A 144179-nucleotide genomic window follows, 5' to 3' on the forward strand; every position below is an offset into this window, starting at 1 on the left:
CCATCATTCCAGCTGAAAAGATCCAACAAGACATTTTGCCAGGGTGGGGCAAAGAGCTGCAGATGGGCAGGGAGAATAAAAAAGGAGTGGGAGTGAGTGTCACAGAGCATCAAGACATTATACTTAGAGGGATAAATGATGATGCAGGAGAGGTGAAACTGAAATACTGCCAAACTTCAGAGTTAGTAACTGACACACACTGGTCACAGTGCTGGGGCTTCATCTGTATTGCCATCAGTTTCCCCAAGCCAAACTGGAAAGTATGTCACATCCTGCTTAATACTGGGAGGTAACTGGAGTCCTTCAGACTTGCAGGTCACTGTGCATCTCTACACTCCCCTCCAGCACACTAAAAGATCATGTGAAATAATGCAGCCCCCTCTTAGCACACTGCCCAATAATACTCACAGAGCAGCCTGCACTGAGTTGCAGAAGAAATGGAGACTTTAGGAGATTGCATGGACACACAGTCCAGATGACTGCCATGGAAACAACTTGGCTAGCCTGGCTCCATCAGGAGGAATACCTGCCCAAGGCCAGTAACCCAGCAGGAATACTGCTCCATTGAAGAGAATAGGAGCCCATTTCCAGATAATTTCTTCGATTCCTCCTGCCAACATCAGCTGTTCCCCTATTGTCAGGCTTTGGCCAGGTGCTTTCCATCAAAGTATTCTCACAATCTGCTTTCCATTTTCCCTAGGCCAAAGAAGCTGAAGTTACATAGGAAGATCCTAGAGTAGACAAAATATTGTTAAAGAGCTTCAGAAAGCAATGGAGGTATTTGATTCTGGAGTACTTGATTAAAAAGAGAGTAGGAAAATGTTGAGAAGTATTTAACCTGGCCTTGTAGCAAACAGAGATGAAGAACTCTTAATCAGAGTGTGTTAGGGGAAGCAATACAAGCCACTTCCATTCTCAGCACCTGTTTTTATCTCTTCTCAACTTTCCCCTCCAGCCACACTTATCTCAGTGCTTTTAGACATACCTGCTCTGTCTCTACAGCACCTTGCACACAGCTGCTGGCCTTACAGGGGTAACAGTGACAAATTCCATTGGCAGTCTACTGGGGAAGTTGGGAAAGATCTGGGACACGAGTGAAGTTGTATCAGTACAGGAAAGCAGAGTGGGAAGTCCAGCAGTATTGTTGTAGCCTTGAAAAACGGGCCTGGCATAACCCTAGTAGGAAAGCAGCAGCAGATGGGCTTGCACAGAACACCATCCTGTGGACTGGAACCTGGCTGATGGCCCCTAAAACAAAGGTAAGATAACATAGTAATGATTAGCCTGGGGAAGGGAATAGCTGAGTATCATGTCAGGCCAATTCTCAGGTTTATTAATGACATAGAGCAAAGGATATCAAACATTTCAGTAGATGATACCAAATTTTCTCCTTTGTCAGCTCAGCAATGAAGACAGGGCCAAGTGAATACTCTCTTTTTATGCCTAACACAAGTTCTTGTGCCACAGTTATGGTCACAGCACCCACTCCGTGATGATCACTTCCCTTTTAAGAATGAAATACACTTCCCTTGTAAGAATGAAATAAACCCCATGCTGCTCAGCATCCAAAAGGAAAAGAGATCAGTCTTCCTAGCAAAGCTGGAGGCGAGCTGGTGTGCGGGGGGTTACCAGAATGCTTGATGGTTGAATCACACTATACTTCATCATGATAAAAACCCAATATGAAAACAGAAAAGACATGAAGACCAGCTATATAAAACAACTACCCATGGGTGCTTTTCAAGACCTAGGAAATTCATAGTAGCTTAGTCTTTTTTTTTTTTTTGTCTTTTTTTTTTCTGCAGGAGGCATTAAGAAATGAGGAATGTTTTCCCTGGATGACTTTGCCCTCATATGGAGTGCTGCAAGACAAGGACATGCACAGAACCTGCCTGAAATAACTAATGTCCAAGGCATTCCCAAGGTCATTTCACCCCATGGTAACCAGCTTGGCTGAATCTCAACCAGCCACAGATGAAAATTTCCTGTTACAATCTGAGGACATTTGAACACCATGGCGGTAGCTCCCAGAAAGTAACCGTCAGGCTGGTGGCCAGGATCTGTTCAATCAGCACTTTAATTAGTTTGGCTATAGGTCTGTGGTAAACACACATCAGTCACAGAGCAGGCAGATACCCTCCCATACCACTTTGGTGGCATTAGAGAAACCAGTTAGAAAGGAAAAAAGAAGAAAAGGGGATTTTCAGCAAAGTAGATGGGAAAGTCCTGTTAGAAAAGACAGTGAGCTGGCCCTCAGCTGCAATACACTAAGCTCATGAGCAAAAGAGGAGTTTTGTTGATTAATGAGGGAAGGAAGAAGCAGTATTTCTATAGAACACCACAAAAGAGGAAGATCTCACTAAATGTAATGGAAATGAAGCAAGCAAAAGTCAACTTGCAGGTTACATGGAAGTACCCCAAGAGAGAGGATGAAAGCCTTGGGATTATTTAGGCCACTTGAAACTTTCCTGGATAAGGCATCTAATCACACACAGTGAAGAAAAACTTCTGCTCACCACTTGAGGAGGGATACCTAAAGGACCAATCCATGCTCTCTATGCAGGAGTGGTTTCTACCAGAACATGACTGGTGAAGCATTCAGCTATCCCAGAGCATTACCCAGTGGTTAGCAATGTAGCCAAGGGCAGGCAGAGCAATACTGAGGGCTCCTTGCAGGCTCCCGAAACAGTATTGGGAAGTTTGGCTCATCATCAGCCCCTGATGCGAGTTCCTTCCTTTGCCCAAGCAGACTGCTGATTAACTAGGAATTAAGCTGGCATGAGACAAGAGCTTGTTGATGTCTCATGCCAGCTTAATAGACAAAAATAACTGATAGACAAAAATAACTTTCATGTTGTCTATTCTGCCTCATCTTCTGCAAACATGCCTGGTTCTGCCAGACTGTCAGCCAAGGTCCTCCCCATACTGTAGTTTTCTGCCTGTACTCAGAAGGAGGAGATGTGCAGCTTGCTTGTGCTCCCTTGCCCACACATCCTGTTCACCCATGTGCAGGCTCACATTCACATGTGCCCCACACGTTCCCACTCACGACTCAGACACCTGCACATGTGCTCACATGTAAGAATCCCCAGGCTGCCTGCATATGGGCATCCACCAAGTGTTTGAGGATACACAGAGGAACTTACACTGTCACATAGGCATACACACCTTCTCACCTCATCCTCAGGCATAATTGTATCCATATCAATGTGTGTGCATGTGTGACACTGCCTTCACCTGCAGAGATACATTCCATCTCCTATTCATTCGCCACCCAAGCATTCACAGGCACCACAGCACAGAGTCCATATGCAAAGCCCATACCCTTTAGACATAAGGCAAATTAATACTCACACAGACGACATGCATACAACATGCTTACAGAGTCTGCAAATACACTGCAAACCTACAGAAAGAAATAGTTTAAGTCATGTTTATTTATGTGTGTGCAAAGCAACGTCACTGAGAAATGAATTGCTGACATTTCTGTAAGGGGAAGAGTTGCTCTTTACTACCGATTAAGCTCTTTTTCTCTTTGCAGTTCATCACCAGGGTAGAAACATGGAGCAGTCCTAAATTGCAGATATTTGTTACCATAATTAACATTAAAGATTCCTCACAAACCAGTTTAAGAGAAAAAAATTCTGCCTTATTCCCTGTGCCCACTACTGCTGCTTGTACTACATCAGTACCAGGAGCCAGGTGAGGGTCAGGAGCCCACAGCGAGCTGTATAATGTGACCTTACAGTGAGTATCTGAATTCCTTCCCATGCAGCACAACAGGTGATGACAGTGGTGGGGCCTGCTGTGCCTGGGTGAGCAGTGAGAGAGTGCTTGCAGTCTCTCCCACTGCACAGCTCTGTGCCTCCAGCTTCCCAGCAGACACCCAGAGCTTTCCTCTCTGGACTCCCCCAGCTCTCGCCAGCCTCCGCAGGGGACGGCGCAGATCTGCGCGAGTGCTGACACAGGCAGCTGGGACAGGGTGAAGACATAATGGTCTCTGACACACGCATTTACATAGTCAACACAATCACTGAGGCGAATTTGGATCCTCACTTGCACAGAAAAATATTTTCCTCTCTCCAAAGGTGCTAGTTCATCACTGATCTTTCCAATGGGAATTTTTCATACTTTTTTGAAAGTATATATTCTTCACCAGTCAGTGATCTGCTAGTAACAGAACAGCTATATGTATGAACTTACTTGTTTCAGATTTATGTCTTCTCTTTTCCCTAACTCTGCCCCCAAGAAGTATGAGGTGCTAAGTCCAAAACTGCTAGCACTTACACAGAAAACACTTCAATAGATCTGTCTCCAAATCACTTCAGCAGTCAAAAGCTAGCTTCAAACTGCATATAATTTTTTTTTCAGAAGAGAAACAGTGTGTTTAAGGAAAAAGAGAATAATTATGAGAAAAAACTCTGCTATATTTTTGTTGTTAAAGTGAAGAAATTCAAGTTAACTTTGTTTCACATGCCAAAACAAACATATGGGTGCTACTGTTCCAGACTAAGAGAACAACAAATTTAAGTCAAAGATTGCAAATTTTCACATGGTTTTTGGCCATAAGGGCTCATACAAGAGAAAACATGGTCATGTTAGAAAAGCATCTAGCAATGCATTCTTGGAGTATTCTCAGAAGCTTCAGGAGAAAAGGTACTAGCACTAAAATGTCCTAACACGGATGTTAAGTAGGAAAAGAAATAGTAAAAAGAAGTTTAAAGTCCCTATAAGGAATAATCAGAGACTACAAAAGTTTTGATCTGAAAAGGTATCCAAACTGTAAAGGGAAGGAGAAGGGGAAAGGGAATGGTCTTAATATCTCCATCAAATTTTGTCTGACCAAGAATCCTTCACTGATCCTAGGAAAGGGTTTTGAATGTTGATTTCACAGACAACAGAAAAGGGACATGTCTTAAGTGCCAACACTTCACAAAATATTACTCTCTTACCTTGCAAGTATTTATTGAGCTCTCATGGTGAAAAGCACTCAGGAGTATAGGCTTTTAGGTAATCTTTCTAATTCTTGACTGCTGCCAAGATAAAAACAAACAGTATCAAGAACCTCAAGGAATCCCTTGATGGAGCCTTCAGGCCTCTGTTTGCAACATCAAATCTCAAAAAAAAAAACCTCAAGAGGAAGCATAGAGGACTACAGTAGCTCTGTGGGATAAGCAAAGACATCTGTGAGGGAAGAACAAGGGCCAGCTGTGCACTCAGGGAGAGCAAGCCAGGGGCCAAGGGCAGCCCCAGCACAGGCACACAGTGGTGGGGCAGGATTGCACAGTGCCTGAGCACAGCAGGCACAGCCAGGAGCTGCCAGCAGGCTCCATCAAAAGGCTCAGACAGGACTGGAAAAAACGCTGCAACACGGGCCTAAAGACCATGCAAAAGTCACAGCTAACAGACATAACTGGAGGTAAGCTGTAAGATGTGTGTAAGGGGGGCAGCCAGGAAACAAGTTACTTACAATGCAAGGCCAAAGTCTATCCAAAAGGTCAGGAAAACAGATCCACCTACTACAGTAGGAGAGCAAGGCCCAGGTCTGAGCTTAAATAGACCTCCTGGACCCCAGCCCATGGGCCAGAGGGTGTGGGGCACGTGGAGGTTACAGGTGAGGCTGGTCAGAGCATTAAAGTCCAATTTGACACCATTTCTCAGGAGAAGGTTTTTTATCCCAGTAGGATGCAAGCAGCCTAACGTGGCAGCCCTGCTCAGAACAGAGTGCTCCATAGCCCGAGCCACTTCATGGACGTCCCAAGAAAGAGCACCCACGAACTGCCAGGATGCCTCTGCTAAGAGGATCTGCTTCCCTGTGGGATTCAGGAAAGCTGGTGTGACCTGCTGGTCTCTAGACAAAAGATCAAACCTGCTCTTGATTTTTCCAAGCCTGAGTAGGCAACTTTAAAATTTTGTTTAGTAGTTTTTTACCATATTAGCAACAACCTGGTTCCCAGATCTGCTACTCTTCTTCTCTGTACCTTCCATCTACTTTTGCCTTTGCTTCTCACCAATAACACAGAAACATCTGTTTTTCCTACTTATCTGCTCTGTGCTAACTTCAAAAACCATTTCTGAAAGGCATCCCATAAGGTTCTCAGATAGATGCTTTGAAGAAAAATTCTTTCCTAAATGAAGGAAATTCTTTCCTTTAGAGCAAAAACTAGTCTGTATCTTTGCCTTCCAAGGTGACACCAGAGTATTTCCTAGCTAAATAATGACATTTCCGTTAAAATAATCTAGTTTACCTGCCCCATTTTATTTTTTAAGACAAACTTGCATCTATTAGACTTGTTCAGCTTTAAACAAATACATTTTAAAAGGAATAGTATAACTAAAAAATAGTTTTTAAAAATTAGGTGGTTTTTTATTTGTGTGTTTTAGTTTCAGGTTATTCTTCAACACTAACATACGAATTTATGTGATTAGCCAGCTGTAGACTTCTAAGAGAAAAATTACACTCAGAAATTACTAGTAATCTTGTTGTGTGTTTTAAAAGGAGAAAAATGTTTTGATTCATAAAATGCAAAATATTCCCATTGTCATCCCCAAACCCTGTATCAGTCATGAGTCAGTTATAGCTTGAGATACGAACAAATTTACAAACTTTACATCCTTCTCATTTTATCACTAAGGCTTGAGCTAGGCTTTCCCTCACAACTGTACTAGCTGAAAATACATTAAAGCTGAGAGTTGCATTTAATCACTTGACTCCAGGAGATGGGACTGAGACAAGCTGCTGTCAGGGTAATCTTGGGGACAGTATTCCAAGAGCTCTCAGGGCAGCTAATGAAGGTAGCTGGTAGGTAAGGCTGAGAGGCAGCCCTCACATATGGCCTGCAATGAATACAGAAACCCCTCCAGTATTTAATTGACACAAGACTCAGGCTGAGCCTGAGACAAAGTTCCTAAAATCTAGTGACCAAGGGAAATAACAGCATCCAATCCTTGTTCAAAATGCAGCCCCTCAGCTAACAGGAATTCAGTTCATTGCTACTGCATGATTCCTTTTTCTGCTGGTTGATGATCATTTCTGCTTGCAAGTCTGATTAATTTTTAAGGGCATCTAGAAGTTGGGGAGCTTGTGGGGTGGGGGAGAGGGAGGGTGATTTCCAGCTTTATTTACATCCAGAGGGATTTATTTCATTAGGAGTCTGAGTGCATTTTCTGAACATGTACCTCTTATAGATGCATCTCAGACTACTCAGCAAAACAAACAGCTAGGACTTGGGCACCTCCAGCCCAGCCGAGGTCAACAGAAACCAGAGAGCCAGTCGAGCTCGACTGACTGACACCAGCAGGACTTGCTCTAAAGCTGCTGCTGCTCTGTGGAGCATCTCAATCAGCCCACAGACAGAAATAAGGAAGAAGAGGGAAAAGAAGTGCCTAACTTTGCCTTCTTGTGGGCAGCCCTGAGAAGGCCTCCTGCTCACACCTGCAGCACAGGCAGCTTCCAGGCTGTCAGCAGCACACAGCAGCAAAGGAGGGGGTGGGGGGCAGAGGGACGAGAGCTGGACAGGCCATAGCCCCCATCCCCAATGAAGTGACAGGGCTGGGGATCACCACCCCTGGTTCACCTCCAGCCCTGCCAGAGGCACACCCAAGGAGCACAGCACGGGGCAGGGGCTGGAGACTCCCAAGGCATCACCCCTCCCCGAAAAGGGAAACTGAAATAAAAGGCAGAGGGAGCCTTGTGTGTGTTTTTATTATTATTATTTCTGATTAAAGAGGAATTCATTTCATCTTTGCCTCCTGCCAGGGGCTGAGGTGCCGCCATTGAGGTTAACGGTGCGGAAGAATACAAAAAAATTTCATTGAGGAGGATTATAAAAGTTACTAGCTGGAACATTAACAGAAGAGTAACTTGTAAAAAATGCAATATTACAATATTCACAAGGACGGTAGAGCGTGGTAAAGCTATAAAATTCAACATTAAAATCTTCTACAGCCTAGATAACCTAGTTAACAAACATTGTATTGGAACTACTTTTTTTTCCGCGGTGCCGAGGTGCGCGGGGCCGGGGGCGGCGGGGCCGGGGCCCGGGGCCGGGGCAGAGCCGCTCCGCGCTGCCGCTCCCTCGGCGAGCAGCGCATCTGCGCAGGGCATGCACCAAGGCGTGGAGCCGGCGCGGCTCCAGCCCCTGATTCAGCACTGATGAACTTTATGTCATTAGCAAAGCGTGGGAAGTGATTTGTCTCATCCAAACCCGCAAACAGGAAGCACGGATTCGTGTCATTTGTCACCAGCACCTAGTGCCCATACGAATAACAGCCAATATTTTTCTCTGCGCTGATGGAATTCAAGGGAAAAAAAAAACCAAAACCAAACAACAACAACAGCAACAACAACAAAAAACCAAACAAAAAAAACCCCACCAACCATACCAAAAAAACCCAAAAAAACCCACAAAAACCCCTACAAAACCCCAAACAATCAAAGCCCATTTGAAAAAAAAACCAACAAACAAAACCCCACCGAAATGGCGAGGATCAGATATTATTATTGCTATTACTATTGCTATTATTATTACTATTATTATTATTACTAATATTCTGCTCCTAATAACGGTCTCATACAAAGACATCAACCTTAAAGATAAACCGATGCCATTCTCCCAAAATCGGCAGAGAGAGTTTTAATCTTTAGAGTCTCCTACATCAGGCGAAACTTATTTCTCTTGCAAGAAGTAGGTGCGCATTTCCCCCTGTTGTGTGTTATTTTAATGTTGTTTGTCGCCGCATCCTTCTCCCCCCACCCCGTTCCCTCTGCGTCCTCGCTCCTCTGTTCTGGCGGCTGCGGAGTCGCGAGAAGCAGATAGTGTGAAAGGGCCGGGAGAGAGGGAGAGGGAGCGAGAATTGCTCTGAGCGACTGCGGAGTGGAATTCAGTTCCCTGGGGAGTTAGCAGACAGTTTGTGGAGATGTTACTCCAGAGTTTCAGACTATGATAAATATGATAATTTGTATAAAATTTGAATGGGTTCTTGTTTTCAGGGAGAATGCCTCCGATGATGAATGTTCATGATTTTCAGATAGATGGCTGATAAAAAGTGTATTGAATTGTTGAAAGCGATTTTAATTTTAATTCTCTACCTGCAGATGTCTGATAATAATAATGTCTCCTAATAAAATAGGAAGGTGTCAGTTTAAGCAGCAGTATTTCGCTTCACTTCATCCTTCCCATCCCCAGACTGTGGCAACATTAACCTCTTCTTATAAAAAGGCACATAAAATTATTATAATTACAGAGTTATTAATTTTAAAAAGAGGGTTAGCAGGATTTTTTATTATTATTAATAGAGCTCGCAGAGAACCCCTGCAAGTAAATCCCCGTGTGAAATGATGGATCCGATTGCTAATTCTATTATTAGGTATTGCCTAGGAATTGCCTTTCGGGTTTTTAATTAGAGTAATTGAAACTGGAAGAGGCGGGGCTGATTATTTTTTATTTTTTCCCCCTTTGTTATTATTTAAAAGTCATTGATAATGTTCCCTGCATTCAGATATCGCCTTCAGAAGGAGACTTACAACAAAGCAACAAAGGGAAAACAGACAGATCCGCGGGTCTGGAGCTTGAAACTCCCAAGCCAGCAGTGTGCGTGTATTAGGTTAATTGGGTTTTGTGGGTCTGGGGGATCTCTGAGACTGTCCCCAGCCCAGCTCTTACTGCCTCTGAGCTGGGCTGATATTTCATGTGTGAGGAAAAAAAAAAAAAAAGAAGAAGAAAAAAACCAAACAACAACAACAACAACTCTGGTAACATGAAATCAGTGACCTGGCAGTTACACTCTAATTAGCGCCTCCTGCGAAGCAGCCCAAAGCCAGCCCAGGAAAACCGCACACAGGCACCGCACGCCGGGGAGCGGAGGCGGGCGGGCTGTGACTCTCCGTGCCGGGGGCAGCCTGGCTCCCGTCCGAGCCTCCCCCGGTGCGTCTCCCACCCGCGGCCGCAGCCGCACCTCCGGCTCGCCCACGCGCGGCGCGGAGCGGCTCGGCCGAGGAGCGGGGACCGGCCCCACCCGGCTCCCTGTGGGGCAGCAGCCGAGAAGCCCCCGGCTTCCCTCTCGTTTGCCTGAGCTATTTTTCTCTCGCCCTGAAAAGAGCAGACAATATTGTCCATTCATCAGAAAGGCAGGAATTTGGTGCTTCTGGTTGACTCCGAGACGGGTAATTCAGAGAGAAATGAAAGCTGGATAAATGACTCGGTAGTGTGAATTAGTACGGAGGGTGCAAGCCGCCTGGCAGAGAAGTGCGATTTTATAAACAACGGCATCATCTGGCAAAAGGGTAAAGAACTGCGCAGAGCTCCCAGCTTTTCTAAAGCATCACATTGATATTTTATAAATGGAGAAGAGGCGGGGGGGAGAGAGATACGTGTGATATATGTTCATGAGCACAGGCTATGCAAGCACAAGGGAACACTCCCGTTCAGATCCCCACACAGGTGCATCTCGCCACGTACTAAATGCTCCCTAGCTGTCTCCAAAAGAAATAGCTATATGCAATAAAATATATATAAATTAAAGTCTCTTCATTTTGATATAAAGATGCGGGTTTGTATTATACATTTCTTATATATTGTCACGTATTCCTCTCCACAGACGAATCTATTTTGGGTATATGTGCGTAGTTGTGAACATAACATATATACTTATAGTTACACAGGGAATCTGAGAGCTGGCAATACGTCTGGCAACGAGAGCACTCGTTATATATATGGTTGCATAAAGGATCGTGTACAGTTACATTAAGTCCCATTAAGACAGTGAATGTCGGTCCGCACCGTTTCGCACACGAAATTACAATTACAAGTTCCTGACTAAAGAGCAGGAGGAAATTGTCACAAGCTGGGGTGGTCCGGTCCCCCGGCCTGGTGCCTGCGACCTCCTTCCCACTGGGGTGCCATCGGACTTAGGAAACCGGAGATGGGGAAAGGTATTTATTCAGGGCAATTAGAAAGCAGGTACCGCTTCAAAAAATGGATTTATTAAGGGGAAAAGGAGTCGAAATTATTGTTTAAAAATGCGCATAAACGAGTCTAACAAAGTAGGGAAGCAGAAGCATATTGGCGTGTAAGGTATCACACTGGAACTGCTTCCACTTCAGACCTCGGGATTAATCAAAGAAATCGGTGCGGCTGATGAGGAGTTATTCAGCAGCTGAGCTCTGGAAAACTGCATCCCTGCTTTCTTTATACATTTTATTATTTTCAATTGGTTTGAAAAATTAGAAGTGTTTAGAAAAAAGAAATACACATTTCTTCTTCCAGCGGGCTGGAAAGCTTTGATTTTATCCCCCCACCCCCTCTCTCTAGTCTTTTCTTCCCTTTCTATTTTTTCTTCCTCTCAAGTTTGTGATGGGGACCGCAGGGAAGGATGCTTTTGAGAAAGAAATTGAAGCACCTTTTTGGAGGGCACTGCTCTCCTTCGCCTCACCCTCAGCATTCCTAACTCCCGTTTTTACCGACAATGCCAGCCTGGAAGCCAGCAGCCCGGGCATTCTGTAACCTCCGACGCCAGGCAGGGAAGAGACAGATCAGGGCTCTCCCTGACAGTTTCCCTTCATTGTGCTTTTCAACCTCCCCCTGGCAGGGCTCGGCAAGCGCTTCTTTGTCCGCTTAGGAGTGGCCGCGGCAGGGGGAGGCGAGTTCTTCCTCTTTACATGGACATCCGTCCATGCCAAAACTTTCTTAGGAAACTTGGAGAAAGACTCAGCTTCTGACAATCGGGAGATGACAACTGCCAGAGATGCCCGTGGCCATTAGCTTTAACTTTCTCTCCTTTCAAAACCGATGGGAAAACGCCTTTTTTCAGAATGGCCATCTCTTCCATCGAGTACTCTTAAGTGCAAATCTTTAATGCTGAATCAGAACTTCTGTCTCTTGGCCGGTTCGCAGACAAAGTTGACAAGCTCAGGGGATGGTGGGGAGCGAAAGTTACTGACACGAGTGAGTGGGACAAGGCAGGAGTGGCCGCGCCCTTCCCTCCGCACTCACTGGGGTGTCACGCCTGGCCCTGTCCAGGCACATGGACCGCTCGGGAAATAATCCCCCGAGAGCGATTCCTATTGATCGCCGGGCGAAGAGCAGCGGATTGCATCTCTCCCCTGACGGTCGGCGACGTGTGACGGTGGAGGGTATAGGGCGGGGAGGGGACTGGGGGGGTGGAGGGGGCGGAAGGAGAGAGGGGAAGAGGGAGTTCTTGGGCCAATTTATCAGTTATTAAAGGACCCTTCCTGGACCTACAGAGCTCAGGGGCATTTCTCATCTCAACTCCAAATAGAAAAAAAAAATGTAGTCAGCTATCTTTAATCATTGACTCGAGGGCACATTTCACATCATCTCTCAAATCTGCATTTTTTATGAAGTGGCCAAAACGTGTGCTGTGTGCCTAATTTTCTCTCCCTTACAGGCGTTAAGAAGAGTAATGAGAAATCGGCTGGAAATTAACTTGCTTCTGCCCCTGCAGCCTTCTCCCCTCATGAGAGACTGGAACTTTTATCCCCCTCACACACACTTTTATATCAACTGGTTCAGAGCCCGGGGGTTGCTGGGGTTGCGGGGCAAGGGGGGCAGGCGGAGGGAGCTGCCTGCAGCAGAGTTAGGAGACAGACCTGCAAAGTTCCCTTTTCTCTACAGCTCCTAGACCATAACAGAGATTCTTGTCACAAGGACAATGGTTGTGTTCCCGGGAAAAGGTGAAAGGCACACGAGTTACATCTCCCCCGGATTTTATTCTTCCACTCAATGTTCCTCTCTCAAACCTACTCCAGCCTCCAAAATACTGAAAACTCAGCGTGTTCAAGAGCTCCGGGGAGCAGGGAGGCAGCGGATATAGGAGGATATTTATTTTCTATGCTTTAATATACGGAAACACGTTATCATTGTTGTCATTATTGTTCGTCTTATCATTACTAGTGCCTGGAGTGTTGGAGTTTTCCACCGAGGTTTGGAGTTTTCCACCGACGTGGAGACGGCGTGTAAGGACAGGCTATCTGGGAAGGGAGAACCACTTCTTCCTCACTTCTTGCACCTTGAGGTCTATTTTTTGTTGTTCCCGTGGCCGCTCCCCAGCACTCGCCCCCGCGCCCGACAAGAGCAGGGCAGCCCAGCCGTGCCGCCGCTTGCCCCTTCCCCATCCCGGAGAAAGCCGTGCCCGGGGAAAAGCAGGCTCTTCTTTCTTCCCTTCCCTCGACGTGCCGCGGAACTGTTGCTTCTGCGCGCCGGCCCACACCGGCGCCTCCGAGGCAGCTGCGAGCCGCTCCCTGCTGGTAGCCCCGGGCTACCGAGGGTGGCCGGGGCTGAGAGCCGGAGCTGCCGCGTCCCGCACGGCGCGGAGGGGCAGCGCCCGCTGCCCGTCGGCCCGACGGGAGGCGCTTGTTTGGGGGGCAGCTGCTCCGCCTGCTCCGGGGCACTCGCCGTGGACACTGGAAGTGAACCTAAAAAAGAAAAGTGCGGCGGAAAATAATTCTTACAGCTCAAAACAGCGTAAAGCTGAGATTTAGGAGCTTCATAAAATGCCAATGGGGAAATCACCTCGGCACAGGCTGCCATAAATGTTTCAGCTTTTCTGTTCTAATTCTCATGTCTACCAAGTGTTTGACGGCTCTTAAAAACCTCTTTACTCTTTACTTATTTTCCTTTTATCCTTTCCTCTCTTATCCTTTCTCTTCCTCTGCCCCCTCATATATTTCTTTCCGTCCACAAATGCTAGAAAGGTGGGGGGTTGTTTCCCTCTTCTCATTTTTTTTTCGCCCATTCTATTCATTTATCCATCCATCCAAATTAAACGTTCCCTTCTTTATTCAGACCTTTTCCCCTAATATTGTTAAAGATCAATGTATGTCTCTCTGTCTACCCATTCATCCTGATTTCCATCTTCTCACTTAGTTCCATGCTTCTTTTATTTTCACCTTCTTTTGCACATTGGCACGGGGTGTGCTCTGCTGCTGCAGTCTCTCGTGGTTTTTATGTGATCTTCCATTTTTCCTTTCCTTTTCTCCAATTCTGGCAACGGCGAGCGGAAGCCCCTCACCTACATGTCCACATCCCTCATTCCTATCCTAATCCACGCTGGGACTCTCCAGATTCCCTGCCCGCCCAGATTCCCCGGGCCCTGCGGACTCAGGCTGTCCCTAAGCACCGGGCGCCCGCAGGCCGTGTGGCTGCCGGGTGCCCTTCCTTGAGATAGAAACTTGTGTTGAACTACTTGGAGAAGGAACAAGAGATTCATAGCGACGTCTCCCCAGCTCTCGGGAGAGCATTGCCACCCGAGCGCCCACAGCCCCGCGCAGGGGGAGCGGTAGCCCCGACCCCGGGACACTTCGCCGGGTTTTACCAGCCGCCCCCTCCAACGGGGACCACCAGCCAGGGCCGTAGAAACATTCTGGGAAGCGCTTTTGAATCTAAACCTCACCAGAGGGCAGCGAGGGATTAACACTGCCCGGCTCCGGGGCTGGGGCAGCACCCCCGGGCTGGGCCGAGGCCGGGGCCCCGCGCCCGGCGCCGCCGATCTGCACCGCCCCCTCTGGCGGGACGCGCGGCCCGGCCGCCCCTCAGGGGACCGGCCCAAGGCCGCCCTGCTGCTGGGGCCTCGGGAGCGCCGAGCCAAAGTAACGGCACCCTCCTCCCGGCTGCCCCCCAGCCGCTGCAGGAGCTCCCGGCCGGGTCTTGGCGGGGCACCTGGCTTCCCGCAGCCGGCCTGGTTCCGCGCCCCGGGGCGCCACCGGCACGCCCGCCCAGCCCGCTCGTCCCTGCGCCACGTCCCGGTCGGCAACTTCACGCCTGGCGCAGCTGCCCTGGCTCCATCCCTCCCGCCCACCTCCCACCCCCGCCAGCACCCAGGCACCCCGCCGGAGAGACCCGAAAGGCAGCGAGAGCCCCTGCGGCCGCGTCCGCGGGCGGCCGGGAGGGTTCCATCCTACGGCAACCCTAACCCACCGCCCCCAGGTATTCACCCCACCCACCCCAAAGCTGTCGCAAACCCTTTCCCACTCCGCTGCTCTGACACCAGCTCAGCCATGGGAAAGGCAGCCTTTTCCCGTGCCAGCAGCATCCCTGCAACTTTGGCAACTCAAAGTACTCCTGCTCATCTCACGGCCTCTAAGGACAGCCCTGGAACAGGGGAGAGGCTCACTCCTTCTCCTGCTCCTCTCACCTCTCCCTTTGTCCTCCCCCGTTCCGCCATCACCATGAAAAAGCACCAGGTGGTCAGCCCAAAACTAAGGCAATAGTGCAGGGCAGAGCGGCAGCGGCACGGACATCCCGCACCTCCGAAGTCACCCCGAAACTTTCGGGAAAGGGCTGGATCTGCTCCTGCACGGCTGCCGGCCGGACGAACCGCAGGGAGCGGCCTCTGAATGCCGAAGACCCCGACCGGGGTCCAGCCTCGCCTCTGTCCTTGCATCTCCCTTGCCCGTTCCTCCGCAGGTCATCTTTTGAATATCCTCTCCACCCTTCAAAGCACACCCTGCCTTAAAAAAAGGGAGAGGAGACGTTGGACGAAGGGAAATGCGCCCATTTCCTTACAATGCTCTCTAGCCAAACTGGCAAGCAATGTAAATTTCCCCCCGCCACTGGGAATCGTCCCTGCTCCCCGTGTCGCTAGTGTCTGTCCTATTACCTGTTGCACCACTTTCTGTCTCGGACTATGGGGAAAGAGCCTGTCAGCCTCCCTTTTGCACACCACAGCCCCGTCAGGAGTTTATTCCTCAAAACAATCGGTCCTGGTTTCCTTGCTGAAAAGCGCAGGCAGCCAGAGCCCAGCCCGCAGCGGAGGAGCGGGGGGACTTTCCCGAGTGCTGCGAGCGGCCGCGGCCAGGGGGAAGCGGCGGCCGGTGCTGGCCGGGAGCAGGGAGAGCCGCGCTCCCTCTGCCTCCGCATTTCCCTGGGAACTTTCTATTACGGAGTTAACTATTAACTGCAGCAAAGCAGGCAATTTTCTTCGGAATGCGAACTATTTCCTTTATCCAGCAGATAGATGTTTGAGGTGATTGATTAATATGGAAACTGATATTAAAATATGTGTCGTAGAACACTTTCCCCGTAGTCACAGTCTCACAGCTACTGCCGCACGGAGGAACAGGCGTCCAGGGCAAGCAACACTCCGAGCTGCTGCCGAGGGTTTTCCTGGTTAGCCAAGAAATGTTTTAATTGCGAAATACATGCAGATATAGTTATAACAGCTCACATTAATACATCTGAACAGTGCTGAGCGAAAGGGCACACTGAAGGCGCACAGCAGGACTCACGCGGGGGAAGAAACGCCGGGGGTCCCGCCACAGAAGGGGAAAGTGTTGGGAAAATGCTTGACGCTCCCCTCGGGAGCAAAGGCGAGGGTGGGCGTCCAAGTTGTCGGCAGGGTAAAGAGCAGATATTCACATATATAGAGATGGTGTAGAGCCAAACAGGTACGCTATAACCATTCGTGGGGCATCAGTTTGCTGCAAGGGGAGAAACAAGAAATTTTAACAGGGAAGTCTATATTTCTAGACTCTCGTTAGATTATACTTCAGCACAGCTTTAAGGTAGGAAGAGTCGTGTGTCCGTTAAGGTCCCCATAATCATTCACTCCGTTTATCTGTAGCATCACCTGCGCTCCTTGGTTAAGGGTCGCGGTCTGACACCGAAGAGGACTGTTACACACCGGGAAACCGGGAAAAGTCCGGTTCCCGTTTATCCCGGCCCCACCATGTGTTGCTGTTCTCCCTGGGCTAGCCTTGTGCTAATTAACCTGTGCCCCTTTTAATTAAGAGAGGACTCTCTTGGCGGTGCCCCCCGCTCTGCCCGACGGCGCGCAGCCGCACGTCGCCCCTGCCGCCCCCCAGGGGCTGAAGCCCCGGGCAGTCCCAGCCCTGTCGCCCAGCCCGCCCCAAGCCCCCGGGCCGCCCGCCGACCAGCCCCATGGCCCCATGGCAGAGGTGGCTGGCACGGGCACCTGCCCTTCTCGGCCCGCTCGGCTCAGCCTCATGACGATATTTTTCATGCTTTGCCCCCCCTCCCCCCTTTCCCTTCTCTGCCGATTCACACAAACATTTTATACAGGGAAGTGGGAATTTTCCAGTCTCTTTTGCTGCTTTTCCCCCTCTTTCCCAGGTTTACCCCTCTCTCCCTTGCTCCCTTGCCTTCTGCTTCCTTGCCCCTCGCCCCCCCGCCGCCGTTTGTTTGTCCCAATGCCCGGCCGATCATCGCGGTGTATGAAGTTCTAACTGGTTTGTGTCAGGCAGCTCTCTCTAAGCAGTCTGGCGTGACGGATTAAACATCAACTAGTTAAATAAAAATTAATATCAACTGCCTCCTAACTTCTAATGTCATGTTGTTTATAACTAATGAACTGATTAGGGGATAAACACATCAGGAAGACATTTCTGCTTCCCTGCTCTTTCGAGAGAGATTTGCAGAATTCAGAGTAAATCTCCCAGAGTCCCTTCTGGGTTTCTCCCACACCAGTCTGGGGAGGGAGGACGGGGATTCCGTGGGGTTTGTTGGGGTAAGGTCGGAGGAATCTGGTGCATGTGTCAGGGTTAGCTGGACTTATTTAAACATCTCACCGAGGAAGCATTTCAGCGCGGCTGCGAGCTGGGCTCGGGCTGCAGGGAGGTGAGGAGCAACTCCAGACAGATCCGGCGGCTGCTGCAGACCGGGCTGGAGACGGCGTCTGAGGCAAATACTCGTTGCTGCAATTATTGACTGTTGGTGCCCCATTTTAATATTTAAGATGAAACTTTTTTTTTCTTTGCTTGAAGAGGCAATCGATGATTTTTAAGTGATATGAAGGAAAGCGTTCCCTCCGCCTTCCTTATTTTTACAATTCTCCACTTGTCTGGGGCGTGCTTTTCACCAGTCTGCGTTGTTAACATTTTCCTAAACACTTTAGAAAAAGAAACACATGCACACACATAACCCCCAACAGCCTCATCTTGGAGAGGTCCCAAGCTTTTAAATACTGTTTGCCCAGCACCGCCGGCTCTGACAAGACAATAATAACAGGGGAAGCTTTTTAAAACCAATTTAGCAAATGCAGAAATGTAATTTTAATGAAGAATCGATAGCAGAATGGTTCATTTTTCCTGGGACTCCTTGTTGGAGCTGAGAGAGACTTTCAATCAATGGGGAGATAGAAGGGGGGGGACTAGAAAGAGAGAAAGAAAAATATTCGTTCAGTGATGTCTTTAGCACTGGGAATTTTTCTTTTCTTTAGAGCTTTGTTCTATTTATTATTTATTTATTTTCAGTCGCAAAGCCTTTACCAAAACGTGGTCATAAGAGCAGGACGAGAGACGAGTGGACGGATAAATGGAGGGATGGATGGATGGATGGATGGATGGATGGATGGATGGATGGATGGATGGATGGATGGATGGACGGACGGATAAATAATCTCTCAGAGGCAAAAAGCTAGGCGCTCACAGAGGTAGACTTCACAGGATTGCTTTCTGTCGCCTCCAAACTAAACGGCGGAATCCCCATCCCCCGCCACCCCAACTGGAGTCTGCCCGGACCCCGAGCTGAGAGCTACCGGCTCCCGGGTGGGCTGCGCCACCATCCAGACCAATTCTCCGCCCGTCCCCGACGCGCTCCCCCCCTCAGCCTGAGCCCACCGCCTCCCTTTTCAACTTGGAGGAAGTTCCTCCTCTGTCCCGCGTCCCCCTCTCCCTTGCCAGCCCCTCTCCGAGCACATTTTTATGGTAATAAGACAACAAATTAATCTGCTGTTGCAACAAGACTTCCCTACAGGTAGCCAGCTTGAAGGAGGGGGGCAAGGGGAAGCAGATTCAAAGTCCAGGCATTGTCCCCCCTCCCGCAGGATCCCCGCGGGACCCCCCCAGCCCCTTTCCTCCCTGGCTGCACAGCCCTAGCAGACTGGAGCAGGTGAGCCCCTCTCCAATTTTATAAGCAGCAGCGCTGCATTTGCTTTGATTGTTATTTATTTTCCCCTCCTTTTAGCCTGTCCCGGCTCAGTAGAGCGGCGTTTCTTTCTCTGTGGCTGGCTATTTTTTTTTTTTTTTGGTGGTGGTGGTGGTGGTGCTCTGGTGTGTGTGTGTTGTTATCTAAACCGTTTAGTTTTGGGTGGTTGCGCCTAGATCTCGAAAGTCAGCGGGGGAAAGCAAGACACCCAAGCGGGGAGGAGAGAAGCGAAGAAAAGGCCGCGGCGGATCTACTGGCTTGCAGCCGTCCCGGGGAGACGGGCCATTAGGCAGAGGAGCCATGGCTCAGAGCTCAGGGAGAGCAGGTAAGGCGGGGGGGGCGCTGAATATTCAGCAGGGAGGGATGAGACCGTCACCCCCAACTCCCTCCTTTGGCAGGAGGCAGCCTGCTTCTGCTCTCCTCCGCGCACACCCTCCTCACCTCGCCAGATCTCCCTCTAACACTTGCTATCTCACCTGAAAAATACCCCTTTTCCTTACGGGTGTCCGCTCCAGCGCCCCTTGAAAGGCTGGGTTCCCACCGTGTTTACCGTGGCAGCTTGGCAAGGACCCGCAGCGGAGCCCCCAGACGCGAGCGAGAGCCGGGCCGAGCCCCGGTCCCTTCCCTCCCGCCCCGGTCCGACCGCCAGCCGCCCCGGGCGCTTTGCCTCGCCGCCCTCCAGGCGCCCCGGGCGGCCGAGCCAGCCCCTCCGCCGGCCTTTGTCTATTTGCCCCGATCCCGGAGGTGTCTCCCGTCCGCAGAAAGTTCAGGGCATTGCTTAAACTCTTCCTCCACCGACTCCCTCCCCACCTCGGGAAACTTTGCTCGCCGTGCCGGCTCTGGATCTGCGCTGTCCCCGCCTCGGGCCCCTCGGGCAGCCCAGCGCCTTGCCCGGGCTCTGCGGGGGCGCAGCGCGGGGCTGAGGCGGGCGGAGGCCGGCACTGCCTCGGCCCCGAGCGGGGGCTGCCTCTGAGCCCCCCAAATCTGCTCCGCCGACGGACGCGTCTCCGGATCGCCCCCGTCTCCCAGTCAGCAATTTTATGATTTGCAAACAAAGCTTCAAACAAACCCCGCCGGAGAGGCTTTCCTCGGCGCTGCCGCTCGCGGTAAAAGCACAATTACGCGGTTTGGTTCCCTCAAATTAAGTATATAAACAGAGTTTTTAATTAAGGGATTTTTTTGGGGGGGGGGGTAAAGAGCATAGAGGTTTAAAATACAAACCTCACCGACTGTCAGCACAGAGCCGAGCTGTTGCCCCGGCTGCCAGTCGTTTGCTGCAGGGGAGGCTTGGAAAAGAAAGGCTGCGGCGAGCGCTGGGAACCGAGGCTAGGAAGCGGAGCTAAAAGCGCTGGTTTTCTTTTGTCATTTCTGATGGAGTCGCAGGGTGAAATATCCCCCACCTAGAGAGGGATTCAAGTGCACAAACAGAGAGACACGTACGGCAGGCAAATAAAAATATTCGCCCTTCAGAAAACCACATCTCTTCAATCGATAGTTTCCCCATATATAAATGTGTCTGCACCACCTCTGTAAATCTCAATTTTAAACACGTTATGTGTGAATATATATATATGCATATACACGTGCAAGCTTATGTTTTCATAATCGAACCAATTAAATCTATTATATATGCTGTATACTACATATAAATATGACAAAGATCCACCAAACATGAAAGAAAATTACAAAGGCAACGAAAAGGGCCTCCTAAAAGAAAAGGCAACAGAGGCAGTTTTTTGCTATTCTGCACCGAATATCTTCTAAGTCAAAACTGGAAAAAACCTTCAGAAAGTTTGCAAACCCGTCTGTTCCTTTTCCCTTCTGTGTTTTTAAAGAATCTGCCGAAGTCCCTTTGCATCTGAGGTTTAAATAGGGAGATCAATAGAAAACAGTTGTAATGATCTAATTAATTATGGCAAAATTAAAAGCGAGTAGAAAATCAATCTCTGATGGTGTTGAAGATGGAATTAAATTGATAGTCCATCTGTTCACCTCCTAGACCGTATAAATATGCAACCCAAGGACGGAGCTAATGGGATCGAGCTGCCTGGGAGACTCTCTCATTCTCTCTCTCTCTTCTTTTTACTTCATTCCTTCCCGAAGTTCACCCCCGTAGCCCCCGTGCTCCCACTCGCAGCCCTCTCTTCACCTAGAGTTCCCCCTCTCGCTGGAGACAAGCAAAACGCTGCTTGTGTCGAGCAACTCAAACCGGCAGCAGTAGCCCGCAAATCTGAGGGTACAAAGCCGTGTGATTGGGAGGAAAAAAAAGAAAGCTGAGGAGACAGCATTCAGTGAGAGCGTGCTCCCTATCGTGCTGTTTTTAAATCAAACGGACATGATGATGATGACGATGACAACGGAGTAGTTTGAGGATGTTCTCCTCCTTCTGAGCATCTTATTTACATTGGTCGTGGGTTCAGGAAAGTCAGCCCTTTCTGTAGCCGTATTTCTATAAAATACTGTGTGTGTTCTGTCAGGGAGAGGTGACACATTGAATTAGTTTTGTTTGTCCGGTTTTCCTGACTGCGAAGCTCTAGGAGCAGAGACCCAACGGGAGGCCCTCGGTGCCGCCCTGTCCTGGCGCTGTCCCCCTTCCCCACACCTGCCCTGTCCCTGCCAGGCCAACTGTCCCCAAGTGGGCGCTGGGCATTCCCACGCCGGGCTGTCCTCGGGCTTCTACCCGCCTGCCCACCACGGTGACATTCTGCTGAACGACCAGCGCCACTTGAAAATAAAGGAGAATCGGTGTAATTGCTAAATTAGAGGCATTACTGCATTTGCCCGTTAAAAAAAAAAAAAAAAAATCTAATAAATACCCTCTTTCCCCCATTTCCGCGGTTATTTGTAGGTGTGGAGCATACGCTAACAGCAGGGAGAGCTAGGGCGAGCTGTCAGGCTGGAGGAGTTCCCCGCCATTCCGGCCGCTTTTTAATTGTGAAAAATTAAAGCTAGGGGCTGCGGTTCCATTGAAAAATAACCAATGAAACCGATGATACTATTGCCCGGGTTAGAGCTGCGTGGGATGGGACGGTGGGGGAGGGTCGCTTAAATAAGTGTAGCCTAAATATAAATTAACTAAGACGGGGGGTCCCGGGCCCAGATCTTACCGCGTGTGCACACCCCCACTATCGGGGCAAAAAAAAAAAATTGACCGTATCTCACCAAGTTGTGTCAATTTAGTTCTGCCAAACCCCGAGAGCCGACGGAGGGAGTCCCGCCGGCTTCGCCCGCCGCCCCCAGCGCCGCGCCGAGGCTGGAGCCGGTCCCGGAGCCCCGCGCAGGGCCGGAGCGGGGGAGAAGGGGAGGGGGGAGGGCGGGCCGGGTCGGGCTCTGCCTGCGGGGACTTCCCTGCCAAAGTTTGCCTTCCCCTCACACTTCCCCATCCGGCCAAAAAAGAGCGCCTCGGGGGCGGGGGGCTGGGGGAAGGGGGGGAGCAGCCCACAGCACCAATCGGATTTATTAATTGATGTATTGAAAAGAAAGATTGATTGACATGTCCTAATGGAAATCACAGCCTCACTTTCCTGCTGCACGCTGCCCTCCCGGCTATCCCTTCATAAAGAAACCCTTGAGGCGAAAGGTAGATTTTCATTTAAAGTGCCCCAGTCCTCAATTTCACAGATTAGATACATTTTAAACACAGACGCACATATTGCAAATTAGAAGCTAATTTAATTATAAATCAAAACTGGGCATAAATCTGCACTCACCACAAAGGATCCATTTAGCAGAATGCAACCACCTCCCCTAACCCTGGAAAACTGCCTCGCAGAAATAACACTACATATACATTGCCAAAGTTATGGATTGTGCACAGTTTAAAGACATCCACGGGAGATATTTTTCCCCACGCTGGGGGAGGGGTAAAGCCCCATGTGTCAGAAATCAGCCGTTCACATGGTGACAATTTCTCTTTTTCCTAGAGAAAGGAATTCTCCGACAAATAAAAGTTTGCATAGATGTAGAAGGTTGTAATTCTGAACTTACAGGCTAGGAGGGAGTCAGAAGAGGCAGATTTTTGAAGTCCAGCAGGTCAGGATCAACAACCACGCTCACACACGCACACGCACGCACACACGCACCCACAGAGCCGGGTTTGTATTGATTGGTGACGTTTGGTTTGCAAACCTCAGAGAGGGGAGGAAGGAGGAAAGTACCGGGGTCCGAGTGAGGAGAAGGAAAGGCAGGCACCCGGGAACAACGCTCCGCGCTCTGAAAACCTCCCTCCCTCTGTCCGTCCCTCCATCCCGGATCCGCTCGTCCTCTCTCCTCTCTGCGTGCCACTCTCCCGCGCCCGCAGAGTTGCTCTCTGACTCCTCATCCCGCAGGAGCTGCCCACATGAGGCAGCCAGGGAAACTGGAGGGATTTGGTGTCGGCTCACAGTTCAGTCCTTCCCCGCCCCCTCCACCTTCCAGCTCCTTTTTATAAGTTAGAATTCTCTATTTCCCCCACCCTTCCTTTAATATCTCTTTCTCTTCCTCCACTACGCTGAGAGACCCCCCCACACTTCTTTCGGCCCCTCCGTTTCCCCGCATACTTCATCCCTCTGTGTCTTCCTCCTCAGAGGCAGTAAACTCCGAGGCCATTAACAGCTGATGTTAAAGAGGCATGAGTCTTCCTGCCACTTTTTTAATTAGGCACCTAACTTGAGCTTTGGCGGCTCGAGGGGAAGGGAAGGAGCGAGCCCGTCTTTGCCAATGGCACAGGAGGAGAGAGAGCTAAATTCGCCCGTTTTCCCAGCTTTCCCACAAAGAGGGGAAGGGGGAAGAAAGTTTCCCCACCGACTTACGACCAGTTTCTCCTGAAGCCCTGCAGACTCGCATCTTCCCCCCCGCCGCCGATTCAAGCACTGCTCCGCAAGCAGGACCCCCCGCGCCCGGCCGGGCAAGCCCCAGCCCTCACCTGCGGCTCTCGCACGGGGCGGAGGGGCCGCGCCAGGTCCTTTGTTGGTGCGTTTCCAGCCTTTGTTTAGCGGTGGAAACGAGCCTGCCTTCCCCGACCCAGCTCCCGGTGCATCCCATCCGACCGGAGAGCCGTCCGTGGCGGAGGGAAGCGGGGGCAGGAGCAGGGCTCATAACAGGGCTTGGGAAGCATTGCCAGAAACGCAACCGCGGCAACTTTCTCTGGGGAGGTGGATTTGTGTGTGTACTGAAATTGTTCGGGCTCAGCTTGGTAGGAAAGGAAAGGAAAGGAAAGGAAAGGAAAGGAAAGGAAAGGAAAGGAAAGGAAAGGAAAGGAAAGGAAAGGAAAGGAAAGGAAAGGAAAGGAAAGGAAAGGAAAGGAAAGGAAAGGAAAGGAAAGGAAAGGAAAGGAAAGGAAAGGAAAGGAAAGGAAAGGAAAGGAAAGGAAAGGAAAGGAAAGGAAAGGAAAGGAAAGGAAAGGAAAGGAAAGGAAAGGAAAGGAAAGGAAAGGAAAGGAAAGGAAAGGAAGGAAGGAAGGAAGGAAGGAAGGAAGGAAGGAAGGAAGGAAGGAAGGAAGGAAGGAAGGAAGGAAGGAAGGAAGGAAGGAAGGAAGGAAGGAAGGAAGGAAGGGAAGTCTCGAGTCATATCCATCACTTTCTAGTGCATGTGTGAAGAAGTCTGCTTCCAACTTCCCCCACCGGCCCTGCGGAGGGAGTGGAGCGAAGCAGTCGCCCCTCTCCCCGGCGGGTCTTTCTGTGCGATCATTTTTGGAGATGTGAATCCCAGGCAGTCATTACCACACTTTGGCCCCTCTCACTGCTGGAATTACCCTTTCCGGGGACTTTAATGGGCAAGCCATAGGGTTTTTCGCTGATCCGCAGCAGTTTTCGCTGCCTCCCCGTTTTTATGGGTGTATTATAGTTAGGGGTTATATAAATGTTTTTGCGTGTGATAACTGTAAATCCTAACATTTGCAAATCGCCCTGAGGCAAACTAACCTTGGACGGGCAGATAGAGGGAGGGAGGATCTCCCACTACTGCTGATTAAAAGGAGACTTTAATAAGCGTCTAATTCACTCATCGGGAGTTTTATGGAGAAATTACAGGACAAAAAAAAAAAAGACATCTCCAGTGTGGGGGGGAGGAGGCAGTAGAGGGGGCTCCCACGCCTCTACCCCACAGGCAGCCTAGGGCAAAGCCAAGAGACAGCTGGGCCTTGCCAGTGGCTCAGTCTCCTATCACGAAAGAGGCAGGGTTCACATCTGGGCCAGTTCGTTTTTGGGTCAGAGGAGCAACACGAAACCCCGTGCCCTCACCCCGCTCCGCTGCTCCGGGGCAAAGAAATGAGCAGGCAAAGACCAGAGGGGCTCTGGGACTGCGGGACAGACAAACGGAGAGATGGGTGGCAGGAGTTTTGTAGTGAGCGGGCGAAGCCGGCCCGGGGAGGCCGCCTCGACGGGAAACAGCTCTGGGGACCCCACTTGCAGCGAGGGCTCCTCCAGCCCGCACTGGGTGCGATGTTCGGGGGCAGGGATGGACCGAGAGCCCAGCTTGGTGCTGGGAGCCGTGTGTCCGCTCCCTGCCTGCCTGCTTAGGGTGGGAAGGGGCAGGCTGGGGCGGGCTGTGCTGAGGCCGCCCCTGTCTCCATATGTCTATGGCCCGGGAAGCTTGGAGACTCGCCCCAGCTCCGGCCGTCCCGGTGCGCTGAGAGGCCGCTTTGTTGCAGAAGTGTCTCTTCACATTGTTGGCTCTCCTCCCCCCCTCCACTCTTTCTTCTTTTTTTTTTTTTTTTAATTCTTTTTTTTTCCCTTTCCTTTTTTTTTCTTTTTTTTTTTTTCCCCTCAATGAGGCTGCAAAAGGTCTTCGGCTTGTCTCGTTTTTGTGGCAAACGCTCTCTTGTAAAGAGGAGAGGTTAAAGTGTCGGTGACTGAATAAAGAGCAGCACACGTGGGCTATTACCATTCAGGGCAAACAAATGCAGAGAAGGGAAAAGCCAGCAGCAGGCAGGGCGAGGGGGGAGCGCAGCCCCCCCGGTACACACACGCACCCGCCCCGCTGGCAGGGCCCGGCCGCCGGCCTCCTTGCGGCCCCGGCGTCCCCCAGACATGCAACCCACCCATGGCTCACAAAAGAGCTAGAGAAAGAGAGAGGGGGAGACATGAGGGGGTCTTAGATGGGAAAAAAAAAGAAAGTAGCTTTAGGGGAAATGTGCTGTGGAGTGTGAAATTGCAGCCCGTGGTGCTCCATATTGTACCAGAAGCTCTCCAAAAACTCATCCTCCAACGTGACCAGAGGTGCTTAGAGGGGGAGAAAGAGGGAGAGAGGAAGAGGGGCTCGGAGACACAGGGGGAGGGGAAGGATGGGGGTCTTTTATTCTTTTCGCGCCCTCTTTCTTATTAACTGTTCGTTTAAAACCTAAACTTTATGTTTATTTGCTAAACTCGGCCACCAAGAGCAATATCGGCTCTTCTGGGCAGAGCGGCGGGGGGACACGAGGAGGAAGAGCTGGACGCTGGCTGCCTCCCCCCGCCCTGCTCGGCCTTGCCTGGCCCTTCGGAAATCTCCCGCAGCTTCGGTCCTGTTTCCATGTCTCCACGCTGCCGCTCGGCACCTCCGCCCTGCCCCATCAGCCGCTCCCCTCCGGAATGATCAGACCACAGCACCCATACAGTGAAGATGTGGATACCCCTTTCATCTGTGTGCTTGTTGGCGAGAGGCAGTGAGAAATCATCTTCTCCTCAGACAATGCACCCAAAAAGTCGTCCAGGAATGTTTTAGCAAAGCGTTCCCTTCCTTGAAGATCTTTCTGACAAACACATGCCGACTCCTTCCCTTAAATGTTCACATCTTCGGGCGGGGGGGGTGTGTTAGCATTTTTTTCCGCTATCTTTTCGCAGATAGAGATTTCACCACTGACTTTCTCAGGGCGAAAGTTAACTTAGTTGACGCAGAAACTATGTGTCAGAAAAATACACCTAGACAGTCAGCATAGATTTATTCTGCGAATTCTTAAATATGGTGCTGAGGATATTAAGGGTTGAGCTAAATCACCTCCAAACTACCAACATTTAGGCTGTAAGCATTTGCGCACTTGACAAGAGGAAGAGGGCAGAAGAACTTCAAGTGCACTTAGCGGCATCTCCATGCTGTAAATCCAAAACTTCTACCTCTGCAGCACACAGTCCTGCATCCTGTGGCCATAGGTCGCATTTAGCTGTTTTCCAGCATAAGTGGCTACAGACAACCCGTAGAAAACAGGGAGCCAACGTGGGCGCAAGCCCTGCTCTGGAGCCAGCTGCGATGGCAGGCACAAGTGCTTGCTCCAGGCCTGAGCCCTCCGAGGGGCTCCCCCCTCCGCCCGACCCCTATTGTTCTGGGCACAGCGCCCTTCCCGAGCCGAGAGAGGAGCAGGGGGAGCAGTTTCCGAGAGCAGCGTCTGTAGAACCGGGCTCCCAGGGACGAGGCGAGGCGGCAAGCTAGGGAAGCCAAGGCGGCTCGGGAGAACTCAAATGACTTCGAAGGGAAGCTGACAGGACCCTCGAGGTTATGTGTATTGGAACCAAGGGTGGGAAACAGGATCAATGGAGAAGATTTCGACTTGATCAGATGGAGAAAGCCGGCTAATGAAGCAGATCGAAAGATGGCTATCATTGTAACTCCCCCAAAAGTTTATTTTTCTTGAAATTTCCGCAGAGAGGCGGCCGTCTCTTTTGAAGTGTAAATGTTTCTAGCTTGGGGGAAGGCGGGGGGGGCGGTGGGAGGAAGGCTGGGTTAGAGAAGAAGGGGGAGATCCTCAGATTCTCTTTGAGAAAAAGAAATAAAAGCAGGAGATAAAAAAAGGAAAAGCAAGGCAAAGCAAAGAAAAGAGATTAGAAAAAAAAAAAAGAAAAGATTAATCTAAAGTGGGAGAGGGAAATAAGCACACAGGGCTCGTGAAGTGGAATAGATGGGAAGCCCTGGAAGTGGAAAGAGGCCCATGGTCTTGGCCTCGCCCAGTCCCTCAGGGCACACGGCAGTGCCCGGGGGCACGCAGACAGCCCGGTATTTTTAATTCTGGTTGGCAGAAATTGTTCAGTGGATTTAAATGTTGACAAAGCAATACTTCTAGGAAGTCAAGTGTGGGAAGGGGCACCAGGTGATATTGTGGTATGTGTGGTGGGGGAAGGGGACAGCAAGTGGAGGGCCTTCCCTTCCCTTCCCTTCCCTTCCCTTCCCTTCCCTTCCCTTCCCTTCCCTTCCCTTCCCTTCCCTTCCCTTCCCTTCCCTTCCCTTCCCTTCCCTTCCCTTCCCTTCCCTTCCCTTCCCTTCCCTTCCCTTCCCTTCCCTTCCCTTCCCTTCCCTTCCCTTCCCTTCCCTTCCCTTCCCTTCCCTTCCCTTCCCTTCCCTCTCCTCAGAAAGCTGTCTTGTTCTACCAGTCTCAGGGCTCCCCGGTTTACTCGGGTTACCTCCCTGAGTGGGATTCAGGCTTCGTGTCGCAGAGTGCTCATTTTTTGTATTTCTCGAGCTTGCTATTCCTGTCTTTCTTCTCAGTGATATGGGAAAATAGTGAAGAAACTAAGGCAAAATACATTATCGGGAAGAGGTTCGGGATTCGCCGGCTGCCCCAGACTACCACCAAGCCGTTATCTCCTCACCGTGCAATGGTCAGCTCCAGAGGACCGGAGCATCTCTGAGCTGAACTCACCAAGTGTTAATGCAGGCTCAGGGAGTTCCCTTCCACCCGGCATTGTCGGGGGCTCCTGCCCGCACCTCTCGCTCTGCCTTCGGCTCGGCTGAGCGCCTGAGCACGGCCCCAGGCGCGTAGGGGCAATCGGGGCTGCCTGGGGCGGAAGGGAGCAAGGGCGGGGGTGACTGCTGGAGGACCAGAAGCGAACTAGACCGGTCGGTGACAGAGAGTTGTGACAGGGCCGTTTCCAGCCACGGGCAGCGCGGGAGGCGTCGAGTGGCGGGAGGGGCTCCGGGCAGCGGCGGTAAGCGGGCTCCCGGCCCCGCCGTGACCAGGAGACTCTGCTGCCGGGGGGACTCGACAGCCACCGTCGTCCCACCGACAGACGCGCACGGGCCGTGCCATGCCGTGCCGTGCCGTGCCGTGCCGTGCCGTGCCGTGCCGTGCCGTGCCGTGCCGCGCCGTGCCGGGGATCCCGGCGGGATCGCGGTGGCCCGGGCCCGCCGCCGGCTCCTCTCCGCTCTGCCAAGCGACCGGAGGGCTCCATCTAGAGGCCGCCGTGGGCAGCGCCGCCGCCCGCACCTGAGCCCGGCCGCCCCTCAGCCGCTGCGCGGGGCGGTCCCGCCGCGGCCGGGCCCGGGCCCGGGCCGGGAACGCTGCTGAGGGACCGGGCGGCTGGGCGAGCTGCAGCCGGCGGGTTAGAGCCACGGGGAGCAGGGCACCCCGGCCCCGCAGCGGGGCAGCCCGCGGGAAGCGGCGGCCACCCTCAGTTTGGCGTGCGGCGGGAGTTCCCCGGGAGAGACGGAGCGGGGCCTCTGCCTTCGCCGGGCGGGCGGCAGCGCAGATCCTGAGCGGGCAGCGCAGAGCCCCCCAGTCCCGTGGAAAGTCCACCCTGTGCAGGAGCTGCTGGCAGGGGCGGGCAGGGCCGCCTCAGCCGCGCCTGTCCGCAGCTCAGCCCCGCAGTCACCGAGGACTCACTTCTATGTAATCCTCGTGGTATAACAAAAAATTTCTTTTCCAAATCATCCCTTTTTTTGCACACAAGGGAAAGAGAGAGAGGAGAGAGAAAGATAAAACATCAGCTGAAGTGCCAAAATGATTTATGAGACAGTGAAAAATATTTCATAAAGATCTCTCAGACATTCTTTACTTAAAGCGGTTAGGGAAAAAAAGGGGCGGGGGGGCTGTTTTGTGACAGATAAGCAGAGGGATGAGGAAGAATGAAGGAAGAAAAGAGAAGGAAGTATATTTCAGGTGATGGTAAACTCTCAAGTCTGAAAATCAAAACTGAGCTCACAGCAATTTCTGTCTTGCCTTTTTGCCCCTGGTTATTACCCTAAGAAGGTATTTCTTACTTGCTCTGTATTTCTCTGCTAGGTCAAAGCCATGTATATTTTTGCAGTAATAAGCTGCTACAATAAGCAGACTTATTTGTAAAATAATTTAAATAATTTAAAAATCCCACTCTAACATAAAAAAAAAAAAAGAAAAAGAAAAAAAAAAGAATTGAGAGAGAGAGAAGAGAGAGAGAGAAGCAGAAGAGATGTGGAAAGTGTGAGGCTGGATTTGCTGTTATTTCCCCAAATGCATGTGAGGGAAAACTTTGCAATGACTGAAACGGGCCTAATCTCTTGGTTTAAAGAGGTGCGAGAAGCTTGCTTGCTTTTTCGTGTATGTCTCGTTCTTTCTTTCTCTCTGTCTGGCTTTTATTTATATTTCTTTATTTTTCTTCTTTATACATACCTCTCTTTCTGTCTCTCTCCTTTTTCTTTTCCTTCTTCTCTCCCCCTCACCTCCTTTCTTTCTTTCTCTCAGACTAAGCCGCACACCACGGAAGCCTTGATGTGTATCGAATCCCCCTCCTGTCCCGCTTTACACCGAGTAAAGTCTCCGGTAAAAAAAGCGGAGCGTGAGAAGGGAGGTGAAACTAGCAAGGCGTGTGTGCTTGTGTTAAATAAGGGAGTTAAGGATCCTGGGCCGCAAGTGACAACAAAGCGGGGCTCCCGTCCGTTCCCGCGGGCCGGGCAGGGGCGCCGCCGCCCCGCACACGCACGGCCCGGGGCGCTCCGGAGCGAGCGGCCGGGGCTCCCCCGCCGCCGGTCCCGCAGGCGAGGGCCCCCCCCGCGCCGAGCGCCGCCGGCCCGGCCCTCCTCTCTCTCCTCTCCCCTCTCCTCTCCTCTCCTGGCCGCGCTCGGCTCGGCGCGCTGGCGAATCAGAGAGTGTCGGAATCTATTGCCTTTGTCTGACAAGTCATCCATCTCCGGGGAGGCGGGCGGGGGGCTGAGGGCGCTGCGGCTTTTAGAGAGACACACACCGGGAGCGGAGGCTCCAGTCTCCGGCCCCGGCTTCTCGCAAGCACTTCCCACCTCGGGCGAAAGTCCGCCGGGCGCCGGATCCGCCGCCCGGCCGAGAGGAGGGGTCGCGCCCGCCCGCCGCTCGCCGCTTTCCCGGGGATTGCTACTCTGCTTTGAACTTAAATGAACTAGCCCCGGACCGCGGGAGGAGGAGGAGGGAGAGCCGCGTCCTCCTGCGCCTTCTGCCGCCTGGCCGCCGGCCGCACCTTGCTCCGGCACCCCCTCCCCGCCGCCGGGGATGCTCTGAGCCCTCCCAGCCATGACACCCACCTGCCCCCCGGCGCCGCCAGTCCCTCGCTCCCACGGACTCTGCTGACTCCCCCAAGGCCGGCGCAGCCCGCCCGCCCCCCGGAAAGTACTTCGCTGCCCGCTCCGCCGGGCCGGGGGCCCAGCGCATCCCGCCGCTCCCCTCCTCTCCTCTCCTCTCCTCGTGTGCTTTTTTTTGTTTTGTTTTGTTTTCCCTTTTTTTTTTTTTTTCATTTTTTTTCTCCCCTAAGTCTTGAAGTCGAGTTTTAGAGGCGACACGGCGGCTTCAGCCGATTTCTTCCCCTTCCTTTGCCTCCCCATGGATATGCACTGCAAAGCAGACCCCTTCTCAGCAATGCACCGTGAGTACTGGAGCCCGGCTCCTTCCGCTGCTGTCTCTTTCTCATCCTTTCATTCTTCCTTCCCCAGCCATCCTTCCTCACCTGATCCTCCTCCAGGTCCACCTTTTCACCCTGGCCGATAGCGGGCTTAGAGAGGCGTTCAGGAGGCAGGACGGAGAGTGCCGGCCCGAGCAGCAGAGCAAGGATGCCGGGCAGCCCCGAGCTGAGGGGAGCAGAGCTCCGTGCCGGCAGCGGGGCGGGGGCCAGGACCCCCAGTCCGAGGGCAGGGGTCTGAGTGCTGCTGTGCCTGCGCTGCGTGCCCCGAGCGAGCTAGGGAAAGCCCCCTCCGAACCAGAGCTATGCTCCGCAAATACACTTTCTCCATCGCCTCTCAGACAACAAGAGTTTATTCTGACTCGTGTCAGCCCCCGGGACGGGCCTTTTCCCTGTCCGTGCCCAGCCGGGCCGGGACTCCCCGCAATGCTCCGCGACTTTAACCCCCTAGATTTCCCCGCGATGCGATGCTGTTTGCTTTGATTTTGGATTTCGGTGGCAGACAGGGAAGACGCCAGTTTCGAATTAATGGCGGGTTAGTCGGTGGCTGTTCTGATAGTCGTTTTCGTTTGGCGAAAGGTTGGACTGCGGGAAAAATAGGGCAATTGTATGGCAGGGAGATGAAGTGGCTTTGGAGGCTCCCAAGAAGTCACGATCCCTCCTGGTGTGAATTTTAGATTTTCTGGTACAGAGGAAAGGGCATTCGTTCTACATTTTCAATTTTAAAAGCCTTTCTTAAGAGGGAGACGAAGGAACGTGAAAAGCCTCTTTTACCAGAGACTGTAACAAGGAATTTCCAGTGATTTTAATTAAACCGCAGGAGAGGCAATAATTCCGAGATTTAAATTGAAGAAGAAAAAATACAAATAGAAAACCGAGATTGAGAGTATGTTGAGTCAGGAAATGAATAATTAAGAGCTATTTGTAACTTTTGACACCGAAACTTTTGAGGACACGCCCTGCCCGCTGCATAAAACACTAATCGAAAAGATAGAAAATGGAAATGCTTGAACTTTAAAAAAAAATCCCGATTTTGCCTTGAGAAGGAAGGTGCAGAAATACAAACCCAAGATTAAATCCCCAAACGCGGATGTAAGTAACTGCCTTTCTGTTTCCTAATAACAGATTTCCAGAATACATTGCTTAAAATGTGAGGTTTGATTTCCAAAGAGCTTTAACAGCACACACTCCGTGCTTTGGACATTATTTTTAGTTTTCAGCGGTGCGATCTGTTTCCAGACGCGATGTCAGTAATTCCAGCTCCAGTACGATCCGAAACATGTCAGCAGACCAAAGAGGCATTTCACTGTCGCTGATTTTTCAAAAACTCCAGGGAGATTCCCGACCGATTTTGGGCTTCCGATTAGGGGGAAAAAAACCCCAAAAGAACACCAAATCTAAACAAAACAATAAGACCCCATCAACATTTGATTCGTTTCCTAAAGTGTATTTCTAGAGCTATAGACCTGGATATTATTAAGCAATTTAAAGAGATGCGGGCACAGGCTCCTGACATACAGACAACACACACGATCGGTACGACAGCGGCACGACTGAGCCTGTGCACATACAGATGCCGGCACGCACATGCAGATAAACACACGTAAATATCTGACTGCTCTGATAGAAAGAATCTTAGAAAACCACGGGGCAGAACAAAACAAACTCGTGTGAAAAATATCCGGACTGCAATAATTTGAATTATTAATTTTTAATCTTTTTGCATCTGTTGCCCTTTAATACTTTGTAATGCGAGTTATAATAGGTGCTTTGAATTATTTATCGTGGAGTTGCCGAAGAAATTGCTATCTTGTAACTTTAGAGGCAACATGTGCAGAAGGGGTTCCGAACAAATGGAGGAATAACACAACAATATGTACCCGCGGGTTTTAGCGGAAGAAGATAAATATCCCCCGTCCCCTCTGAAACCCTAAATATGTTTTTTAAAAGACTAACAAAAGAATGCAAAACATAACTCCGGTTCAGCGGGAAACGACGGGAAAGCCAGCCGGCGCCCCGGCCGATGGGGCTGGGAAGGGATGTGTGAAGGTGTTACTGAAAGGGTGGGGGAGATGGAAAAAACTCTATTTGTACGAAAGGACTTGGATCGATCGCAGGGCAATGAGAGTTTCCACTAAGTTCAGAGCCAATAAGTCAGTGTCAGAAGCAGGAGAGAAAAAAACCACAACGAAAATACAAACAGATCATTTTTCAGCAAACTGCAAAACGAACTAAGATCTCTTGGCGAGGAAAATACAGGAGGTTAGGGCTGTGTGAAAGGAAAGCTTTAATACAGAGTGCACTCCACAGCTATATCAGCTGGATATTCCGCTGCTCAGGTAGCAGCGCCAGCGAAGCTGTGCCGCCTGCGAGCGGGCATCTCCCCATGCCCTGGCAACGGCGAACTGCTCTCGGCTCCAACGTACACGTTTGATTCACGACCATCTGTCTTATTGCGTCCCAAAAGGAGATATTTCCCTTTATCCCCATCACTCCGTTTCTCGTGTCCACTCTTAGCAGGTGCATACTTATTTTTTTCCTCCAAGTTATTTCTAGAAATGAAGAAAGACAGATCGGGGGGGAAAAAGCCATCCTAGCAGTCCTATCTGAGCGAGAGCAGGTTTTTGCCTGAAAAGGGGGGAACAGAAGAAAACGGAGAATTTAAATTCTCCCTGAATTAGATTTGTATGGTGGGGGAAAAAAAACAAACCCAAACCCGAAACAGTACGAATCTGTTCTGTTTGGTTTTTTTTTTTTTCTTGAAATTTTTTTCTGTAAAGATCGAAAGCTAATGAGAGAGAAGGTCTGTCTGTAAAGGAACACCAGCTGTGGGACTCAAAATATTTTTTTCTCTCTCCCTCCCTCCATTTTTTTTCCTTTTCTCTTTTTCTCTGTGAGTCCTTTCAACTCGCATCCCAAAATAACGGGATAGAACTGCTTGCATGGGGGACATGCCGCGGGGTGAGGGAGGGCGGAGTTCGCGAGGAACTGTAATTGACAACATGATAGAAAATCCTGGAAAGAAAATGAGAGAAAAAGCCCAGGAGTAAAGAGAAAGGGAATTGCGGCAGAGTCTGCCCGGAGCCTCTAAGAGGTCGAGCTCTGGAGTTTGGGAGTGCATCTCTGCCCTGCTCTGTTTCCATGTTCGGCCCATCACAATGGCCGTGAGAATCCACGGCATCCCGATCGGGACCGCAGGAGGAGAGCGGCTCGGGGAGGGAGGGCGGCGTGCGGGAAGGTGGAGAACAATCTTCCTCCGTCTCGGAAAAATTCATTCTGCTTTCCCTTTCCATCTTTCCATCATTCCTCCTCTCCTCCCTCTTTCTTTCTTTCTTTCTTTCTTTCTTTCTTTCTTTCTTTCTTTCTTTCTTTCTTTCTTTCTTTCTTTCTTTCTTTCTTTCTTTCTTTCTTTCTTTCTTTCTTTCTTTCTTTCTTTCTTTCTTTCTTTCTTTCTTTCTTTCTTTCTTTCTTTCTTTCTTTCTTTCTTTCTTTCTTTCTTTCTTTCTTTCTTTCTTTCTTTCTTTCTTTCTTTCTTTCTTCTCTCTCTTTCTCTCTCTTTCTCTCTCTCTCTCTCTTTCTTTCTCTCTTTCTTTCTCTCTTTCTCTCATTTTCTCATTCTCCCTGTTTTTAGCTCCTTTCTCTCCTTCTCCCTGTTTATCTTCTCTCACTTCCCCACGTCCTGTTCCCTACACTCGACCCCCCCCCGCCATCACCTCCATCCATCTGTAATGATTGGAGAATTTGCAGTGCGAGTGGTAAAGAATCCACGACTAACGGTGTGTTTCTGGTGTGCGTGGGTTGTTGTGTTTTTTTTTATTTCTCTTTCCCCAGCAGGGCACGGGGGTGTGAACCAGCTCGGGGGGGTGTTTGTGAACGGCAGGCCCCTACCTGACGTGGTGAGACAAAGGATAGTGGAGCTGGCTCACCAGGGGGTGCGACCCTGTGACATTTCCAGGCAGCTGCGGGTCAGCCACGGTTGTGTCAGCAAGATCTTGGGCAGGTAAGGAAAGAGGCAGCTCCTTCCCCTCCCCTGAGACTGTAACGTTGCATCCCTTCCCCGCTCCAGTATGACCTTCCGCCCTTCCCGCGGCACCGGGCTCTCCCCGCCACGACCCCGAGCGGCCCCGGCACCTTCGCACAGTGGGAGCCCGCGGCCGAGCAGGGCCCCCTCCTCCAGCTGGCAAGGACGTGTTTCTCCCCCGCCTCCCCCCTTCCCTCACCGGCGGTGTTTGAAAACTCCTGGGAAGACAAAATAATTCGAGAAGAGTGGGTGAGAGGGCGGGAAAGAGAAGGGACGGGAGAAAGAAAACGAAAGAACGACCAAAAATCCCCAATCCATCAGGAACAAAAAAAGAAAATCCTAACTCACAACAAGCCGTAAGCAGCCTTACCAAATACACGGGTAAATAAACAAACAACGGGGCAAACAAATAAATAAATAAAAGCCCGCGGTAACCGATCATCGCCAAATGAGGTGCGCAATATCCCTAGGGGCTACTCGGGGAGACCCCGGGCCCCGGCCGGCCGCTCGGCTGCGGAGCGGTGTGAGCAGGCGGCAGTGCCCCAGCCGCCCGTGCGAGCGCTACGCGCGCTGCCGTGCCCGGCGAAACCGGCACAGAAACGCTGCGGGCAGCGGAGCTAATGGACAGCGGGGAGCGGGCTGGCGCTGCCCTGTACGAGCATCCGCTTTAGAGGCACCCCGGGGCCGGGATAAACCCTTCTCCTGCATCCGCAGGCCGGCCAGCGCCCCGATTCGGAGCGGCCGGTCGGGAGATCCAGGCGGGGGAGTGCGAGCCCGCCACTGCCCGCTCCCCACGCCCCCTTCCCGGCCGCCCGGCCCGATCCCGCGTTCGGCAGGCTTCACCTCCGGACGGCTGCAGCGGCGAGACGGTTTCTGTTTAATTTCCCGACCCCAGGGCCTAAAAGAAGTGTGTGCGCGTAAAGCGGAGGAAGGGGGAAGCAGCGCCCCTCGCTTCTAGCATACACACACATATACAAAAAAAAAAAAAAAAAAAAAAGGGGAAAAACCAAACCAAAAAAAAAGCCCCCCCAAAAAAACTGAGAGCGAGCTCTAGAGAGACGAAGGGCATTGCCTTAGCCCCAGGTCATGCCGCCTGGCGCCTCGCGGAGCGGCGATATGCAGCGCCCGAGCGGCCACGGCCCGAGGCCGCGCACCCGCGGGCCGAAACCGAGGTGGGGCACGGGGCAGGGGTCCGCGGGGTGCTCTGGGGGCCAGTGGGGCTCTGGGTGCTCGAGGACGGCAGGCCACTGACCATCTTTTGTACAGGTATTACGAGACGGGAAGCATCAAGCCCGGGGTGATCGGAGGCTCCAAACCCAAAGTGGCCACCCCCAAAGTAGTGGATAAAATCGCCGAGTACAAAAGACAAAACCCGACAATGTTCGCCTGGGAGATCCGGGACAGGTTATTGGCCGAGGGCATCTGCGACAACGACACGGTCCCCAGCGTCTCCTCCATAAACAGGTAAGAGCAACCCCGCAGCTCGCGGCCCACTCGCATCTTTACGGCCCCATAAAACCCCTTCCAACAGCGAGGACGGCCTAATCCTTCCTCGGTGAGGGTAGATCCAGCCTTCTCCGGTCCCCTGTCCGCAGCGGGACCCGTGGGCATAGCCCGCCAGTCCCCGGCCCGGTCCAGCGGGCGTTCCCTGGCTTCGCCATGACCTCCGAGCGCAGCTCCGGGCAGCGGGACGGAAAGCAGCTGCTCGTTCCCGCAGCAGCCGCCCCGAGCAGCGGGTGCGCGGATCCGTGCCGGGGCTGGCGGCGGCAGGGCCGCAGCTTGTGCCCGCCGCCCGGCCCGAGGCAGCCGGGGGCTGGGGCAGCGCTGCTGCCAGAGCAGCTGAGCTCCCGCCGAGCAGCCCGGCACTGCCGCAAGGTTTGGGTGCTCTTCAGGCTGGAGGGACGGGCTGCGGAGCCGGGGTTTCCCGTGTCCCTCGAACACCCCTACCGGGATGTAGATGACCTCCAGCCTTGCCAGGGTATTAGAACTCTGAGCCGAAAGGCGGCCGTCATCTTCTGCCAAGCTGGGGTCGCAGCCGCGAGCCGCTGAGCGCGGGAAGGATTCCCTTGCACCCACTCCCCCGGCTCACTCCCCATCGATAGCCTGAGGGAACGGCTAAATTTGCCTGGCGGTTCTTTACCCGGCTGGGGAGCGCTGCTGTCCGCGGTCCCTGTGGCCCCGACTCGGTCTGATCCCTGATCTCGCAGAAGGCTGGGCAGCAGCAGAATCGATTTCGCACTAGCAAACCATTTGCCCCCCTCCGCCTGCCTTATTTTCTCCCCCGGCTACCAGGGTGCAGATTTTGTTGATTTTGTGCTTGGAGGGACTCAGATTTGGTCTCAGGTTTGAGGTGACAAAAATAACTATATGACAGGCAAAAAACCAGGATCGATGCAGGAGAAAAAGGAATAGATGTAATCAAGTACTGACAGATGTCAAAGCACTCAGACTGCTCACATGCCTGCGCGTTCAAACACAACGTACATCAGATCTTCACACTTTGGCAACACAACACTCTTGTGCACACAGTAAAAGTAATTACACCGTTTTAGTGTTATGTATGTACAGATACCCTGACTGTGCCCAGAGAAATACAAACTCTAGAAACAGAGAAATGCAAAGATATTTGCAAAAGGTACATACATAGGCATGAAATACCTCACCAACAGAGTAAAAATACATGGAATTTTGGATGCAATTCCAAATGTATGGGTTTTCCCAGCCAAATAAATATATACAGGGTATGTGTAAATAAACATGCAGGCTTTTGTAGTGTCTACATAGATAAAATGCACAAATCGGTATACTGGCCTTTTTGATATATAACAAATTTAGCCAGATTACAAAAACCAAAACCAAAACCTGGTGTATTTATAGCAAGGGAAGCAAAAAATAAATAGCAAGGAAAACACAGTGGTATTTTTTTGTCTTGCACTTTTCATGGCAGATTTATCAAAATATGTCTAATAACTCAGACTGTGTATTTCCAAATCTGGCATCCTATATAAATGGGTTTTAATATTTTGCAAATGATATGGAATTATCCCAAATCATCTTGAAAACAGCAGGTAGAATTAGCTAGTGGAATGTACCTTGGCTAAGAAAGATTCCCTCAGACACACTGTCTCTGTAATATACTGCTAGGCTACCCTAGGAAATTATCCCTGTGTGTGCCATCTGTATTAAAATGGTTATTAAGTTATGAACAGGGTAACATAATACTGATCGGCTAATTATACACCCTCCTAAAAAACCTCCAGGTCTCTGTTACTCTCTCAGTCAGGTATTGAAATAATAACAGTTTGACATTCAGACACCTTACAAAGGCAGCTGTGGAAGGACAGACAGCTATCCCTGTAAGGAATTGAGCTGGTGGTAGGGAAGTCCAGAGGAATGGCCATAGGCTCTTTGGAGAAACAGCATGTACAGACCCAACATATATTTATATTTCAGCTAGCTTAAGGGATCCCAGCATCCAAAAGTCACTGAAGTCTCTGTCTTATACTTGCTGGACCCAGGGCCTCACGTCTGGGTTGTGTTGTCCCAGGCAGAAAGCTGAGCACCAGATTTGGCTCCTACCATGCTACCAGTCTGCAGCGGGGTTTGGGGAGTTTTGTACCTCAGTTTTGCCACACTGGAAATGAAAACTAATTTTTCTCAGAAGGAGGTGGAAACAGATGCCAGTTAGATTGTGCTTATAAAATACTTTAAGGACAAGTGTTTTGTAGCTGCTAAGTATTATACTAGAGAAGCTCAGCTGTGACCCACCGTGACAATGGTATTTGAGTGTGTAGTCCCCAAGGCTCAAGAGCATTTTAGCTTCATAAAATTCAGTCTTTCCCCATTCCTTTTAAAAATTCAGACCAAACTTCCCACTGCTCACCTTTGTATGAAGCTCCTCAAAACTCACATCTGTGAGGAAGTGAGTCCATAACACAAGTCATAAAATTTGCCAGTCTGTCCTAGACAAGAACATGACAAGAACAGGGGAAAAATTGCAGTGAAATAGGAAATATTGAGTATATTAGCACCCAATCCTAGTGCTGTGGAGAGAAGTGTGAGCTTCATCACTCCAGTGACTTTCATGACTCCAGCTCACAGAACTCACAAAACACAAAGAAGCTCACAATTTAAATATACATTTTTCTCTCCCTCACTGTAAAAATTCACATACAGAATCTGGGCAGTTTCTTTGTAACAGCAAATCCCTTACCTGCAGTAAATTGTCATCTCTCTGATCACCAATCACAAATTGGAGTTAATCTAACACTTAGTCTCTGAGCAGCTTCAGAAAGATGACAATTTTAAAACCTAGCCATCAATAAATATCTGTCTTCTTACTTCTGCGAAATGTGGAATTTCCAATGCAAAATCTGGTTTTACACAGTGTCTAGAACAGTTAGAACTACATCCAGGAGCATTTGACCATCTTAAGGCAAATTAGCAAGGCATTTATGGAAAAAGAAATTACCTATATCCCTAGATAGACTGTGAATACTGTGCTTCAAAATGGAGATGTCCTTGTAGACAGAAAAAAATTACTTTTGGTTATTATAAGACTTTTTGAAAATTTATTAATTACCTTTTATTTTCTTCCTGAGAATTAGTCTAACATTAGTAAAGGTCTTTGGGTGAGAGACACAGAACAACAGTTTCAATTCAGTTTTAAAATTCTCCCTTAAACACTTAAATTTTTTTTACTTTTTTTTTTTTTTTTTTTTAATTCTGTGTGCCTACATTGCAGTGATCTGTCACTACTGCATTGAGAACAGAAGGACTCTTTTGGGACAACATGTTATTTAGTTCTGAGTTGTATCAAAAACTTTTTCATTCCAAACTCACGCAGACAAAGGGTAGATACAAGTTCTAGTGAAAAAAACATGATTTAACTACCCTGTCAAGATTCAGGAAAAAATACTAAAATCTTCTGCTATACAGTAGATTTCTTTTAATTACAGGAAAAAATCTAGGGAGTATATGAGTTTGTAATCAAAGTGCACCAGAAATTACAGGACCGAGATCAGTTATCTCTGCGCCACAGCTTTCTTGTTCCCACTTCATACACTAAGCATTATGCAGTATATACCAATTGTGTATGTGTAGGTATACACATAAACACACATACAAACGTGTATATGTACATGTATATATGTAAACTCACACACATATACACAGTGCATGTAATTGAGAAGTAGGCAAATGACAGAAGTGTTAATTCTTAAGTGTACGCAATTAATGTTTTAAATTGCTTGAGCACCTTGCTTCTTGAGCACTCTGCCAGCCCAAACTTTCCCATCTATCATATGACTATAAACCAGTTCTCTTTGGTCCTTTCAGGTTAGGCTGTTTCAAGTGAATTTAGACACTGCTAAATTTAGATGCTCCTTGTGGCAGTCTCCTAAAAATGAACTTGGAGGCAGATGCTGGTGAGAACTTTTCCTTTGTTTAGCAAATCATATAGTTCACCTAAGAACATAGGTTTCATGAGATGATAATCATCCCAGAGAAATCTGAATTAGACAGTGTACGTTAGTAGGAACAGGAGGGAGCACGTCACGGAATACTTACACAGTACTGTAAGTTATGCAATTGTCGTTTAAGCACTATTTCCTGCTTCTCTTAAATTAATGAAATATCTTGGATTAATGAATGAGGTCCAGAAAGGTAAAGCAAAACAACCTCCCCCTGATTTTCACCTCTATCCCAGTTCTTGGATGGCCAGGTTCAGTACTGGGAACTCCCAGTTAGTTCTTAGTCAACGCACGTCAAAGGTAAAGCATCTCAGAGTTCAGTCAGTCTTCTGGACACACTTTGGACCCTGAGTTCCTGAGATCAGACCTAACTGATACCCCATGGCAGAGAATAGAGTTTAGTGCATGTATTATCTCAGTCAAACTGCTGGATGCTTTTTCAATCTTCTCTTAGGTATTGGATATCCATTAATTTCTAGTGTTAAGCATATGGTTTAGGGAGATGTTTCCATTTTCACGATATAGCAATTGGCTAATGATGCCTAGTTAAAGTCTCCAGTAATGATGTGCTTTTAAAAATACATATGGAAAGACACATACATTGACTTGCGTTATAAGGACCAGTGAAATATACTTGTACATTGAAATATTATTGAGCATATGGCCAATTTCAGTGGCTGCAGACTGGCCTGTAGTTTAGAGCAAAGAATGGCATATTCGAAGATCAGATTGCTCTTACCAGTTCTGACATTATTTTTCTGACTGATCTTGGGCAGGTCACACAGACTCCTTAGAAGGCTGTTTTGCCATCTGTAAAACAAAAATAACAGCTTTTAGTTACTTTTGTAAGACTCAGTATGATCTTTCACTAAAACTCTCCATTGAATACAACACATAACGATAAAAAAGTTAAAAACTGGTGCTAGGTTGTTTTACATCAGCTGAGGCTTTAGCTCATGCAATTGAGGTAAATGTAACATTTCAAGACAATTATCTGCCAAGAAGCAGGCACATTAGGGCAGGAGCTGTGTTGTATGCAGAAGAAATCAGTATTACGCAAACTTTCTGAGCTTTCTGAGTCACCCTCTCTAGCCAGCAGCACTTGAGAAATCCCCAAAGGACATCCCACCAAAGTCACTGTGAATCTCCTTGTTTTTCCTTCTCCCTGAACAAATCTGGAATTCTTTGAAGACAGGTATTGAGTCTAGGGAGAAGCTGTAAGAGTACAGAGTATGTCCAATGGTAGCTTGTTCATAGTGATCAAAAGTAGTGACAACTGCATTGTCTGCAATGAACTTGGGGTGAACTGCCTGAGTTTTAACCTGCAAGCATGTGGGTGGGTGTGTGTGTCACACAAACCTATCACCACTGCTGGTATTTAGTAGGCACAAGTCAGTTTTCTCAATATAGCCACCAAATATTCGACTTGTCAGATACCCTGGGTTTGCCTCTGTCTGACATTGTTTTGGTGCAAGGCAGGGGTGAAGAAAACTTGTCCGACGGTACTCAATGGAGAATACCAGGACTTGTCAACTGGCATTCCTAGCACGCACGGAGGAAACTCGGGATTCTAGCAGGAATCCTCTCTCCCAGCTGATGCTGAGTTTAAGGTTCCTATGCGGTTTCCTGCATCAGGGCACACTCTCAAGGTAGACTTCTCCTGCCAGTTGCTTTCAGCTGAGGAAAGAATGTAATCGGGTCACACAGGGCTTCATTACAGGGAATATACTCCTTTAAATTCAGACTCTTTTCCATCAGACACAAACCTGGTATTATCTTCTTTTTATCATTGCAAATAAAGGACAGGCTCATAAAGCAGAGGTTACAAACAATGTTACTGCAGCTGAAGGAGTAAATGAATGCTCACAGCATTTCTCTTTGTCTTATTCATTGTATCTGGCCATTGGAAGGTTGTATGGGGGGAGTACAATAAGCTAGCTGCATTTTTTCTAATTTTCATATTGCAGAGATATTAGCTCAACAGAGCCAGTCAGCAAGTAGAATTGGTTGTGCCTGGGAAGTTTTGAACTCCCTGTTCTCTGAACCTTGAAGTTCAGAACCGTATCGGCCCCTTTATCACCTAAAAATTCCAGCCCTTCCTTTTTCTATAGATGTACAAAAAGCTTGATTTTTGTTGGAAGTCAAATATTTCCAAGCTTTTGCATCTACTGAATTATTGCTGCATTCTGCCATAGAGGTAGCTGCAGTTCTGTGCTGGGTGAGTGAGTCTCATGGAGCTAAACCTCCCTTACCAGAATCAGTATTATGTGGAAAAAACTCATTTGACTTTGGGAGAAAAGAGGAGAAAATATAAGTGGCTTGGCCAAGAAATGATGAAGGGGTGAGAACAATATAGTGAAGGGCACAGTCCTTCCAACAGGAAAGGAATTATTCACATTTAAACAAAGCACTATAGGCAGGAATGAAGGGAGGCAAATAAGAAAGGAAACATTTAAATGGTAGCAGAAGGTATCCTCTGATAGGGAGGTCCATTAAAATGTGGAATTGCATCCCACAGGAATTCCTGATTTCTTGGAATATATAAAAGTAGGTGGCATTAATAACAAGCAAATATACAATAAGAAATAATCTTGTGTTGGCTAAAGAGACAGATAATGGTCTAGCAGGCCAGCTGGACCTTTTATGATATGACATGATGCATACAAAACAAAGTCGTGTTTTCAGACATATATCAAATATCAGAAAACTCCCATCTCTAACCCCAAAGCCTATTCAAACAAAAGATTTTCATTTTACTTGAATAACAGTATATGACTTCAAAACAGTTGAACAAGACTGATCTTCACTTAGATTCTATTGTCCTTAATTAAGGCATAGTGAAATTCAAATGGAATTCAAGCTCTCCACTGAAAATCAGCAAAATATTTAGACATCACACTTTTGCTGTTGGTCTCTATAAATGGAAAGCTAGAAACTTCTAAAAGCATTTGCCATTGGTCTGACATCCACATAGCTCACTGGGGGTTTAGGAAATCCTATCTGTGTGTAGATGGCTCTAACAGTGATTACTACTCATGAAAGCATCAGAAAGGTTTGAGTTCTTCTCCCAAATGATTATTTTTTAAACTGAGACTAACAGGAATGAGGATTTTTTTCCACTCTAATTCAAATTAACCTATTGGAGCCTACAGCTGCATTGCCATATTTATCAGTCCCAACTGTTTAAAAATGCCAAGGTAGAGCCTAAACTGTGTAATTGGCATAAGAATCACGAGCACTTGTAATACAATGTAGGTTTGTTTTCACTTGTTTTCTCTTTTCTACTCTAAATTTTAAAGAGGATTTGGATATCTGACTCCTATTAAACATCTTTAAAAACATCTTAACAATGCAGTCCTTTGAGTCTTCTGAGAGCTGACAGGTCCCTTTTCAAGCCCCCACAAGCACTGGCAACATACTTTATTAAATGAGAACTGAAATTCTCATGCTACCACTTGACTAGAGGAGCTGGAAAACCCAAAAAACACAGTTAGGCTTGTGATGAAATACTAAACACTATGATACTCAGCACTAGCCTCCAATTTTCTCTATTGCCAGTAACTGAGGGCTGATTTTGCAGCACTTACATGGCTACCTACCCAGCTGATAATCACAAATCTAATCACTTGGTTTCCAAATTCCTCAAGGTGCACTTACAAATATTCATTTCCAATCAATTTACGCCTGCTAATATTTCTCAATGCTTACTTGTGATCATAGAGTCAGAAGAAATGCCAGTGCTTACTATTTCTTTTGCAATAGCATAAAGAGGCTCTGTGCATAGATCACAAACCATCGTCCAAAACAGGCACAGCGTAAATAGGAATTTCTTTCAAGAGGCACTTTTAGAAAATCAGCATATACACATGTCTTGGTTTACACCAGCCCCTTAGCTTCTACTAGGCTCATAACTCAGACAGTCCTCAAGGTTTCAGGGGTCCTGAAACAAACATCTTTGTCTGTCATAGGAAATGAGATATGTGGGAAGGGCTCACTCATCAAGTGCAAGTCTAGGTAAAAAGCAGAGCAAAACTGAAGAGTCCTTTTCTATGGGCTCATATTTGACAAGACGGAGGCTGCACACCAGCCAGGCTGAAAGAGCCTCCCCCCTCTTCCATGATAAGTAGGCATATAAATAAATAAATAAATGGCATCCTAACTGCACTGAGAACTCAATAAAACAATCACATCAAATATGAGGAGGTATAAATCTCATGTCTGCACAGGTAACCCACTCAATTGCTTTTATTATGGCTCAGCCTGACTCCATTTATTACCATCCGTGGCCTGGGTGAAGGATGTTTGCATGGAGGGTGGTCTCCTGGTGAAATCCTATCCCTGGAGCAGTGACAATAAGCCCATACAGAGGTGGATTTTGGTGGGGAGACCAAAGGCAGATCCATCTGTCTGCATGAAAACTAATCAATAACCCTGTAACTAGACCCCTTGTCACTGGGAAATGGACAACACAATAGTTCAATCCTGGAGCCATTGGAGAGGAATAGCTGTGGTTGAGGTATGAAGAATGACAGGATATATGCATGAAATGTTTGAGACATATGGAGAGAATATGTCTGTCCATACAGACATTGAGGAGGAGCGAAGATATAGAAGGAGTGTTGAGGGTACATTAGTATATAGCAGGCAGATTTGAAAGGTTAATTTGTTCAGAGGTGGGCATAAGGAACAAAAAAGCCAAATTATACTGTATTTTTTGTACAGGACATTTATACAGGGAGTGTAAGTGCAAGGCAGATAGGCACCTTTGGGAAAACGTGCCTGTTGGTTGCATACTACATATTGGTATATGGTAGAGGGCACGTGTCTCTGAGCAGGCACGTTGATGGTGACACAAAATGCTGCTCCACAAAAGAAAGCATATTCAGGAGTTCAGTGCAGTCAGGGAAGGATATTCCTTTGTCCTTTGTCTGGCTTGGGATTTATGTGTGTACTAGTTTTGACAGAGAGGAGGAAGAGTGATGTGCCAAAAGCCTGAGCTAACAGACTCTGAGTACCCAGATACACTTCCCAGAAAATGCTATATATGAAACATTTACCCAAACCTCACTGTTAATTCAGGAAGGGAGATTCTGGTGGCTTGTCTCTGCCTCTATGAAAAATAGAAATAGGACATTTCTTGCTTTTGTCATCCCTTAGCTCTGCAGTTCCTGTAGCGTTTCTAAAACCTGCACAGCATACTCTTCCCCAGACTTCTAGCAATTCACTAACACATGCACACATACACAGGTGGGATGGAGTTTGTCTCTAATAATTGTTCATGCCGGGAAGAAAATTTACTATTCTTATGTTTAGCTCCATTTTCAACAGATTCTCCTCCTTTCAAGGTAAGAATTCTTCCCTCTCATATGGGTCCAAGGCATAAGGGTTAAATAGCCATCTCTGCTTGGAAGACAAATTGCTTCAAGATTAGTGGTCAGCTCTGCTCAAAATGCCCATCACTGTATTCATTTGAGAAGGGTGGTACCCATGTTTTGCTACCAGACTGATGTCTGCTTGCTAATTTACACAAGGAAAAGCAGAGACTGCAACCAGACAACTAAGTCACAAAAGAAACCCTCATGTATCTGTCAGACAGGATGCCCTGTACCACCTCTAGTTCCAGGGTAGTTTGCACAGTTCTGGCAACAAAAAGAGCACTCATTTCATTGGTCAGGAAGGAATAATATCACAGCCCTTTGATTCCCAAAATCAATCCTCATTTGTTTCAAGCTGGGCGAAAATACAACAGCAGCATCATTATCCCACTGCTCACTTTCAAGCTCTCACTTTAAAATTTCACTAGATTCCTTGAGCACTAAGATTTGGGCTCTTAAAGGGATTACTGCCTTTCAATATATCCATGTTTCTCTAAAAATACTTTTAAGAACAAGTTTTGGTCATCTGCCTCTACAAAGAATGACTACAGCATGATGTAGCTAGGTAATAGTGCCTGCTGTTAATATTTGCCTAAATTTAGGCCACTTCTTGGTTGTTTAACTGCAGACTTTTGAACTTGAAAAATTAAAAATTTATACATAAATTACACATACAAAAAAATTATATAAATTTATAAAATCGATAAGAATGGAGGGGATGTATAAAAGAAGAGAAAAGGGAGGAATAACATTTCTGAAGAAAAGGATATCATGTTTGCAAACCGTGTGCATGGGGAAGTGTATTTCAGGGATACACTATGTACAAACATGCCAAGGCAGTGCCAGCAGAGGCAGAGTGGAAAATGTGCAATGTCCCAAATTCCTTTTCTCTATGGAACAAAAAGCAAATTTAGAGTTTAAAAGAGACAATATTTGTAGTGCTGATTTTGACGGATGAGCCACAACATGAAGTTTCCAGAACTTAGGAAGAGAACAGAGTTGGGTGGGGTTGGATAAGGAAAGAGCAAGAGATAAGGATGGAGAGAAAGGCTAAAGCAGATTTGAATTGTATACTGTCAAAATCAGACCTGCTGCGGCTTTCCAGAAGGCAGTTTGGGCCACTGTGCCAAAGAAGATGTCGAGTCATTCAGTATTAACATCCAACTCCCTTATGTGGCTTTAACAATTTCAGGCTACACATGTACCTGAGTTTAGGGTCTGTGAGTATGAAGGCAGACAGGATGGGGACAGAGTAAGCGGGTCTGGCTGCCTAGAGATTCTTGTGAGGGGTGGATGCTGGAGAGCAGGGTGGAACTGCATGGATGAGTTTGTACACTTGTACATGAGAAAGCACAAACAAATTTGTAAAAAGATGAGTGCCATGATTCTAAACCCCCTTTGCAGTTTACATGAGTTTTTGTGACCTGCAAATATTTGAAGAAAAATACACCTTTATGGTATACCTATTGCTCTTCATGCCCCACAGAAAAAAATGAGAGAGCTGGTGGCAGAGGGTGACATGAAATGGAAGGGAGTGTGGTCCATTTCAGGTGGATGTGTATACAAGGAATGCCCCTAGCACAGTGAAAGACAAGGGATAAAGTGATCCTGGGGAGCACAGTCTTTTGAAGCATGCATGCATGAGGAGGATGCCAGCCCTGTAAATGAAGCCTTAGCACTGCTCAGAGCACAGTCTTCCAAAATGAAAGCACTTTCTGCACCTCTTGAATATGCTCCAGGATCACTCTGTGCACAGTGAAGTAATTTGAGCATGGAAACCTGGGTGCCTTTGTGCAGATAAACCTTTGAGTCTCTATTGTTCCACTAGACAATCTTCTCTGTAATGGATATTTGGGCGAGACATGCCCTATACCCCACGACATGTGTACAAGGAGGAGCATTGGGCATATCACTAGGGCAACATGTCCAGCTGGGAGTATAGACTTTTAGCAAGCAGGTATTATTGGTCTGTGTAAGAACTAAGAATAGTCTTATCCATGGAAACAACATCACAACTCTGCAGTTACATGCAGAGAGTCACAGCGGTGAGCAAAGGCACAGCAATATGTGGGACTCTGCACGGGATTCTGTGCCACTCTCTGTGCTTCCCAAGGGCCAGAGAGTCTTGTAAATGCACTGATGAGCTATGGCTCTAAGCAGATGCAGGGGAAGTCCTAACAGGGCTCATATCTTTGCCAGCAGTTCTTTTGGACAGATGTGGGGATAAGCTGCTTTGGGAGCTGTACCACCAATGTGCTGAGGAAACAGCAGGTGAGATGGGCAGCGTCAGTAACACAAACACATGTGCAAGTGTGTATGACAAAGTGGCATCTGCTGAGATGTGTGAACACAAAATGTGTACGACAGGGCAAATACATATATAAAAGAAAATGTCATGCACAAATGTAGGGATGTGTGCCTGTTGTGGGTACCAAGTGCAACCAGGGAATGAAGGGTGTATATGGCGTGATACATTTGTCAGAGAGTGGATGTGTGGTAGTTCACCTGATACTTGATGCAAGAAGAGGATACCTAGGGATAGTGGGGGCAAAGGAGATTACACAAAAGGAGATATTTCTAATTATAGCTATAGTTTAATGCACTGGACTCTGCCCTTCTCTCCTCTCCCCTCCCCTTGCACTCTTTTCCTCATTACCCAGGTTATCTTGTTTGGGTTAAGAGGCCAATTTCAACAGACTATAATTGAAGAGTGAAGAGAATCTGATAAGATAAGGAAGGGACATCATTCCTCAAGGGATCAATAGAGGTTTCATGTTCCTCCTTCCCCTGCTGTGTCCCTAACACGCTAACACTCTGTGTCCATGGGCCTGGTTTATTTACTCTGCTTGTCTGCAAGACTGGAAAGGAAGTGTGGGAGTAGAATGGGGCTGTAGACTGTCTGCCACATAGCCAGAGCAGGCAAGGGGGCATGAGGAAGGGACCACAGTCTCCTCTGGGACTCATGAGGAGGCAGGGAGGTGAGAAGTCTGATACCCTTCTGGCTCTGGCAAGGGCACAGATTAACAAGGGGGTGTTCACCTTTGGCCTTTTATCTCATCGTTGCTCTGCAATGAAAGGATATGGATAATTTTTCTTTATTTAGACTTGCTTTCCCTAGCATCCATGTGCAGACAAGCTCAAGCTTTTTATAAGCACTCACAGGGCAACCTCTAGGGCCCCTCAGGGTGACTGAGGCATAATTACCCCTTCCGCAAGGAGGGCTGGTAGCTGCCCCTGAGTAGGTTTATGTTAGAATCTGAAGTTCAGGCTTGACAGACCCAGTATCTCACAAGACGTTCTTAGTAGTTTTCTGGACCAAACAGGCATGTTTGGGATCCCCTTAAGAAACATGAAGCTGTCTCAGCAGTGAATACAAGTCCTTGTGGCAAGGCTGCTAGGGCTCCCACACCGCAAAGGCAGAGTTTGTTCCACTCCTGACTCATGCTCTTTGGCAAGAAGATGCGTATTTCACAGAAGCAATGTGAGATTGCCTATGTGAGATCCACAGTAACTCATGCCCATGTGAGATGCATATGAATGTGCAGGCAGCTGGGGCACTGTAAAGAAGTCCCTCCAGGAGGCCCAGCCTCCCACATCAGGCAAGCCCTGTGGATGTTCCCCCATCCCTGCAGCTGGCATAGGAATGCTCAGGCACAGGGAGATGAGCTGAGGGGTCAGCACAGTACAGGATACAATCCAGATCCCATACAACAGGGCTGGGCAAGTTGCTGGAGAGACTGAGACACGGAGGGGTCTGGGGCTGAGATATCTTCTTCCAGCTGATTTCTCTTTTATTTTTAACACCCAGAGAAACAGACGCTGAGAGCAAGTCAGTCATGCAGGGAGCATGTGGCAGAGTTGGGAATACAACCCAGATCCCCTGACTCCCAACCTCAGGCTTTAACCACTAGACCATGCTTCCCTCTAAGCCACCTTGAACTTTCCTCAGTGAGGATGGGGGCTACTAAGCCTCTGTGGGCTGCAGTTTACCAAGCTGTCAGGAGTGTGCTCACTGGACCGCCTCACCAGAGACAGCCTTCCTCACGCATGCTAAAAAAGTTGAAAAGAAATTCATTTCATGGCCGGTGGTTGCTTAAAAAAGGCGATTCCAGCATATGTATGTGATAAATGTTAACTGTGCATTAATCGCATTAAAGAGGACCCTATAAACTTTTCATTTCTAATTAAATTCTGGCCGGTGATTCTGGCGAAGCCAGCTCACTCCGGGCCTTTGTTTATGTGGAAAATTAAAATGCAAATACAATGGAATTTATTTCCATTACTAGAGTGATATGCTGGGCTCCTCTGTTTAACAGCCTCCAATTATTTTTCAAACAGGTCTCTCTCCCTCTTTCCCTCCCTCTCTCCCTTCCTCACTCCCTCATTTTTTTCCCTTCTCCCTGTTACCCTGATGCTGCTACCCCAGTGTGAGGGGTGGAATCTGGTAAAGCAGTGGTTGAGCTAAGGACCATGTCATCTGTTCAAGGTTAAACTCAGGCCAGAATACAGAGGAGAAAGTGGGGAAAAGAGTGTGAGAGCACAAACAAGAGAGTAAGGGAAGTAACAAGGCTTGAGCTCATGCAAGGATGAGTAAGGAGTTCCCTGTTAGCAGCCTCACTGAAAAATATAAGCTAAATTCACTGGCTTGCTAAATCCCAGCCATATAGATGGCCTGACTGAGAGAGGTCATAGATCTTTCCCTGATGAGATATTTTGATGAGAGGGTACAAGTGAAAACTCTCTCTGGAAGTTTTCTGGATCTTTCACAGCCTTTTTCATAGACTTTATCTGGATGTGACTGCTGCTGGGCTAAATCCTGATGGCTGAGGAAGGACAGAACAGGCCCAATGCCAGACACATTGCCTGTGCAGAGCAAATAAATTCATGCAGCAATGACACATAATCATCAGCTGAAAAATAACTGAACTCTCTTGTTCATTTCCAAGGGACCAAATGTGGCCACACTGTCTTAAAGCATTACTGCACAATACCCGCACAAGTCAGAAGCCATTGCACAAACCCAGAGATTCATTGTACGTTTAAAATTTCTTAACACATATATTTGCTGCCAAATGCTGCTGACACAGAATCCCATTCTTTCTTACATATATGAAAGACCCAGGTCAGTTCAGACTTGGGAACATCGCCAGTCAGTCACACACAGATCAGAAGCATCTGTTAACTGACACAGATGCCCTTCTATGCATTAATGTAGAAAGTCATACAAGAAGACCCTTGCAAAGGCAAGCGTGCACTTCACCGAAGACATGTAGTAATTTATAGATCCTTTCACAGACTCAGTCAAATCTATTTGAAACTGCACAGAATTGTCTTGCATGTAATTGTGAAGAACCTTCTCCAAAAACGTAACTGAAAGGTCTTAGCAAAATCCCTGAGAACACCAGAAGACACACACACCTTGAAGCATGCAGCTGAGAACCAGCCAGACACACCACCCCACGTGTCACACACACAAGAGACGTACCTTTGGCATGCCCCGTGGGCAGGGAGAGCTCGTGAGCCAAAGGGATATTCTTTTAGTGCATGTGAGCATCTTAAGGAATCACCTAGTGTAAATGATCCTGCCCCAGCTGAGACAGGGAAACAGGAGAAGGACACATTCACTTAGAACACTGAAAAGAGGCCATTACCCAGTCAAACAACCCAATCCCTGACATCATTATTCAATACACAGGAGCCCTGAAATGCACACTAACTCAATCACACGATTACAAAATAATACTGATGGAATCAATGAGACAGACATGCAGACATACAAAGCACACCCAGCCTGGTGTTAATACACAATAACAGCCTCCCAACAAGCGAATACAAAACAGCCATTCACGACCACAGGGCAAAACACCAAAACATGGGGCCACATTCTCAAGGGAGACTTGAAAACTCTGGTAACAAAACCCACCCTTGCCAGAGGGGTCTTAGGGTATGGGCAAAATCTGGCAGTTGTCAGTCTAGTGAGAAGCAAATAGTAAAAGCCTTGTTGAGCAGCACAACTGAGCACATTCATGTCCTAGTGAGGCTGGTGGACTCCCAGAGCACTCAGAACCATTCAGAATTGCACCCACAGCCTTGAAATAGACTGATCTAGTGAAGTGACACCTGCTCAATGACCAAAAGCATCATGCAGGCACTCTTAACACAAGAAGGGGTGCATGACATTCACCAAAACACAAGCCATTATAAGAAAGGAAATCCTACAGAATATTGCAAACAAAACAAATTCACCCTGTGGACAGATCAAAATACTGTTCAGCACCCAAAGCCACAGAACTATCTCACAGACATGCCTCTGTAACACAGCCAAATCCTCTTTCCAAACCACAGCAGCACCCCCAAACTTAACACAGAGTAGTGTCTTTCCTCTTCAGGGAGGAAAAAAGCAAAGTGACACATAGAACAGGCTCATAACACCATAAATAATCATCCTTCCTTGTGCCTTGCAGATTGTGCCAGACCATGCTAACCCAAGTGCTTAACACACAGCCCAAACAGCCAGCTTTTGCAAATCCTGCATGATCTTCTTGGGAGGGAGATGGGGGAACCAGTCTGTAAGTCCTTTCCCTGGCACAGCAGGCAGCAGCTCGTAGCAGGTTGTGTGCACAAGAATGTGCTGTTATTGAAATAGCCAGCAAGGCTTGGGGAAGGCTGCTGTTGGTTGTGTGTGCCTGCGTGTGTTTTGTGTACAGGAATTCCCCTTCCTCTACCCAGTGCTGCTGCTTGTAGCCATTAAAAAGCCCAGGTCCTCATGCTGGGTGTTCAGTGAGTATTGATTCGGTCTGCAAGCAATTTTAATATTTCTTCAGGGACTTTCCAGCAACAGCACAAGTCATTAATTCACCCTCCCAAATTGCTTATTCAATAGAAGGAACATGGCTCCTGAATAAAGTCCCAGAATTTATGTGACTCACATGAGTCAGGAGGTCAAACAACTGTTATGGAGCGAAGTTAAAAATCCAAATAAAATATTGACACTTTTTTGGGAGTGAGAGGAGGGGGAAGGGGGAAGGGAAAGAAAAGGTATTTAAAATAGGGTTTTGTTGCAATGCCCCCAGGATAAAGAATGGAAAGAGATTGAAGACAAGCTGGAGTTTGTAAAATCAATGGGATTTATTGCATATCCGCTTGGCATTTAATAACTCCTTCCTTTCCATCTTCCTCTGCTCTGTTTGTACATGGGGGAGATAAAAACTACAAATAGCCAGCCACAAAGTACACAGATGGACACCCCAAACACGAACACACAAAGGCAGGTACATGCAGGGATGAATGTTACTGGGAGGCAGCGGCACAGCATCAGAAGGGCCTCTCAGGACTCAGTATCATGACTGAAGCAGATAGAGCCATTCACATAGGGAATTATATTATGCCCATATAGTAGCAAGGAGTGTGTGTCCACAGCCTGAGTTTAAAAAAGGGCTGGGAGGGGAAACTGAGGCACAGAGCAAATTAAAAGACTGCTCACTCACAGAGCTCATCAACAGGGACCCAGGTGTCCTGGTGCCCAGTTTGCGTTTTTGCAGTTGAATGATGGCGCCTTTTATGAGAATGAAAGTGCTCACATTGACTGAGATCAGGCCTCAAGAAGGCCCCCATCTCACAGGAGGGACACACAAACCACACAAAGAAAGGAATCTGCAGACACCATACAAGCCCATCCATACGCAGATAGATGCATACAGAGATACAAATACATACATGCTTTTACTAAGCTCATTGACATTCAGAAAGCAGTGCAGCCAGATCACACACACAGAAGTGGGAGCACACCTGCAGACAGACAGACAGACCGACAGATCTGCAGTGGCCCGTGTGTACAAACCCACAAACACACACATACACACACTGGTACAGCAGCATGGCCCCGCAGAGCAGCACAGCCACTCTGAAAGTCACTGTTTCTGCAAGCCCAGGTTTTACTCATAGGGGCATCCTGTCAGCTAGCTGCACATAAATGGATGCTCACATACACTGAAGTGCATTCTGCACAAGCATATTAATATATAGGACTGTCTCCTTATTGCATTATACTGTGGCTGTTTCAGTGAAACCATGCTAATCTTCTACCACTCAAAGATCCGAGACTGCTGTAGCCATCAAATAACACTATTCATAAGCAGTAACTCCATAAAAACCAGCACACAAAATATTGCCTAACCATCTAATCAAAGAGCACTGGATGGCTTGGGACATTTAAGTGGCTTTCTTTGGTTTGTTTGGGAGTTTTTTGGGTTTTTTTTTTTGGTCTGGTTGATTTTAAGCAAAATCTTAGGTCAGCTGCTTTCTGAGAGGACATTTTCCAAAAGGCAATTTTTTCAAGGGCTTTTTTGCATTGTGATAAAGATATTTGACAGAATTTCCTTCCTAAGGTATCTTTTGACCAAATACAGAGTGTGTTTTAAAATTAAGGAAGGTAATGAAAATCTTGAAATTTCCATAATGATGCTCTAAAAATAATAATATTCCTGCATTAAAATATGCTTCTGTCTTACTTCTAAGGTTATTTTGTTCATAATTGATTTTGCAACTGCCTTTTAAAAATTACATGATAGCATCTTTGGTTCATCTCATGCTACCTCCTGTATTCTTAGACTACAAAACATTCAAGAAAAAAAGTAAAGGGAGTATAGTTTTTTAAATCCCCTTGCCTATGTCCCTCTATATTCCTCTGCCTATGGATCCTGATTGCATCTGATCTTGTTGAACTGAAGTTAGATTTAAAAAATTGAATACATGTTGATTTACAGCTGGAGGCATTCTGATTCATTAGGTGAACAAGTACTTAATTCAGATTAAGGGGACCATGTTTTAAAAGAATGGAACTGAATAAAATCACTAAAATTCTCTAGGATATCATGATTTGCAGAAATAATATATCATAATTTGCAATATTATATTCCACTGCAAAATCCTTAACTGCAAACTTTGAATAATTCAATATTGATAACTCAGGTCTTCAGATAGTGCTGAACAACTGCTGCATCTCTTCTGTATTTACCCCAGCTAGTGCCCGGTTCAGCAAGTCAAGCTCTAGACAAATCAGTCTTAGAGATCACTAAAGCTCACTGGGAGAAAAGTTGTCTGCATGGGGATGTAGGGATAAGGAAACACTTGTGCTTGTGGGAGCATCATTTAAACTGCTTCTCTTGGGAGGTTGGTTGTCAATTCGGAGTCGTTGGAGGAGTCTCAGCTGAGATGGTTTCATTGAAAGGGAATAGCAAACAGGCTTGTTTACACAGGGGCAAACAGGAAAATTAATCTGAGTTAACTTTGCAACTACATTGGTTAAAAGCATTAAAACATTGTTCAGGTGCTCATTCAAAATTTGAGTGTCCTAAATTGAATTAAGCTCACTTCATTTCCAAAGTGAATTAAGCTAAACTAAATTAAAGCTGCCTTAATTCTAAACAAGGGAATCAGAGGTGTAATGCAGTTTAACTAGACCACTTTAATTCCACATATTCAGTTAATTCAAATTATTTTGCAGAGCCTTATGTAGATAAACCCTTAATCTGCTAACTCCTATGGACAGGGACTGTACTTATGCAGGAGCCAGAAAACGGGGACCCAGAGGCACAGGGTACTCCCCCAGCCACTGCAACTGTAACAGAAAAGGATGGATATAATAGGTTGGTGAAGGCTCACAGAAACCCACAGTTCTGCAGTATATCAGATGGAAGCCAGATATGGTTTTTTGAGAATAGAGCAGTTCTGCCTTCACAAACTTACACAATTATGCAAATGTACACACAGGTATGGGCCTTATAATACAGCAAGGTTCCACATAAATTATTGATCAGTATTCAGATATGTTAGCTATGACATCATAGATATTAGAGCCTTGTTAAAGACTAGTGCTAGGTGATTGTGACATATAATTTTTAATAAGTATGTGCTGCACAAAAACATCCATATAAATATCTGATGATGGTTTCAAGCCACACATCTAAATATTTTCCCATAAAACTCTGTTAAAATTTGAAATGGTTGAAAAATATTTATCAATTCTTCATGGAACCTGAATATTTAATATGTGACCCAAATGTCTAACTCCATGTAGGCACAGTTATAAATGCAGACCTATAGGTAAACAGGTATGCTGGCTGTGTGGGGAATTAAAACATACCCAGAAACAAACGCTAATGCATTTGCCAACACAATATGGACACATAAACATACAGCTTGTATCTCTAAACACTTGACCTGAGAGTGACTTATATGAGCCAAACAGACTGGTTACAGATTTATCTTTTCACAATATAAAACTGACTTTGTCCTATAAATATGAAAATTAGACAATCTTCTACAGAGACAGGCACCAACTTGATGCTGGGAGTCTATGTAGCACCCACACCCTGAAGTGCTCACTTGTGCTTAACTGCTTTGGGTGACACGATGAAGCAAGGAATAAATGACACCAAGAACAACAAGGACTAGAACAGGAAGGGAAAGATTCAGGTTCTCTGTGAATATTTTTTATGGGTTTTTGAATCAGAACTTTATTAAAATTCTACATTTCAGAGTAGTTGGAACCTACTTTTTCAATAAAATCAAAACATATTATTTTTATTTTAACATAATCAACAATTCATCTGAAAAAGATAATTTTAAAGGGAAACCCCAAAATTTTTCCTCTCTAATAATACTTATATTTTTCTTACAATTTTGTTGATTTCTTTACAAGCTGGGGTAAAAAGAACATTAGATTTTAAAAACACATTCTCAGCACCGTTTTTTTTTTTATTTATTTTGGCAAAAATCTTCTAAGAGTAAATGTGAAAATTTTCCCTAGTTCAGAGGAGTGTAAGGGAGGCACACAAAAGTACATCCCTGTAAAGGGAAACATTTACTTCTCCAACACATGCAAGCATGCACTGCAGTGCAGCACTCTGCAGGATACAGAGATAATACACAGCTAATGCACAATGCTGCCAAAACCAAAAGTTAAAAAGTCCTGAGTCAGTACCCTCCATAATGAAGAGACTGGCATAAAATTCCCAAGGCTGTAAATAAGATTTTTTTTTTCCTTTACCTCCAGTTCTGGCCCCTTGGGAGTCAGCCAGGTCCCACTTCCACCTGGTCCTTGCAGTTATGAAAGCCAGAAATACCTTGGTATTAAATGAAAGCTGAACTAATTGTTTATCTTCAAGATCTGAGGCTTTACACAAAATACCAGCTATGGCATAACTTGCAAGAGGGCTGAGAATGTTATCTACATTTATCTGATTCCTCCCAGTTCAAGACTCCCTTCCTAGTACACACATGTCTTCTGTTAATCAAAATGAATGTCCACAAGGAATTCAGCACAGACTCCTGAATTTTAATAACTGGAAACGGGCTCAAAGCAAAGCTTTCAATTAAAACTTCCCATACTCCAGATTAAGATATTTAACCTTGGCAAGCCCGTGTGTTTCTGTAGGTCTTCTTAACTCACCCGCTGGCACGGCCGCTGCTCTGCCAGCTCCAGCGCGCGCCGCGTGGCACTCACCGTGTGCTGGCAGCTCCTGGGGCTGTGCCCTATGCCAGCTCCATGCTGCTGCAGCAGCACTGCTGGCAGCACTCAAGCCGGCCAGGCTAGAGGTGACAGAAAATGACACTCTGAACTGCAGAGTTAGCACTCTGAACTACACATCATTGCAGTGTAGGTGTAATCAGAAAACAATTCTTAATTCCTAAGAGGTCAAAAATTTCTGGGCCTTTTCATAGCAGAAATGTCTTGCTAGTGAAAGGGATTTTAGCTACTAGCGATGCTTTTCTCCTGTTTTCTTCCTGTGACTTGTTTTTTTTACAGCTTTTGGTCTTCTGTTGCAGAGATTATGAATTTGTTGAGGGGGAAAGGTAGATCTGTATCTGCTTTAATGGTTACTTTGATGGATGCTCTGAGTTGAATGTCTGCTCCATGGTGGCCTATGGTATTAAAATTTGGACTTGATGACCCAGGTGGTTCCTCCTATGCCTGTGTTTCTACATCCAAGACCAGTAGTACTCTTTTTGTCATTTAAGATTTCCTTAATTCACCTTAAAACCAGGTTGTCAAAAACCCAGGATCAAGTTTACTTACAATATTTTGGTACCTGTATGATACCTTCTAAATGTTTGGAATTTTAATGAATTTCTCGAAGAAAGCCTTCCAGACATGAACTGAGTAAAATGAAAGAAGAAACACCTGCCTGAGGACATTTCTATCCTGTAGTCACTACTTGAGTGCAGCTCTTGTAGACATGCTTTAGCCACCTTTAAGCCAGCCAGCCTGGGTCCTGATGGCTCTGTAGCCACAGCTTTGCATAGCACAGCAAATATTCAAGTACACCTGTTTCCCAGGTGGGCAAATGGTTCTTACAGCCTCATGCAGCAATTCATTCCAGGGGGTCAGGCTAGGCAATCTATCCTCATGGGGCTGACCTCTGTCAATCGTCAGTGCCAGGGCCATGAAGTTGCATCCTACTGCTCAGCAGAAGGAGGTGGCAGGCCAGCCTCCTGCCTGGCACATCTACGCTCAGAAGGCAGACATCTTCTTCTTTCTACCCCTCTTCCTTATGTCTGCACTTGTACCATGTAGCACAGCAGAAGTGGAATGGGTAGAGATCTGCTAGAAGCTGAACGTTAATGCTCTGCTCAAATTAAATGAAATAAAACCATATGGTGTCATCATGGGTCACTGATTTAAAACAACAAAAAAATCCTAGCTCCACTCTAAGCCCTTCAGATAGTAAAACTGATGCTGTGAATTGTGTGTCTTAGAGTGCAGTCAAGAAATGCAGTGAGAGAAATGGGCAGGATTGGGCTTTCTCTCTTGTTCGTAGTGAGCAGGCTAACCTGGAACAAAGTGACACTTTTCTCCCCGTGTCTGCAGGCATGATGTCAGTCTAGCCCCAGTGAAATTGATGGACCCACACAGATTAACAGCACATACAGAGTCAATTCTCCTCAGAGAGGGCTGGGATTGTCTTTTGAAATATGTAAGGCATCTCCTTTTTGACCTCTCATCTATTTGGAAGCTTTGAGAAAACAGATAATCCCTCTTCATGTACCTTTTAGGACCATCAATCTAATCAATCTAATTAATCTATCATACTTGTGCTTATATGCTAACACAGTACATGATTACTCATTTTCTCTCTCCTTTTCCAAAAGGTAGGGAGAAAGAAATGCAATTTTCATTATAAAAGCAAGTTTGAATGTGTGAATATTGCTTGTAGCCCCTGAATGTGGCAGGGTTTGAAGGCATTCTGTTGTTTTGGCAGGGAGTGCCAGAGCCCCAGGCCAGCTAGCGATGAAGCTGCTCCTGCCAATGTCAGCTGTTTTTCTGAAGGTTCTAAGTGTTGCAGTAGATTTTGAGAGCAGTAGCTTCTACTGCTCCCACCCTACTTCCTATGAGAAATTATTGGTTGGCTTTTATGTAGCAACTGCAGCTCTGATTTTCCCAATTACATCTGCTGTTCCAAATGCAAACACCACCACCAAAGTCTGTGCAGCTGAAACACAATTCCTGTTGCCTTTGCCCATTTCCCTTCACATAGAGCCACTGTCAGCAGGGTACGTGTCACTTCTGCTTCAAGCAGGAAAATGAAGCCAATACCGTGCTACAGCTCGCTGAAGCACTTACTTGGCCCCTGTTTATTAGAGAGTCTGAGCCCTTCACTCCTCCTTCCAGCTGTCCTCACTGTGCCCCAGGTGGCACGGCAATGCTCCTATCTTCACACTTCAGGCAGGAAACAGAGCACAGAGAGAAATGCCATTTGTCCAAACTCTTGATGAGAGAGGTCTATGACAGAGCAAGAACTGAAGCCCTTCCCTAAATCGGATTAGGCTCTAACTATCAGACTTTTCTATTTCCCTTCCTTCACCCCCAAATCCCTTGGCTGTTTTTCCTCACCATAGTACAAAGCTTGCTTTCTGTTTTGAACTTTGGGCAAACAAGATTTTCCCTCCCCTCTTCTTTTGCTCAACCGTGAATTCAGCTGTGTTTTAACCTATGCCCAGAAATATAAGACTGCCTCCTGTTTGAAGCAAAGCCACATTCAGAGCTCTTTATGCCTCTGCAGCACCAATCTGCAGGTGGGATACTGTTGGCTCCATGGGGGCTTTCACCAAAGACCCCAAAGCTGCCTCTTCTCATCCCATGTTGTCCCTCTTTGCCAGCATCAGAGGGATGGTCACAAGCCCTTTTGCAGGAAGCCATCTGATGCAGAGGAGGCTCTGTCTCGCTCAGCCCTACCCGTGTGCCCCGCAGGCTGCCTTGTGCAGGCGCCGGCCCAGCCCCGGCTCGGCGGTGCAGCCCAGCGCTAATTAAGCAGCGCGGCACAGCAGGGTGTGTGTGCCTTGGCCATCACAGCCTCCCCTGGACACAGCGCAGAGAAAAGGCTGAAGCTTCGCAATGTTAGCCTTCCAAGAACCGCTTTAATTGCCCAGTAATGCACACCCTGGGGTCTTGTAATGTGCTTCTAATATGGAGCATTTAAAATATGAATACTCCAAAACAATTACAAGGAGTTTGGTGCTCTGCTGAGTGTGTCCTTCCACCCTCAAAAATAATCCATGACAATGGAATCTGATCAGAGTGAGGATAGCAATGTTTTCTGAAACCTGTCAGGGTCTTCTTGAGGCAGCAGGACACAACAATCTTTCCTTCAGTTCAACTTCACTCTGTTCTTCCAGGATTAAGACAATTTCTAGATTGTGACTCCAGATTATTCAGTCCTACCTTATCTCCCTCTGATCAGCCCTAGTATGGTTTTTTTATTTGAGATACTGTCAAAACACTCTGCCAGCCACAGTAAGAGAGGAGAAACCACCAAGTATGTTAGGCTTTTAGAGAGTTTGGATAGAAATGTCAGAGAAGCAAGGTGAGTTTTCTGCCATCTTTTCTATGTTCTTTTAGTGAGTAATTTCTCCACAAGTTAAGTGATTTTCTACTTGCTCATTTACAAGGAGTGAAAGTTCTTCTCAGAAAGCACTCTGGCTCAGCTAATTTTAACATGTAATATTTTTTGTTACATCTCTTGATTAGAGCTTGTTACATTTGTAATGCTAGAAGATTTTTGTCTGTCCATCTGTATTCAGAATCAGGAGAAGGAATTCCATTAAAACTGACAAAAATAATGAAATAGAAATCAAACATTGGAAATTCATGATCTAATGTTGAGCATTTAAAAAAGTCAAAGGCATTTGGAAATAAGCTGTTGTTTTCAGCTGGTGCTGTATGTAATATTAAGTCTAGAAGGAGTTACTACAAGCCAACTATAGCAACTCATGAATTCCAGGATGGATGTATAATTCATAGTATGATACTATTTACTGTAATGACATTATATGCCATCACTTAACATAATATTGCATATTAAATTCAGATTGTGAAATGAAGTTCAGTTGCTTTACTGCAATCAAAGATCTATAAATGTCCTGTTGCTGAAACTTCAGAAGGCAATGTATTAAATCTGTTTATATTATCCAAAACTCAAAGTAGTCAAGTTGTACAAAAATCTCCCACCAGAAAATGAAAAATGGGAATTTACAGTAAGTACCAGTTTCTGTTCTTAATTAAATACAAAGGCTGTTATTGTAGTCACTGATTGTAATGGAATTAGAGCAGGGATGAATTTAGTCCAAAGGGTCAATTTCTCTTGGGAAAAGATGTTTGAAAATATTGGCATTTATCTCAAGAAATCAGCACTGCTAACTGATGTGTCAGGACTTGTGTCCCTTCTGCTTTTGGGAAGGGCTGAGGATGTAATCTGCAAGACTTCTCTTTCTCCAGTGCCTGAAGGCAAGAACAACCCATCAAAGACAGCAAGAGGTGATCGAGGTTTTGTGACCTCTTACACAGCAGTAATCCAGAAATCCTAGATTTGAGGCAGCAGAGCTGGCTTAGTGCGTATTTCAATCCCTAGTAAGGGTGAGAAGCTTTCAGCAACACTGAAGTTTAAAGACAGCATTATTATGCTGCATTTGTTGCTACGGGGCCAGGTCAGCTCTGTTCATCTTTCATCTGCTGTTTCATTAGGTGGTCTTTTGTAGGACAGACTCACTTGAAGCCTCTCAAAGCAGCAGCAGTGCTGCCTAGCTATTCTGCTGTTTACCACTGTCCCTAAGTGAATCGACCCAGGGGGATGCAGTGCCGTGTTCTGTACTGAGCATTAGAATCCTGAAATTTTGCCTTTCCTTAAAACACTGGAGTTGAGTCATGACTTTAGGGCAAAGGAACACTGATGGGGAGAGTCTTTTCAAGATCTGCCTCTTCTTTTAGCCATAGAAAATACATTCTACCAGATACCTCATTAGGTTCACTGTGCATTTGATGCCAAAAATTATTTGACCCAAGCCACTGGAGGCAGCACAACCAGAACTACTCTCCTCTGCTGACGGTTTCCGGACACTTTCTTTTGACATAAGACCGGTTTCATTCTTAGGAATGGGATGTTTCTGAACAGAGCCTTTCACCTCTGGGTCACTAGCAGAAATCTGGCCCTGCTTGGTAGTGACCGAAAATCATTACCAGCTGACAGCTACTTGGTGCAATGAGCTGGTGAGTCTCATTCCAGTTCCTAATGGACACATCTCAGTAAACACAGTCACAACTGGCACTAACTGGTGTTCTCAGCCAAGAGACCTCGAACTGAATGGGAAAGGAAATTGAACCTTCCTTTTCATCCCCTGCCTGAGTTTTGGAATATTATGGACAGGCATTTTATACCTGCAGCGTTTCACAGGCTGTTTTTACTCTAAATGGGTTTTTGAAACTTTGCAATTTTCATGCAGCATGATTCAGCACAGCCTGATCTGCCATCTCAGAATAATTAGACTCATCTTATGGTTCCCCTCAGTAGAAGCTGAGCTGTCTGGTGCCATCTCCCAGTACAAATGGTAAATCTGATGTCACATCTCAGTATGAATGGAACCATCTGATGTCACCTCAGTGCTAACAGGACGTTTTATAATATGTCATCTAAGGCTGCAGGGGAAATCTTCTAATCCATTCACTATGCTACACTACAATAGAACATAACACAGTATAATGTGTAGGTAAACTTAGACACCCTCAGGCAGATTTTGGATAGACGGATAGATGGATGGATAGAAACATTTATACAAAGTATACATATATTATATCACTCTATTGATTTTAAAAAAGTTCCAGGACTGCCTAGCTATAATGAGATTTTTGAACTTTGTGTTGCGATCAATGAGGGGAATATTATTGGCGTGGAGAATTGATATACCCGCTCTCTGTGGCTTGTTCTGCTCCTGGACTGCCCCTGCCCCCAAGGTGTACGATTCCATCAGACACTTAACCTCTTTTACAGTATCATCAGGCTAAAAGGAATCTAATAGTGACACGGGACTTGTGCTCAGCACTCTGGCACTATTGCTTTCCTGTCACAAATAATTTATAGCTTTCTATTTCCATCCCTTTGCCTGCACCCCATCCCCTTTTTCTGTTTCTCTGGGCTGGGGGAAATCAATAAACTCACAAAACCAGAGTGGCACTTCAGGGGGTTTTAGGGGGAATGTGAGACAAGAGGGGAAAAAAGAAAAAAAAAAGAGAAAAGAAGAAAAAAAGTTATATTATTTGCTGTAGCACACTTTTCAGATCAGGTCTTCACCTAGTGCAAATTTTAAGACCTCAGAATCTGGCCCTGAGGCCTTCAGACACTTTTTGTATGGGGTCTCAGCAACTATAGATTAGGGCATCTGGTACCACTGATCTATATGAAGTGAGGATCTGGATCTCCATCCTCAGCTAGAACCTTGACATTCTCTGTCTCCAGCTATGTCCCAGGCACTCCAGCTACAGGTCAGGCTTCATCAAGCTTGTAGCAGAGTCTTCTAACGTGCTGAGGTGAGATGTTCTCTTTTCCTAAGAAGGCTTCATCCTCAGAAGTAGTGGTTTTTAAAAATTGCCCCCATAATGTCTCTGCCTATCTCTGTCCATGCCATATCACTCACTAGCCACGCATTTGCTCTTTGAAGTTTTGCTGACTTATTCTTCAGAACAAATTTTTAAGGGAAGCTCTCAAGTGGGCAGGATAAATCTTCTATTTGCTTTCACTTTCTGGAGAGATTTTTGGGTAGAAAATAAAGCTAATAAAATGCAGGGCTAAGAGTTCCAGAAGCTCAGGATGAAGAGAATCTGCACCTACACCCCAGCTGGAGTGGCTGAAGAGAGGAGAGGCTTGTTCTAATCTCAGAAAGGAAGTTGGTTTCCATGGCCTCCACAGGTCATGGCTTATTTACCGAGTTCCTTGGTGGAACAGCGGTTCCCAACTCACAGATACCCAATATCTGCCAGTAGTCAGGGACCTTGCAGTCAGGTACTAGGTACTAGTGATTTTCTTTCACCACTGACCTCAGCTGGATTTAAACCAGTGACCTAGAGGTGAAAGATTTCATGTAACAAGAAAAAGAGCACTGACAATTACAGTTCAGTTTATTGTCATTCTAAGCTACACTATAAGCTTCGTGATGCTTTTTTGAGTTCCCATGCTGTGTTCATTCACCACCTGACAAACACCAATTTTTGCCCTGTTTGATGGACCTTTTTTTCCTGGTGATCTATATCCCATCACCAGTCCCTACAGATGCCGTCTGCTTTCACCTCATTTATGAAGGGCAAGGGCTATGGGCAAACCTTCCACAGTACAAAGCATTTAGTCAGTTAGAAGGGTATTTTTCAGGTAGACAACAAAATTAAAGCTACTCCATTTGTAAATTCAGCAATGTCTCTATTAGCTGTGAAGACTGCACTGTTATTACGCTCACAGACCAGACCATAAATGGCAATGAAGCTGTTAACACACAGCAGATTCTGGCTTGCTCACTGAACACCATCCTTATGCAGTGAACACCCAAGTTTGGGATAAAGATGACAGAGCAGAAATAGGATGATTCTCTGAGAGCTGGACTATTAAAGCAGTAGAATCAGGACCACAAAGCAAATGAAGCCACTCTGCTGCACTGAGAGCTCAGATCGAGCCTTCAGCTTCTGATATCTGGGACTGTGGGTCTGCAAAGGCACAGAGAAGATGCATTTGAGTTCTGAATGTGTTTCACTCTTTTCCAGGATCATCAGAACCAAAGTTCAGCAACCTTTTCACCCAACACCAGATGGGAGTGGGACAGGTGTGACTGCACCAGGACATACTATTGGTAAGTAGACCAGCATGAGGGGTGGTGACAGGTCAAGTGGAAATGGGGATGAAGCTTAGTTGAGGGAACAAAGTCTGACAAGCAGATGCTAAGCAGAGCAAAAGGGAGGAGGGGTGGGGGGAAAGAAGCCTCCATGAATCAGAGTTTTCTATTCTTTGTCTCCCCTGTTGCAATGCAGAGAAGTGAATCACAGAGAAACTAGCCCAAAGTAGGGGTTTGCCCAAGTGATTCTGCCTTAATGTCCATTTCATGTTCATGCTCTCTCCTTCATCTCCTTATACAGAGCTATTTACTGCTGTCCTGTCTAAGCATCAGTCTTCACCTTTTCCCTTGTCCTTCCTTTGACTCTCTTTTTCCTCCCTACCAATTTTTCTTCTCTCCTCTCCCTTTGATGGAAATGGTCCATTTTTTTAATGGTAGTAACACACAAATATGGGTAAGATATTCCAGCTGCCTCACAACTGAATTCTTCATTGTTCTAGCTCTGCAGTCAGGTATCCCATGGGTGTATTTCACTGAGAATGCTGCGGGAGATGTTTTGCTAGTTTGTTGAGGTGAACAGAAGATGGAGGCTGTAATACAGTGACCAAATGCCTCCTAGTCTGTTTAGAGGTACTGTGTTAGATGTGTGATGAGATACTTTCTAATCTGTGAGCTGTGGGGTGGATATGTCTGTTCTTGCTAGCATAGCTAGCATAGCTTTATCTAGTGACAAACTAGAGCAGGAAAAACATGCAGTATTCTGGGATACTGTGAATTACAGTGGCTTATTTGTGGCCTAAGACTTTCTTAGATTCTGTTGGTTATGGAGAATCTGCTGCTACACAAGGATTTACCAGAAAATGCTCATCTGCATCGGACAGAGCTGGTAGATGTCCTGTACACAAACTGTATTCAGGATTACAATGGGCAAATACGGAAGAACATTTCTGGATGCTCTTTTAACATGGACTTGCTCACTGGACTGGCAATCACTGATCACAACAGATGGAGCTGGCAGATTCCTTCTTGGACCAGCAGTGCAATGTCTAGGGAACACAATGACTGAACTGGGGTAGTGATTGTGAGTCCTTCTAGTGAAGTCTCATTGCTCTGGGATATTCTAGGAAGTGGGTCTACATTGGAGAGTGTTGAAAGGTTCTGTTCCATCCTGAAAGGCTTCTGTTGGATGTATTGATTGCTTCAGATCAGTGCTTTATGAGCTGAATGATGAATAGTGGCCTGTAAGAGAACTGGGATATTCTTTCCATTACTGGGACACACTGGGACACAATAGGTATGCCTGCTGGATGCATAGGTCTACCTGTTCTATTTTCTAAAAGCCTGATTATCATGAAGGGATCATTTCTAATTTGGATTACTTGTCACTTTTGATATATTGAAAATTCATGAGCAATCTCGGACAGCCAGGTGGCCAGAGCATTCTGCCTATTGATATTGGTCAGTACAAAAGGAAGGCACTAGATTTTCATTAATCTGGGTGGTAGTATGTATCACCCAGTCATTCCAGTAGGGAAATGAATTTAATAGGCTAGCACTGAAGTGCTTCTAACCTATGCTAAGAAGGTAATTTTTTCACTAAGTGTTTCAGGTGGGCATGTAAGAGGCTAGTCTGCCTAAGACAGAGCATGTGCACTCCTGGTGAAAAAATACTGAGAAGAAATTATCTGGTAAAATATGGATGGACTAGGAAGTCACTAGAGAATGTGGCCTATGCAGCATTTCACTGGATTACCTTGAAAGCCTGCTCTGAACTGGGATGTAACAACATTTAGCTTCTTGATGGAATACACTTACTTGTTATCAATGGCCCTGTATTGGAAGGCTGTGAAGCTACAGTATAGCAGTGGACAAGCAAAGCTGGGATGCAGCTTTGCTGGGATACAGTAGAGTAAGTCCTTCAGCCTGAAGGACCAGGAATCTGCTTAGTGCCCAGGCTTTCCTGTTAGACTGGTGGCATGCATAGCTTTCAGCTGGGGATCCCTGAGTGCTGTGCTGCTCTCCTGATGGCCCTTTCTCCCTTTTCCTTTCGTCCAGTGCCCAGCACAGCATCCCCTCCTGTCTCCAGTGCCTCCAATGATCCAGTGGGCTCTTACTCCATTAACGGGATCCTGGGGATTCCTCGGTCGAATGGCGAGAAGAGGAAACGTGATGAAGGTAGGGGGAGGGGAGAAGCTCATCCTCCCTTTTATATTCTTTGTCCCCATGTACAGGTTCCAATTTCAGGCCAAGGTTTGCAGCTGCTCCAGGGGCTAGATCAGTTTTAGCAACAGAGACCAGTTCCCCGCCACTGCCCTGCTGGCTTGGAATGCTCTTCTTCCGAGGCCTTTCATGACAGGCTGCATCTCCAGACATCTGCTCAGCAGGCAGAGAGCCGTCTCCATTGCTGGAGCTGATCCCAAGTTCATTCACTGCTGGAAACGGCTGGAACTGAGCTCCCAAGGAGCCAGCAGGTGCCCGGACTTTGAACTGTGGGTAAACATGGTTTCCCTGACTCACTTGATTTCAAACTAAATGCCATCTTGGAGAAGCACCAGCAATGTGGGAGTTGTCTTTCATTCCACTTGCAAACAAGTCCCTGCCCTGTGATGTGCTACGAGCTACATTAGCTGGTGATCACAAGGGCCCAGTTTTCAATGAGTAGCATCTACCACAGCAGAACTGTCATGCTTGCAACAGTCTGAAAGCAGAACAGGAGGTCTTCTGAGTATTGTGATCCTAAGGTTGTTTCTAAGCCTTTCAATAAGGCTATAATGAAACAGTATTAAGCTCTCTTCTTTTGCATCCTACTTGCTGTGAAGTATTCAGGGCAAAGATCCTGAAATTAATCAAAAGCTGGAGCCTCAGGTCTAAATAGACTGAGTCAGGAGGGGTGAGTAAGGCCTTGGTGCTCTTATGGTGGCTTTCAAACACTTTTCCTTAAGTCTGTCTTTTTAAATTTGATTAGTTCTAAACCTGAGGGCCAGGAGGTGAACTTTTTAAAGAATATTGACTGACCAGTTTGTTGGGTTCAGTTCTGACTTCAGTATGTTGTGTTGCTTGTTGCATGGAAAGACCTCTTAGGATAGGTGGCTCAGGGTGCTGTGTGTGCTGTAATCCCAATGCTGTGCAGTGCAAGAGAACATGAGAGGTCTCTGTGATATGTGGTGAGAAGAAAAAGCTCTCCTGAGACAGATGCTGCATTTTGAGGTTTTGCTAGTAATTTTCTCAGTATTGGTTCTGGTGAGGTTCACATCTGTAAGTTTTTGATCCAAACAAACACAGTGATCCTAAGAACAACAGGCAGTCATCATGTTTCCTTCCTCCCTTATACAAAGTAAAACTAGATGCAAGAACCCATTTCAGCTTCTGTTAAAGCAAATGGGAAGATTTTTTGCTGATGTCATTGGAAATTGGATCGGGGCCCCAGAGGAAGATCCATTTCCCAGCTAGATGGCAGTAGGGCCCAGCTAAGAAAAAAGTGCAGCAATGGAAAGACTGAGTCAATGCCTCAAAGTCAAAAAATGTCAGGAATAAGAGACAAGTATTGCAAACCTTTCCAGCATTTGCCATCATTACATACACAGGAAATAGTGACATTTCAAACTGAATGACACATTTCTTTAACAGTGGTGCAGATCTCCTGGCAGTTATTTGAGGGTTTTGTGAACCTCTGTTCTCATACAGTCCAATGTGGTGATCACCATCTCTCAACATGGTGCCTCCACATCTCATTAGAAATTAAACTCTTCAATCTGGCTTTAGCTACTATGCAGGTTATACCTGGAAAGATTATCCCACTTTAGATGCAGCCTCTCAGTCACTTCCAGCCTCAGAACCTGAGCTTTCTTTGGAACAGTACAATTAAACACAGAAACAACACAGCAGCCATCTAAGACTGTGACACTTCACAATGATATATTGATAGTAAGAACTATTCTTTGTGTCTGTCCTTAATTCATTCCAGATTTGATTTAGGCAAGTGACACTATGCAGCTCCTTGCTGTTGGCCAAGTGCCCAAATATCCCACTAGGAATCAAAAAGGTTCCAACCAGACAATCCTGCAGATGTTGTTTGTCTTTAGCTCTCAGAGTTTTACGTGGCAGTTACATTATATGGTTGCAACTGCCTTAGATAACAGCCTTATTCCTGCCATCCCAGATATCCGCTGCAGGGACACGTGCTCCTGATCCAGAGAAAGCTCACGTGGGACCTCCAGCTAGCTGCTCAACATCTCTAACCATGAGTTGCGTTATCTGGGCTCACACTGGCCTTCAGAAATTATGAAATATATTGTCCCTTTGTGGGGCTGAGTCCTAAGGTTAGAAGGGTGCAAGGGGAAGTTTTGCAAAGCCAGTGATCTTCACTCATTCCTGGGCAGTCTCCTCTGTAGCTCTGAACATTCTGATTGTTTCTAGTTGAGATGGGGAGTAGGAAAAGTTTGTCAAGAGATACAACATGAGTATTTCTTTCATATTCATGCTGGATGCATACACCTTCTCAGTATTTCCCAGAGCTTCTGAACACTTTTTTGCAGTTTCTTTCTTAACTTCAGGTTTTATTCTCACATTGAAAAGCCCTTGTGAGCTTTGCACATCTACTTTCCAAGCATTTAGGGAGTGGTTCTTCCCTAAAGGAGGCAGAAGAAGCAGCACTGCTCTCTCTTTCTTTCCGCTCTGTTGGACCAGCTCTGCTGCAAGGATTCCTCTGTGAGGAATGCAGTTCAGCAGAAAGGGGAAGTACCAAACTGTTCCTGAATCACCAGTTCTGAAAACCTTGTTAGCAACCTCTGTGATGGCTGGGGGGAACAGGGTAGGAGAAAGACAGAGAAGCTTCTATGTGAGCACACCCCCTCCCCCAGGTCCTCCTTGCTGCAGCTGGTGTCTACATTAGACAGTAGCATAGATGATTAAGAAGAAGAGAGATAATTATGTGTCAAGATGATGTAGGAGAACTCCCGATTGGACAGAAGGAGCCAGACGGATGCATGAGGTGGGCTCAGAGATGGACGCTGACAGCCAGGTGTGTCCCCCACAGGGAGTTAGAGGAAAGAGTGGGAATCCCAACCTACCAAATACACTGGTTGCAAGTGCAGGGGTGGCCTGGGTGATGTATGACATTGAGAGAGAGCTAGCTGGGAAGCAGCTCTGAGTGTCTACTAGTCACAAGGAACTGTTGGCCACGAGTCTTTCCTCAAAACTCAGTATGTCTTCCTCAGGTGAATGCCAAGAACGGATGGTCAGGATTTGCCTTGTTAAGACCAAATTACACTTTAGTTTCAGTTTATAACCAGTGATTGCAAAATTTCTGACTTTTGTGATAGAGTTGGTCTCCTGCGATTTTGAAAATAATTTGACTAAAATGCTCAACTAAACATTTGTGTAGCACTGTGGGCATTGCCAGTGGAGCTGTAACTTCCCTCTGACCTTACACCCACCCTCACTTACACCCACCATCTTCCAAAGGCAGAGGTCACCCTGCAGCATGTGATGACTTTCTCAAGACCAGTGAGGGTCTTACACTATCAAGTTGCATCAGAAAACATGAATTCTTTATGGTTTGAGTGTTGCAGTACTCTGTGTTGGCAGGCCAACCATGTTCAGCAGGGTCATTGCCAGACTAAGAAGCAGCAGTACAATATCCAGAAGGACAAAGGGGAAGAATATGCAACTATTTCTGCTTTTTCATAATCCCTTAATTGACAGCTAAAAGAATGAGAACTGGGGTGACCCAGAGGCACTAACAAAAACTTAGTATCACTCATATTGTAGTCTTGAGCATGGTACAAGGAGAAAAAAAGGAGAAATGCAGAGAAAGCGAAAGACAGATAAATAGAAAGATAGATAGATAGATAGATAGATAGATAGATAGATAGATAGATAGACAGATAGATAGATAGATATAGATAAGTAATTAGATAACAGGAAAAGAGTATATCAAGCTGCTGCCAGCATAACGCTGCATCTTCAGCTGGGTGAAACTTCAGCAATTTTTACGAAACCATTCTTATGAGACATGGCCCTTTCTTTCCATAATAGGCTGCAAACAGACTTCCTGTCTAACCCTAAATTCTCATTTGGGATTCAACTTCCAGTGAGGTTGGTGCTGTAACATTCTCAGCATTATTAATCTTGGTCCTTGACAGTATCTGTAGTATTTGACAGCATTACTGGTAATAATATCTGCAGTGCTGACAATGGCAGAGATAATATCCCCCAGTATTATCAACATTAGCAGGGATCATATCTGCAGCCTGTTATTGGTGGGAGCAGACATAATGTGTCCAGTATTATTAGTATCAGTAGTAATAAAACCCAAAGGCTTGTTAGTGTGATCACTGCTAATATCAGCGCTAGGTTTGTGGGAGAGGAGGGGACGGAGTGATCACTACTGTAAATGGCAATAATACTTACGGTGTTTGCAGTGAAGGAATCCCCAACAGAGATGGGGGAGAAAGCCTGAGAAGGCAGAAGTCTCTCCTTCCCATCCTTCACTTGTCATTTTGATGATTAGAGTGAGTTGCATTGATGCCTAGTAATGCAGGGCTGTGTCAGTGCAGCGGGACAATGAAGTGTCACCAAGATTTCTACAGATCTGGTGGCCTTTTCCAAGAAGTGTTAACTGTATCAGTGCAGATGGGTCACCAATACTCCTCAAATGGAATTGGGCTGTGCTGAACAGGGTGCTGCCCACTATCTGTAGGAGTATCTGCACTGTTAATCCTGGAGCTATAGGATAGGCAGCATCACTGCCCTTCTCTTTGCTGCTGCTGCTCATGTAATTTTCTGACTGTTATTGCCACAAGACCCTCTACTGAAAATCAGTGCTTTTATTACAGGTGGTTTTCTCTTTCCTCACTCCAAATGGAAGGACTCTGAGTGCAGAGCAGGGTCTTGACAGTGTTTAGCTTGGGACTTTTCCTACCTTGATGTCATCTGATTTTCATATTGGAAAAGCAAAAATGCCTCCTGATGAAGTGTGAGGCAGGGACATCTGTGACAATTCCACTACTGAAAGTTGTTTTTTTAAAATACTGCCCCAGGACATAAACTGTTTTAAAGACTTGGGTTCAAAATTTTCTTCAAGTGGAAAGTAACACAGAGCAGAGGTGTGTAATGTGTCTAAGTTTTTGATCAGATATACAGCAGCTGAGTACGCCACTGCAAGTATGATCCCATTTGTGTTGTTCAGAGTAGCAGGGATAATTCTGTGTGAGAGACATAGCTATGACATTTCAGATGACTGTGTCATTGTCAGTGGCACACAGTATGTGTTTGCAGGCAGTTTGGTTGTGGTTATCCTATTGTAACTATCACTATAGGTTGTGGGTTTGTGATGCTAATGATGAGATTAACTGTATCACTACTTGGTCTGCTGCCCCATTGCACTCAAGGCCATTACACTCTTCACAGGAGCAGCTGTGAATTGCTTTTTGTGGTATGTTTGCATCACGGCATACAGTAAGGGTGTTTCAACATGGTAATTGTTGGTTCACTGGTGCAGTTTCTACTGTGCTGTCACTGCAATTCATAGAGTTGTTACTGCAGTTGATATAATGTGTTGGTTGAAAACAGACTGGCCATAACAGTGAGGTCAATACAGCTACGTCACTGCAGGACCATGTTCAGAATGGTGTGTTTTCATGAAATGTGATATTAGTGTTCCACAGCATGCTGGGGTCATTTCAGAACATACAGTGTGCTTATGCTGTCATCTGCAGTATGGTGATGCTTTGCTTATGCTGGAGTTGTACCAGAGCAGAGGTCTAGCCCAGTGCTGTCCTGTGGGGAAATGCATTCATTCATTTTTCTATGCTGCCTGCATATGTTTGCTAAGAATATGAGTGAGTCATTCCACTTGACTGTGTCATGGCCTGATGTATGTTCATTTCTGGGCATAGTAGGTATATTTCTGTTCTCCTCAAACCCTAAGATTTGTTGAAGACAACAGGGTCTGTTTGGACCCCTGTAGGTGATGATGGAACAGCGCTACTGTCTGTGGCGAGCCTGAATTGTTTCACAGTGTGATTTTTTGTCACCACAGCTGACTTGTTTGTGTTATTCTATATGGCTGCTTTATTGCAGGTCAGCAATAGTCTTAATGACACCGGAGACACATGGAGTTATATTGCCTCAGGTGCTAACCCTATGTTCCAACCATCACACAGAGTTGTGGGGTGTATACACAGCAGTTTATGGATGTGCAGATGGGCTGAGCAGATTCTGGAGTCTTTCAAACTCTCACAATGTTTTTCTCTTACTTTCTCTGGGACTGCTGTTTTATGCAGCATGGGTGAGTTTCCAGTGGCTGGCAGCTTGCAGAAATGGTGTATCTCTGCAAACAGGAGCAGTCACAGGGGACCAGGCTCACTGTGTTCATACACACAAGTCTAGGTAACACTCCCTGCGATTCTAGATGAAAATATAAATTGAAGAGGGAGTTTATTCCAAGTGATCACCCACTTCTCCCTCCTGGAGGTCTTTGGCTAGTGAGACCCCTGGAAGGACATAAGAAAAGCACCTGCTACTCATCCTGCACCTCTATAAATAAACTGCAGGAGGATGTCAGAAAAGGGAGAGTGTGTATAGGAAAACAGAGGAGGGGGAAACTGGATGAAGCAGAAGACAGTGAATAAGCAGCACAGCACTGACAGAAATGTGGGCTGCTGCACCAGGAATCTGGAGGTCAGTCTGTAAGCAGGAGAAACAGGATACATGTGTTTGTGTGAGGTGTCTGCACACACGCTGGGATTTTGGGGAGTACACATTGCTCAGAAAGAAGTCAGGTAAGGGAGAGTTAACAGCTTACATCACAGAAAGCAGTTTGGACAGAATGCCCTGCTTCCAGAGCTTATAGTGCTGCTTAGTTTGGCAGGGGCTGCTATTCTCTGAAGACAAGCTGGTCTGGCTGTAGTTGTATTTGTGTGCGTCTCTGATTGTGTATTTGTATCTCTAGGAAAGCACGCCTGTTTGGTTTTTGTATTTCTGTGTTAGGATCACTGGTCTCTACTTATCTGTGCCTGTGTACTGGGGTGAGTGGCAGGTTGGACCCGTATTTTTGTGCATGCCTATGGAGACCTAGAAAATGTGTATGTTAAGCTGTGTATAATATTGCCTAGTAGGAGGATGGATACTGTGGATCATATGGATATCTGGGCATGTATGGCTCAGTATTAGTGCTATGTATTTTTATGAATGCGAGGTATTTGTATTCACATTTTGAGACTATATGTGAATGTTGTATATTTGTATGTATATTCTGAGTGTATGTGTTGTTACATCCTTGGAGTATCAATGTATCTTTGTGGTTGCTGGATACGAATATGTAGCCTGCTAGTGCTGTGCACTTCTGTACATAGTTTGTACAGATGTGTATTTGCATTGAGGTTATATATTTGTGTGTATGTTATATATATATTTATATATACACATATTGGTTGTTCTTGCCTGTATAAAGGCTGTTTATTTATGTAAATATTCTGTATTTGTTTACATTATTTGATTCTGTACATGTTAATTTAAGGAAATTACTTTGAGTTACAGGTTCTCATTTAGTTAGTGTACATACACTTTTGTAAGTTATTTGTTTATTCAGAAATTACATTTAATTGACATGCACCTACATTAGTACCTCTGTGTGTCTCAGTTTGCATTCTTGTGTCTTTAATGTTAATTTGCTATGTTTTGTGGACACTACTTATGCATAGAGCTTTTCTTTACATTTATTTGTGTGAGTACCATAAGTGTGTGCTTTTATGACTGCTTATTATGGGTAATTAGTTCGTGGTTAGATATTTTTCCACTTTTTGACTCATTCTTGGGAGTGGTTGTTGCAGCTAACATGTCAACAAGAGTCAGGCAGCTACAACTCCTCCTAGTGTCTCTGCCTCCTCAATGATTCTACCTGTGCAAAGGCTGCTCCCCAGTTTTGCTAGATGCCTGGTTCTCTGGATCTTCTTGTTCACTTTAGATGAGTCTTACATTGGGTCTGCCTGCAATCATGGAGGTGGCTGTTATAAGTTGTCATGGATGCAAAGAGTATGAGAGTCAGAGGAGCATGGTGTCTGAACCCATGAGGTTCCCAGGTTAATGCGCAGTGGGTGACAGAATCAACTGCAAAAGGAACCAGAAATAGCTGGCAATGTGCAGGCAAATGGTATTTTAGAGGGTTGTTGGTATAACAGTGGATGAGGATGCCATGACAAGTGAGAGACACTGGTTTGGGGTCAAGTGACATAGCAATGAGACATAAGGGCAATACTACCATGGAATAAAGGTGACATGGCACTGACACAAAACATGGGTCATGGTGACATGCCAATGACCCAGGCTGATCTGTCAGAACAGGGAGCGCTGGGATCTGTCCATCAGCTGAATAAGGCAAGGGAAAACAGGAGGAGGAGGGTGAAGAAGATCAGAGGCAAATCAACAGATCTGTACCGGAGCTGTAGGACCCAGATCACCAGTAGTTTGGGACATGCAGCGTCTCCACAGGATCAGTTGTGTCCTGGTGTGAAGGGCCAGGACAGCCTGTTAGCAGTGGCTGTTTGTTCACAGTGATGGAGAACAGGGATAACACAGTGATGACATCAGGTGGTGGCCATATCCTGTGAAGGTAGCCATGGACCATGGGGACTGTGGGCAGGGGCATTATTCCCAGTTGGTGGAAAAACAAAGAACCTAACAGGCAGTAAAACAAAAACAAAGGAGACTTGGAAGCACCTGACAGCCCTAATTCATCACAGCCCAAGATTTTTTTCCCCCATCATGTTCCCATTATATTTGTTTGTAAAAGTGGAAATCAATTTTGAAGGTAATTTTCTGGAAAGAATGGAAGGGAGGTGGGAGGGCCGGATAAGGCAGAGATGGCAAGAGGAAAAAAAAATTTAGGCCAGGCGCAGCCCAGGGGCAGCTCTTGGCAAGGTGAAAGAAAATTGCATATTCAATCTCCATCCATGAATCTCCCTTGCTGCTGCCCGCCTCCTGCTCGAAAACAATGAAGGCTTTCTCCCCTACGCTGCACAACGCCTGAGTATCAGCGCTCACTTTAACTTCAGGGTCATTAATTCACCTGATTATTGCAGGAGAGGAGAGGGTTGCAGAGGCATCCATTCTAAAGAGCCCTCCCTTAGCTCATCCTTTGATTAGTTCAGGGTGGGGGGAGTTGAGATAATGTGTTGTCTTGGACACAGTTTAAAATGGGAGGGGTTGAAGAGGGGGTGGAAGGAGGTAGAGAGGAAAAGATGTGGCCCAGCTTGTTGTGGAAGGGAGGGTTGGAGAGCAGTCATTCTTGCATCCCTCTGCTGTGGTGTTACTGCAAATTAAAAGTAGCATGTTCCACTTCGTAGCTATCCTTCAGGGAGGGGAGGGGCATGGGTATATGTCGGCATGGGGATGGGGGGATCTTATCATTGCTTCCTCAGCAGCCCAGAGTAGTGTCACCCTGTGAGGTGACATTTGAATTTACAATTCCGCAGAGAAAAGCCATTAATTCACAAATTAACATTTCTCCCTCTCTCTCTCTCTAGCTCTTTCTCTCTCTCTCTCTCTCTATCTCACATGGATGTGCAAGCAATTGAAAAGACAAAGGAAATAGCCTTAAGGAAGAGACTTTACTGCTACTCTGTCTGTGCAGAGATTGCTACTACTGCTTCTAGATAGATAAACCAATTACCTGAGCTGCTCTGCTCATGGCAGCCTGCTATTACCTCCTTTTGTAGAGCTGATTCCATTGCCGGATTACACTGTGTGTATCTCATTAATGTAAACCAGCATGATACTGGGCGCTGTTTCTGACCCTTCTTGCCATAGCCCCTTGCTCTGCAGTGGAAGAGGGAAGTGGGAGAGGAGTTGAAGAGAGGTGACAGTAGGCACAACATACTTCCTAGAGCAGGCTACACACAGAGCTCATTAGAATAGCTGGGCTAAGCTTAGAGGAGATGGGGGCTTCCCTTCTGTGGAGCAGATATCATGACATTAACCCTGATCTCTTCCATGTCTTGGTGAGCACCAAGGGTGCTGTGCAAGAGGTCTTGTTTATGGGCACCAGATATGGGCAGTCTCTTGCATTCTCAGCTCTACATGGAGTTTTCAACAGGTGTAGAAATGCGTGTGGCAAGCAGACACAGAGGTGTGAGTACAAAAGCTGCGTATCCATAGCTATTGCACACGAGTGACTGACTCACAGAGGAACACAACAGAGCTCAGAATAAGAAGCAAGAGTAAGCACTTCAGCTTACAGATTGAGAGGGCCAGATTTCTCTGTAGTGCAACTCCATTGAAAGCAAGTAAAGGATGCCTGTGGACACGTTCTTGTCTAAGACAAACACTAGACACTACTTCTACACAACTGTGTTGTCTTCTAAATCCTCCTGTTGCTCTTTCCTGCCACTTTCTTTCTCATATACTTCTGCTATTACTGCTGCTGTGGCTGCTTGGATGGCGCGCGCACACACACACACACACACACACACACACACGTAGGCACCCAGCCACACCCTGGTGCCACTGCAGGCACACATCTGTGACACTGCCAGCCTAGCTATGCAAACTCATACCTCTGCAGGCATGGCTTCTCCCCACCTGCTCTGGTGAGGTCTCTTCAGTGGCTCCAAGACTACCTGCTGCGGGACACACTGGCAGTCAGCTTTCTGAGCACCTTCTGGCACTCTCTGCAGACTGCCTTGTAGGAACATGCTGGCTACCCTGCCTTTTAGCCTGGTCACAGAGCTATATGTGTTTGGGGAGAAAATGTCCAAGCAGTGTTGTTTAAATAAAGACTTGCACATACTAATGTGCAGTTATCCAGGTAAAAGAAAAATGGACCAGAATGGCTGTTTCTGGAAACCTAGTCTCCACATGCTCAGTGGCTGGAGCATGTGCCTTTCTTCAGCATTGCCTTGGGTCCTTAAATCTTCCTAAAAACTTATCCTTTTAACAAGAGCATCTGCCTCTCTGACATTCCCTGTGCCCCACACCGTGCACAGCACATGGCTGGGGAGCATCATCCCGCAGCTGGTGCTGGAAGACGGATCACGATCAGCGGAGGAATCGGCAGGCAGTGCCAGTAATTCAAACCATCCTGACCGTTCAGTGAACCTGAACCTGCTGACCTTGACAGCACTAGACAGAAGCGGCCTCAGGAATCCCAACCTTTAGAGAGGCATTGGCTGGAGGATGGCTCCTGCTCTCTCCCTTTCTTTCTTTCTTTCTTTCTTTTTTTCTTTCTATTCGTGATCACATCCAGCAGCCAAGGGGGCCCAACAGTCAGTCCCCAGTGCACCAATTAGCTCCTAATTTGTCTATCTCTGCACTCCCAAGTCTACATCAGTGTAACGTTAAGCATCGCTTGCTGTTCATAGATGTAAATCATTTCTATAGAGGAGTGGTTTTTTGTGATAAAGGAAAACACTAAGCACCTTGTTCTCAGTCAGGGCCACAGAAACCCCTCCTCCCAAAATGAGAGCTGCTGCTCCTGCTGTTTGGAAGGAAAGCAGAAGCTCTTTACTTCCCTAAGTGATAGTATCAGATCCTCTAGCCTTGTTTCACTGGATCCCGGGGGAACAACAAGATCTCACCAAGCAATTAGCCCATGAGAATCTTGACTGGATAGATGAGGGGCAAGGAGGCAATTTGATTGGAGGGGAGAAAGTAAGGAAAACCAGTGTGTTTATTTTGTCACCAGACCTTGCTTGAAAAAAATGCAGTTTGTGAACATTTTATGATGCTTTCAGGACTTTCAGGACTCCAGCTATCTCTGCTGATAAAACAGCACTTTGCATTGGCCTGCAGAGGCTATTCTAAGCTCTAGGATACTGCATATGAGGGATAACTCTCTTAGTAGTAGATGGCTGGAAAGAAGCATTTACAGATACATATTTGTATCTATCTATTGACACACACCAGACATGTTCTGTCTTCTGTCTGTCTCCATCCATAGCTCTTTGAAGATGATTTTTCCAAGAATCAATCAGATAAAATAAAGGATGCTTTAAATAGGGGTCAAATGCAATTCATGCCCATCTTAAGCCCCTTTAAAATGTCAGAGTTGTGTTAAGAGGCCTAAAAATAATGCCTAGATTCACATTTTCCTTTCACTTTTTTTCATTCACCCAAGCATCTTAGTGCTTACATCCCAATAGGTTCAAGGTACAAAGGCCTCTTCCTACAGAGGTCAACAGCTGCAGGAAAACACATATGAGTACAGAGCCAGAACAGGAGCCAGGTCATGGGTATCACGGTTTCCTTTTGGATGTGCATCAGGTCAGGATTTCGTTCTCTCTTTGGCCCTGCCTTTTTTTTGGTCAGAGGAGCTATTCTGGTTTTAAGGTAGGGGATCTGCATTGGAACAGATTTCTAGACATAAACCTTAATGAGGTGACTGTTGTTATGAAATGTCCATCAGATCTTGAGTGCCTTCTACTCCTCTCTTAAATGCTCTAGAAAAGGCTGTTATAAAGGACAAGTATACTTCCATTCCTGGTTTCCCAAAGGACTTGATGCTCTTTTGCTTTGGCTTTCGGCACCTAGTCTGATAAGAGGTAGGCCTTGAACAGAAGGGCTGACTTTCCAAGAAGATAAGAACTGTTCTAGAGTTTGGGACAACTTTATTAAATCACAGCAAACAAAAAACAATACTCCACTAGCTAATCCTCAAAGATACTTGTGGTTCTTCTCTGCAGAGACCTCACTTGTTTGTGAAACTGATTGCTGCCCATGGCTGGGCCTTCTCTTGTTTGGAGACTACCTTTTACAATTTGGAACATATTGCAATATACATTTTATAGAGATCACATTAGTATAGGTTCCTTCGTGAACCTATAATGGCCTTCATGCGACCTCATGCAGAAAGATGACAAATTATTCTACTAATGGTTTAGTTACTATAGGAATGAGGATTCAAAAAAAATATTTTGCATGGTGATGTTTCAAGCAGATTGCTGCCTATTGCAAGCCTGTAGCTCTTTTATTGCATGGCATTTCATAATTATCCATCCTGTATCATATGTTGTTTATTAACCTTCCCATTCTTAAGATCTCATTTTCTACTGAAATGTGGCTGACTCTCAGGTGGACCATAGCAGATGTTGAACAATACAGAGCATCAACTGTGAAATTTTGCTGTGCCATGTCCAAATGAAACCACAGGAGAATTAAGATATGCTGTGGGTAATCACTCAGGCTGGATTTTGTTCAGGACAGCCAGGTTAATGTCTGCACTCTTGCAAAAAATGCCATGGGAATTTTAATGACTCTGAGTGATTGGAGCCTTTGTTTTATGGCACGTCAAAAATGGCAGCTCTAAAAACACTCTGCTTGAATACTGGTTCAGTGCTGACTCAGAAGAGCTTCCAATAACATGATTCACAAGTATCTGGCTCAGGGGCAGGTACAGACTCCTTTGACTGATGAGGTTAAGGTAAAAGTGTACATGAGGGGAAAATAGGTGGAATGAAAGGAAGGGAAAGTCTAGAGGGAAACAGAAGGAAAGAAGACATATTAGTGGGGGACCACGCCGATGGAACCAAGCAGTCTAAAGGGGAATTCATATTTTCTAGACTGTCCATGGTCTGACCCAGATCTGCTGAGTCTATTTGCTGGTGTCTTCTCAGTGCTCTACACTGGAATCTCAGGGATTCCCACAAACTGGGAGGTGGAACTGGATGGTGACACTCCAGCTGTGGGCTCCCTGCTTTGTGTCTAGCAGTCCTGATAGCAGTGTTGATTTCCATGTCAGGCAAAGCACTGCTTGAGGAAAAAAAAAAACCCTCCAAGTGTGGCGGTGTCAGCGCTCGCTGTTGTTCGACAGTGTAAAATTAAATTAATAAAGCCCCCAACACAGGAAAACATAACAGGAAATTAATGGCCTTTACTGTCGCTCTGATGCAGTCATTTGCAACCCTGCTTTCCGCACCAAAGACTTCATAAATGCAAGCAGTTTCTCTAAACAAGCATAGTTAGGGCAGCATGTGATGTAATTTTTTGTGTTGCTTCTCTCCTTTGGAGCTAATAAAAGCCACCCCTTTTTCATATGCTCACCAAGGGGGATCCTGCCAAGAAGTAGCTCCCCAACAAACATGCTTAGGAAGATGAGAGAAGAGAGTTAAGCCACACCAATGATGCTGACAGCATCACTTTCTCTGGCAGAGAGAAAGCATAGCTTCAGAGCTCCCTGCAGCAGCAGCTGTACCCGAGGACACTGCAATACAGGCACTGTTGTGGACACCACAACAGCATAAATCAGCATAACCGTTCTGATAACTTTTAGGACGTGTAAATCAGTATAACTACTGAATGCAAGAGACTTACAGTTTTATACTCACCAGAGGATCTGGCTCACTATATGAGAATGCCAGAATGCATGTCTGTCAATGTAAACAAAGCAGTGTACTGGATTCTAGAGGCAGCTGCATTTCTGTTTGTCTGACAGTCAAACCTAATAGCACTAGTAAGAGATACTGGACCTAGGAAACTACTACCTAGGCTAAAACCCCTTAGGAAACTACTACCTAGGCTAAACTTGCATACTCACACATGCTGTAGTACATGTTGTATACACATCTGAGACAGCTGCTTGCATCCTAACACCTGGAAAGGCTTTTGCTGGCATTTTCAGTAAGGCTGGATGTGCTGATTTTTACTATCCAACACAGACTTCATTTCCCAGATGCTCTTGTCCAAATTTGCAATCATACACTTAGATACAGTAGTAAATACATATGATTTTCATATGCATATACACACTCGCTTCTTTAAATGCATTTTACATGCTCCCATGATAATCCAAGACTGATCTGGGCACACACTTCATTACACATTTGCACACACAATTCATTACATTTACATTCTCATTGAGCACTGCCATTTTTGCTCATATAAGCCCTGTATTCAAGCTGCACTGCCCGTCCCTGCTCCATCTAGGGTTCTCAGTCATACACAACCCCTGTGTAAAAAGCACTGCTGTCAGGCACCAGCACACATCTCACTCTTCCTCAGTCAGGCACACTCACTTCCCTGCATGAGCAGCCTTCCTTACTCACCAATTCTTCATGTGAGCTATACCCTCATTTCAAAACATAAAATCTGTTGTTTCTGAGCCTTTCTGCTTTAAGCCTGAGCATGTAAGAAAGAAATACACACAGTCTATGTGTTGCTGACACACTTAAACTACAGAGACACATGGACCAGCAGAGTACTATCAATTATCATACTGAAATTCAGGTTTGTGGATTCCCTTGAGGCAAATGGACACAGGAATCTGAACAAGAGTGGAGTTCATGAAGGCTGATGGTCTTCCTTGAGGTGATAATCCTCCAGTATTTATGCCCTACTATCCCTATTTCTGCAGGATACTGTACATAACCTGAACTTATTCTGTATCTTCTTTCACCATCACAGCGTAGATCTCTGATAACATTCCTTCTCTGTGCATTCCTGAATCTTGCCAGCCCCTTCCATGCTCCATCATCTCTATTCTGCACTCACTTAGGATCCTTCCCATCTGAATTTGAGGTTCATCTTTCTCCCCACCAGCTACCACAATCAAAGCACTCAGAATTCTTGCAACCCTACTACATGCTAAAACACAGAACTGACCCATCTAGAGATGATGACATCTTCTTTCGCACTATCTAAAAGACCACAAAAATTCTCCTGGAAGGAAACGCAACCCAAAATTTACAGCCTTCCTTTTCCAAACCTCTAACTAGTGGGGCAAGAAAGGCGAAAAGATCACCAGGTAAGGACTGCCAGTCCTTGCGCTTATCCTTACTGGGGGGAGTACAGTATTAGTTCAATAATTACTGAGGATGCAAACAGTGTCTCTAGAAACATTGTGACAGCTAGACTGGATGAGCTTGTGTGGATCAGGACATCAGTACCAGACAATCCGGGCCATCTGAAAATTTGTGACCCACTACCTCAGGACAAGGTTCTTGTCCTTGGTCGCTCTCTTGGTTAGGGGTCAGTTCAGACACAGATGCAGGATGTGTGCTATTCCCAGGGGGAGCTTGAGACCCAGGTTTGAAGGCCAGCTCTGCTGGTGCTGGGGTCCTTCGTGTTGCACTGAAGGCAGCGCGAGGGCCTGCGCAAGGCTGGCTGCCCTGAATGACAAGCACTGGCTATCGATCGCATTCTGAACTCGGCCCAGCCGATAGAAGGTAATTAATGACTCCATTTGCCTCAGTACCGAGGAGAACAATTGAGTTTGAAACTGCAACAACTGGCAGTGTGGGGAAAGGCCCCCCGGGATGGACAGGAAAGCTGCCTGACAGGCCCAGGCTGCATGGGGACAAGGGAACACATCAGAGGGGGAAAAAAGAGAAGAGAAATCGGAAAAAGGGAAAGAGCAGTCTTAACACAAAAGTGTGATTTGGGAAGGGGCAGCACATGTATCCACAAATGCTAAGGGCGTGGGAGAGGGCTGCTCTGAGTTGAGCACCCCGGCAGGGATGGTGCAGGCAGGCTGCAAGAGACAACAGGGTCGCCTTGCTGGTGCAGAGGAACAGCATTGCAGCAGCCAGCTCAGCACCACTGCACCAGACAGTTGTGCTTCCCTCGGAGCCTTTGACAATTAGATGGGTTCTGCTGTGTCACCTGGCTGGCAGTTCTCATGCCAGTCACATTCGCTTTTGTTATGACTGTGATTTTTATTGGTAGAGCTGCAAGGGCCCAGCTGAGATCAGGGCCCCATGGCACTGCAGGCAGACGTCATAGGGATAGTAACAGCCCCTTCCCTAAAAGAGAGCAGTATCTCCATGTTTGTGTGGTAGCTGCACAGCTTCTCATGACCTTCCTAGATGTTTCCGTACCATAAAAATCTCCCTATGTCAACAATACTTCTGAGTTATTTGTTGAGGTGGTCTTGTCCCACCCTGAGCAAGAGTTCTGTCTGTCACTTGTAACCAGGGAAGTAATGAATTATGCTACTTTGCGCTACTTGTACATTTTGGTGTTTTTGTGGCTTCCAGACCTGAGAATGTCTCTTTGTTTTGGAATTATTTAATGGGCATATTCCCTGTGTCAGATGTAGTCAAGGCTGTTCTGTTGTTCTTTGGCACAGCATTTCCTTGTTATCTGTCAGAATAGCTCTGTAACACCCATGGAGCATTTCTGTGTCTTGTGTTGAGGGTTTACTCTAAACATTTGCTGTGTGTACTCCCTTGGCTGTCCCTTGGAGGAGAGATATTTCCTGTCACATGTGCAAGGCCTGATCACACTGACAGCAATGTGTGCCTTTGTGAGGGACACGGTGATTGATGCCATGGTTTGCCTCTCAAGCAGTTTGTTAAGATTCTTATGATTTAAAAGAGAGGTTTCCCTTCCACTAAAAGGGAAGTGGGAAAGGTGATGATGCTGCTTCCTATTGGGTACAGTTATCACAGTTACCCACGTGGCATCCTCAGACTCATCCTGCAGCTGAACTCCTCCTTTACTCCTTTGAACAGGACCCCTTCCAATATCTGCTTTCTTGGCAAGTACCTGTCCTATAAGCTTTTAGCACTGTTCTTCATCAGCTGAAGTGACTGTTGCCCACCACAGTGCCATTCCTCCTGGGATCTGATAGACTTTCCCAAATCAGATTTTCCCCATAGGCCCTTTCTTCACAAGCACCTTCAGCCCTCTGATGGACTCCATCTCTTCTCCAAAGTCCTCTCTGGTCTTTTCTGCCACCTTTGCTCACACCCACATGGCTGTCAGCTCTCATACTTTGTGTATTACACTATTTGAAGCTTCTCCTGATAGTCCAGCTTACAGAGTCATACCCTTAGATGAGAATTCAATTTTGATCTAAAATCAGATATAAGTGTCTGACCCTTGTAGTTTCAAGGAAAAAATGAAAACACATCCTCTGCAGGTTTTGACACCAGAAGATAAACACAGGGGACTTACAATCACTTGGTTTTGAAGAAAATAAAACGATCTGTGACTGTGAATGTCTCAGCTTTAGCAACACAAGACATACAAATCTGTCTTTCAGGATCACCTTTGTGAAACCTTCTCTGCTTCAAAAGTAAAATAAATATGCACAATTCATATAATTGCTCTGTGAAGTTTGGGATTCATGCATTCTACTGTGACTAAGCCAAATCCTACTGCAAGCTGTTTAGACAAGATCGGCATCGAGGTACCCTGCAGGCCTCTGTGAAAGTTTCCTTTGAGATTCCTAAAATCTGATTTTGCAGATTTTAAAGCATAGGCTAGGGCAGAGTGGCCCATCCCCCTCCTTCATCCCTCTTCCCTCCAGGAATTTCAACCTAAACTAAAGCATTGTCTTTTGCCTTACAACTTTTGTACCCCTCTCTATCCATTTGCTTGCTTTGATCATTCTTATTTCTTATTTAACCCCATTCTTTACCCTTCTCCTTCCTTCATCCTTCTCTTTCATTTCCTGTAGACTGTACAGATGCTCTCTCATCAGCTGGTCCTGGGTTTCCCAAATACACATACACGCTTATGTGTGCACATGCACACGCACACACTCTGACATAAATAAATAAATAAATAGAAAGGTCAGTGAGCAGAGCAGCAATAACCCCTAAAACAGTACTATCAGAGGGACATGATTGATCAATTGAATTCCATAGCGGCTCAAAAATGTGGGATTAAGTAGTGTATTATACGCACAATGAGTTGAGGCATGATGTTCATTTCAAGTTCATTTCGCCAGCCCTCTGCCACCAGATCAGGCAATCAATAGGGGCAGCAGATATCATATATCACCTCTCTCCGTGCTAGGCAGAGAGCACCATAATCTCCCGCAAATTTAGAGTGACAGATTTGTCAAGATCTGAAGGGCCCCTGAATAAATGAAGGAAAAGAGACTCTTACAGCGACTCAGGAAAGCTGTGATTTCAGCTTCTTCACACAAAGGTATGGCCTGTGCACATGCAGGAGACACATGTGCACAGGGCTCTGAAGGCAGACAGAATTGCAAATACCTGTGCATGTGTGCACAAATCTGTGTAACCACTCAGGGCAACTCACTAAGGGTAAAATCTAGTTTAATGACAATCAGTGAAAGTTTTACTGTGCATCAGTCCACTCACACCAAACACCATGTGGAGTTTAAGGCTGCCAACCTTGAAAATCAGGTATAGCCAAAACCAGCAGCCACAGACAAATGCCTGGTCAAGTATGTACTGTGATGCAGAATCTAAAGAATAACAGAATAATTATCTACTGCAAAAATACCCATGTGTATTAGCGTCATGGTGTGTACAATCATACACACTGACTGACACGTGGAAAAATCCTCAAAGACAAACAGCTTCACAGGCTGCAGACAGGTTGAGGCTGATACAGAAACATTTTTTTTTTCCTGAGTCTGGACCCAGGAGTTCTGTGCTAGCTTTCTGCAGGGAAGACCAGAGTTCTAGTCCTCCTGAAATTCAGCACCTGCAGAAACAGCCCAGTGTCATATAAAACATGAAAACCGTACTGACCCACACAGTGTGCAGTCCACCAAGCCTAATCCTTGCTTTGTTTTCTTAGTCAAATCTGTCATGAACTCCAGATTTCAGGAAATTTTTAACTTTCTCTTGAGCAAATAAGCCTGGGGAGAGGAGAAAACTGCAGGGATCAGTGCCAGTAAACAGCCTTGCTCTGGCTTGGGGTAGAAAAGAAAGAGAGAAGAGGCTGCTTGAGGGAAGGCTGCTGGCAGGGACAAATCAATATGTAATATTTTCTATGGTCTTGTGAGTGGTACTGTACTACGCTACTGTATATAATGTACTATTGATTATATCATATCGTATAATCACCTATAAACGGATATATCTCATAGCCAGAAGGCAGCAGGCTCAGTCATAACTCTGGGCCACCAGTTGGGCATTAACTGTGCCAGGAAAATACCATCTTGGCACTATCCATGAGCTAAAAGAGGAAGCAGCAGAATGGTATTGTTCTGGATGCTGCACAGTGAATGTCACTCCAGGCTCCTGGGAGCATCATGTGTCCATGAGCACCTCATGATTGCATGGGGGAAGGAAAAGGTCTATACAGAACCCTGGACCAATTTCCTGACAGCAGATTTCTGAGATTCACAGACTGGAGGCCACCAAGAAAGGCTTAAGTATGAGGCATATTAGTGAAAAACCAGGAAGATAATTGCAGCACAAGAGGGAGAACCTGATCTTAGGTTACTCAGGGTGATAAGACAGGCAGACTTGTGTCTGATGAAGCACAGTAGGTAAGGATTCAGCATGGAGAGTATGGAGGTATATCAGCATGGATGAAGGAGAGATTATTGCCAAAGTTAGGCTGAGATGTGACAGCAGAAAGATACTCAGCACAGTTGGAGGAGATTATAATGAGAAGACTTGCCTTAGATGAGATGAGGGATTATGACAGAGGAAGATTCACTTCAGCTGGGACAGGAGGTTATAACAGACAGACTCACCTTGGATATGACAGATGCTAATAGCAGGAGACTTACTCTAGATAAAAAGGGGTTATAACAGAGAAAAATGCACCTCATTTGAGTTGGGGGATAACAGAGGGAAAAAACCAAACCAAACCCAGATAGGTGATCAGATGGTTTATCACAGGAAAAAAATCACCTTGGATGGGGTAGGGCATTTATAACGGACCCACAGCAGAGGGGATGAGTGGGATGATGTAAGAGACATGGGATGGCACAACAGAAAGAGAGACATCCTGGAGCATGGCAGGAGGCACTGCTGTGAGATTGGACTGTGTCAGAGGGCTGTTGTAGGGACAGAGATGCACTTCCAGGGAAGCTTCTACCAGAAGGCAGCTATATTCCTAGTAAGAACAAAGTAATACAAGAAAGGCTGAATCGCACTGAGCAGGTGGGAATTTTGTAATTCCCACCTAGGTTTTGTAATACAATAATTCATTTTGGATAAGAAGGGAGACTGGCAGAGACAAAGATTCATCTCATTTTGGAGGGAGTTTTATAACAGAGATATGGGTCATGATAAATCACAAGCTACACATAGGTGAATGGGACAGAAACCAACATATGTTGGATGGGACAGCTGCCCCGCAGGGAGAGATTTGTCTCTGGTGAAACATGGAGTCAGAAACCAGATTTCCCTGTTATCTAAGGGGAATGAAAGGTTTATCTATGATATGATCAGATGAAATTAGAACAGTGATAGCAGCTCATAGGACTGGGGAGATAAAACAGAGACTGTCTCCCCTCCAAACTGTAAGAGAGCCTTTTTCCCATTGCAGGCTCCCTCAGTTCTCTCCACTACAGCCCATCCTCAGCACTCTTGTTTCTCTGTGAACTGCCTCTCCAGTGGTCTTCTAGCGATGCTAATCGCTGTGCTTTGCTCCCATTTTATGCTCGGCAGTGGAGATTTGGCAATTTTTAACACTGAAAATCAGCGGAACCGAAACTCATCTCTGAGCTAAGCGCCATTCTCCACAGCCTCACTCATCCTGGGCAGGAGAATCCCACAGAACCCAGTGGAGCAGCCTGGCCATTCCATCAGAGAGAAGGGGGCTCCTTTTGGACCCCTGTAGCTCCTCTTCCCTCAGGAGTGGCACAGCTACCTGGGTGGAGGCACAGAGCCTCCCTCTTTCCTGCTCTGTCCTTGTCCTGCATCCATTACCAATCCAAGCCAGGGTGGTGCTAACTCCCTGTTTTCTCTGTCTGTGCCCTGCAGATGTATCCGAGGGCTCAGTTCCCAATGGAGATTCCCAGAGCAGCGTGGACAGTTTGCGGAAGCACCTTCGTGGCGACACTTTCACCCAGCAGCAGCTGGAAGCTTTAGATCGAGTTTTTGAGCGTCCTTCTTACCCTGACGTCTTTCAAACATCAGAGCACATCAAATCTGAGCAGGTGAGGGCCTGGCCTGGTAATGGGAACCCACAGGCACTGTGAGGATGATGGCAGGGAGATTCCCTCACCAAAATCCCTCTCCTCCTCTCTGTCCCTTGTTATGATGCTGACCTGTTATTGCACATACCTTTTATAGCCCTGTCTATTCATAACTGTATCACTGTGCTTATACACAAGCTTTATCTCCTCTGGTAAACTTGCCATAAATGTGCACACTGTGCTCTCCCTATGTCCCCATGACCACTTTTCCCTCTGCACACAGACCTGTCTGTAGCTTGCCATGAACATGCCTACCCCCCATCTATGTTCACTGGCAGACAGCACTGCATAGAAACTTCTGCACCCTGAGATCACACTGGTGACCAGCAAGCCACAGGGTTGGGTTTAAATGGATAATTTTCCTTCATGGCCCAAAGCTGACACTCAGCTCCTATCTCCAACATAGTTTTCCACACTTCTGCAGCTCTGCCACCTTTTCTTTACTCCCCCACTCTCCCAGCCTTTTATCCCAAAAGCTGTTTGTCTTAATAAAATGAAAATCAAAAGTCTTTTTAAACCGCCCCAAGCCATAAACCAACAAAGGAAGAGAAGGAGAGGTTGGCTGTGGACTCCCTTCATCCCAGAGTCCCTGGGTTTATTACAATGAATAACCTTTATTTACTTTCATTAGACTATTAAGCACCAGCACAGTCATTTTTCCCCCTGAAACTCTGAGCAGGGCCCATAAAGCAAATCCAAAGCCTAATTGAGTTCATTTTAATTTCTCTCCGATCACAGCGAATTACTCTGGTGATAAATCAGGGGGCAGGCTCACCCCCAGTAGAAGGCCTAATTTGCAGCTAATTACAAAACTGATTTCTACAGGAAGATCAATACAAGAAGGAATTGGAAATGACTAGGCAGTCCTAGCCAAGCAGGGACAGGGGCGGGGAGGGGGCAGCACGCGTGGAACCTGCTGGAGGAGGGGAAGATGTGGGGAGGGGGCTGGGGAAGTGCATGGAAAAAAACAGAGGAGAAAGAGCAGAAAATCAGTTTTAATTTAACGTAATATTAATCAGAGCAACTTTTCCTGCTGTTTTGTAGCCTTCCTGGTTTCTCCAGCTCCCGCGTCTGGTCTGGAGGCTGCCACAATAAAAAGGCAATTACCAGAGCCTTTCGGACAGGACACCCTTTCAGATTCAATGGCTCTCCCCCTCCCACCCTTCTGTTAGCCATGTGGCTCCCCCCTCCCCAATTTCATACCCCAATGCACAGAGTGACAGAGGCAGGGGATGAGGCTTCTTTGTTTTTAAAAAGCTAGGACAGAGGTAACAGCGGAGGGGAGACAGGCGACCCAGGCAGAGACCCTGGCGCCAGTGCGCCAACACTGGCTGCTTCCTACAGCCTGCCTGTCCTAGTCATGTCATTGTAGTCCTATGCCCCAGCTGTCCTTGTCACCAGGGCAAACACCTCCCATCTCCACTCAGCCAAGAGGAGGGGATGTGGATTTCCCCTTTCTTTTCCCGTGAGCTGGCACAGACAGCCATCCCCATCCCCACAGCATCAAATGAGGGTTCAGCCATACCACAGATAACAGGCCAGATCCCTCACCTCTCTTCCCCTTCACAGCATCAAGCAGGCAGGTGGGATAGTCCATCCTAGGATACCCCCTCCTCATCCCCCTCAACCTTCTTGTCACTTTATCTTCTCCATTTCCTCCTCCTCCTCCTCTTCCATCTGTGCAAGGGTTTGCATCTCTCCTCTTCCTCCCCCCCATCTGTACACCCTTCCCTTTCTCCCATCACATCAATAGCGAGCTGTCTTTCTCCTCTCTTCCCCAGGGTAATGAGTACTCCCTCCCAGCTCTGACCCCTGGTCTCGATGAAGTCAAATCAAGTCTATCCACCTCTGCTAACCCAGACCTGGGGACAAATGTGTCAGGACCCCAGACGTACCCTGTGGTGACCGGTAAGCTGCCTGACCAAACAGCAGAATCAAGCTTTTTATTTATTTCCCTCATCACCATTAGCTTCTGCTTTTTCTGCTAATGCAAGATACCCCTCTGTGGCAAACAAGGAAAGAGACAAAAAGACTGTGGAGAACATAAGGGTGGATAAGTTTATAAGTTTATAATTCAGAGTGTTGGCAGTTTTGGGTACATTTAGATGTGTCCCGGTGTGACTCAACGATAGGCAAACCCAGACATGAATCACAAACTTGTGTGCCCAGATGGGGCTTAAGGTTGGGATGTTGGTGGAGAACAAATATGTCCAAATATGCACTGTGATTTTTTTCCTTTGTATCTGAGAACAAAGGGGTCATGGCTTACCTAAGATCTCCACTTGGTTTTCTTTTGGAGAAATAATAGTTTAAGTTTTATTCAGCCCTGGCATTTGGAAGGGGCATTTGCAAATTAAAAACTGAGATCTGCTGAACTGCAACTGCTCAACTTCCTCCTCCTTAAGTTCATGAGTCTCTTAGGAAAGCTGGCAAAATATTTGTTCACAGCCTTTCCTCATGTGTGGGCACCTTAAACTCAAGTGTGTCTGGGAGAGTAGAAACTGTGAGCAAGCACATGAAAGCAGACAAATCAGGATGCAGAGAAATAGGAGGCAACCTCTGTAGCAGATGCTTCACTGAAACTTCCTTTTTGCTGGTAGCACATGCAGAACCTGAGTGGTACAGTTTGGCCTGAGGCCACAGGTCACTCCCACACTGTCCTGATACTGGTGTAGGCTGCCTGTCCTGCGTGTGTCTAGAGCCGTAAGGAAATATTCTGGTGTCACAGCCCTTCTTCTTGAGGCCTTGGTTGCCATTGGTGGCTGCCTCTCCTTTTCCTTTTACAGCTACCACACTTGCACATCTCCTCCTGGGTAATTAAAGTGGCTGCAAGGCTCAAGTGACTTGCCCCTGTTTGGAATATTCCCCTTTCTTGACAACTTTTGTAGCCCCTCTAGAAACCTTGTGGCAGAAGTTGAGAAACAACTCATGACAAAGGTCTAAGTCCTGTTAGTAAGGGAAGAAGCTTCTTGTCCCTTGACCAAAAAGTTGTCCTCTGATGGCACAGAATCAAGAGCATTTGAGTATGTATCTCAATTTTTTCTTGCAGAAACCCCAGCTAATAGCTCCTGATGTCAGGGCAGCTCATGGCTGAGGCAGGCAGTCATTGCTTGTTCAGCAAACGTTGAGCAAAGGCATATTGTTGTATGCAACTTTTGGCTACCAAGAACTTTGGGACCAGGCAGGATCAGTAACAGTTAACTCAAACACAGAGGACATCCAGCGTGTCTGCAAAATCTCATGGAGAATATGGGAGGTTAACTATATTATTCAGGAAATGTCTAGAAAGTATGACATCCCAGACCTTTTTCATGGCTTTTACAGCTATCAGGCTTGATTCAGAATCCTTGTAGACATGCAGTCTCTTATCCAACCAGAAAAAAAATGGCTTAGCTTTGGCAAAAGTGTTCTACCTTTCTTTGTATTTGCAAAACTCAGCTGTCGTTCATCTACTGTTTAGCAGATTCTCATCTCTTACAGGAAATATCTTCTGGTCTTTGAGGGGCAAAGCCAGTAGGAGAGCAAGGCAAATCCCCACAGCTAAATGTAAAGGTGATGTGTCTACAATCAGAGTTTAAGATTCAAAGAAGCCATGAAAATAGTTCTTTTTAGTCCTTTTGCCTAAGTGAAGATGGTGCATTCTAGCTTGTCAATGTGAGAGGAGGCTTCCTGAAGGCTGGGACACTAAACAAGCCTTGGACATGACTCTCACAAGGGCACAGCATGAGACAGATTTGGTCTCACAGACAAGACTGTAGGCTGAGGAAAAAACTTTCTTCATGTCCCTCCCACCCTGTGCTACCCCTACTCTGTTCCCTGCCACACTCCCAGCTCAGCTTGAGAACATCCCCATCTGATCCATCTGGATCCAAGAGTGAGAAAAGTTCATTTCAGACCCAGCTTGACATTCCCAGGTGGCAACTTAGCACTAACATCTCAATCTGTATGCGACATTTCAATCAGTGCAGAGTAACAAAAGCGGAACTATTAGCACTGGGAGCTGTTCACTGGTGGTAATGATGGAGAAACTCAGAAACTGGAAATGAAAAGGGGAAGAAAAAGCCCCTCAACAACCTGAAAGGCATCAGGGGAAGAGGGGCGGAGAATTTTTCCTGTACACTTAGGCCAGGATCCAATGTTTGGATTAATGGTGCCATTACCCAAGAAAGGACTTCAGATAATGCTCATTCTTAAAATGTTTTTGCTGGCAATTAAATGGTTGCAGGTATTGATCTTCATCGATCTGATGTTCTCAATTTGCATAATCTATTAAAGATGAATGATTCATGATATGTTTGCTATGGGGCTGGGCAATGCTTTCAGGAAGGACCAGAGATGAGGAACTCAGTCCTGCCTCCTGGTCTACCCCAGCTAGGAAATTAAGGAAGAGTCATGCAGAAATCTTTGGTATCACCCAGCTCCTGATCCCAGGAAGGGATATTGGAGTATTAGTGAGTATTGAATTGCTGGGTGCCTCTTTTGCTGCTATGGTATCATCCTTGAAATGCCTCACAAAATGTCCAGGGCAGTCTGTGAATGCAGGTGATACCTGACACAAATGTGAAACAGACCTACTCAATCAGGGTACAAATTCTGTGTGGAGTCACTTCACAATGTGAGATTTAGAGCTTCAGTCTACAGGCAAGTCTCCCCAGCTTAGTCTTCCCAGACAGAAAAATATAGTACTAGGTCTTTCCAAACCATAGCTGTATGACACCAGATCATACAGTCTTCAGAAAGTCTTCCTTTCTGAAGACTTCAGAGAAAGTCCTTCTTTCTGGTTTATGAATAACTGTCCTCAGCAAGCTCTTTCAGCTCACACCATTCTGAGACCTCACCCCTCCAAAAGCCATCAAACCCTCAACAATCTGTAGCTACCTAAAATCTTGAAATGTAGTGAGATAGTTAAGGAATGGTGTTGCTGAAGTTCCTTTATCTGTCAGGGAGCTTCTTGGAACTGAAGAGCTGGAAATGCTGCAAAACAGGCAGCCACCTCTTCAATTGGCCAGAAGGCCCTCCCCAAAGTCCTGGGTATCTATTCGAAGACACAGCTTAGCACCACAGCTGTGTACAGCCCAGCCTTGCCTAGTATGGCCATATCAAACACTCCCTTTTAGACAATTATTCTACTAACACATCTTAGATGGCTCATTTATTACTCAAATCTCTGAAAGCAATTAAACAAAACCTTTTTTTTTTTACTATGGAGCAAAAAGGTCATTGTTATCACTCCCTATTAAGTATGTTCAAGGAATGTCCATGAATGAGTTGTCACAGTGACTTGCTGGACACTAGGCTAGGAAACCTACCCTGCTGTCCTTCATATGGAACAGACAATGCAGAAATTTTCAACTGCCTTGTGAAGATTCAGAGAGAGAAAAAAGTTCATGGATTTTACCTTCCTCCAGACCTCCCCTCTCTGGCATACAATCAGGGTTTTTTCAGTTTTTTAATTCAGACATGAATGTATGCAAAAAATGTTGGAATTACTGACAAAAAAGGATACTTGCTATACCTGAAAGACATAAATTCAAACAGAATCTGATTTTTCAGGAAAGCAGTGATGCTAATCATGGGGAAATCACTGGCTAGACACTTGGAAAGATTTTCTGAAATGCTAAACAATCCTTTGAGAACTTTAGCTTCCCGCAGATGTTATTTCCTTAATTTCAGATTAGCGAGTGAACAAAAGAGAATTTTGTTCAGTTTAATATCTGGTCATTTACAATGAAGAAACAAAACTCAGATTTGAAAAATCAGGAACATTTCTTTTCCTCAAAGTAAGTGAATTAGAGTTGGTAGGAAAGAATGAAATCTATTATTTTTAAAATAGGGTTCTTAAACCAATCCAAATTCCTCCTTATAGCTATCCTTCCCTCCAGTTAATAAACAATTTTTTAATGCAAAACCTGCTTAGAAAAGCTTGCTTTTTCTGTTCTAATATATTTAGGAAGTCAGGGAACTTATGGTCATTTTATTTAATTAGCATGAATAATTACAAATACTGGTTTTAATTTAATTCTAATTTCCATCCAAATATAACTTGACACAGATAACAAGTAAAAAGTTAATAATCTAATAAAATAATAATATGGACTCATCGTTCACTATTTTGCCATATAATAATATGTGAAGACAAATTATATTAAACAACATAATTGCTTAAATAAATGTGCACATGATGCAGTTCATCTACTTAGCAAAAACTGAAATAACTATGTTTAGGGTGAATTTTGTATTTGTCAAAATATTTGTTACCTCCCATAAAATTCAATCTTGTAGTAAACAGCCTCACAGTGGAAATGTAAAACAAGTTGATCCACCTTGCTGTTTTAAATCATGACTAAATTACATTCAGTTGTACTTATAACGTTACAGTGATAGGGGAAGTATTTCCTTCTCCTTTTCCTTGTTTGTACTGGTGAAAAATTCCTGCCTTACTCCAGTCTACTTTAGCCTCTGATACCAGCAAGCAATGGCCCTGGTCAGGGCTTGACTCATCTGACTTTTAAAAATCTGTTTAACAAACTGCTAAACAGATTGGGGGGCCCCAACCTGGGGGGCCCAAGTTGGCTTTGGTGATGGCAGATCCCACACACTGACCCCACCCAGCAGCCCAGCAGCAGGGCGGCAGTCAGCAGCACTCAAACAGCCTCTTGGCACAGCTCTGGGTGCTCCAATGCCCTGAAAATGGAATACGATAATCAATCATGCACCTGCTACAAGGTTGTTACTACCCTGCCTCACTAAAATGAAGGTAGTATTTTTTGTGAGCAAGCCTCTCATATTGAAGATGAGGAACTGGCCAAAGCAGAAGTCCACAGGACCTACAAGTTTAATCAACCGTTTCCCCTCTTTAAGAAGAGATAGCATCTTCTTATCTAGTCAAGGTATTTGTAAAAGCAAAAGGTGTTACTGTTCTTCTCTGGGACCAAATGGCTGAGAGTGATAGATGGTCAGATGAATGATCCCTGAAACAGACAGGAACAGGGATGAAGAGGAAGGAATCAGATAAACTATTTATATGCATTCAGTGGAATTTTCACTGACAGTAACTTTATGATGCTGAAAAAAGCAGCTGGTGGGCTTTAAAGGCATATTCAGCTGAAGAACACAGAAATGGATGGGCCTAAAAGAAATAATATCTTTGCTTTCCTTAAATTAGCATTTAAGTGGACAATAGCAGTGAGTGAAAATAATGTCATATAATGACAATAGCAGTGAATTGGCATTCCCAGTCCAATTTTCTTCAGCAAGAGGCAGCATTGCAGGCTGCCACACTCTATGCTGCTGGACAAAAGGGGACTTTTTTAGAGAAAATAATTGTATTATATTGTCTTTCCAGCAGTTTAAGTTTTGCCTTTTCTTCTGAGGTTAAATGAAGGATCCAATGAGTATGACTTTGATAAAAATTCTTGCGATGTATACATTTGCCCAGTGTAGCAAAGACTGCTTTATACCTGAGTTAAGCAGACATTAATAACTTTTGGTGTCCGTCAACTGTACTGGATTCAATCAGGCCCACTTTTTGTACAACCAAAATTGCCCACTGCAGTCTTTCAGAAAAATTGAGAGCTTAGAGTAATCTTTGTCCCATCTTTTTAAGTTTATCACTGCTATGGGCTACCAAGGAAGATCTATCCTATCTTGTGATCAGTAAAGTACCATTATGATGGAACCTTGGAGTTACCTATAATGAGGACTGCATGAAAAACTAACAGGTTTTGCATTGCCCAGTATATATTTCAAAAGCATTTTTTTTAAGAGGCAACACTCAAGTCACAAACCAGCAAGGAATAAGCACGTGCTACATTTCAAGACAGGTAGAACTTGCCAAATCCAATGGGCTGCGACTCAAGAAAGGTGACAATATAAACTCCACTGAACTTCTCTGTTTGTCAAGTGCACAAGTTGCACGCATATCTTTCTCCCCTCCACCCAGGACTTCAAAGCATATCTTTCCTCTTCAGCTCCATCTTTAAACAAATGTACTGACAGCCACATGAAATAGGCTCCAGTAGAGTTCCCAAGTGATTAGGATTCAAGTAGCTTCAAAGAGTAAGTCCAGATCACAGGTCTACTGGAAGCTCCATGTTTTACTCTATATGAAGGGTATAAAATTTTCTCTTCAAAGTAATATACAGAGTTAGCATGTCAGTTTACTTAGAAAGCAGCAGTTGATCAGATCAGACCAGACATAAAATCTAGATTTATAATATTCAGTTTAATGAAAAAATACAGAAAATACAGTACAAAATTCGACATGGGATGTGATGTCACAACAGTGTTGACTCTTAGGGGAAAGCAGCCCAAGGTTGTTAAGAACATGGGTGAATGTGTGCACAAACAGAAAAAAAAACCTGAACACACAAGGCACACTCTCCAGTCAGTAGGAAGACAAGAAAGATATAACGAGAAGCAGATTAATCATAGGACTTCCAGCAAGGGTCTGTTATGATCAGAGAAGAGAAAAAACACAGGACGGTATTTATTTCATGTGCAACCTGAAAAATGCTCTCACAACAGAAAACCTAGGACACTAAGAATAGAAAAAGTGGCTATTCTGATATGACAGTAAGCAAAAGGAACAGTATGCTGTGTGAGTCCTGTCTGGTCTTTTGTATGGCTTTTGGAATTTGAGGCAAGATCGCCACAAGGGAGAAAGTGATGTAACTCCACTGCCTATAGTGTAAATTCACCAGTCTATGAGTTCTAAGGACCCAGTCCCATTCTGTTTACTACAATGAAACTTTTCTAAGGAATAGAGAACACAAATACAGAAAAAGACGTTTCAGAGGTGGGTGCAAGGATAGAATTCAAAACACCTGAGATAAGATTCAGCTTTGGCACAGGGCCCCTACACAAACTTGAGTATTCTTCTCTAGGCTCAGTTCCTCATAGATAAAAGAGTGATCCCTAAGCAATGCTGTAAGGATATGTGTTGTAAAGTGTGGGGCACTGGGGTCATACAAATATATGATAGAGGCCTCAGGAAAAGACAAAGAACAGGAAACATTGTCAAGATGGTCAGCAGGGTTGAGTGGGTGTGTGAGCCATTCTCTCATGCATGGATGTGCCATCTTGGTATTCTTTGTGTACTATAAAGAAAAGGAGCACTGGATGCAGATAGCTTATGCTCCAGGAAAACAGCAATGAAAAACAAGCAGCTTATGTAGTCCTGCAACCAACCCCCACCCCACTTCCCTTCCCTTCAGCAGGAGAGAGCATGATAAAAGCTGAGATGAGTCTCCATAGGAACCCAAAGCTGTGAATCTTCCTCTCACTCTGTCTGGCCAAAATCCCTTCATTCACAGTAGGAATTTAGGCTAGAGATCACCAGTTCTTGCTCTCCGCCAAAATAACAGAGGAGAGGGCTAGAATGGAATAAAAACAACCATAACTCAGAAAATATAGTCAGAAAGAGAGGAGTAGGTGATTCACAAAATGTTGTCCTCTGCTATGTTTCCAGCTATATCCCCACCCTGATGACTTTCAAGTTTCCCCCACCATGACAGTGGGTGATATTTTTTTTGCCACCTATAAACAAGGATATTGTTTGCCTTTTAGAAGAGTAAAGGAGACTGGGGCAGGAATAGATTTCTGCTGATTTGGAAATGGGTTGCAAACTCATTCCCCTCCACTCTCCTCCATTTGATTTCAGGTTGGTATTCCAGCCCTAAGAGAAAGATATACCTTGGGATTCACTTAAGGAGTCTTACTAAGAAACACTCCCAACAAAACATAGACAAGCCAAAATTGCACTGCTCTACAGCTTGCTGGCAGTAGTGGGACTTGGGATAGGCAGAGGCAAGTTCTCCATCACAAATATGAAAGAATTAGAGAATGGAGAAAATCAAAATGGAAAACATAAAAGATGCAGCTGAAGTTTGAGGTGGTTAAAATGAAAAATGAGACTGTGCCATTCACAGGTGGATAGATAGATCAATCAATTGATTTCATATACAGTGACATGCTTTGGAGCTATAATTCACTACTGGGGCAATAATTCCAGCATAGTAGTGGCAGGAGTTATATCAGAGACAGAATTCAGGTGCTTTTAGTCAGTGGAGAGTTGGACAACAAAGGAGTAAAAAATGGTAAATTCCATCCATCAGTAAAGATACATGTGATATAAATTATGTCTGTGCAGTTGCAGAGTGTAGAGGGAAAGATAGACAGATAAATAGACACATATAAGTCTGAGTTTTGGTTGTGCAATCATTCGCTGTCTGACCTTATCCTCATCTCCTTTCCACTATTAGAGAGAAGAGTGTTTAGCATTATTGTGTTCAAGTCTCTTTGCCATGTTAGTGTTTACTTCTTTATCCCCCCACACACTGAGTAAGTGGCAATGGCTCTGGAAGGTGTGAGGAATTTTTCTTCATAAGCCTTGATGTGTTCAAGAGAGGGCTGGGCTCATCTCCGCTGTGAGTCTGACAGGGGTTTTAACAGCCTCACAACATTGGGACAAATAGCTCCTGGTCCCTTAACCCTTCCCAGCTTTGCAAGGCAAGGCCTAGCACTGTTATTCCCATTGCAAGGGCTTTACACAGTCTTTCAGGCTGAAATCCTCTCTGTGGTGGCTGGGCAGAGCGGAAATCCAGGGGCTGGATCAGATTGGCCTAATGCTACAGCAGCTTAAGCGGTCTGTTTTACCAGAGATTATGGTTTCACTTACACAGAGCGCCTGAAAAATGCTGCGGTTTAGGAAGGATTATAGCTGAAAATTCCATGCTTTAAAAGAGAAATAAAGCAGGGGAGGGACTAGGAAAGCCAACGTGCCTGGGGGCTGTGCAAACAGGATTAACCCCTGCCCATAGCACCTCTTGCTTCTGCCCACCCACGCTTCCATGTCCACCTTATTCTCTGCCCTTTTCTCCTCAGCAGCTCCCCACACCTGCTGTCTCTTGTATAATAAAAAGAGTTGAAATAGGAGTATGGAAAATGCCCAGGACTGAAGTGTCCCCAGTTTATTTACATATCACTGTCAAATGACTTCCTTGAAAAATATCCCTTCACTCACAGCCTGTGAAAGCCCAGGGAACTTTTGGGCCTCTGCCTGCAGATAGGTCTAGTCATCCAAATTATCTTGTATCAACATTATTTGAATAAAGGCTTCAAGCACTCCCAGAATGCTGGTGGTAACTCTGCCTCTTTGGTCTGAAAGTAAATCTGTCCATGCCTTGCCTTGCAGAGGACAGAGGATGCAGGAGGAAAATAGCTTGGGGAGGGTTCTTGATCTACAGAGACTGGCTCTGGCACATGAAGGCTCACTAGTGGGACAAGTAGGACAGTGTATGGTTGTAAAAGGCAGAAGCTGGGTGCTGATGGGCTGCCTATTCTGGGGACTTTAATTAACTGTAAAACAAAATCCACATACTCCAAGTTCCATTCCCCATATCCTCCACAAAAGGTCCTTGCCACACAGAGCTTTGTAGCAAAAAGGGAAAAGAAATTATGATCCTCACTTAGCATACCAGTGACTTCACTTGGTAAACTAAATAAGGACGAAGTGTATCCCTCTTGGCCAAAACTGGTCCTTCCCAACTAATTGAAACATGAGCGTATGTCTTTGCTGCAAAGAAATCTTGGTGATGAGAGACCTTTGCTGGCCACCCATGTTAGAAGTACTTGGAGTAGAACACAGATGGCAAACTATCATTTTTGCCAGGTAGCAAATCTTTAGGAAACAAATATCTCAGGATAAACAGCATTCACAGAGAGAAATTGCCCAGCCCTTTATTGTCTAGGTGAGCACTACAGCCTCACAACAAGGTGCCCAAAGTTAATTAAGCCAGTTCTACATAAATGAAGTCAGATTTATGTCCTAATTATATGTCACATTTCTATTTCTCTGTATAAATCAAAACCACCAGAACTAACTTATTTCATAGGCCATTGGCAATAGTTGCCATCACAGCAGAGAGATGGCTTTCATTTATTGGCTTGAATTTGATAACCTGAGGATGGACAGTTTGGTAGATAATTTGGATTGGATCTGATCACATCATCCATGCTTTGCTTTCAGGTGTCCAAATACAGGACTCTATTACTGCTAACCCAACAGCAGTGGGTGTTCTGGAGTACCCATGCTTTAGGTCACAGAGTTCTCCAATTCCCAAACATCCTACTTGGCAGCCAAGTTAGGAACAGTGACAAAGCTCAATCGACCAGAAATGGAGGCCCAATGCAAACAACAATGAAAATTAGATCTTTTACAAGTCCCCCACATTTCCTCTCTTCCATTATGTCTCTCTGTCAAGGTATCTATCTGGCAAAACTACACTCTGGGAACAATCAGAGTCAGCCCTGACTGTTTTTATGGTTAAATCTCCAAAATGTGCCACTGTGAACAAGATCAATTGATTGATCCATCTTTCTATCCACCTATTAATTGCACAATCCCATTTGTATTTTAACCTCAAACTCCAGCTATACCATTTTTGTCAAGCTTTTATGAAATTTGGGTAGAGAAGCTTTGGCCATTACACCCAGCAATCTGTTTAATAGATGCTTATAGCAAGGCTACTCTCCTGAGGAAGGTTACCTTGGAAGAGAAAAAGTGGTGCAATTCCTTGGGCCCAAACTGTGTAAGTGTAGCATCTTCATATGCCCTTGGCCAGCAGGAAGAAGCAGCAGGAAAGGGAGCACAAAAGCTTCAGAGCATTCTTCTTCCCAATCCTATGCTTGTTCCTGTCCTCCCTCTCCTGCATGTTCCCTCCCTCACCTCCTTCTCTTCTTGCCTCCCATTCCTCCCCTCTGCCACTGCACTCCATTCCCCTCATCTCCTGCTGCTCTGCAGAGGCATTCCTGCAGTCTGAGCCTAGCCCCCAGGCACATTTACTGCTGTTGTCTCAGCACTGGCTCCTCTGATCTACTCCTAGCCTTTTTATTTTTATTTTTGTTTTAAAATTAATTTCCCTGTAGATTTTAACCACTCCATTTTCATTTACCCATTTTGTTCTTCCTCTCCTCCCTTCCCCACCCTCCTCTTCCTTCCCCTGTTCCCTTTGTCTGTCTGTGTCCATCCCTTACCCTACCACAGAAAACCTCTCCTCTCCCCTCAGTATAAAGCAAGAGCCTCATGGAGCCTCTCTCACCCCTTTCACCCCCACCACGCCGGTCGGCTCTGGGCAGGCTGATCTTCAGCCCTTCCACATGGCCCTTTCAGACGATGCGTCCACGCCTTGCTACAGTGCCTTCCTTCATCATGGTGCCCACTTTGGGCAGTCCAGCAGCCAGCCTCTGATAGCAGGTAACCGGCCTTGGCCACAAACTGAGCGGGGATGCTGTAGGCAAGGGGTTCAGTTTCGTCTGATGGGGAGCCTAGTAAATGCTGCAAGCTCTTTGAGTGCAAGTGGGAACCAGAGCAACCATGTTCCAGGTCTGCATCTGCAGTGTATGTTCTCAGCTCCATGAAGAATCAAAAAGTTTTCATGCCTGTCCTTCTTTGTTAAAATAAAACGGGAAAAGAAGATGTAACTACCTAGAAGTGACTGGGTGTCCCAATTGGACTGGGTTTGGGACTTAGCATAGAAACATTCATACAGCAAAATCCTGTGTTGACTCAATAGCCATAATGTCCCTGAGTACTGCAGGCACAGAATACAGTGTGCTAGCCTAAGGCAGATGACAGCAGCATGAAGATTCCAGCCAGCTCTAGGCCTGCCTGGGTTGTTCAGCATGGGTTGCAGCTACTAAGTCAAATAGACACGGGCAGCTGGTGAGCACTGCCATAGCTATGCTGGGAGCAGTATTTGAGTCACTTGATTCGGGTGAGCTGGTGCCTTCACACAGCAGACCAAGCAGTTAAGAAATCCAGCATCATGTCTGAATGTCAAGAGCAGGAAGGATGTGTGAAAGACTGTGTTTTACAGCCAAAGGAATACAGAGCTGAGGTGGCCTTTAAGGGAAGAGCAGGTGGCCTTTAGGGAAGAGCAGAGGTGAAGAAATAGGTTGCAGAAGATGGCAGCATTTATGAGCAGCAGGCAGGAGGGAAAGATGAGGAGGAAGGTCAAGTTTCAGGTAGGTACTAAGGGAAACTCCTGAGCAAGGTGACAGAAACAACATTGCTGCCGAATCTCAGGGGTGACTTGGGTGAAATAGTGGGTATCATCTTGGGTGACCACTGACTATTTTTCAAAGGATGTAATCTGGGCTTTTTCAGAAAAGATAAGACTTAGTGCAGACCGCACTAATACTCAAGAAACATGTCTTCTTCCTAACACTCAAGAAATGTATTTCTTACTTCTGCCTTCTTCATGTTCCTATATTATTTTTCTCTTTTGACTTAATATCCTTCCTTTGTCTTGTCACATGAGATTTCCATCTCTAAAACTCCATGTAGGAAAACAGCAAGTAAGAAGGCTTGTGTTCATAAGACCATCTTGGTCCTACCTTACTGCAGCCAGTAAGAGCTTCTGAGTTCTGGGCACTTCCTAAGCCAAGAAGTGGCTCCACAGTAGAGATATCTGGGAATACTGTTATATATGACCATCTTCTAGCCTAGAAGGCACTGTGTCTCTTGAGAGGCACATGCCTTAAGACTCTTAGAGGGAATTAGACATGGAACAAAAATGTTCAAAAGTGCAAACAATGTCACAGTGATTCAAGTGCTGTTCCTCACTCAGTAAGTTCTTGCAGGAAGAAAAATGGCTGTAGTTGGAAGCATGTTATGAGCTAGCTTTGCCACAGCCTGCAGTACAAGAATTTAATAATCCTGTCTACCTGTTTATAATGAGAGAAAGTTATGGAAGGGGCCTGTTTGTATGTAACGGCATTTTAAGAGTTTCCCTGTGGGAGTCTTACTGATGTTACTGATACAGTACTTGTTTGTTATCTTCTTTTCCAAGATCGGGATTCTGGCAAATGATCACTTCCCAACAAATTTTCCATGCTCAGTTTTGAACATCAACCTCTGTGTGCTCATGTCTGAATAAAAACACAGGGGCATATGTGCACACACAAAGTAGCAGAGTGAGTGTATATGTGATCCCACCTGAATGAAAGTGTCAAAATGAATTAATTTTGCCTGCAGCTAGATAATGTTATCTCTAACTTTTCAGTGACACTGTTTTCTCACTCATCGCTTGTTATTTCTCAGGTTAGTCAATAAATGAAACTAAAAGAACAAGATTTTTAAGCATAAAAGTTTCTTGCCTTAAACCAAAGTGAGAAAAAAATGACTACATCTATTAGCTGTTATTCATACAGTTTAACATACAGCTACAAGTCACTAAAGGAATGATGGTGATAAAAGAGTAAAAGAATGTAGAATATTAATCCCTGATACATTATGTATTTATTTTTATCAGTATTGGGGTGTGGCTGGAAAATGGCTCAGCGGTTGTCTAAGAGAACATAAACTATGCTAGGACCTTCAGCCACTGATAGGGAACCTCTTCTGGAAGAAAGAATGAACTTGCATTTCTGTTTTCTTGAGTAAATCACCTCAGTAATCCTTACTCAAGACTGTGAAAGCAATGGCACTGGTTTAGCCTACCTCATCCCAGAGAAACTTCCTCCCTTCAGGTTAATGTTCCATGCTTATTAGTTTTTGCTTTGCCTTGTAACTGTTAATTATTTCTGATTCCCCAGCCAAGGTTCATGCTTGTTCCAGGGCCTGCTTTTATCAGTTATCATTCTGCTGGTAGTAGAGCTAACCAAATACTTCTTTCATTGGCATATCCCAGCATGGTTCCTGTGACTCCAGTGGTATTAATGGGCTTTACTTAGCCTGTCACTCCTAAAGGTGAATCAGACACTTGCCAGGAGAGACAAAATTTAACAAAAGAATAACAAATAGCACAAACTTCTTGGTGAGCTATAGTTCACCTAGGGAATGTGAAAGGCTTTTGTTGCCTGGAACAGGCTGACATCTCCGTAGGCAGTGTTGGAGGTTGAGCTGTAAATCTCTCAGCAGCTGTGGGGGAAAGATTATCTTAATTTATTTAGCTTTTTGTTTTGTTTTATTTTTCTTTGTTTGTTTTGTTTTGCTTTGGCTTGAAACTCCCAGCAGCTTCTGAGATTATTTTAGTTCATTTAAATGCAATAAGCACTAACAGCAAATGCCCTTCTGGCTGGCCCATTTTCAGGCTAACCAGTCCAAATGAGGAAATGCCTCTGGCATCAACCAAGAAACCCCCAGCTGCACTTCCTAAGAGAGGAAAAATAATCTACAATCATACACCAAATCCACACCCCTCTCTACTTCTTTGGTGATGAAAAGTTATGACAACTTAAAGTATCATAAACAAAAACACTTGTACCTGTGATAAAAATGAAGTGAGACTCAAACTAATTTGCATGATCCTATTATTACATATAGTACACCAACACCTGGAAGGAGTCCAACCATTATTGGTCTCATGTTAAACACTGTGCAAATGTACTAAAAGTGTGCTCTTGCACCAAAGAGTTTGCAGCACAAAAAGAAGCACAGAGAGGTAAAGTGACTTGCCTAAAACCATATGCAGGTGAATTACAAAGGTGGGAAGAGAGACAGGCACAGAAAACTCTTGGATCACTTCCCAGTGCCTTGCACATTGATCATGCCCTAAAGCAACATCACCACAGTTTTGGAACCACATCCACTGCATATAGACAGGACCTCAGCTACTCTGGCAATGAATATGCTGCCACTCTCTGTGCAGATCAAGGCCATTTTGATTTAGTTAAAATAGATCCAAAATCAAACCAAATTCTTTTGAGCCTCATCAAAGCTAAGTTTTTACATCCATCCTTACAGTGTGAGATCAAAAGTGCCCCAATCTTCACCCAAAATTTTCAGTGGGCAGACAGAACTCATGTAAGAGAAGGCTGTGCAGTAGTTGCCTATCAAGTCATGTGACAGTGGGACAAGAGATGATACCAAATCAATATTGAAAGATCTTATCTGTATTGATCACCTGTCCTGCTTCTCTCCCTTTCCAGGTCGTGATATGGCAAGCACCACCTTGCCTGGCTACCCACCCCATGTTCCCCCAACTGGACAAGGCAGCTACCCAACATCAACTCTTGCAGGAATGGTTCCTGGTAAGTCAGCTGCCAACCCTCAGTAATGGTGCACACATGTCTGAACGCTTACCAGCATTGTGAGAGCTTTCACAGCTGGCTTGGCCATTGCTTTGCTGACATGAAGAGCTATTCTTTTCATAAAGAAACCATCAGGAGCCTATAACCAATGTAGCTAACAACCCTTTCTGTAATGTATCTCTTTCCCCCTAGTAACTGATTCACTGCTGCTATGGGCAGCTAGCTAGCTATAACCTGTGGCAATTAATTGGTAATTAATTAACCCTAGTATTCATAAACTAATGTAATTATTTTCCAATGACCCATGCAGATTATTATGTACTGCTCATGGCTCAAGATACTCACCTATCCACTAACTAAGGGTGACAACTCACGTTCTGTCTAAATCCATGGCCATCAAGATGAAAATTATCAATGGCAATTTAATACCTACAGTATTTGAAGACCTACTGTCTATATAGCCTAAACTTACTAAGAACTCAGAAATTATTAACAGCATTTCATGAGAAACTAACTATTCACTCTTAGCAACCAACTACTTAACCACCTCCTGTTTGTAAAATAGTGCTTCCAATCCAGGAAATTACCAACCTAATCCTGCATCCAAAGACAACCTTTCTTTGATACCCAATGCTTTGGAGAAATACCTTATCTCAGCATTTGGATTCTCCCACTCTTTTGGAAGAAGAGAGAACCATTTACTCTAGGACAATTGAGGAGTGTATTACCTCAGGCTCTATTACCCACTCTCCTCTGATAACAGTTGTCCGCAGTAGATAAATGAAGAGGCAGGATTTTCTTTTCTCAGACATGGTAGCTCTGAACTCAGAACTCATCTGCCACTGATTTCTGCTTTTTATGGCCCATGGTTGTGAGATTAAGGGGCAGGTACACAGCCATTCTGCAGCCTCTGCTTCTGAAGAGATGAGTCCAAAACTGAAGCAGCAACAAGTTGAGGACAGAAAGCTCTTAAATCACTATCATAGGATTTGTCAGGCCTTACGAGTGGAAAGCCTAACTTTACTCTCACCCAGACCTCAGAACAGATAGCTAAATGAACATTAACATCAGTGAGGACAGTGAAAATATAACTCTTAGGAAATGTTTTCAGGTCAAAGTCTTAACATCTTAAAGTGACAAATCATAGAACTGCCTGAGTTGAAAGGGACCTTAAAGGTCACCTAGTTCCAACCACCCTGTCATGGGTGGACAGGGATGTGCAAAGCCCCATCCAGCCTGACCTTAAACACTTTCAGGGACTGGGTATCCACAACTACTCTGGGCAACATATTCCGGTGGCAAATTTTAGGGCATGTCCTACACTAAATTATTCAGGAAGGATTCATTATCCAGAATCAGACACGCACTAAGACAATATAAGATCAATTAACACCCCACACACAACCCCCCCCCAGTACCAGTAGGTAAATTCAGTTGACAATATTTAGATCATTCATGGTAAAAACTTATAGGAGGTCACAGCATATAGAAATTATTAATAATATCAAAATACCTGGCTCTTTGAGTAGAAACTGTTCAGTGATTGCTATGTAAGTTTAGTGTTCTCATTACAAGGACGATACTGACTTCTAAACTGGGACATAATTTTTAAGACCACTAATATCAGGGGTCACTTAACCAAGAATAAGGTATTTCAGCTCCTTGATGTGGAGGCTGCATATAAGATAGTAGTGTCCCCCAAAAAAAAGCAACCCAGAAATATTCCCCAAAAGAAAATGAATACAATTATACAGAAAAAATAGTTAAGTTATACTTCAAAGTTAAAAAAATTATTCTGGTCAAATGGATATCTTCACATTAAATCTGATGTCAACATTTAATCAGAAGGAGTTTTTCTAGTGGCCTGCTTGGGCATCCTGCAGTAGTTACTGCATATTTCAACAGAGCATCAGGTTCTGGCTGTTTCAGTCATACCCCACTGGTCAGACCCAGCCAGGAAGCCCTTTTCTTCCTGTTTTCTAGTGTGACTGAAGCCAACAAGATGGAGATAAAGAGGCTTCCTGGGAAGAAACAGAAGATTTTCCTTTAATGGGTCACTCTGCAGATCTCTGCAGCCACTACTTTGTGTCAGGGGCCAACAGGGGAAATATGAGGAAGGGTGTAAGAGTAGAGCAAGCATGTATTGGTACTTTCTTGAAAGATCTCCAAGCCTCCATGTTGCAGCTAAGAAATATTTTAAGCCAGACTTTTTTCTATCTAATATTAAACTCTTGATAGGTTTTCTCTCTACAAATGTAAGAAATGTCTCCCGAGCCCATATAAGTCTTTAACATGCACAGAAACCTTTTGCAAAAAGTTCTATAAACTACATATTTTGTGAAAACTATATCCCTTATTTTTTATGAACCTGCCACCTGCTAGGCTCACTTCATGCCTCATCATTTCTGTATTAGAAGACTAAGCCATTAAGATTTAAATACAGATGCCAAGAAATAGTGTTAGTAAAGATTCCCTGAGCACAGATTGCACAGAATATAGGCCTCCTGAGATCAATCCTCTGTGCTGACTTGCAACCTCTGTTAGGAGTCCAGTTTGAACAATCACATACAATGATGCCAGTGGTTTGTTATGTGCCCTCAGGCCAAGAAAGTTCAGGAGCCAGTGCTTTAACTACACTGGAAACAAGAAGCCAGCAAGATGACTACTCAGGAAGTATCTTTAAGAAAGCCACTAACATGCAAACAAACCTATTGTTCAGATGTGAGAAAACATGGGAAAGAGGCTCTGTCTTCTTTTAACAAAGGTGCAGAGCTAAACACACAACTGTTCAGAAACCAGATTTCTAACCCATTCAAAATTCTGATTCCTTGATATTTGCTTTCATCTTGCATTGGTATTAGGAGTCAGAACCCTGCAACAGTTCAGTTTGCAAACATCAGGATGAAACATTTCAATAACATCAACGTGTTCTAGATGTCAAGGCATATTAAAATAATGAAAGAACTGAAAGGAATTTAAATGAAATAAGAAAGGCAAAATGAAACAAAACAAGAAAGTTGAAACATAACACTTTGTTTCAATTTGCAATAACTTCAGAACTTTTCTTTCCAAAACTCTATTGAAGCTGACAAGCTTTAGCAAGACATTTCCATTTCAATGAGACAGCATTTTCCAGTGGAAAACTGTTTCTGAGAAGATTGCTTAACCAGTGCTAATCAAAGCTGCTATTTTCTACCCATGACAACCTTTCACTAGACTTCTACTCACATAGTCTAGAGAAAACCTTGTCTCCTGTAGCACTACATTCATGCAGCATGGCCAGCAAATGCAAATGTCTCTGAGGATTATGCAGATGACAAGATACATATTCCTGCATTTGCCCTTCCTGTAACTTCAGGTCCCAGGCTGTAAACATGGACGAAGGCCAGTGGTCCTGAGCACACACTTGGAAAAGCAGGGGTTAGTCACTCACAGACAGATGAATCAGGTATTGGGCTACACTTAACCTACATATCTGAGAGAAGTTTCCCACAAAGGTAACAGAATACCTTTGATTCCTGTCTCAATTCATCCTCTTTCCCAGAAAGGACATCAAGTTTCTGCAAACTGTTTTAGTGCAGTCAGCATCCACTGCAGGAACTGAAGTTTACACAGAGCAGTGCAGAGCCTGCAGAGGGCTGGGGACGGCAGCGGCAGGGAGTCGTTAAACAGAATCCAATGTTGATGAGGAAATTACACTTGTTTCATTAGTGATCGGGAAGGCGATAGCTCAGTTCCTCTTGGTCACAGTTGAGCTCAAAAGCTCATTATCCTGCTGCATGCATGCTTTCACTCCTCGTCAATAAACACTGTTTCCAGTGGCTGCCCTCCCTCCTCCCCACGCTCCATAGCTGTGGCTCTTTCTCCTGTGCTTAACCCATGCTTTAGCAACACTATAAACAGTTTAGGGTGTCAACTCAGCAGGGAGTGAGAGGAAAGTCATGAAATATCAGAACAATTTCTCTCCATACAGTAAAGTTATGTCATATGAAACACTTCAGAAGCAGAAATTCTCATAAGGATAGTTTTTTTCTCCTTCTTTGGGAAGCAAACCAATTCCAGTATATTCCACAGATAAGTCAATTCAGTAGAGAAAAATCTGGACTGTGCATTGCACGGTCATCTTCACAGGTTACACCTATTCCTTTCCAGCTAGTTGCCAATTTTCCATGCAGGATGTTTCTAGCTAGGGAATTATGCTGAGTTATCATCATTAAAACAGTAGTTAGCAAGATCTCTCACACAGAATGAGGTTTTATACTGAAACTAAATGCTGCTGTGAATAAAATACCTTTGGATTATTATTTGGTTTGATTCATACTCAATTTTGCACTGACTACTTTGGTTATCACCTTGAGTACCTCTAAAAACCTTGCTGGAAAGATTCTCTTCAAGTTTAAAGCAGTACAAATGCCCTAACTTGAACAGACCTCATTTCCACCATCTGAGAATCTGTGGTTTTGGCTTTAATACTCCAGTGAGAGGACATTTGCAGAGATTATGCCATAATTAATTGACATTCTGTGGTAATTGTATCACAGGCATCCATCCCATCTTGCATTACCTTCTTTTCCTCTTCCATGGTATCTAGCAAGCACTGCCAGGTGCTTCTCAAACACTTCTGTTTGAACAATTCCACCTCTGCCTTCAGGCAGACCAGAAGCTAATACCTACAGTACTCTAAGAACATAAGCACATAAGGCCTTTCAGATGGCCTTAATTGTCCACAGTTTGTTGATACTACATTAAATTGAGCTTATGATCAGATCATATCATGATTTTCCATAATAGAAGCATACATGTTTAAGTTTGGGAGATTTGTTTATTTTGAATGCAGCACCAGACCCCTTCAGTTACCAAATACTCTGCACAGCCTTCTAAGAAACAGGGAGACTCAACTCCTTCTGCACAATAAAACTGAATGTTTTAGAAGACTGCACCATTCAGATCTTGGTTCAGAGTGTTACTAAGTCACAAAATTTGGAAGTATTTTGGTTTGGGCCCATTTTCCTAATGTGAAAAGGGGAGCTGTAGCACAACTTGTCTTTCAGATTCAGCACAGTACCTAAAGTGCTAATCATTAGAAAAACAGTTTCCAGGGCTAGAATGCAGGAAGTTTTCTCTATAATTCACCAACTAAGCATAAAAGAGAGGTTAATCATGTATGAATCACTTTTCTGACTAATACCATCATCCAGAGTAAAAAAGAAAGTGATTCATGTGTTTTCCATTTTGTTTTGTATTTAAGCACAGCCAACTCAGAACATTTACAAAAATGAATGATACTCTTCTTCACAATTATGCCATCACCCTCAGTACCCTAATAAAAAAAAATTTAGCAATACATATTGCTATCAACAGCACTGCTAGCTCCAAAGAGTTTCTTGTGAGCTTGTCCCATTAACCTTCCATGCCTGCTGTCTCAACACTACTCAAGAACCTTCAATGTTATTAATTAGAAAGCTGATAATTAAGTGCATAAAAACTTGCATATGCAGTCCTACTGCAGCTTGAGAATTGGAAGACAGAAGGCAATGAAAAAAAAAAGGAAAAAAGCCACCCCACTTAAATAATTTATTTGTATTATCGAATTTGAACTGATTTCTTGATTGTGAAGATGTCAATTTTGTGATGCTTGATGGTATGGGCAAGCAACTTTGCACTGAACAGGCACGGCAGTGACTTGAAGGGAAGAGTTTCAGTTAGACAAGGAAGCTACATGCTCCAGTTTTCCTGCTGGCAAATGGATTCAACATGAAAGCTGGTCTGATGGAACAGCAGACATTAATCTTTATTGCTTACTGTATTTCACACCTTCCTTGGTTTCTTCCAGGGAGCGAGTTCTCAGGGAATCCCTACAGCCACCCTCAGTACACGACCTACAATGAGGCCTGGCGGTTCAGCAACCCTGCATTACTAAGTGAGTACCTCTTTCCCACAGCACACCCCCAGCCTCGCGCTCCTTCTGTTTGTCTCTTTGTTTTCTTTTCTTTGTTCTCTTTGGGTTGTTTGTTTGTTTGTTTGTTTCTGAAGAGGAGTTTCAAGTATTTGGGCAGGTGAGAGGCCTTTTTCCTCACTCTCCAGTTCAGTTTGACACGGGTATATACCTCATGCATATTTTGTACCAGTTCTGAAGTGGATTCCTCCTTCATGAGACAGTTCAGAACTCGAGTTGTGGCTCCGGCTTCTCTATGGGCTGCATCCACAGCTATGTCAACAAATTACATCAAAAGTTAAATTTAGGTTCTGCTACTCTTAGGCCACAACCAGCATACTTTCAAGGCCTGGTTAAAAATTCAGATAAGGTTTCACTCCTCTCTCAGGCTAAATCCAGAGTCAATTCCTAGGAAATCTTTAAATCCCATAGAATTTCTTCCTACTGGACCAAGTTGGACTAATGTCTAGAGTAGGAGACAGGCTGCATCACAAGATTTATAATAGTCAGTAGAGTTCCCTTGCAGGGATATATATCCATCTCCAGTCACTGATATACTCAGAAATAGTCAAGGGATTTTCAGAAGGGAAAAAAACTCCTATGAGACTTCAGCTTCTAATACAACATTTCTTTGCAGGGGAATAGGAAGATATTTACTATATGTAAAATAAATCAGTTGTGATTATTACCTAGGTATTTACTGAGGTTTAACAACTGGATAATAGATGCACATTTTATTCCAGTGCTGTTAAACTTCAGTAAACGTGATCTTAATAATCAATTACTATTTAACACATATTCAATAACCATCTAAAGAGCTTCCATGCCAATTGTGACCCAAATCCCAATTAAGAAAACACTGTAATTTTGTTTAATTTTTCCCCTACTGGTTTTAAAGTCACTTTGTCAGGTGCACTCAGAACATCTGGCCCTGACACTTTCTTTGTGGCTATGGATGAGGTATGGCATATCATGCTGCAGTGTTTGTTGTGGTTTAGCCCCAGGCATTAGCCAAGCCCCATGCAGCCACTCATTCATTCTTCCACCAGGAGGGTCAGGGAGAGAATTGGAAGTATAAAAACTAGAATATTCCTGGGCTGAGACAGTTTAAAAGCAAAAGCCCCACACAGAAGCAAAGCGAAACAAGGAATGAATTCACTCCTTCCCATGGGCAGGCATCTCCAGGAGAGCAGAGCCCCATTATGCACAATGTTACTTGGGAAGAAAAACAGTATCACTCTAAACATCTCTCCTTCCTCCTTCCTTCCCCGCTTTCACATAGTGACCAGGATATTTTCTGGTCTGGAATATTCCTTTGGCCAGTTCAGGTCATCTGTCCCAGCTGTGTCTCCTTCCAGCCTCCCATGCATCCCCAGACTCCTCACTGGTGTGGCAGAAGGAGAAGCAAAAAAGCCCTGGCTTTATGTAAGCCCTGCTCAGCAATAGAAAAAACATCTCTGTACTATCAACCCTGTGCTCAGCACAAATCCAAAACACAGCCCCTTACCAGCCACTGTGAAGAAAACTAACTCTACCCCAGCCAAAACCTGCACAAATGCTCATGGGCTTACTCATTGATTGTCGGAGGATGCAAAAGGATCTCCTTCCCATAGAGGGGTGTCCTATCCAGAGGTCACCATAGCATCTATCAACTGAAGTATGGCCCTCAGTTGGCTTCCACTGACTGCCTTTCCCTAATCCCATTAGGAGCTCAGTCTCCAAGTTCTGCTTTTGGTTCTTTTGCTTTTCTTTCTTTCTACCTTTCTTTTTGTTTTCAGTTGTCCTTAATTTCTTTTCTTAGTTTGATTGTTTCTGTTTTTTGTTTCGTTTTGGTTTTTTTTTGTTTACTGTTTGTCCTTTCAACCAGTCCATTCTTCTCCTGTGTTAACTTTCAGGTTCCCCTTATTATTATAGTGCCACATCCCGGGGCTCCGCACCTCCCACTGCTGCCGCTGCCTATGACCGCCACTAGTTACCATGGAAACCACATGAAACTGCAGGGCGACAGCTTAGGCCTCCACATTGTACCTGTCTGATCACCTCCCTCCATCCCTGGGAAGGGTGAAGAGACCTTCTCCGTTCCTCCCCACAGTCCAGTTCCTTCCTCTTCGCCACGAAGGCGCCGGACCAAGCGCTCACCACATGAGACTGAGACCCCCTCGTTCCCCCTGCCCTCCGTCCCCGCCAGAAACAGCCTGCGGCCAAGTGGCTTCCCCTGCAGGAGCCCTCCAGCACCCCTGGGTAAAGCTCAGCCATGCAAAGTCCCCTCAGCTTCCAGGACTCCAGGGGCACTGGGAAGCAATGCAGCTGGCAACCATTGCCTTACAGGACCCCTTTCTGGGAGTGGTAAGGGCCAGGGAAGCAGGGGAGAACGCCGCTTGTGAAACACTGTTCCCCAAAGATATACTCTTCTGTGGTGGACTCTTGATGTAACCTGTGATGCTCACCCTGTTTCCCTGGACAGAGGGAACAGTCTGGCTAGAGCAAAGATGGCAGCACCTGGCCCATCTGGCAAATGAAGAAAGGACCAAGTAAAGATCTGCACCCCATGAGGGGTTCTCTGTGCACCTCATCCCCACTTTCCAGCATGGATTCCCCCAGAGTTGGCTGCACCTCACGGGTGGTGACTTTGCAGGCCAGAGTTGGGAGGAACCTCACACATACACCCACAATTTCTGTGACACACAATCAGCTCAGACAGGAGGATGGAGCAACATTTACAAACAAACCAACGAAATGAAGAAATATATAAATAGATATATAAATATAACTGTGTTTTTATGCTTTGTCATGAAGGTCTGTAAAAAGGAACAAAAAAATCCCCAATTTTCTAAAAAACCCAAGCAAACAAAACCAACAAAAAAAACCAAAATAATGATTAAAAAACCCTACAAAAATAAAACTCCAAGTCCCATCTCTCCCCACCACCTGAATGGCAGACAGAGTTCCTCTGACGTTTGATGCTCCTCTTTCACTCTAGGGTTTTGTTTCCTTTCTGTTTTGCACTACAATGGGATGATGGTATTGGAGAGGACTGGATGCCAGCTCCACCCGGTCGCCTCCTCCTCCCCCTTCTTTCCCAAATCCTGTCTCTGGGGAGCAGTATGGACAAGTCACATCTGACAAAGTTACCAAATACATCAGTCGACAAAAAAAAAAAGCACTCTGAGGCAACAAACGTTTTCCATGTCACTGGTTGGCAAGAAAAGAAAACAAGCCCAGCTGCGCTCTCACTGCGCTGTGTGGTGGAAAGTGTGGGGCTTCATGTGGGCCCATCTGATTGCCCTCTGGACAGCTGAGACTGAGATGGACAAATTCAGGATTGGCTGGGATAATTGCTTGGTTCCCTAGTCCTTAGCCTTCAGTCCTTTTACCTTAAACTCTGTACCTGTGATGACTTCAATTCACCCGCATCCCAACTTTTGCAATTTTAGATATGCCCAACACCCATTCTCCAGATCTCCACTGCTGGTGACAACCATGTCATTATCTGTGCCCAACACCTAATTTCCTAACCATTATAGCCCTGCTATATGGGTCTCCCCCTTTGATTCCCCACCCATCTGCTCATACACCTACTAATTTATAGGCCTCCATTCAAATCCATATGCTCGCATCCTACCAGCCAGACCCAATATACAGTCCCATCTTTTCATCTTCAATCCTGTATTGTGCACCCTAATATCTACCCCTTATCCCAAATGCTCACCTGATGATTCTCAAGGGATTCTCTGCTCATTTTGGTTCCCAAGTGACGGACAAACACTGTTCTGCAAAGGCTAAATGTCAATAGAAATGCTTATTATCCTGTATTGTCAGCAAACTCATAAACTGTTCCTTGCACTGACACTTCCTCAAAATTACTCAAAGAAAACATGAAGGCAGCTATAGCCTATCCCCAGGGCACCAAGTCTGCCAAAGTAGATCCTTGTTGTTTTAGAGAGGTTTCAGATAAAACTCATGGGCTATTGTCCATGGACAAAGACAGGATTGAGAATAAAACCCCCAAAGGGCATAAAAGTGAACAGTGGAGCAATCTCTACAGCCAACATCATGTATAAAATCCAAAGTTCCAAGCCTCTGAGGAGATGTGGTAGTGGACTTGGTATTCTGTCTCCAAGTTTAACTTGTATGTATGAAATCCACCATCAGTAAACAGCTGTGTTGATCCCAAAGGCCCCTTTCACTTAACTTTTTCAGCCTCTGCATGGCTTTAGCTGATTATAGGTCTGTGTCTTCTTTAATGGGGTGCCCAAATGATAAGGGTGTTTGGGGGGACATTTACATAGAAGATATAGAGCTAAAATCTGTTCCTGTACAGAATAAAATCCAAGAGGTTACTTCTGATCTATTCAAAGTGTCATTCTGCACATCTTACCTCTGAGTAACCTGCTTCAAATAGCAGAGTGGTTACACTGTCACTACAATCAGAATTTGGCCTGTTGTCTGATCTTACTCTGTGAGAGAAGAAAATTCTGTTCAATTTCTAATCAAATGCTTTCACCACTCCTTCTGTTTTCCTTCACAGACACCAGATAGATGCTGAACCCTGTTAGAATGGTCTCTCTTTTAGTCTCTCAGTACGACCTCTGCTCTACTTGTGCACCACACAGATTCACTCAGCAGGTAGTGCACAGGCAAGAAATCCCAGGACCAGCAAAGAGAAGCTCCTGAGGAAGCTAGAGAAAAGGAGACTGTCACACCTCACACTTGGCCACCTGCAGCCCAGGGCCCAGGTTGAGAGAAGCCAGAAGCTCAGAAATGCTTATTTTTCTAACGGTGTTTCTCTAAACTTGAGGACATGAGCTAGAGTCTGAAAGCAGGATTTAGTTGTCTCACTCACGGCTGGCTTGATTTGACTCTTGAAAGGCCAAATCTATTGTTGGTTTAACTCCACTGGTAAAAGAGGATTTCCACCAGGCATTGGATTGGTCTGGAAAGTTCATAAGTACAGCATGTAGTTTGACCAGGAAAATACAAAGGAAAGCAGAATTATGCAAAGGACTGGGCAGTCTAATCCTCTTCCACCACCATCTGTAGACCCTCATGCGAATGTACTGAATTACATTTGCCAAAGAGTTTCTTGTGTTGGTTGTTTTGATTTACAGTCGGTGGATGCATTGTAAAGCAGTATTATAGCCCAAGTCTAGTAGCTGACATGGGGATTTATGTGGTGATATTATGCAGAAGAAAACCATCAATATTCATCTAGATTCCATTAGACTGGACTATGCAGGAAACGCAAAAATTCTACCAATTATTTAATATTATGTTATTTGCAAAAAACAATTGCTGCTTTGTAGGAAGATAATGTGTGTAATGTGAAGGCAATTCCTCTTGTATATAAGTTCATCTCCATCTTCATCATGGTAGTTATTAAAACAGCCTCGTCTCATCCTGTAGATAAGGAACACGCTGTGTGTACTGTGCAAGTCTCGTTGTGCTCACTGAAAACAAAACAATGCGTTCAATAAAGCACAGCACAAATCCAGAATTTGAGGGAACAGCCAAACCTTGTAAGGACACTTTCCCCAACAGGCCAACAGCTGCTTTGCTATAGGTGGGGGGTTTTAATTATTTTCCTTTTAAAAGTGTTACAGGAAAAAGAACAAGGATTGGAGGAAGAAATCATTATGCAAAATCCAGTGAAGCCTGTAACACAAACCTCTCCTCCATTCTGCTGTCTCTTACCTTTCTCACATTTTTTTCTCATAGTCTCTTTCCAATCAATTTCTATCACTCTCTTTTATTATTTCTCATTCCCAATGCCCTTTTCTATCCAGGGAGAGAAGAGCATTGCTGATATGAGAACAGGTTTCTGGGATCTCAAACATCCTAGTTCTCCTTGTGGCTCTAGAAAACCTTTGTCAACTCTAACTTCCCCAAACACCTCAATTCCACCACAGTAAAATGGGAATAACAACAGTTTCTAGTTCACAGGGGGATTGCACAGCTGAATTAATTAGCACCGGCTCAGTGCTTTGAGATTCTGGATAGAAAATTCTATCAAAATTTCAAGCATTATTGTGAATAATAATTAATGTTTCCATGACATTTCTCTGTTTTCCTTTTTCACGCAAATCATTCTTTGTTTCTTTATTCTTCTTCCTTAGCTCTCCCTTCACTTCTTTTTTCTCAGGTCATTCTTAGTTCTGTTACTATGTTTGCTTTAGCTAATGGACCAAGCAGAAATGTTCTGAGACTGAGTCTCCTCTGTCTCTACTTGATCATGGGGGAAAAATCTCACAAAATCTCAAATGCTGTGCTTGGCTGGAAACAACAGGGACCACGGCATTCAAAACTGGGCAGTACCTTTGAGTCCTGCCCTCTGAAGCTCTCATCCCTTTGGCCCAAAGGGATGTGGGGAGGATTGTAGCTGGATGCAGTAAAGCTGATACTTGTGGCCTGTAAATCTGTTGGGGAGGGTTGGTGGCAATGAGCCCTGCTGTGGAAAGAGGGAGAAGTTTGCATGCTGTCTGACCCATCAGTAGCGATGAATCAAACTCAGAGTAAGACTTCGGAATTAATCACAACATAAGTGTGAGGATGTTAAACAAGAAAAGGAAAGCAAAAAGCCCTGCACCTCTTTCTTCTCTTGAATATAAATTTATATATGCTTATTAACATTTTCCTAAAGGAATTTTTGTTTTGCTGAACTGTTGGAAAAAACTCTACCCTTTTGTCCCCTAGGAAAAGCACCCCTCTGGAAAAAGAAATAAGAATCATAGCTGAGCTGCCTCTTTTGGCACTGACAGAGTGAGGGCTTCTGAGGGACCCACAAATACCACAGAATGCTCCTTGGCTGAGCCCAGGATGGTGGCAAACTTGCAAAGCAGGAAGGAGGGACCAAGACAGCAATTACAGAAATGATAACAAATGTAACTGTAGAGCAGCTCTGCTGATGATCTCCAGGCTAAGCCAGACATGAGACCCGGGAGGGAGGGGACCAGTGCCTGGTGCAGGGTCACATCCATTCTAGGCTTCTGCAGCCCCTCTTGGCTTTTCCTCATCACTTCAGTTCTGTTTGATTCTTTTCTTTTCTCTTTTGTGCACATGAGAAATAAAAGCAATTTTTTTTTTCTATGTCATTTTTGTGGCTTCTGGCTTGTTTCTCTTTCCCTCTCCTTCTTTCTCTCTCTTCCTCCACTCCCACAACACTTCACTCTTCAATAGATTTGCCTTGAGGTCTCTGGGAAGTTACATTTGTTGCACCTGGCGCCCTTTGGGCACCGTGTAAACAACATTATGATTGTTAACATCCACCACGCTGCGTGATGGACGGCACTGCACATGCTTGCAACACCCTACAGCACAATCCAGCCTCTGAGCCCCCAGCAGCCACCACATGTTCCTGTGCATTGCCAGCAGGACTCCCTCTTCTATTGATCTCACTCAATTGATTCCCAATGATCCATAACACATCAGGTATCCCCAGGTAGTTCGAAAAATCAAAATGCTATTGGGTCGCCACAACATCAGAAAGATGTAGGGTAAAACCCAGAGCCTCCTCCCCCTTTAATCCCATTTCCTCATAGCCCCAACTGGGAGGCTCTGTCTAGGTGAACTGGGGAACAAAACCCAATGTAAAGTCATAAATTACCCATTCTCCAAGCTATTTGTCATCCACCTAACAAACAGCTGGGCATTATATTCTGGTATGCTATAAACATACCAAATACTGAGGTATTCAGTCAATTCCTCCTCAGTTAAGCATTATTTATACAGGAAGTCCTATACAGTTTAAGATCATGGAGGTGGACTAAAAATGTAGCAAGAAGTCAGGCTAGGCCAAACCCATTTTGCTCCGACAATTTTTAGTCATTATAAAATATTTTCATAACTCCTCATGAAAGCCAGTGGGCCCCATTTTCTGCCAGTGCATGTGTATCTTAAGGCAAGCCTGCCATAAGTGCTGTCATGAAATCAAATACTTTTGCTCATCAGAGAGTTAAAGAGAAATCAAATACTTTTGCTTATCAGAGAGTTAAATTGCATTTTGTTTATTTTCTATTTTTCCCTTGCAGTATTAATAGCATAGGCTGAAAATCCCCCAACAGGACATTTTCTGTAAGTGAAAGTCAATTCATTGAAATCCAGACAGACTGTAAAAGCAATTCAGTTTTCACAATACTGCAGCAAAACTGCCTGGCAACTCTCCTGAAGTTGTAGGCCTCAAGTTCCCAGGGTTTGCTGCCTGCGAGAGACAGGCCTGGGATGTGATGTAGGGATAGGCTTGCACTCAAAATTGGAATAAAACTGGATTCCCCAATTCTGACACTTTTTATGCATCAGAATTCTCTTTCTCTGCCAAAGTTTCAGTGATAAGAATCAAAAAGCAAATGGATAGATGAATCCTAGATGTTAAATTGACTGGAATAAAAGGAAATTATTAATGTACATTCACTGTCAGAGGTGAAAGACAGGCTAAGAATCACCAGATAGATGTGTCAGACAAATGCAAAATGGATCTTCAAAATTCATCCTGGTAAAATAATCTTATAAGAATGATTTTGAAACTAGCATGATTATCTCATTTGTATCACAAAATACAGCCCAGAGATCTTTGCCCTGACATTCCTGTGTAAGTCTCCATAACTGGCAGTAGAACTACAGCAAAACTTTTGCAACTTTCAAGAACTTATATATCTTGCAAAAATAAATACTTGCATGAAAGAGCTATTTCCACCATTCAAACTAGTATTATGTTCCTTTAATAATTCTGCATAATCAATGGGAGTTTTCTCAGTGTGAAAATGTTATGTGATAAAACTAAAAAGAGCACCACAGTCTGTCTCCTAATGAGGAAAATGATATTGTGAAGGTTTATACAACACTAAGTAAAAAAATCCTCTTTATGATTACTCGGACAAGAAAAATAAAGAAAAGTTTGAACATTCTGAGATGATGACAACCTTCTTTAAATACACTCTTTAATGAGTGTAGGCAAGAAAAGATAATACACATCTCAAGGTATTCATTTAGGTAGCAGATGAATATACTGGGCACAAAATCAGTACTGAAAAACCGTAAGAACCTGAGGAGGGGCAAAAATGGAAGAACAGCAAACGTGACATCAATGGAAAGGAACAAGGAAAAAGACCATCCTGAAAACTATAATCTAGCAAACCTATACAATGATGTCTGTGTCCAAAGAAAAATGCTTTAAAATATTAAGGGAAGGATCCACTCGCTAAAAAAGTAGCAATTAATGAAGATATGCCTTGTAAACAGTCTGTATATAAATTTTTCTCTTCTTTAGGAAAAAACTGGAAAAATCCTCAGGACAGTTAACTTACATGATTCAGGCCCTGTCTGCAGTGAAGTAAAGAATGTTTGCATTGTCAGCACTTCATACTTAAAAATCATGATCCAAGTACAGGCAAAAATCACAAGATACATTAGAAATAATGTAATTTGTATATAACAACATTTTGTATATATGTATATTTATATACATGTATATAACATAAATACAAAAGAACTTTTATCTGACTTCTAGTTTCAGTGTTCTCAAGACATCTACAGCTACATTATTAATGTAATTAATTCCTCTGTAAGAGCCAGAAATTTACTTCTAGTGAAAAGGAAGCATCTCATTGCATCACAGGGACCTTGTGGCTCAGTGCTTTTGGAAGCAGCTCAAACGTCACAAGACCTGGAAATGGCCCAGCAACTCCTGGCAAGGCTGACAGGGCTGGTCGATACCAAACTCATCAAAGGTTTGGGTGTTTTCTCCTGTGTGACATTTTGTTGGAAGATGCCATCCAAAGCCTATTTGATAATTTCAGGTTCAAAATTCTACCTGGAAATTCATTCTGTAGTAGCAGCTTGGAAAGGACTGTTTTCCACTGATTCTTATCCATGTACCAGGAGAACCCCTCTTGTGAACCTTGGCTGCTTCTTGCAAGCCCTGTCTCCTGCCAGGCCCTTCTTTCAAGATCTCTTTCTGTGCCTTGCCAGCTCCTCCCCAGACACATTGACCCCTGATGTTGCTCACAATGAGGAATACAGGGACTCTCTGTAAACACTGTTCCTCCTTCTCTCCTCCTACCCTCCCAGGTATAACCCCCCACGTGTTTCTTACACACACTGGGGAGAGCATCCAGCACCCCACATTGCATGCTCAGGTACTAGTGGCTTCTCCACACTACTCCCTTTCCCTCACACATTCAAAGCACCTTCTCTATCCTTACTGTTTTCATTGTTCTTCACAGTCTCCTTTACTAAGGAACAGAAAATTTCAGGAAGGAGGCAACATCTTTACTACAGGCACCCTAACTTTTTTCTGCCATTTGTAAGCAAATGCTGACCCTCTGAAACTGCAACCTTCTGTGGCTTCTGACCATTGGGAGAAAAGCTGTAGGGGACTGTTTTGAAGGGTTTGTTTGGGTTTTTTTTCTAACTCAAAGAAGATAGATTTAGATTAGATTTTTAGGGAGTAATTCTTGACTGTGAGGGTGGTGATACGTTAGAACAGGTTGCCCAGAGAAGTTGTGGATGCCCCATCCCAAGAAGTGTTCAAGGCCAGGCTGTATAGGGCTTGAGGAAACCTGGTCTAGAGGGTGGCATCCAAGCCCACTGCAGGTGAGTTGGAGTGAGACAAAATTTAAGGTTCCTTCCAACCCAAAACATTCTATGATTCTGTAATGACTTTTAACCTGAGACTAATTTCAAACACATCCTGTTGAACATCCACAAAAGGAAGACAAACAAAATCTACACAGAAAACTCAAATGGACTGAACAGGCTGAAACTTCACACAGGTAGAGAACCTCTCTTCACAGAAGAAAGAAGCTTTTTTTTTTCCATGTTAGTGTCCATGAGAATCCTCTCTTAACCACAGAGCTGCATTTAGAATATCCTTAATACACCAGCAATGGTTAGTTACACTGCCTAATCAGGCAGCTTCCACATATATACTTCACAGACTCATATATGAAAGTCAAATCATCATTATCAAGCAAATCAACCCAAAGCCCCCTATTCTCATGCTGCTTTCTCTAACATCAAGACCAATAGTTTTTAGTGTACACTTTTAAAACCACTAGTTTATTTTTAAAGAAAATGCTTTTAATGTAACTGGGAAAGGTGAGCTTATGGACAGAGATGGACTGTACTGGCAGCTATTCTTCTAATGCTTGCTTTTTGTTCTTACTCTTTGCTAATTGAATACGATTGAAAATCATTTATCTAGATATGCTTCATATCACGGAACATGACATAAAATCCAGGAATCCAAATTTTAACCAGTAACATCTAGCTAACAGTTAGCTGTCTAACCCATCAGGAAAGTTTATATATCCTATCTCCCGTCAAAACTGAGCAGAAATAGGATAATAGCTTGCTAATGCTACCAGCTAAGCCAACCTTTTTTCTCAGGCCAATACAGTCCACAGTCAGAAAGTTCCAGACAGACTCTGCACAGAATCATTCTCCTTAAAATGTCATGAATTGCCTGTTTGAACTTGAAAAGTCCCAGAGAAAAAAAGAAGAGTAGTACAATATTGAGCCAAAGCTACAAAGCAGGGTACCCAAAACTTAGTAAGTGCCGGAATACAGGAAGACTGCACAGAACTCTGCAGGCAACGAGCCAGAGGGAACAGGAGAGAAATTAAATCAACCTGTCATACTTCTTGCTCTCTAACTTGGTAGTCTATTAGTAACAGGGTAAGATTAGCAGAAGGGGTTTGCACCATCATGAACAGAAACTCCTTGTACACGCCCTCATCCACCTTTGTCCAGCAACCCATTAACATCAAGCAAGTATAATATGCTAGTAGGTTAAATTTCCTAATCAACCAGGATGTGAGCATGTTATAGCTACTTAGTATTCAGTTTGCTCTTTAAAAAATGATTTGGTAGAGAATCAGGCCCTCCTCTCCCTCTCTAGCTGACTCTCATCTGATTCTAATTCAATTTCTCTGCCTATTGTTTATTTCACCGCTCCCCTGTGAAGTGTCAAATGCTGATGTTCCGTCAGCCTAGAACTGTCGTTTATATTTGTCATTCAGTCCTTGTTAAAATATAAAACAGGACTGTGCCTGCCTTGGAGCGCTCTGCCTGGGAATTCCCTGTGGTAAAATTAGTCCATTTAGATGGAAAGTTTTGTGTCACTCCCCTGTCTAAATTGGCAGATCTGGCTCTTTTGCAAAAACCAATAAACTGTGAACCTTGATGCATCTGTCAATCAAACTCATCTTTCGTGAGCAAAGCCAGATGACAACAAAAGCTGGGCAGGCTCCTCCGATTGGTTCTTCTCATTTAGGCATATCAGGAGGCACCTGTCACTCCTCTGGCTCAGCATCATGCTCAGAGGGACTCGATTCCCAGAGAGATGAAGCCTTATTGGGGGCTGGGTTGGGGCTGGAATGGGAAAGGAGAAAGGGGGAGTTTACCCTTCTCACTTTTAGTACGATCTGCAGCTTGGCTCCTTCCTCATAGCACTGGTGGGAGGCAAGGAACTGGCATCCCCTTTTGTTCTGAAAATGCTTTTTTCACAACTTAAGCAAGCACTTTGATTTCCTAAACTGCAGGTTTTCTGGTGGCTAAAAGGAGCAGTAAATATGACATGCTATATCCCTGGGGCTCTAGGAACTAAGCCACAATACCACAGGAGAGACAGGACATATTCCAAACCCCTTTCCAAAGCTGCTGTGCCACTGTGCCTATCTGGTCACCCACTGAGGAGAAGCAGAGAAAGTATTTCTACCTCTCTGCTAGGAAAGAAGGGGTTTGCAAACTGTTTGGATTTCAAAGGAAGTATTTCATGTATATATATATTTCATATAAAGGCATAAAAGAGGGAATAAAATGGCAGCAAAGATCAATAGCTCACTCCACCCGACTTGACAGGGGCTGGCACTTAGGAGCTGATGATATTCTGGGAACAAACCCCAGAGAGAGCAGAACTTCATAGGACATCTCAACTTGTCCAGTTTTCACTGGAAAATTCTGAACTCTGCTGTCTGCCCCAAAAAAGGAGGCCAAATCTTTATTAATTTTTCCTTTTGCTTTCCAAAAACTGATTTGAAATTATTTTTTTAAGTGTTCTCATTTGCATACTTGCTTTAGGTTGCTATTAAATCAATCAAGGAACTTCCACAGAACTGTTGCTTGATGGTGGATTTATGTTGCCTCTTAGGCACCCCATCACAAACCTCATCTCAGGTACCTACATTTTTTCTTTCTACTTTTTTTTGCTCAGAACAGCTCTGCCTTCATATGTCACTTACATTGTTTGTAGGAATCATTGTAATTATCTTGGCAAGGCAGTAGCCAAACAGTTCTCTCAAAATCAGAATACAGTACATGACTATTTCTCACAGTTACCGTGCAAGCCTCATCAAAGTTTTGTGCTTTTGCTCCAAGAAGGATATGCGATAAAAGATTGAACCTCAGCCTACCTAAACAGTTGTGAGTTCTTTTGGTTCTACCACCCAGCATCAATTACAGGCTCAAAAACAAAAGACAAAAAGCCTAAAATCAAACTGCAAAAAAAGCTCTTTACAACATTAAAGCTCATATCATTACTCTTACTTACTGAGTGTGTGAGACTTGCCAAACTGGACAAAGTACAGATTTTCATGTGAGATGAATCTGGTAAAATATTGACCAGGTGATACCAGTCAGCCTTCATATACACACCTACTGGGCTACACATATAAGGTCAAAATACAATTTGTACCTCAGTGTCTGAGGTCTTAAACAGATTGCTAAAAGACTGGTTTTAGCAGGCAGGTTACAGAGCACTGAGTGAATACACAAAGTAGCATAGCCACAGGCTGCAATCTTGGAAAGGAACATTGCAAACTGTGACTATGAACCATATTAATCTCACCTACAGATCCTGAGACAATGACTCTGTGCCTTATGCACTGTACACAGTAAGACATCATTCCTGTCCTGACCAGCTTACTTATCATTAGACAAAACTGAAAGGGAAAGTGACTCATTCAGAGCTGCTCACCTGATCATTGACAGCAAAGGAACAACACATAAATCTCACCAGCTCTGCCAGCTGGAACCTCCTGCTCTTTATGCAGGCATGGATAAAAGCAAAGGGAACTATCATCAATTGGTTTTTTTGTTTTGTTTTTTTGTTTTGGTTTTTTTTTAACAGATTCTTGAGAAAGTAAATGAAAGAAGAGATTATAAATTTTCAACACAGATTTTCTACCTGCTGCATCATTTTCTGGCAGGGGAGTACATATATGTAATACATAGAATGTCTAAGCAAATGAACTGGAAAACACTGTGACAAAAAAAGAGAAACTTTAAAAAGCTGTTTTGTGGAAATAAAGTGCTATCAAAGAGCACACCAATAGGCCAAAGAACGTCCATAACGTTTTTAATAAATTTCAGTGTTTCGGGAAATATTCAGCCAAGATTCCCAAAAGCAGCTCTCTAAAATGTAACTCATACTCAAGGATCTAACCAAACATCACAGGTTTCCCAGAATCACCGAGAGCCCAGCACTTTCCCTGTTCACAAGCGTCTTTTCTTGTTCTGGATGCACGCAGGAGTGGAATTCCTTCCATGATTTATTCCCATCCCAGGACTCTGCTTTGTAGGTTCACTGCCCAACAACTGCAAGATACTGGCCAGTATTCTGAACTGCATAATCTTTTATTATTTGGTTTCTCCTTTGTCAAAATATTCCAGAAGCTCAGTCTCTGCAGTTGTGACCAGCTCTTCTAAAGGGTTCAAATGTGACCTAGGTATGTAAATATGTACAGTTCAGTATTTTTACTACAAGACTTTGAAAAGTGTTTGGACGCTCAGTTGCACATTATACAATGAGTTTAACTTTTTTGAATTTTTTTGTTAAAGATCCCTGAAAACCCATCCATCATTTTCATGTCTATCTGCTCATATAAATTAATTCATTTATGCTTAACTTGCTCTTCTTTGAAAGTTCTGGGGTTTAGGTTGATTAGGAAAATTCTCACCCTGTTCTTCTACCAACTAGATTACATATTCACCATTCAACTTCCTTTTGGGTTTTAGTAGAAATCAAAACAAACTTAAATTATACCCTGTGCTCCAACTATTTCATTGTGCTTTCCCTTCTGTCTGTATCAGCTGATCACTCTCACTAGATGTAGATATTACTGTCTGCAGCAGAAATTCTCTTGCTGTTTTGTGTTTGTACAGCAGGTACCATAGTGGGCTCTTGGCCCCCTCCAGAAATCTCAAAGAGCTCCCACAAAATAAACTTTGAACAGCAAAATATTTTTGGAGAAAAGGCCACCAAATATCATTGTTGTGAAACATTCAGGTGATGTTGAATGTATCTTCTCCTTGGAGGTGAATTCTCTGAAATTACTGCCTTCCTGGAAAATCCTGCTCTGGGTCATAGTGCCAGATATGAAGTTTCCACCAAAAGAGGGGAGAGAGAGTGGAAACAAAACTAAAAGTAACTCAGAACAGTCTTGATTCTGGAGAGTTGTCAGTCTCTATCAATGTCTCTGATATTGTCAAAAACGCCTTTCTAGTTTTGTCTTTGAGTATGGATTGCCCATTTTGACTCATTATTTTTTGTTTACTCTTGTGTTTTACATCTTCATTTGTATTTTGCTTTGATAACACAACAAAACTAAAAAAAAAAGAAATAACATTTTTATTTGCAGTCCCAAGCTGAGTCTGAGCACAGATATCATCTATTCCCTCAGAAGAGAGGGAGACACCAGAACATTTGAGACCCATGATGAACAGTCTGCAGGGAAAGGAAGCTGTTTCCAAGGTCATATCTCAGGGCTGGGCCTCATCATTTTTGTGTTCCATTCTAAGGTGACTGGAAGGCTTTTTGGAGTCTTTCCTTCTAAGTGAGTCATACATTGGCAAAGGTACTAGGTTATTTTTGTCACCTCTGAACTACAAAGATTTTAATTCATGAAAATCAAAGCTTTGGTGTATCTCTTCCCTTGCATAACCACTCAGAACACAGCAAAGTTGAGGCTGGATTATTTGGTTGCTTCTGCACAGAACATTTTTGTGCAATACGTATCTATCTGTGCATGTTAACAGTGAGCATCAGAGCACACGTTAAATGGCCAACCAAAAGCCCCAGAAGGCAGCTGAAAGCTTAGACTAATGAGCTCGGTTTATGCTCCAGAATAATTCCTAATTTGCCAAAACAGATACTAATTTTGAAATACCCCATGCTGCTACCACAGGAGATACATACTGACAACAATCACACAGATGCAAGAACTTCCTTACGCTCCTTCTCTTCAGACATAAGTGTCGTGATTGCAGGTCCTCTCACTTTGTCCCGTTAACCCTATTTCAAAGCATGGTAAATATGTAAGCCACTGATCATCTGGTTTGCTTAGCAAAGACAGAAAACATTTTTCCTGACACTATTTCTCCTTTGGCACACAGAACTAGGGGGCAGTCTGTCTAATATGTCTTACTCCTAAACTGCTCAACCTTGAAAAAAATTCAGGATTCTAGTTTTGGTTAGCAGGGCCAAAGTAATAACAACATACTGTTTCTGCCACCTATTCCCATTGTATTATATTTTTCCCTTAAAATGAGCTTATGTCAACATCTTATTTAAATGCTGAACAAGTCACCTAAGATACAGCCCAGACTGAAGAAGCCAAAGAGAGAAGAAAATGGTCATGAGAAGGAGGAGGGGAAAGAGTTTAAAATCAAAAGCACCGGCCAGACCTCCTCCATGGAAAGCTTCATGTCCCTTGAATAAACACAGTGCTAAAGAACTCCTTCATGCTACTCTCTGTGCTGCCAAAGTAGCAGACTGCTACTCACAGAAGTTTCTGCTGTGAATTCAGGCACAACTCCACTGTTTGAAAATACATGATATTGATAGCAACCAACTTGTACATACAATCAATTATGGTTCTCAACTTGAACAATGAGATTTTGCTTTTTTGTCCTTTCTGTACCTTTTCTCAATCCTGCAGGATGTTCATCTATATAATGGTTAGCTCACTCAGACTCATTGGAGAGCTTCTATCGAGCTCAGTTAACAATGCAGTATTGGTACCACAAGTTACCTGTGCTGTGCTAATAACAGAGGTTGACTCTAGAAATGCCAGTGAGAATCTGTCAGTTCTACTCCTGACTGAGTATCCACTTAGCTATGAGGTTAGTCCCCTAAATTTCATTTTACTAGCCATAAGCAGAGTTGCTTAAAGACAAATTGCTATGCAGACCACTGCCGTCTCCTGCTTGAATCACAAGCACACCAGAAGGCACTCGGGGATCTCTTCTCTTCAAGCAACCACAATAATTCTCCCTTACAAGTCACACATGAATAAAAACCTCTTGTTTCTGATTAGACCATCTACAACTTTCTGTAAACCTCCATTCCAGATTAGTCACTGCATAAATGAGGCATAGCATTGTTATTACTTCCTCCACCAAGTATACAAGAATTTGTACATAGCTCTTCAGGGCTCCAGGCAGAAATTTTAGCTGCACAACTCACTCAAAACCCTTCCAAATTCAAATGCTTTTCATGTCTTCAGGAATTTCTGTTCAAATTCATAATTGTGACATTTTCTTACCTTTATCTGTGCTCCACATGGTCTGTTGCTGTGGTGCTCAGCGCATTCTTTGACCTCTGCATCCCCTGGTGTCAGACAGACTCTTAATTGGAATTCATTAAAAAGGTTCCTAAACACTCCCCAGAAGATAAGCCACAGGCTTCCTTAGCAGAACCAGACTCTGCAGGTCACAAGAACACAAGAAAAAGATGGCAATTGATTAAATTACAAAGTAGCAAATTAAAAGCTGATTAAAAATTTTCCCCACCAGTTTGTATTTTGACCAACTGAATTTGTAACTACAGGAAGTTACGAAGATTCCAGAAAATTCTTGACAGTTTTATAAACAGAAAAAAAAAATCCAGAGTTATGAGCACTCCACAAGCATTTTGCAGATTATCTGAGCTCACAACAAAGTGGAGGAGATTCCTCTGTCTGCCTATTGCATAATTCTACCTTCCTGTAAAGAATCTGTTGAAACTACCACTAGAGATGGTTGACCATGCAAAACATGAGTCTTTCTTACAAATCCTATACTTTTAAATACACAGAAATACCATTAAAAGGGAGGAAACAGCCTGCGACTTTGGCTTGCATTTCTAATTGTGTGGCCTGCTAAAGGAGCTGCATATTGAATAATTTTAAGTCATTTGTCTTGCTGCTTTAGCCACCTATTATATCCTGGTTAGTTCTAAATGCAACCCTTTTGAAGCTTATTTTGGTTCATTTTATCTCCATTATTTTATGCAGAGTTCAGTTTTGAATGAACTGCCTCTTCAGCAACAGGAGTTTTTTCATCTGTATTTCGCAATGCAGGAAGATTTGTATTTTTTTAGGTTTTACTCTCTCTCTTCAATTTTTAGGGGCAATTTTTAAATAAAATTGTTTGTGTTCCTGTCTCAAAGATTCAGTGTCATAGGAGAAAATATGCCTGTTTACTTCTTTAATGTGTCCTATGTCACGTTCACCTCACTGGCTCAGGACAGCTTGATCATAACCATTTTTCTCAGAAGCTTGATTTGCCTTCTGTATGCACCACTGTCAGTCAGCCCTCTGAAGTCAAAAGAGTAACATTCATGTAAACAGTGAGCAAGTGAAACTGGAATCAGGCACTGACTTTTAAGATAGCTGTTTTCAAGTTCATTGCCACAGCCACCCCAGAGGAGACTCCTATTGCACTGTGATCATCTTGTCTGGCCTCTGATATGAGATACCCATAGGGCTGCTCTGAATTAATACCTGCTGTGGGTCCAATAACTGGAGTTGAAGTAGGAGAATCTGTTTCTGAGGAGCATTTGCTATCAACTGTAAAAGTTCAAGTGCTGGAAAATACAGTGAACCCTAACTGTAATATTTTGACAGCTGATTACCTGCACTGTTGGAAATGTGCACATTTTTTTCTGGTTGAATTTACCTGGTATCAACTTATAGGTGCTGGAGCTTCTCAGATAGCAAATTGTGACCAAGCTATATTACAGAGTTCTTTGCTACCAAACGATATGTCCTTCATTGTTGTTCATATTTATAAACTGTAACACTACTAATCTTACTTTTATGGAGGAAAAAAATCCTTTTATAAATAACCTGAATTTGGACTTCATATCTGTGTGTGGAGTCACTCTAAATAAAAGAGACTATTCTTATGTTCTTTCCTGTACACTTGCTCTTAGCACAGTAGCTTTAAATGTCTTTCTAACTGGCAGAAAACTTGGGGGCTCTACAAAAAGACTGTCTCAAATCCTTTGCAGTTTTACTATGATAGCTGCTGGCTTCCTACATCTCCTCACCCAACCTACTTTGTTTTAGCACCCTGCAAGTACTGATGCTCATATGTTGTCCGGCAGGATGCAGGCTAGAGGCTTGACCCAACCCAGCATAAAAGCAACAATGCTAAGACAACCGTAAACAAGCATTTGGGCTCCTCAAAGCCCAGTTACACAGTTTTTACCAGATGAGAACTATATTTGTGTTTGCTTTTAATATGACTGAACAAAATAATGAGAGACCATCTACCACACATTGTTGTGTTTTACCACCCACAGTTTAGGGCTTGCCACTCAAATTCAGTTCTGTCTCCAGGCTGTTTATGATATGGACACTCATTTTGACAGCTGGACTGATGAAACCTTGAGTCCCAAGATGGCCGAAGGCTGGTAAACTGAGCCACAGTGCTCCAAAACCAAGACATGCCCCACTAGCCTGCAGCTAAAGGCTCTGGATGGCTGTTCCAGAAATTCTGAGCTCTGATTTAATGCCGCTTGCAATGAGATGAGCAGGAATGCTACTGGTAATTCTTCCACTGATCTCAGCACTGAGTATTTTGATGCATCCCACTTACAGTGGAGAGAAGTCCATGGGAGGAGGCTGAGGTGAAGATTGAGATAATGAAGCTGGTCCTCTACCCATGCATACAACCAACATTTCATAGACTTATCTCCCCCTGACCAAGTCTGTAGTACACCTCTTTAGGACACTCAAAGATTCCTAGAAGATGCAGAATTTAAAAATTCATTTAATGTTTATGCAAATACTTTTGTTGCACCCAAATTGAATTTCTTTCTGTCTTTGGTTGCATGCATACCCATGTGTATGCATACCCACTCTTCTGCATTCAGAAGTTGTGAAGTCAAAAGCACTAAAATGATCGTTTACATTGCTCTGACTAAAAACTGAATCCCTATGTGAGAGTCATGACATTTTAATGAAAATGTAACAGTGATATAATTTTAATTATATTGGGACGCCCTGCATTGTCTCAATTGCGGACAATGTGAAACGATATAACCTGGGATCATCAGGGGCATATATAGGACCAGGCACCCCTTTCTGATCCATACAGAGACAAAACTAGGAACCCAAATCACTGAATTTGTTTTGCAAGATGTGATTCCTTCTTGGATATCCCTGACAATGACAGACACCAATGACTCATGAGGTGCCAGACATCACTCAGTACCTACTGAAACAGTATTTGGGCACACATCAGAATTTTGAGGGTTAACCATATGTGTCCCTAACTTCCCACTCACTTTGTTATGAGGGAGAAATAGAGATGTAAGCATTACAGGTGGAGGCTTGTGGCTGAGCCCCAAAGACACCACAGAACAACTATGAGCTTTTATTGTTGAGGTTTTTTCTTCCTTTTTTTCCCTCCCAAGTCATGGTGCTATTTGTGGAAAAGCAGCATCGTGACTCCCACTATGAGAGACGTGGCACTCCCTTCCTCTCCCAATCCTCCTTGAGCATTATCCATTGCACTGAGTTGTAATGAAGACTGCCAAAAAAGAACAGAATTTTTGTCTTTCATTTTATTTTTTAAGCAATCTCTTCCTCCACCTCTTCTTTCTTCTACTCCTCCTCTTCTTCATCCTCCCACCCACCCCCATCCTGTCCATCTCCCCTCATCCTACTCACACAGCACTCCCCCCCTTTACCAGTATCCAACACTGTCAACCCAAACACATGATAAATTGCCCTGTCAACAGAATTCATTCAGGGACCAATTAATTCCACAGAAATGAACCAGGAGCCATCAGTTGCTGAAAAACTCCAAGTGCAGGGAGCGAGGAAGCTAGCTTTGTGTGTGTGTGTGTGAGAGAGAGAGAGAGAGAGAGGCTTGGGAAGTTAGTCTGACAGAAATTGGTCATTTAATGCTTAAGTGCACTGTAGACAGCCCTGTCATAGCAGCCGGCATGGCAAAAACTCCCCCAGTGCTTTATTTATTAATTATGTGGAGCAGCACGGGGGTCACTTCACTGTCTCGATACAGACTCATCAACTTTACTTCTTGTCACTGGGAGAGATACCACAGCATGTGAGATAGAGGGCCAGGCCCTTTTCTGGCTCTGTCTCCTGCCACCCTGCTACAATACAGGGTAGAAGCAAGTTTGGAAGAGGACCACGTGTGCCCTCAGTGAGAGTGGGCAGTGGCAGATGGGGACACAAGGACATCCAGAAGTAGAAGGCAAACTATTATCCTGCTGCTGCCCATCTCTAGAGCAGGGATGGTGGGAGCCTGGAGATTTCATTTGCAAAGCTTCCTCATTATCCTCCTTCAAACTCTCCTTAGCCATGATGCCTGCAAAAATCTGACAGCAGTTAGGCTGCTGATGCATTATGAGTACTGCCTATCCTGCTGATCAATAGTGTCTCATTGCTCCTTGCTGTATTCCCCCAGCTGTCCATAGTAGCCGTTGCTTCTTGGCTCATATTCATAAGCTCTCTGAGGGCAAGACCATCCTTCTCTCACACACAAGTACAGCACCAGGCAATGCCTGATCTCTGAGAAGCGCTCCTCAAATGGTAGTAACAGAAAGAATAATAACAACAGTTATTATTATTATAACAACACAATTCTATCCTTTCACAGAATTACAGAAAATAAGGCTGAAGTTGGCCTTAGGAGTTTGATAAGATCATGCCTTTGCCAAGAGAGTACCGTTAAAGTACTAAACCTTTTTGTCTGGCCAAACAAATCTTGTCAACAAAAAAGGCTATACAACCTCCCAATACAGTCTTCCTCAGTGCTCCACCACCCCATTTTGCTTTTCACCCTGCATGTGGCTTTAGAGTTTGAAAACATCAATTCCCTCACAAAAAAAAACATCAAGCCAGGTCCTGAAATGTATCTCCACCTTTAAGTAAGAGACATGTCTCTACCACATGGTATAGCTTTACAGATGATGCATAGGCTGCTCTTTAATATTTTCTTGCCTGCTTATAAAACAACAGCATGCATTCTGGTTTAATCTAACAGAACATGAATTTTCCAATTGGGTCAGTAGAACCAAATTTTCATCTTCCATTAGACAGCTTAAAAACATGAAGAAATCCTGGGACTGGTGATACTGCACTGGCATTGCAGATTTTAGACCTCTCACTAGCAGCTCTGCTCTTTCAAGCACCCCACTGAAGAAGAAACAACTTTTCCTTCACACTTGATGTCCAGTGAAGAACTGCACTGTTGGACTCTTCCAGCTGACCCTGAGATTAGTTCAGCTGATTAGAGTAAGGTGCTGATAATGCCAAGGTTGTGGCTTCAATCTCTATACGGGCCATTTGCTCAGGAGTTGGACTCGATGATCATTGTGAGTCCCTTCCAAGTCAGACTGTTCTGCAGTATTATTTCTTCTGATGCCTGAAGAAACAGACTTCCAAGTCTTGGATTCCTGGTCTGGATTTTCCTAACCTTCGGGAATATTCAGGAACAAGGCTTAAGTGCATTTCTTCTACAGACGTCTCTCCAAATAAACAACTGTCTCTTCATTCTCATCAGCACAATAAGGAAAAGCAAAACCACAGCAAAAGTCTGAGTTGGTGAACTACTGCAGTTGTATCTTGGCAAAAAGCTGTTGCCTTTACCTCTCCCAGCCCCATCGTGGTTCAGTTTAAAGAGGCCAGAAATCCTTTCCCTGCCTGTCACGGTACACAGAGGGGAGAACATACCTAGCAACTTACCTGCCTAAGCTAAAACACAGGTCATTAGTTCCTAGTGTGAAAATGTCAAACCACTATTTACTATTACTTCACTATTTACTGGAGAATTACACTGTGATGCAGCTTATAATGATTTATGAGGAGGAGACTGGGGGTTTCAGAGGGTACAGACCATCATCATCTGAGCTTATGCATATCAAGGACACAGACTTTGCAGTGTAACTAATACTGACAATCAGGGAAAAGAATCCTGTGATTCTAGGAGATCAATATGGACTATCATGAACACTATTATTGCTGATACCTTTTCTTGTAAGAACAGTCTGACTCTGTAGGCTGTTAACTTAGTCAACAGTAGAGGATGAAAAGTGGTATTTGGCTGATGAGCTTTCTAATAAGGGGGGGTTGCTATCTCTAAGTGTTCAGCAAGTGAGAAAACAGCCTGAAAAGTCCAAAAGCAAAAAATGACAGGGATGACTGAGTGTTTTCATCTTACTTTAACCCTTTCACCTTTTACATGGCTAGTAAAGCTACATTCTAAAGTGAAAGTTACTTTTTAGGGTAATAATTTTTCTCCTGCTGCTGACATTTAAAAGAAAATATACAATTAAAATATTACAAAGACATAACTGCTTATAATGCCAGAGTCATCCCAGCCTTGGATCTGCAGAGGGCTTATTATGAAGAAAGCAGTAGGAAGACTGTCTATAGTCTCTTCTTATAAAACAAATGTGTCTGCCTGTGACACCAAAACAGCTCTTCTAATACAAGGAGTTCTGGACTCACGCCGCAGAAGGAGTTGTTGTTGATAGCTTAAAGGACAGCAGAGAGCTCTGACCCCATCTCCTCCTTCTCAGGCCATTTTTTCTATTTTAAGCTGCTGTACAGAGCAGCTCTCAGAGTATGGGGGTCAGTGCTGGGGCCCAATTACTTTAACAGTGTTTGCAGCATCACAGCACAAAGGATCACACTTGATGCCCTTGCCCTCCTGGAAATCTCAAGTTTTTGTTATCTTATTTTTTTAAGCTGAACTGAATGTTCTTCTCACTGATATAGCTGGAAGCACTCAACATCATCCAGGTGTGTTTGCCAGTGGTTGTTGTTAAGCAGATGTATCAGTGTGCACAGCACATTGGAGGAGGCAGGATCAGGACTGCGAGGCCAGCCTGAATTAGATGCAAAGTACCTACTGAAGCCTGTGAGGACTGAGGGCCCACACACTTGAGACATATATGTAAGAACTTGGTGTAACAGGAGGAGAGAACTCTGCCATAAAGGTGGGAGGAGCTGCTGTCATTGTGCGAGCAGAAGAACTTTGGTTTGGCCCTGGAGCTTACAATGAGTGCTTGTTTTCCAGCAGGTAAAGCCAAGCTGCCTTCACTTTCTGCATGATGAGAATTTTCAAAGAGCAGCTGAATAATTCAGGGAGGCTTTGATCTGAGTGCAGATGGACACAGGCATAAACTGTTTCCAGAGCCAGCTGGGAAGCAGTATTCCTGGCACCTCTCACCTCCTGCCACTTCTCCTTGACATCCGATCCTAGGCCAGCAGCTCTCCCAGCTCCCATTGTGTTGGCAGCTCAGTCACATGTTTGGTGTCAGTGGAGATGCCACAGCCTCTCTCTGTGCTACCCATTTACCACTTGAGAAGCATGGTGGGGCACGAGACTGCACGCTGCTGCTCAGGTCTCCTTTCAAGGATGGATGAGATTGTCCTTGGGGAGAAAAGGTCAGTATGTCCACTTCACTACTTGGCTGAAATTGCCCCCGATCCAGAGGCAAAGGTCTCTGCAAGGGATGCTTTGGGTGTATTTTTGGGACAGTCTTAGTAGGGGTAGAGCTCTTGTGTGCAGCCATGAGAGAAGGTGATGAAAGGAGCTTTTACCAAGTTTCTGTGGTCTCCCTGTTACTCCCTTTCTTTTCCAGGTAATTCTGCATCTTGATCAGGCTTTATTCAGCCTGTCAGGGTTTACCCTGACCTGGAAAAAATCATCTGTGATATACATGGGTCCAACCAGGAAAATAATCTAGTCCTTTACTGTTAAAAAGCATATGTCTTTCTTAGTGCATTTACAGTTTCTGGTGTAATAGTGACTCGATGATACAGCAGTGACTTGATTTTGTTCAAGTACATGGAAAACATACACTGAAAATTATTTTATTCTTGTTGACTTTAACAAAACAAATCTTACAGATTTACACCTGTAAGTCCATGAGGAAAGTGAGAATCATAGAGTGTGAGTCGATGCATTCAGCAAGATAGAATTATTTGGTTTTGTTTGGCGTTTCTTACTGTCAATTTTGTATGATCACTCTTTACACGTGCTTTTTTTGCCTCTTCTCTCTTTCTCTCTCTCTGACTAAACTATTAAATTTTATATGAGCCATGGAAGTTTTTCTGATTTCACTGTATCTCCCTATACTGCTTTGTGTGGCTGGACCTCCGCCATGCTAATGAGTCAATCAATTCTACCTTTCACTGATTTGTTTGTATGTTCTGACACAAAAGGATGGGGATGAACAGAAAAAAAAAAAACAAAAGTTAATATAACTAGAGGATCCCTATGCAGTCCTTATTTCATATAAAAGCACTTCTCTGTCATATAAACAAGACACAATATAATTCTTTTCACTCACAGTAACTGCCTTTCTAGCAGCTTTCTAAGGACATGTTTGAATGCATCCCACTACCATGGTTTCCCAGTTCTGCACAGGCACTGCTCACTTTGACTCCAGACTAATGCAGGACTTCCCAGGAACTCAGAACCTTGCCCATGTTACAGCTGGGGACCTGAGGCACAGGAATTAATTACTGTGTGCATGGTCACACTGCAACTCATAGCTCAGCAGAGAATCGAAGTAATGTCATTTAGATGCCACTTAATGTCACTTATTATTTGATTCGCTAGACTGTTCATCCCACAGCTGATCACTTTTGTATGTAAATCAGCCACTTGAGCTGGAGGAAAGGCACTGTAAACTTAGATATTGAGAGAGGTAAAGAAGCTGATGAAAAAAATGTAAACAGAACTATCTGGCAGGGTTTACAGAGGGGAAGATTATGTTGTGATTAGTAGTAGAATATGCAGAAGTATGGAAACTTTCTTTTGTAATGCTGATGGCTGTGCTGCCTAGAATTTTCTATCACCCTTCAGCCAAGCAGTGAAATGTGTCTGTGAGGCCAGAAATGTGGTCTGTGTCCCAACATGAACTGAATGTCCTTCAGAATGAAGACTATATTTTGTTGTGTGTTATTGTTTATGCAATGTACATAAACACGTCCTTGCTTTTTTAGGAATACCAGAAGTGATAATTTGGCACACAGGCTGGATACACCCAGTCCTGCAGTTCCCAAGCCAGTTTTCTGCTTGTGGATTTACCTGACATGGAATTACAAGTTTCATAGCACAAGGGCAAGAATCAGAATCTGTGCCCTGAGAAGAGAGGAAAGGTTATAAGTAGGACTTAAGGGATGAAATGAAAGAAAAAAAGCAGTAGTCCTGGACTGCAAAGATGCAGGCAAGCAGTATTATCTGGATGTGTTGTCCCAGTCAAGCCCATAAAGCTATTCAAAGGAGTACTTTGTACTTACACAGTGTTTGCAAACTCAGGCCATGATTAAACAGCAATGACATGTAGCAGCCTATGAAGGAAAGCAGCGGGTGCTAAAATGCTTAGCTGTTTTTCTTTTGAGAAATCAAGTGTGCTTCAAAGATAACAGGCCATGAAGATTAAGCTGCTACTGCACCAAAGGAGGAAAGCAGATGGAGCCACCAGCACTGCCACAGATGAGTACACAGAGATGTTTAAAGGCTAGAGATTTTATCAGTCCCTGCTCAAGGGCTGTAGGTTTCAGCTGTGGAAGCTGGAGAGAGGCAAAGAGGAAAAGAAGGGGAGGAACATGAAGTGGTGGAAGGATTTAATTAATTAAAAAAGATTAATTAGCACCATAGAAGCAGGTACCATGGATTACAGGAACTGTCAGCAAAGAGCAGTGACAGCTGCAGCAGGGCTGGCCGGCCACTCCCAGCCCAGCCACTGGCCATGTGCACACCTCAAGACTTAGGGCAGTAAAGCCAGGCAGCTCAGGTGTCAGAGTGCTCCCAAAGTGAGGGGTAACTTGGAGGATGCAGCTCAACCGGACAGGGAAATGAGCTGGTGCTGGTTTTTGTACATTCCATGTCACCTTGAGCAAATCACTGATCTTGCTATGCTCCAGTTCCTGAAATTGGGAGATAATTCTTCTGAACTGCCAATTTAAATTGTAAGACCTTTGGGGCAGAGAGTAGAGCACGCCTTCTATTATATTTATAAAGGATCAGTAAGCATTAAAGAAGTGCTGCAGTAAAGACCTAGTTAGCTGGTAACCACAGTCCAGATGCACAAAGCTAAAGTTAAAAAAAATGTTCATGCACTCCCCCTCCACCCCTCAATATACCTTTCATATCAATAAAGTATTTCATAATTTAGCTATGCCAAAGATATTTTTAACTAACCTGGAAGCAAATATTACCAGTTTATTTGTTTGTACTTCTATTAAAAACATTTTCACTTTAACACTTTCTTCTATTTGTAAAACCCCAGAATACAGAAGGGCTCTAAAATTAATATCATGTTAATTTTTCCAAAGTGAAACATTCACATTGCTATTAAAATTGCTTCATTCCTGTTTAGCCAAACTTCTCCAACTATTATGGATCACAGAATACTTTTGATTCCCAAGAAACTCTCTATTTACAGCTATCATTACGACTACCTCCAGCTTGTTCCACTGCAGCACCACAAGTAACACAGACTGCTCACATGTAAAGCATTTTAGTATTTGCTATTCAGCATCTATTAGTCCTGTAAAAAGATATTTATTTAGAAGCCAAATAAAGTTGTTTAATTCTGTATATGCACAGCACTGGAGGATTTGATCTCTACTAAAGGTCCCATTTGATCCTTAAAACCACAGCATGTTCTTCTGTGTATGTCAGAAACAGGCTAGAAATCTTGCAAAGTGGGGAGAGCTCTGGAGAGGCTCCTGCTCCCAGCTTTCTAACTCTCAAAGGCACAGAAGAGTCCTTGCAGTCGTTGATTAGCTTCCCATTTGCCTCAGTTTCTACACATACAAACTGAAGATATTACTTAATACAGCTCCACAATATGTTGTAGGGCAAATATATTTGTCTCTGCCAGTAGAGCAGACAGAGGCTTGGGAGGACAAAGCAATAGAAACAAAACAATTTGTATCTCCTAATTCAGAAATACACAGAGTTCATCTTCAAAAACCTGAACATCCTAGGCAGATTTTAAGAATCTTTAAAGACAGAAAACTAAACTCCAGCAATGAGCTGGGTTTTCTCCTGTGCCCTCATATGCCATTGCAAATCACACACATCATCTGGATTCCAGCTTGGGGGAAAGAGAATGTGAAAACTGCAGATACATTGCTGTACACCCTACCATTTGGATTGCAACATGTGAGGGACCTGTTCTTGGCTCCAAGCACAGGGGCAAGAACTACAATATGAAGCTGTAGATTTACTATGTGACACTGGGTGAATCACTTCTTTTCCCCTTGTCTCAGTTCCCCCATTAGCAAGAAGAAGGAGGGAGGTAAAAGACATACCTCCTGGAAACACTGGAAAGACAAAGTTCATCCTCATCTAAGCACATGGTGTCTGCAAAAAAGATGCATCATAAGCTGATTTTGACCTGAACTCTCTGCTATCCATGAGAGCTCCCCACTCCTTTAGGATGCTGAAGGCAGCAGTCCTGTAAAGCTCTGTACCTGCCTGCTGTGCACACAGCAGCCATCTCAGCACACAGTGTCAGACTCTGGGCTGCTCCAGTCTATTTTATCACAATTTACTTGGTAACAGGTTACAAATGTGGCATCTGATGAAAATAATGAGCCTTGATGTCACTTAGTGCACGAGGCTCCCTGCATGTGTGCAGGGAATAGCAAATAACAGCCAGTCTGGCCTCCTCACAGGTGCCAGCACAATTGGTCCCATGGCAGCATCCTCTTTCTGTGCTCTGCCTCAGCAAACCTCACCACCAGCCACATTCAGGCACCATCAAAAACCCACTGCAGCATCAAGATCAAGCCCAAGGCAACCAGAGCAGGACTACTCTCCACTGTGACAGGTCAATGTCCTTTGGAAACTCACCCAGTGGCCAGCTCTCAAGTACATTGCCCTCAGGTGCATCAGTGTCCCACTTGCAGAGGCACAGGTCAGTCAGGAGCAGGAACCAGCCCACTGCAAGGAAATGATCCCTCTTTTCACCGTAGCATTCTTAGTATGATGGGAAAATTTTCAGTGAAGAAAATCCCACTACAACTCTAGAGGAAGGTTATCCAGCTCTTAGGTGACTAAGTACCCCTGGTCTTAGGGGCTGGTCAAACCAAGTCAACACTTGCTAGGTGGCTCCTACCCAAGCCCCATTACTCTTCTGAGTCTTATTTTTTCTGTTGCTGAATGGAGACAAAAGTGCTCCTTATACTCCATGGGACGGCTTTAAGGGTAAATCTGATAAAGAACAATGTGGGGCTACGGACAAAGATAAATTTGGGAAGGGTACAAGCAGCTGTGATACAGAGCAGAGAGAAGTGCACCAAAGATGGGATAACCATAGAAAAGATCATGAAACAAGTGCTAAAGCAGACATAGGAGTGGAAGTAAAAAATTTGAAAAGATAAAGGCTGTGGAACAGAGACATGATACAGCTCTTCATTCATGCTCTGACATTTTGCCTTTTTCTTATAAGTTGGGATTTCCCAGAGATTTTTCAAAGTTTCTACAAAAAAAACCAACCCAAAAAACAATAACAACAAAGAAAAAAAACTACAGAAAAAAAAAAAACAACAAAAAAAAACACAAAAAAAAAAGGCAAAAAAACCCAAAAACACCACAAACCCCCAAATAACACATGTCTTCAGATAGGGAAGCAGCACTCTGCATTTTTGGATGCTTTGGCTAGGTATCCAGACTGATGCCTGACTGACACTGTGTCTGGAATGGGCCAGGTTTAAATGCCTGAAAATCCCCTAGAGGAGTCACCTGATCAGAGAAGAGGAGCTTTGTAGCCCCTAACATTTACTACAACCACTATTATTATTCATTTCACTGTATAAAAATATACCATGACTACATACAGACTTACAATCTTTTGGAAATAGGAGACAGTATAGAAAAGCACCATCTTTACTCTTTCTAAATCCAAATACCAATATAAAAGTTGCCCAAGACACAGAAGGATCCTGCAATACCAGTGCTGGACTAACAAGCAAGAGGTGAGGGTTGCAGTTCTCATTTTGCACCCCTCTGTGGTTCAAACCAAATACTTGATTTCCTATGTGTGAGGATACAGCCTTCCCAAATTTCAGATCAGTTGGATTACAAAGCCAAATTATTATCTGCTTGCCTTTTTTTTAAATAAGAGACAAATCCTATCATGACAGGGGCTCTGATCTCACGAGAGCCTTTCATTGCTATTGTAACACAAACACTAACCCCACTCCTCTCATTAAGATCTCATCTTCTTCCCCAGAGCTTCAACACTGCTCATAGTCAGGTCACTGAACATAGCCCATGTGTAAAGGGAAATGGCAGCAGGACAAGAGAGGGTGGATGAGGACATGCTGAATACTTACGTTTGTTGAGCTGGTCACAGTGACACCTAGCTTTTTTTTCCTGAGTTGACAGCATAAAGCATACAAGAAATGTAAATCATAGCTTTGGGTGAGCATGATCTTGCACTGAGTCTAACACAGAAGTATCTGAACAGAGAAAAAACAATGTATGAAAGGGATTTTATTTTAGTCTAGCAGAAAAAAAGCCTAACAAAAAAGTGATAGAACACAAGAAGATAGAACACAAATTCAGATGAAAAATATACTCCACTGTTTCAATTTACTGTGATTAGCAATTGAAAGTGTCAATTGAAATAGTGAGTTCTTATTCTCACAATGTAAACTGTGCACTATGTGTCTTGCTCAGGAGGTCAAAGTAGATTATTTCAGGATTCCTTCTATGTGCAAATCTATTTTTTCTGTAACCTACTTGTCCACTGCTGCCAATCCCTCACATGATCCTTATAGTCTTTCCTGATCTTGATCAGCATGCCAAACTTTGTCACTCCTACAAATTCCTCTTACGTATGTTTATTACTTTTTCAGATCATTAACAAATATATTAACCCATTCTGGCATTGTTACAGATTGCCTGTTTTGCCTGAATGCTTATTTCAGCAATATGAGAATTTTTACCATACCCCTTGCCAGTCTGTTTCCTAATGGATTCTCATATTTGAATAATTTTTTCCTACTATCACTTCAGTGTATGCGAGTCTCCAGAATATGTTAGCCAAGGCATTTTCTGTAAATTTCTGTCCAAAGTAGTTTGAGAGTGCCCCTCCTGTAAGGAAGTCTGAGCATTCCCATTTTGTAAATGTAAAAGTATGCCACAAGAGACCTACATCCTGATGCACAAAGCATTTAAATGTCTAATTCTCACTGAACTCTTATCCCTTATGGGTAAGATCTCAAATGACTGTGGGGAGAGCACTCTACTTAAAAATCTTATGTCTTAGGCAAAGTGCTTTAGAAGTACAGAAACAGACTCCCAGCTCCAGAGAGCCTCCATGCTCACCTGCATACTGCATTGTAGAGTCAAGAGACAGACCCCCTACGCCAATGTGTGAAGTAGTTACCATGCTGCTTCATCAGCTCTGGTCTCCAGGTGTGAAACCCACAGCCATGAGCCACTGGGAACCGCTCTCCAGACCAGGTGGATCACCTACTGGGGACGTGGAAATTCCTGGCCAGTGTGATGGTCTGTATGAGCAGCTGGAGCAGGGCTGTAGCCTCAGCAGCTAGGGAGACTGGCATGCAGAGACAGCTGCTGAGCAGTGGCTGAGCCCCACAGCTGGACAATCCACCTTTCACC

General features: G+C 44.7%; 1 protein-coding gene across 4 annotated transcripts; it reads left to right on the plus strand.

Annotated features, from left to right (window-relative positions):
* Nucleotides 1-31374: 31374 nt before the first annotated feature.
* Nucleotides 31375-114541, plus strand: PAX2 (paired box 2). 4 transcript variants are annotated; one of them, XM_066554658.1, is made up of 10 exons: nucleotides 31375-31432; nucleotides 35297-35465; nucleotides 36753-36950; nucleotides 65411-65496; nucleotides 67534-67653; nucleotides 89112-89287; nucleotides 91108-91234; nucleotides 106259-106360; nucleotides 112194-112280; nucleotides 114191-114327. In XM_066554658.1, exons 1-10 carry the CDS (start codon nucleotides 31390-31392, stop codon nucleotides 114265-114267), a joined length of 1185 nt encoding a protein of 394 aa, XP_066410755.1. In that variant the 5' UTR covers nucleotides 31375-31389; the 3' UTR covers nucleotides 114268-114327. The 4 variants fall into 4 exon arrangements, with proteins under 4 accessions (XP_066410755.1, XP_066410752.1, XP_066410753.1 ...); XM_066554655.1 differs by having other exon boundaries at nucleotides 31390-31432; nucleotides 114210-114541; XM_066554656.1 differs by having other exon boundaries at nucleotides 31390-31432; nucleotides 35300-35465; nucleotides 65411-65469.
* The last annotated feature ends 29638 nt before the right edge of the window (nucleotides 114542-144179 follow it).

The sequence above is a fragment of the Molothrus aeneus genome, chromosome 8 (genome assembly GCF_037042795.1).
Source record: "Molothrus aeneus isolate 106 chromosome 8, BPBGC_Maene_1.0, whole genome shotgun sequence".
NCBI lineage: Eukaryota > Metazoa > Chordata > Aves > Passeriformes > Icteridae > Molothrus > Molothrus aeneus.

Bases quoted from the DNA above. Each gene is read 5' to 3' on its own strand.
- PAX2 (XM_066554655.1), top strand. From the start codon at position 31,390: ATGGATATGCACTGCAAAGCAGACCCCTTCTCAGCAATGCACC. The intron at 35,466-36,752 runs GTAAGGAAAGAG...TCTTTTGTACAG, and splicing joins GTCAGCAAGATCTTGGGCAG to GTATTACGAGACGGGAAGCA. The intron at 112,281-114,209 runs GTGAGTACCTCT...TTATTATTATAG, and splicing joins CAGCAACCCTGCATTACTAA to TGCCACATCCCGGGGCTCCG.